The sequence below is a fragment of the Gouania willdenowi genome, chromosome 3 (genome assembly GCF_900634775.1).
Source record: "Gouania willdenowi chromosome 3, fGouWil2.1, whole genome shotgun sequence".
Classification (NCBI taxonomy): domain Eukaryota; kingdom Metazoa; phylum Chordata; class Actinopteri; order Blenniiformes; family Gobiesocidae; genus Gouania; species Gouania willdenowi.
In genome coordinates, this window is record NC_041046.1 from 40,740,446 (window position 1) to 40,862,313 (window position 121,868).

General features: G+C 37.4%; 2 protein-coding genes across 2 annotated transcripts; both read left to right on the forward strand.

Annotated features, from left to right (window-relative positions):
- Positions 1-28,914: 28,914 nt before the first annotated feature.
- On the forward strand, positions 28,915-34,576 carry LOC114458536 (oxidoreductase HTATIP2-like). The gene is made up of 7 exons (XM_028440960.1): positions 28,915-29,072; positions 31,348-31,537; positions 31,619-31,726; positions 32,179-32,316; positions 32,397-32,458; positions 34,142-34,359; positions 34,563-34,576. The coding sequence occupies exons 1-6, from the start codon at positions 28,948-28,950 to the stop codon at positions 34,356-34,358; spliced, it is 840 nt and encodes a 279-aa protein (XP_028296761.1). The 5' UTR covers positions 28,915-28,947; the 3' UTR covers position 34,359; positions 34,563-34,576.
- Positions 34,577-35,874: 1,298 nt separating this feature from the next.
- Positions 35,875-110,942, forward strand: LOC114456660 (protein arginine N-methyltransferase 3-like). Its single transcript, XM_028438583.1, has 16 exons — positions 35,875-35,946; positions 36,151-36,259; positions 38,704-38,786; positions 38,872-38,921; positions 40,700-40,805; positions 40,978-41,137; positions 42,285-42,426; positions 45,113-45,178; positions 48,863-48,984; positions 54,354-54,453; positions 70,037-70,115; positions 81,184-81,371; positions 84,877-84,963; positions 99,340-99,393; positions 101,764-101,851; positions 110,711-110,942. The coding sequence occupies exons 1-16, from the start codon at positions 35,925-35,927 to the stop codon at positions 110,818-110,820; spliced, it is 1,566 nt and encodes a 521-aa protein (XP_028294384.1). The 5' UTR covers positions 35,875-35,924; the 3' UTR covers positions 110,821-110,942.
- The last annotated feature ends 10,926 nt before the right edge of the window (positions 110,943-121,868 follow it).

The window sequence follows — 121,868 nt, forward strand, 5'->3', positions numbered from 1 at the left end:
GACCTCAAGCGCACGGCATTGTGGGTGATCAGTAGAGCTGGCAATTTTGCAAAACAGGGCTCGAAAACCATCAAAAACAAGACAACTTGTTGCTGCTCCATTGTGTAATGTTGTGGAAGAGCAAACGTTGAAGGCAGAAGTTTCTGCACACACCTAAGAGACTCTTCTTCGGATTTCTGTTTGTCTGCCTAGAGAAGTCTACTCCAGTAACGGTCCCATCATGTGGTTAGTTCATGTAACTACACCAGAGGCTATTTGGAGTGGACCAGAAGTTGCGCTCTAAACAAATCCGAACTAAACCAAGGTGATAAAATTATGGCAATGGCTATCCGTACGGTTGCCGTATCAATATATTGACATTCTATCAGTACACAGTGCCCCTATTTAGCCAGTTCAGGTCACGTGATAGGTCAGTCATTGGCAGTGTTGGGCGGTAACTCGTTACTTGTCCCCAACGTCACTTTTGACAGTAACTAGTACCGTAACGCAATATTTTTCTAAAGAAATAACGCCGTTACCGTTACAATATGGTGCGTTTGTCCGTTACTTTGCTAGCTGCAGTGTACTTCCTGTTTACAGTGGCGCTACATATATTTGCGGGATGCCGTGCCAAACACGGTAAAACAGTAGAAGAAGAAGCATTGTCAGCGTGTTTCTGTTTACATCACGTGCGCCAATCATGGCGAGTCAATGCGAGAGCAGCACAAGCTTCTCAGAGTGGAAATACGCGCATTATTTTTGTCTCCAAAAGATGCCTCAGTGAAGCTAAGCTAACGCTGCGACTGGATTTTAACAGACTGTGACTGTTATCCAGGGACAGGTCAGCCAAACTATTGCACGGTATGTCGTTGCCTGTCACTGCTGCTGAGTCACTGCTAACAGCAGCTCGTTAGCCTGATATGTTTAGCATTGTGTAGCTGAGAAAAATGCTGTGAATTTCTTTTTCCACATTTATTTTCATAAGCATTTTCAACAGCAGAATGTGCACCTGGAATATGCACACCTTACTGTACATTACTGTGCTAATGCTGAAAAATTACTGTTTTAATTTTGGAGCAGCTGTTTTGTGCTTTATATGCACATCATTTATGGTTGTTTTATAGCAGTTGATCAACAGTGGATTATTATATTATTACATCACTAAAAAGGAAGCTGTATTGACACAAATGCATAATACATTCTTTAATTCTAAGTAACTCAAAAGTTACTTTTTCCAGTAACGCATTACTTTTTGGTGTAAGTAATCAAAATAGTAACTGAGTTACTTTGTTAATGAAGTAACTAGTAACGGTAACTAGTTACTTTTTTTCAGTAACTAGCACGTCACTGGTCATTGGCCACTTTAGGTCACGTGACTAAGACTAAAACTTACCCTGAACCTCACCCTAAAAATTGTTGCGATATTGGTTTATAACCTAACCCTAACCCTGAGACGCTACGCACTTGTACTTCGGTAACCGTACCAATAGACACTTTCATTAAATGATCACCTGGCCTACCCCCATTCGGACCGAGTCTGGGGCTAAACCGGTGTAAATGCACCCTTAGAGAATATTAGGAACGAGTTTCCATTTCTCACAGAAACTGTCAGAATGGAGCTTAAGAAGTTTTGACACCAAAATACCCCACAGAGGTTGTTTGTTTCAGTAAACGTACCATTGTGACATACAGCAATGCTGTTCAAATAAATCAGTTAGGCAAAGGCAAATGTATTTGTATAGTGCATTTCATATACAAGGCACTCCATACATTTTGATGGGGCCCTTATCCAAATAGTAATCTATCTGTCTTTAATCCAACATGGTTAGATTCCCAGTCAAACAGAGCTCCAGTGTGTGAGAAAGGCAGGAGTACCATGACTCATCCAAACATATGGTTCCCTTTGCCTGATCCGTCTACAGCATCTGTTGCCAAGAAGCACATCTCTCAGACAAACACTGTGACATTGTGTGGATGTAAAGACACCACAGAAACAAACAGGGATGGGTGCAGGCAGGGGTACTGGGAGGGCACGGGGCTGGTGGCCGCTGGGGTAAGGTGGGGGTGAGGGGTGTGAGGGCATCAGAAGGGCGTCAACAGAAAGGCAAAGAATACAGTCATTACCCACCCAGGGCTATTCCTCTCTGGCCCATTAGCTGCTGGCGGCCGTGACCAATCGGGTTTTGTCGTTCCTCGCAGGGTCATCCAGTGGTGGTCTCAGCTTTTTCTATAACGGACGCTCACTCAGCCGTCCTCACACAAAAAAACCTTTAATAGGAAAAGAAATTCTCTCCCTGACTCCCTCTCCTCTGGTTTTTAAAAGAAGCCAGTCAGGCAAGAAGGAGAAAGAGTGAAAAGAGATTTGTTGCGTTGTGAGACGAGCAGGGAAGTGATCGTTTAGCCACACGTGGGTTGAAGGGACTCTGGGGCGGCGGGTCTTGTTAACTCTCTTGACTTGTATGCTCGAAAACCACATCAAATTGTTTTGTGCCTTAAAAGTCATAAGATGTGGATCTTTGTGGGATAAGCTCACGACTCCTCAAACCGCTGGTTTGACGTTTAAAAGTGGACGGGAGGAATTTAAAGAGGCATTAGCAGATTATCCCGCATGTGTGAGCATACGGAACCCTTGATCTTTGAAGAATAAACCAAAAACACACTACGTAACTGATCAGATCTCTCATACAGAAGTACTCACGTTGCTGTAATTCAGTTGCTTTTAAGGGTACTTGTATTTTTTTGAGTGTATTTCTAAATCCATAATTTTACTTGCGCTTAAGTACGTTTTAAAAGAAGTAAAGTTACATTTCTACATCCAACCGTGACTGAGTAAATTATATATATTTTGTTTTAAAATGATCAACGGACATTGAGGTTATTTTCTCAGTTTTAGAGTTTATAAATGTAGCTATACTTAGAGCCTGATATATATATTTTTAATTTTTTTGAATTTAATTAATTGTTGTTTTATTGAAAAAAATAATAATTGTTTTTATACAGATGCTTTTGTGGAAAAAAAAAAAAAGTTCCAATTGTGCATGATTTGGTCTCTTCTTTTTTAGGTTTTATAATGAGATGTTTACTGTATGCAGGGAAACCCTGGCAAGATTTATTACCAAAAAATAAACGTGCAGTGAAGATAACTACTAACTTTTACATGGAGTACTAGTTAATTGAGCTACTTTTTACTAGTACTTGAGTATTTTATGTATGACTTACTTGTACTTTAGGATATTTTCAATCAAGTAGCAGCCCTTCCGTGTGTGTGTGTGTGTGTGTGTGTGTGTGTGTGTGTGTGTGTGTACATGTTTTGTCCACTACCACCAAGCTGAATAAATGGCCAGTTAGCCACCTAGCGGGCTACTAATTCCCCATGTCAAATACAATGGCTGCAATTATATGGTAATCAGTGTTGGTGGCTCATACCTTTCTGCTGCTTTCTGTGAGTGTGTGTCTGGCCGAGCTGCTCCTCAGGGAGACGGTTAGTCACGGCTTATTATTGACCCATTAGACACCCGTCCCACTGCCAGAAAGAAGCCCACAGGCCGCTGTGCATTCACTCAGCTACAATAACAGAAGGGACAAAAAATGAAATTTGTATTTTTGTTATTTTTGGACAAAATTAATTAAATCATCAGTGCAAAAAAAAATGGGATTAAAATAGTCACATCTGAGGAGCTGTTTAAGAGGTTTTAAATATTTTAGGGTTTGTAAGTAGCTACTAATCAGAGATGTAAAGAGTACTGATATATCTACTCAAGTAGAACTACTGTTACTTGATTGAAATTTGTACTCAAGTACAAGGAAAAAGTAGCTCAATTAAATAGTACTCAGAGTATATGTTACTATTATTTTCACCCCCCATGTTTATTTTTGGTAATAAATCTTGCCATGGTTCCCTATCATACAATAAACATCTCATGTATAAACTTAAAAAGGAAGAGACCAAAATCTTGCACAATTGGAACTTAAATAAAAGGTTTGTCAAAATGTACAATTATGTTGTAATTAAAATAACACCAATGAATTCAAACCAAAATAAAACAAATTCTCAGGCTCTAAGTATAGCTACATTTATGAACTCTGAAGCTGAGGAAATAACTGGCATTTAACGCTGTTTTGGCGCGGTTCATTACTTTTAATCTGATTGGTCGGCTATGATGTGATGCATGTGATTGTTGTCTGGTCATTTAATTTTTCGTAGTTTCACAATGTCCGTTGATAATTTTAAGACAAAAATAATATAATTTACTCAGTAACTGTTGGGTGTAGAAATGTAACAAATTACTTTACTTCTTTTAAAACGTACTTAAGTACAAGTAAAACGACTGATTTAGAAATACACTCAAAAAAGTCCAAGTATCCATAAAAGCAACTCATTTACAGTAATGTGAGTACTTGTAAGTCGTTACTTTCACCTCTGCTAATTATTGCTGCATGTGTGGACAGGTTTTTACTCATATTTCTTAAGTTTTTAACCAGTCCATGTGAAGCAGTGGTTAGATACTACTGGGAGTATAAAGGACGTTAACACATAACGGTGGTGGTTAACAGGACAGATGGACCTCCATTCAGCTCTGCTGCCTTGCTTAATATTCAAACCAGCAACCATCCACTCACAGGCCTGCTTCTCTAACCTTTGGGCCTTCACTACCCCATGAAAAAACATCCAATAACTCTCGTTGGTTAAAATATATTGAACTTGCTTTGCTGGTTTTGGACTGAGGTCAAAGATGATAACTTTAAAAAGTTGTTGAAAGGCTTTTTTATGGCAAGATTATTAACATAAAAGTTCAGATACCTAAAAAAACCCATAACTAATTAGATATTTAATGTTTTAAATAAATGAACAAATAAAGAATATGGCAGTTTATCAAAGAAAATTACTATTATATACATTATGATACAATATAAAAATGTTATTAATTATCATATGCGCGTTCCTGCTGTTAAGGCAGAAGTTTTTTTTAAACTCATTTGTGTTTTGATTGATTCCATTGAAGATGGGTCGAACCAAAAAATTCTTTGAAGACCTAGAAATAATGACAATTATAAAATGTGAAGCAATTTCCCCCTGGGATTAATAAAGGAATTCTGATTCTGATTGTTTTAGTGCAATTAAATGAAATTAAAGACTAAAAAAGTGACAACATCCAGATTACAGTGGATCGACAAATGCATAAAACATTTAATCACAGATATCTGAAATTGAACAATGTAGCGTTTTACTTTATGATTAAATAGATAAAAAAATATTTTACATTTATACGCGTGAAAATCCTAATTTGGCAGTGCTTTAGGTTTAGCATTCTTAGTGCAATAATTGTGTTTAGTTGTTTAAAGATTATGGTTTTGTTATTGTGTTATCACTAAATCACAGAGTGGCCGGATTGGACCCAAAATACCAAATACTTTCTCAAAAATTGGTGGAGCCAATACTGCGACAATTGTTTATTTAATTTTAAAAAAAATCGTAATTAAATGAACAAAAAAAGAGAGAAACCATGAAATTAAGCCTCTAGTTAATATTTAATACATTAAAGCCAAGTGTAAAAAATATTACTTTAATATCCATCCATCCATCCATCTTCAAACCCGCTAATTTGAAAGAGTTTCACAGCTTTATTATATAAACCTGGAAAGTTAAAGATTTTGCTTTGACTTGGGTATTTAAGTAATTATAAAGTGTGTATATATCAAACACATATCTATTATACTATGATTCATATCATAATATCATAAAAATACAACTGCATGAGATTTAGACTCATAGAAGAAGTTGTAAACTACTCTTTGATCAGTGCAAATAAAAATACAATGAACGAAAAGTAAACTTTTTAACCTGTGTAAACTATTTATCAGTAGAAGGATTATTACACAGTGGACATCCATAACACGACTCCGGCCTGTGAAGATATTCCTTTTCAAGTTTTGTCTTTGTTGCTCTTTTTCTTGGTCATATAATCAACAACTGTGTTGTTTTGATATAATCCTCCAGATCTGTCAACTCTAAAGCTTGCCCTCTGCCCCACCCATCCCTCCGTCCCCTCACACCCACACGGACCCCTCTGCAGTCCCCACCCCTCCGAAGCAAAGCCCTCTTTGTTAACCTAATGTGCTTTTACCAGTTGCTTTCTGCCAGGGAGACATCTGCTGTGTGCAACCAGTCAATATTGTGAGGACAGTTCAAAGCGGCCAGTTCATTATCTGTGTCAGCTTAACAACCCCAAGGTAGCGGTCTGAGGGACACAAGGGGGAGGTGGGAGGGGGGGCACTATGTGTGAAGACACAATGAACTCCTCATTAACCAGTGATTTATCATGATGTGATGCCCAGTTCAACCTTTGCCCCCCCTCCACTTCATACACACACCTCAGGAAGGCCAAGAAAAGGATGCTATTGTCAGGAAAGAAGACTGTGAACGAAGAGTTGAAAGCGAAATGATAAAGTTAAAAAGTCAATGAAAAGTGAAGGAAGCTTACGTGTGTCCTCCTGAAAGGAGGAAAAAGTGAAACGTCTAATGCTTTTCAGCAGTTTTAATAGTAAAACTTGTAAAAACACTAAAGTCACCTTCACAGTTTTTACTAAAGTCTCTCAAGTCACTCTTTGGCAGAGTTGGCAAACGTACTAGTCTTCATTACTCAAGTAAAAGTATAGATACTTGAATAAAAAATGACTCTGAAAAAGTAGATGCTACTAAATGTAATTAAGTACAAAGTAAAACAAAAACAGGATTTTTAAACCAGCAAGTTCCATACCTGTTTTTAAGAACTTGTAAACAAGTACAATCAACTGTTACCTTTGAACACCTGGAAAATTTAGCATTCTGTAAATAAAATGTGTCAAAAAAACAAAAAGTGCAAATGTTCAATAAAACCTGGTTCATGGCTCGTCCAGCCTTTCGTGGTTACTGGTTTACGTCTTTTTTTACGTCATTCATTCATTTATTTTCATTCACTAATTCTTTTTTTTTATTTCAAGCGAATCGTGTGTCAAGAACAAAACTAAAGGATAGGCTACACAATACTAATCACTTACAGCAGTGGTTCCCAACCAGGGGTACGTGTATCCCTAGGGGTACTTGAACACATGGTACTTGGAAACATTGATGCATCTATTTCCAAAATGCTGAGTCATTTTTAAGCCTATACATGCTCATCCAACAGCTCTTCCACCAGTTGACAATAAACGGAATTAATGAAATAAACAATATTATGGCCTTAATATCCTACTGAATTGTTATGTAATATGTTATGCACATGTCTAAAAATTGAGGCAAATATATTCTCTGCTATACAATAATTGTAATGCACAAAATTGATAATTAGTGTGCGTTAAATGTACAGGTTGACATTTTCACGCTATTAACAACATGTAAATAAAACAAGTAGGTTAATAAATTTGAGTGAAGAAGGTGTTTTCCTAATCAGAAGAGAGGCCTCGGGGGGTCCATGAGACAAAAAAGGTTTGGGAAACACTGACTTACAGTATACACTGACGCAGTAAAATTTATTGAACCCCACCCCATTCTATCAAAGAATTAATATAAACAAAATAGCTGCTTCCTATTCAGTTTTCTCAAAAATGCCTCATTAGGAAACAGTATTTTAGTTACACATGTGCAAAGCCACACAAACATACTGACTCACATTATACAGATTTTACCACAGGTAACAATGATTTTCAAATACCAACAATGGTCAGTGGAATAACACAAGGCAAAGTAATATTGAGGATCTGGTACCAACGGAATATCACAGGGGTAATTAACATCTAATCCACATCATAAAAAGTATCAAACTGATTTTTAAAATGTATAGTAAGAAAGTACAGATATTTGTTTCAAAAATTAAGGAGTAAAAGTAAAAAGTTAATACTCAAGTAAAGTAAAGTACAGATACCAGAAAAAAACTACATAAGTTCAGTAACAAAGTATTTGTACTCCGTTTCTTGTCACTTCTGCTCTTTGTTTTTTTTTCTCTCCTTTATTTTAATGGAAAGCTCTATATAAAACCAATTCATTAATATTATTATTATTATTATTATTATTATTATTATTATTATTATCAGTGTCCCCACGGTCATGAAATTCCTGGAAAAGTTATGGAATTTGAAAAAACAATTTTCCAGTCTTGAAAAGTCATGGAATATTTGAAATGTTTTGGAAAAGTTTTGGAAATGCAGCCTATTTTATTTTGGTGTTTAAAATACGTTAAACTAGGGCTGAGCGACTTTGCTTAAAAAAAAAAATAAAAAAAAAAATCTTTTTTTTAAAGAAAATTTCGAGTTTTGATTTGATTTTCGATTTTTTTTTTCAATGCATTTAAAAATGACTGCAAACCTCAGATATATTGTCAAAGGTGCAACTTTATTGCTGTGATTGTCCTCAAGAGTTAAAATGCATAAAACAATCCCAAAATAAAAAGTAAATGAGGCTCTGTCAAAAGTGCAACAGCAACTTCACAGTAGCTTAAATTTTCTGATTAAGAAACTAGATAACTACATATTTTATAATATATAACATTACAGTTTAAAAAAAATAATAAACTCTTCCCTTAGCATTTCAGCATAGTGCGAATAAAACATTAAACATGCACACATATAGCCTACTCAAAGGGTAAACAAATGTAAACAAAAAGGGGCTCACATTGTGGACAGAATGCAAAAAAGTCCGAAAAAACTGTAATGGGGAAAAAATAAATATATATATACAGTATATATATTTTTTTTTTTCAAACTTGAATTTGCAAAATAAAAATAGTTTTTAATCTACAAATTTGATAAATCAATTAAATCGCTTTTTTGCCCAGCCCTACGTTAAACCCCAATGATGTTAAGCATTATTACAAAGTGAAAGTGCTGCATAGTGGCAGCATCATTGAGCTGGAACACATTCACAAATTCACGCGAACTCACTCTCCGCCTCATTAATAAAACTGTGCGTCGGTAAAATCACTTCAGCACGCTTAAAAACCAGGAAATGCATACGTACACACACACAAAAAAAAAAAAAAAAAGAAGAGATCTTAGCGTTTCAGAACTCTAAGTCATGGAAATTTTGTATAATATTGTGGAAAAGTTTTGAAAAATCATTGTGATAAAACGTGTGGGAGCCCTGTATTATTAATCATTAATATCTAACATCTTAGGATTGACTTTATGGAATTCCAAAGTTTTGTCCCTTGTCATCTTTGTTTGATTCACATCCTAAAATTAGCCTCACCCACTCTCTCTTTTTTTCTCTATGAAAGTCAAAGTTGCCGATCATGATGATATCATACATGTCAAAAAGCCTCTAAAGATGCTCCATGCATGCATATGCAGGGAGATCATAGCCCGTCTTTGGCCGTTCTGCCCACACAGAGACGGAGCCTCCTCCTGCACATAAAGGCTGTATAATGAGCGTTTAATGTATGGCTGCTCAAAATGCTAAAGAAAAGGGGGGAATATTCACCGTGGCCCATGTGGTGGTTTTGTAAAGCTGCAGCGTGAAGACACACACCCCTTTTCACTTTCCCCCCTTTTTTCCATCCCTTTCCACGCAAAACCTCCCCTCTCCTCCCTCCCTTTCTGAATCCATTTGCCTAAATCAATCTCACAGGAGGCGGTCGTGGATAATGTACCAGCCAGGGTTTGTAAACCGTTTTGTTAACAATGCATTTTGAAAAGAAAAGAAAAGAGGAGGAGAAGAGAGAGATAAAGCGAGACAGAGAGAGTGGGAGAAGGGACGGGGCGAGATGGGCAGAAGGGTGGCTGAAAGAGGAACAGTTGGGTGGGTGTGGTGCACGGCGGCGCTCCGGACCGGCCCTGTCGACTGGTGACACCCCTGTCCCATCTCCTCCTCCCTCAGCTAAACCCTGCATCCGCCTAATTCGGTCCAGTCCTCGCTTTAGTCACACCACCTGCTTTCACCATTCTTTACCCGTCCGCTGACACGGCGAGCAGACGGACTGGACCGCTGTAACTCAGCTTACACACCCTTCACTCTCACACACACATGCTACACACTGACAGGTATTGTGATGCCAATCAATGACAAGCAATTGGAGTTTAATGTGGTTATTTTTTTTAAATGTCCCGCTAATGTGCAGAAAACAGATGTTTGCATTGACGAGGTTTATGGGTAAGCAAATGGTGTAAGCAACTGTATTAGTCCTTAGCCATTGGTTAGCATGTCCATGTTTAGTAGGGATTTAAGAGCAGGCAGTAGCAAGTTGTTTACTGGTTTCCAAACGTGTAAAATGTCTTTTGTCAAACTTGTCTCAGGCTACGTTGATGTTTGACTGTGACTTTTTGATGGAATATAAGGTTTTTAGGACCTATACAGATATTGAGGTTTTGAAAAGGCCGATATCCAATTCATCTGCCGATAACGATATATCGTTCGATATATGAAATAAGAACATTGATATACACAGGATATATATTGTAAATAAACACACATTCTTATAATATCAAAAACATATTCAAGACAAAGAAGCCAAACACTACAAAATAAAATACAGAACTTTTGTTAGTAACACTAGCTGTGTTTCCATTACAGATTTTCGCGAAATAAAAGCGATATTTATAAATGTCGAAACGTGTTTCCATTGAAGGTTGTTTTGGGCAGGAGCTTTGTAACTCCCGTGAAATCTCATCCCGCGAAACTTCGCCACAGGAAGACGGATGCTCCAGACTTCCTCATAACACTTCGTATTCCTTTGTTGTTTCACGCCTGAAGTGGCATTACATTTATTTAAGTATAATGCTACACGTACAGCGAGAGAAGTGGTCATGTGACCAGGTACATCACGTCTTGTGACGTGTATTCGCAGAAAAAGTGTTTCCATAGCGCTTTTGCGACACATTTCAATATTGAAACATCTGAAATTCCTCCTCATGGAAGAGTAAACACTTTTTTGCGATATTTGAGTGTTTTTTTGAAACCATTACCGGTTTTTATTGCGCTAGTTAGATTTTGCGCATTTCCAAGGGTAATGGAAACGCAGCTAATGTCAACATAATAACTGTAAAGTTACTGAAGCAAACTGCGGCCGAGTTGGGCTATAGAATAGACATTGTCTAGAATACTTTTTTCCTCGTCATCAATGTAATTTGTAAGGTTTTTCTCGACCTTCTTCCCCGATCTTTCAATTGGACAGCTCTGAGGACAGATGACGGGAGTAATGTAATTTCATTATGGTTTATTCTAGTTACAGTCATAATTAAAATACATGCACAGGTGGCCGTAGGTAGAAACCCATGTCTCTCTATGTCTATGTGTTTCTGTTGTCTGTGTATCTTCATGTCTGGACCCTCCTTGTACCAAGAGGAGGCTGGTACAGATGTGTGCTATAACACAGTGCAGTCTAGCTCTCCTCTAGGTTTGAACACACACTGTGTTATCAGCAGCAGTAATGTAGAGTTTAAGTGTCTACAAGAGACAAACATTAAAAAATACAGAAATAACCTTTTAGCATCTATTCCTGCATCTCATAAAAGTTCAGCTTTTTGCACTAAAGCTTTAGTTTAGACTGTTCCTCAGTCTGATACGGATTACATCTCTGCTCCTGATTTTCATGGATGGAAAGATGCGATAGAGGGTTTTCTTCAAAATGCTTTTCAGGAGCAAGATTATTTCCGTCTTTTCACTATGTTTTGCACGTTTTAGGCGTCTCCCTGATATTATCCCTTCCTACTGTCCCCGTCCTTGTTCAGCTCTGCAGAAACTGCACGAAAGCAGAACTCTGGCGTGACTAGATATAAAAAGTCCTCGTGTACTTCTTCAAGTACATTAAATCTTCAGTTTTTAGAATTAAAAGTACAGCTTGAAAATCAATATCTTATTTCACTTTTTGTGAGAGGATTTGATCGTAAACGTCAGTGAAAGAAACAAGTTGTGCCCCAAAAACTTGCAGAGAATTGAGACCTGGCTTTAGAACGCTACAGAAAGCTTTTCTGTCCTTTTCCTAAAAACCTACGTCTTCAGTTGTAAATGAAGTGTATTAAAAAATAAAATCTTTACCTACAGAGGTACGTAATTTAGATAGTTTGATGATTTGAAAATAGTAATAATGTAATGTCATTTTTGGACAAGGTAAACAAGAAATCAACTCCCTTTGTACAAGTTGATGGTGATATATCCTATTAGCTGGGACCTGTTCCACCATGTTCTCACTTGCTGGGCTACTTTGCTTATCAAAGTCCCTTTTAGCCCGAGGAAGCCGTGGCCAGTTTGACACCATATTCCCACAAGACCCTCTCAGATCTCCACCAAACCACCCATTATTGGATCATACGCTTCACAAACAGGCAACACTGGACAGGAATCCCCAGTAGAGTCTTGTGGATCTGCACTGATTTGCAACATAAGTCCCCTTGTGATTGCCCATTAGCCCCCGTCCCCTCTGACAGGAGCTAGTTGGGTAGCATGTGTAGCCCTCACTGGCTACTGTGCGTTGCCATTGAAGGTTTTGTTTCCCTTACTTCCCTAATTGGCTGTGAGGGGTATTATAAGAGGTCAGGGGCTTTGGGGAATTGGTAGTGACATCTGAACTGATGTCCACTTAAAATGAAGACGATGTTGAGTCAGTGAGCTGACAGGAGAGTTTTTCCCAGGGGTGCAGCTTAAGATCTAATGATTGATGGGTTATTATATCACTAACCTCTTGTGTCGAGGCTAAATTCTAAGCCCTTGGCACCGATGTTCACTGTACGGTATTGCATTTGGTTTAATTTACATTAAAATGAATCACTGTCTGTAAACCAATCTAAGCTGACTATTGTACATAATGTAAAGTACTGTGACACTTGACGGATGTAGAAAGAAGTTTTGTCTCCTTTACATGTTTTTATTTCATTATTATTTATTTTTTGTTTGTTAGCTGGTTTACGTCTAACGTACTAAACAGATTTAACCAAATTGAATTCAAAGACAGAATTTACGCCATGGAAGATTCTATTAAATTTTGGAGGGGATATAGATCAATATACTGATTCTGTGTCATTTTCAAAAATCCAAAGTCCCTATCTGTCATTATCGGTGAAATTTCAAAAATCTATATCCCTGTTCGTAATTGACCGATCTTTATAAAATTTATTGAGTTATGTCTGGTTGGTTCCTCAATTCTTCAATTACCCCACTGAGTTTCATCTGGATCGGATCTAGACTTCATAATTTTTCCCAAAAATGGGGGGTGCCCATAATATTGGACCTACTGTATGGGTATTAATGGGGATTTAATTTTTTTACAAGCCTTTAAAGTACGTGTCAAACTCAAGGCCTGGGGGCCGAATCTGGCCCTTTAGAGCATCCAAATCTGCACACAGGAGAAGGTAAAAATGACAGAGAAAATATGAATCATTGTGTAAATGTTACTCAAAAATACTGGCATGGGCTCACTCTCTCATAGTTTTCCTCGTGCTTATGTCGCATGATTGCAGCCATTTTTAATCTTGAACAGTTGAAAAATGTATTTTCCACAAAGGCATCGGTTTAAAATAAAAGCTTTGTCAAAATGTTTTTTAAATAGACTTTTTCTGTTTTGGTGGCGTGCATTACGTTTAATCTGATTGGTCGGCTATGATGTGATGTATTCGATTGTTGTCTGGTCATTTCATTTTTTTTGTAGTTTTACAAGGTCCTTTGATCATTTTAAAACAAAAATATAAGAATTTACTCAGTAACGGTTGCATGTAGAAATGTAATGAATGACTTTACTTCTTTTAAAACGTGAGTACTAGTAATCCGTTACTTTCACCTCTGACCAAACACTGCCGAGGGCCAAAATGTACATTTTAAAACACATTATAACATACGCGTGTTTATTTTATTACTCTATCTGTAATTAATATCTAAAACTGTCCTAAACTGAGCAGAGTCACAACTGAATGTTTAATAGCAGTTTGAGGAAGTTTCAGTTCATAGTAATTAAGGTCATTAGTTCAGGTACCCGGCAAGATTCTTTGTCAGTTAAGGTGTCCTGTTTTTGATTCTTTTTTACGTCACAAAAAAAGAAATTTTAAAGATTGAAATCGATATGTTTTTTTTATCCTATTGTTTTATTGTTTAATTTCCTCATAAGAGATCTGTTACTGGTCATTTCCCATCTTTCAAGCCAAACACATCTATCCCAGCCACGCAATGCCTAACTGCAGTGTTCAGAGTTTAGCAGCATGTGGTCTGGAGATCAGAACGTACAGACACTGAGTGTGGTCCATCAACAGCTCTTCCCAATCAACCTCAGAGACCTCAGCCTTTTAGCCGCCAACCCGCTACAAGCCTCTGTGTTTACACACGCTGATTAGTTTGGTAAGTGTTCGCAGTGTCCCATGGACACTGATTTTTAGATCAATGTGCCCCTCGGTCCCGTCCTTTTATCTTCCCATCCCTCCGACACAAAAGCCTGAGATCCTCTTGGAATTGGTGAGAGAAATTAGGGGATCACAGTCGGCCAACTCCTGAGCAAACAGGCCGGGCTATTGGACCGACCACTTTCTCCTCCTCCTAAATTATTAGCGCAGCGAGGGAATGTAGCCAGTCCAGTCATGGTGTTAATGCTAAAGCTCTTAATCCTTTACACACACACACTGGCCTCGCACTTGCCTTGATAAACACATGGCTACGCGGTAATCAGTGCACCACCCAGGCAGTGGGAGAGCCTGAGAAATGATACTGGCTTGTTTGGAAGAATCAATAACAGCAAACTTGAGTATTTCTTCCTTGGGTTTCAGCAAAAATTTGGTCTTTATTGGCATTTGCTTAAAGTTACATTGGAGCATTGTCATTTTTACCATTAAAGACCAAGTTTCCATAAAACATCAACCTAATGAATTGATCCACTTTGAAAATGCTGTGTTTGCAAATATGTGTTGTGACAGCGTTTCCTGGGAAGTTAAGGTGAGTTTCAGAACCAGAATCAGAAGTATTTTATTTATTACAGGGGGAAAGTACTTATGTCACAGACGCTCGAGAATTTTTTTACAAATAAAAAGAATAAACACTAAACATAGAAAGAAAAAGAAAACCCATATAATGAAGTAAAAGTAAAGAAAATGTCTATAATTAAGTAAAAAAAAACTGTTGAATAAATTAGGGTTAAATACAAGTGCACACATTATAATAGAAAAAATAAAATAAGATTAAAAAAAATAATAATTATGCAAATATACAAATGTACAAATAAAATACTGGATACAAATTTACAACTAAAATTGACTGTTCTTATTCTTCTTTTTGCTGTGCTCCCAAACTTCTTTTCCCTTTTAAGTACAAGTAAGTCATACATAGTAAAATACGCAAGTACAAGTAAAGTAAGTAAAGTAAAGTAAAGTAAAGTAGCTTAATTAAATAGTACTCAAAGTAAAAGTTACTCGTTACTTTCACCCCCCCCCCCCCCCCCCATGTATATTGTTGGTAATAAATCTTGCCACATTTCAGTAACATATCATGTTTAAACTTAAAGGAAAAGACCAAACCTTTCACAATTGTAATTTAATTTATTTTCCACAAAGGCATCTGTATAGAATAAAAGGTTTGTCAAAATGTACAATTCTCTTTTTAAATAAAATAACACCAATTAATTCAATTAAAAAAAAAAAAAAAAAAAGCTCTAATTAGAGATACATTTATAAACTCTATAACTGTGCCATGTGTATAACAACATAATAGGTAGAAACCTGAACCTGAACCAAAGAAAGTGGCTGGACATTGATCAGAAATGGCACGACTAAGAACATATGGATTATTTTCCATGTGCCACAAAATAAAATTAAAAATCACAAAATAATAGTTTACTTAAGTAATGGTTGGGTGTTGAATGTAACAATTTACTTTTTTGAAAATGTACTTGAGTACAAGTAAAAATACTGATTTAGAAATATACTAAAAAAGTACTCGTAAAAGCAACTCAATTACAGTAACATTAGTACTTGTAATCCATTACTTTCACCTCTGCACATACTGTATGTCACTAGATGTTAACTCTGACACCTGGGTCTTGAGAATTGCATTGTGCTGTATTTCACAAGGTTTCCCTACATTAGTGGGGTTTAGCAACATTGATAAAAACAAATAGTGATGGATCAATGAGAAAGAATATGAATTCTGAAAAATCCTTTGAAATTAAAACTATCCATGTCCTGGTTTTTTTCATTGTAATCCCCTACAGATTGTGGTTTGAACTGTTGATTCAAACGTTTCAATACGAACTGGCTGAGGTCTCGTTCTCACCGCCACAACATCACTGAGGATGAGGAGATCCGTTGTCTTCTCTGGGCTTTGGGTTGGAAGCTGGCTGCAGAGGAATTTGTTAAAGCCAGTTCTTGGGAGGAGTACCTTGGGCTTATGAGGGATTAGTGCTTGTTGGCCGGCCCTGGCTCCCTGCTGAGCTAGCACGCTAATACAGGTGTTAGTAAACTGGCATTAGACTCCAGCTAATTAGCTTCCTTTCACTCAGTCATTGTCCAGACAGCTCTGCCATTTGTAGTGGTGTTTGCTCATCGGCAGGGAGGTCTCTGTGCTGTGGTGGGTCCATGCATGATCCAACATGATCTCCCCTCTTTCCTTTTTTCTCTCTCAGCCTCAAGGCCACAGGACAGCACGGCCATAGACACCAATGATCCATCCTGGTTGTAACCCAACAGTGGATAGTCCAACCCAGTCTCACTCCCAACTTGTCAAATATTGGCGTTCCGGAATGACCCTAAGGGTCCATAAGCTTTTTTTTTTACCGCAGTTTTTCAAAATAAGACTTCTAGCCTGCAACTTAATCCTAACCATAAGTTATGGGTACATTTCTCACTAGAAATGTCATATAAACAATTGTTTCCACGGGCCGACTCTTAGCGTCACATAGTGACGTCAAAGGTACCCTCTTGAATGTCGATGTGTGACGAAATGGGAGTGAGAATGTGTTGGATAGTCCCTATCTGTCAAGTCACCCGTTTTGGCTAGGAAACTATATCGTGTTTTACCCCTCTTTCCCAACATCCTCCCGTGTTAGTATTCTCCTGTAAATATCTCGTATTATAATGTAATAATAATTACAGAAACATTCCTCTGCCTCTCCAAACTGAACGCTGTCACTAGCCTTGTGAGAACTTCTACCTGAAATAGCCTGGGTGGCAGTTTTTGTTAGATTAGATTAGATTAGTGACGACAGCAGGAACGAACTCGAAAACGACTAAGAAGAGAGATGGATGCAAGAAGGCAATTCTGTGAGAAAAAACCCCCAAAGAACTTGTGTAAATACTTTGAAAAATAAGACAGCAAATTGACGTTCCTAAAGAGGAGCAGGATGGGACACAGGTACACGTTGTGTAAGATTTGTTACTGCGATTTTAGCGTCTCCCACAGAGGAAGGAATGATGTCAGTCAGCATGAAAAGTCCACCAAGCACAAGCTCCATAAATATACACTCCTTCCAAAAAAAAGTGTAAAAGGATGTAATATCTGCAACGTATCTGTATATGTCGTTAGTGAATACCAGAGAACCACATGAGTGAGCATGAGAAATTAAAATATAATAATAAAAATATGTAATGAAAATAACATGTAAATGTCTAACTTAAAAATAAGCATTGTGAAATTAACAGTACATATGCAATGTCACATTTAATGTAGTGCCTGGATTCTCAACTTCCCAAAAGTGGGTCGCAGACCTGTACTGGTGGGTCGCGAACAACTGGTCAAAAATAAATCTCTCCTGTTGGGCTTGTCTTTTATTTTGAAAGGCATCCTGTGAAATGCATGTTGGAAATTATATATAGATTTATGTTTCAAAAAAGATTATACAAGTATTTTCAAAAGCTATTTTTGAAAAACTAAATTTGGTTGGTTGAGTACTAAAAAAAAGTGGGTCACAATTTATTGACCGTGGCAAAATGTGGGTCCCAAGGTGAGAACAGTTGAGAACCCCTGATGTAGTGTATGCTGCCAAAAATCCACAAACATGCAAAATATAAACATTTGAACAATTTTACAGAATAAATGTTTGATCAACACTCAACTCAAAGACAGAATTTACACTTTTTGTGTAGATTTTGTGGAGTTTCTTTTTATTATTATGAGAAAAAAATTGCTAAACTTGACCATTTAACTGTGCTGTTATTATATATACCACAATAGGACGCCTGCAATATAAAAATCATCAATGTATCCACAATGTAACATTTACAAATGACAAAAGCATAATCTCTCTCAAAAAAAAAGTTATTTCTCCTTTGATTCATGTATAACCTTTACAATGCGGTGGGTCTGAGTACCCTGGTATCAAGTCATTTCTGTGTAATATGCTAATTGCTTAATGTTTGCGTGTGATATACAAAATCACCAGCCCATTATGGACATAAGAGGTGGACCAGAATTCAAACATGGGTATTACGCTGCCCTTCACTGTTGCTGGATGTGGGAAAGAGACTAAAGGTTAGTTGGTTGACATTCCCAAAGCCATTCTCTGGGTTCTGTCGGTGGTTCAAAGGAGTCATTAGGCTTTACCCGTTCGGCCACAAAGAGGAGATTTAAAACTCCAAATGGAGCTGATACGGAAAACTCAAATCCAAACGCAAATATTCACTAAGGAGCTTTGGTGTCTTATGTTATTAATACCTCATAAAAGGCTGTGCAGATTTAACTGTTTCAAATTGCATTTTCTCCTGGGATTGTCTTACTGCTCATCTTATTCCAAATAGTGCAACAATGTACATTTTAATTATATGTCTTACAGGTTGGCTGACAACACTTTTGAGATGAATGTTGTATTTTTTTTAAAAAAGCAGCTAAACCCTGATCACTGTTAGCATGATTTAATTAGTTAAATTTAACAAAGCAGGTCTTTAAAGATTAACTTTTAAGGCCAATACACATCCCTTCAGACGGCTTAGAGGTCCAACAAAGGCACTTGTTCTCCACTTTGTGAGCAGACAACTGTCCATAAAAGTGACATGTGTTTAAGTAAGAATAAGCTGAGTCTGAAAACGAACAAATCTGAAACCCTGAAAAGGTGGAGGACAAGATGACTGCTTCACTACCACTTGCAACATGGACGTTTCTGCAATTTAGAACACCTGTTAATCAGCACAGGAAACTAAAACTACATTTAGAATCATATAGTCACAGCAAATGGACAGTTTTCACTACCATCAGCAAACACCAAGTTCTTAAAACGTACAGAGCAATGAAGGCATGGAACTCCTTACCATTGGTGTTGACTAAATGAATACAAAAATGAGTTTTTAAATATATTAAAAACAAATTGGCACATGATATTTATAGGAGACTAGTCACATTGTGGTCGTATTTTTGTCTTAACATTTGTGTCGATGTTTTATAGATGATGCATATTTTATTCTGACAGAAGTTGTTGTAAAGTTCAATGCATATTTACATTTTTCAGATTTGAGCGAACAGCACTTACTACAGAACATTCCAGAGAAGTGGAAATGGAACATTGCCAAATAGTTACAATATCCGTGTCATGAAATGAATAGACTAACTGATAAAGCTGAATTTAGTTTGAAATAGTCTTTCTACATAGAAGTTGATAAGTTGGCAACTTGGGTCAGATGACGCTATCTGTAGCACCGCTTCTTGCCCCGCCCACATCCTCCACCACCGAGTGTGGTCGACTGTCATTTAGCCAGGGACTTTGTTCATTTGTCACTCATGGACTTATTCATTTTGGCTCTGAACCCTGTCATCTTATCCAGTGTCGATTGGAGACACTTCCTGCTGCCACTAGGACCGTTGTCCTAGCTAGCTGCTACATGTTTAGCATTGAGGTGGTAGCGGAAGCTAGAGGAGCGTACAACTGTGCAAATTGTGCATTTTCCCAATTCGAAGTCGGACTCAAAGCTCACCTATTTCCAACAGCATTTCCCACTGACCACCTACCCTGTCTCTGTGTTTTAGATTAACAACAATGACTTCTCCTTGGGTTCTCCTGTTTATTGTGTTGTGGTCCGTGCATCAGTATTATGGGTATACTTAGAACTCATGCAAAAAGAAAGGTTTCGTGCTCTTTGGAGTGCAAAAAACTCTATTTAGGTCCCAGTATTTATTATTTTCCTTATTTAAAACCACAAGTGTTTGAAGTAAATATTAGTATTAGCCTCACACAAAAAACACCAAAACTCAAATGAATGATAACTATTGAATATATAACACTATATATCTCTAACAAGCATTTATTCATTTAAAAAAAAAAAAAAAAAAAAAAGTGTTTTTTGTAAGCAATTGGGAAAAAAACTGAAATAAAGTGTGCCTAAATGTATATAGGACAGCAGCTGCGTGGCCAGATGTGTAAGTGCAAACTTTGCTGGGGGTTTTCAGGTTCTGCCAGACTCTTTTTGGGACCATCTATTGAAAACCAGTATTAATCTGTTTGCTCTTTTAATGAGTTCATTGTTCCTGAGAGGAGGACAGACAGGTCTCATCAATGCTTCGCTGAGGATCTCTAAGCAGGAAAAGCTCCAGTGAGAGTTTCAAACATTGCAGAAGTCTGAGCTCGTAACAAAGCCAAGCCTGAGGAGAGCTCTGAGCTTCTTTCCTTCAATGGAGATGCTTTACTATTCCATTTCTTCAGTGAAAAGCAGCTGGTCAGGCCTTTTGAAGGCTTTTAAGCTTAATATGTCCAAAGTGGGGTGTAACTGTAACCAAAAAAAAAAAAAAAAACACCCCAAAAAACTAGGTAAAGGGTAAAAACTACCATAATCTAGTGTCTGGTGACATAATGATGTTGTTAAAGTTGTCCATTAACTACAAATACATAACCTATTTTCATGCTCTTGTTATGAAAAGATTAAAGCTGAATTTAATATTTTCTGTTTGTGCGATCCTTAATTGTAAATACAACAACAAACAGACTTATTTGTTTACCCTAATAGTTAAAAACCTAGTGCCGTCAACAAAAAAAAAAATGTTAATACTACTGTCAACATGGAAACACCTGGTAATCAGTACAGGAAGCTAAAACTACATTTAGAATCATAGAGATACAACAAATTGATAGTTTTCACTACCAGCTGTAAACACCAATTTCCTGCAATGAACTCCTTACCATTGGTGTTGACTAAATTAACACAACAATATGTTTTTAATATGTTTATGGAGATTATGCATTGTAAAAACATCTACAAATGTGCATTTATTTCAACTTTAAAAATGAAAAACAATACATTTTATGGATTACTTTGTAAATACTTAGTGGTAAATCTTAGTTGAGCTTCTTATGTTGCACCCCTAATAACTGTGGTTGCCTTCATAAAAAGTATAAATATCAATATTGTCATATCTTGAAATGTATATATTTTTTGCTAATTAATCTTGTGAGCACCAACAATATTGATGCAGGCGCACTAATATATTCATAGTGCATGATATCATTTTGCTGATAAAACACATTAAAGAATAATTAGCATTGAAGTGTTTAACAATAAATGGATATCTGTGCCACAAGGTCACGATGAAATAGAAGGCGTCATTTTTCCTTTTGTTCACAGCAGCTGCGTCAGTTCAAACAACGAATGGCAACAGTCTGCTCTAATGATGGAGGCCCCCGTCATAAAACACACAACCACATCCCACAGGTGCCATCGAACCCTGCTTCCTGATCAGACAGTCCTTCTAATTGAGCTAATCCCCACTTCAGGATCAGCGCTGTCCCCTGAGGTCTGAGCTTTGGCTGGGCTGTCCCCTTCCCTCACTGTCCTGGCCCTCAGTTTTAAATCTGTGGCCCCTCTGTGGTCCATGTGGACTGTAAAGCTGTTTATTGGGAGACAATGGGCAGCAGATTGTGCTGTCAGCTCCATTAATTACATCATTAGCATCACACTCCAGAGTCTGTGGATGAGGGGTTCGAGGGCTTAGGGCTGAGTTGGTGTGTGTGTGTGTGTGTGTGTGTGTGTGTGTGTGTGTGGTGTGTGTGTGGTGTGTGTGTGTGTGTGTGTGTGTGTGTGTGTGTGTGGTGTGTGTGTGTGTGTGTGTGGTGTGTGTGTGTGTGTGTGTGTGTGCGTGCGTGCGTGCGTGCGTGCGTGCGTGCGTGCGTGTGGGAAATAGAGAATACACAGTCCTGCATGTTTGACCATATTGGTCTTAATGGTAGGGATAATCAGTGTACACTTGAACATTACATTTTAATCACCCCTAGTACTGTTCCAGGGGTAAATTGTGGAATAATGTTGATAAAGAAAAAAAATGAGTGACAAAACTATTTATTTTCAAAAAAGAAAATGTAACAATATATTTTATGTAAAGCTGTAGAAATGTTGTATATAGAAGAAAGTATATAAACATACAGTATATATATATATACAGTATATATATCTTTTTTTTGTGCATTATTTGAAAAAGGCAACTCAAATGTACTGTGTTGAATGCTTGCATTTATTTTGTGTGTATTATTGTATTATTGAGGAAGGTAATTTGAATATTATGATTTATGTTGTGCATTTAAGCATTATTGCTTCGGCCTGTGTTTCAGTTTTGATATATATTTTTAAATTGTGATTTATGTTTGAGACACAAGTCAAGGCACATTTATTTGTATTGGACATTTCCTACACAAGGCAACTCAATGTGCTTTACATCAGTCTCCACCCTTTCCTCTGCACACACCCAACACAGCATAACGTGGATGGCTGTTCATCATAGGAATGGGATCCACACAAGGTTCCTGCTGCTTAACAGAAGGTTTTCCTTGCCACCATGATGAATTCATGTTGGGTGTGGGATACATATGTATGTGTATATACGTATATATGCATATGTGTGTATCCATAAAATGAAGAGTTCGTCCTTAAGACTGCTCTACTGTAAAGTGTCTTGAGATACCATTGGTTATGATTTGACGCTATACAAATAAAGATTGATTGATTGATTGATTGATTGATCAGTGGTTCTCAACTGGTCCCACCCTGGGACCCACATTTTGCCAAGGACATTAAATCGCGACCCACTTTTTTTTTTTTTTTTTTTTTTTTTTTTTAGAATTCAACCAACAAAATTTAGTTTTTCAAAAATAGCTGTTGAAACACATATTTTTCCAACATAAATCTACATATTTTCCTTTTTAACATGCATTTCACAGCATGCCTATCAAAAGAAAAGTTTCTTTCAAAATAAAATACATTTTGACCAGCTGTCTGCGACCCACCCAGTAGAGGTCCGTGACCCACTTTTGGTTCCCGACCCACCAGTGAGAATCACTGCTTTACATGGTCAAAAAGTGCAACAGAAAACATTCAACAGTTTAAAATCAATGAGAACATTAAAATCAGCAGTAAAAACATTTAAAATATCAGTAAAAATATTTAAAATAATCACCAAACACATTACATCAACATGACCAAAAATGCTGACTTCAGCTCTGCTGCAGTTTGTTCCACTTCTTTGCAGCATAACAACTAAAAGCAGCATCACCATGTTCACTGTGAGCTCTGGGCTCCACTATCTGACCTGTGTCCATAGATCTGAGAGACCTGCTGGGTTCATACCTGACTAACATCTCACTGATGTATTCTGGACCAAACCCATTCACAGATTTATACACCAGCAGCAGAACATTAAAGTCTATCCTGAGGCTGACTGGGAGCCAGTGTAAAGACTTTAAAACTGGAGTAATGTGCTCTGACCTCTTTGTTCAGCGTTCTGAACCAGCTGTAGCTGTTTAGCTTTTAAAGATCAAGACTCAAGATACTTGCTGACAGCAGTCCTCTTTTCTTTGTTACCAAAGACAATCACCTCCATCTTGTGATGATTTAGTTGAAGGAAGTTTTCACTCATCCAGCAGTTTACTTTTTCTAAGCAGTCACACAACACCTCGAGGACCATAGTCATCTGGGTTCAGTGATAGATATAGTTGTGTGTCATCTGCGTAGCTCTGATAATCAACCTTACAGTTCTGTAAAGTTTGTTCTAAAGGAAGCATATAAAGGCTAAACAGAAGAGGTCCAAGAACAGAGCCCTGAGGAACCCCACAGGACATTGGTAATCTGTCAGATTCAAAGATTCCAATGCTTACAAAATAACTTTGATCCTCCAAGTATGACTTAAACCATTGCTATACTTTTCCATTTAGTCCAACCCATGTTTGCAATCTGTGGTCTGATCTACAGTGTCAAATGCAGCACTGAGATCCAGTAGAATGAGAACAGGTACTTTTCCTGAATCAGTGTTCAACCTTATGTCATTGATCACTTTGATAAGAGCAGATTCAGTGCTGTGATGAGAAGGAAAGCCTGACTGAAACATATCAAATATTTTGTTGAACGTTAAGAATTGACTCAGTTGGTTGAAGATCACCTTCTCAATGATCTTGGCCATGAATGGAAGGTTTCTGATTGGTCTATAGTTAGCCAGCATAGAGGAATCCAGTGTTCTTTTTTTTAACAGAGGATTCACAGCAGATACTTTCAGGGAAAATGAAACCTCATACCATTTTATCCCAAATAAAATTAAAAAAAATATATTAACTTGCATTCGTCAGTAATTAAAAATAATCGTCTTGAAGTACAGTATTTAGTTTTTGGTCCTCAAAAGCAGTGGTTCTCAAACTTTTTTGGCTCAAGTAGCCCTTTCTCTAATAATAAGTGATAACACAGTTTAAAGAATCAAATTGTGTAAATAAGTGGAATGAAACTGCAGTATTTAGTGCCTCCTGAATAGATTTATTCAATAGTGTTTATTATTTCCAGTAATATCCCACCTGATGTGGGACCAATTACTGATCCTTGTATTTTCCATTCATATTCTAATCAAGATCATTTTTATTATCATTTTGTCTGTTTTGATGTAATTTTGTGTATTTTGTTGTTGTTTGTCTGTTCTTTTTATTATTCAGTATATTTTTTTGTTTTTGTGGTTTTTTACGTGTTTTTGTAATATTTATTTAAATTATTCTATCTCTGTGTGTGTTTTTTTAATGTCGTTTTGTATGTTTCTGTGTTATTTTTGTGTATTTTGTAGTGATCTTGTGTAGTTTTCTCTCATTTTGTGTGTCTTTGTTGTCGTTTTGTGTGTCGCTGGTAATAGTATTTTTCTCTCTTATGTGTTTTTTTTTGGTGTCATTTTGTGTATTTTGTTGTTGTTTGTATGTTCTTTTTACTATTCATTATATTTTTCTCTTATTTTGTGTGTGTTTGTTGTCGTTTTTGTGAGTTGCTGGTAATATTCTGTGTGATTATCATTTTTAACTAAAAATAAACATTATTAAACCCCATATTTTGTATTATTTTATTTGTTAATTTTCCTCTCTCTCTCTCAAGTACCCCCTGTAGTGCCATACATACCCCCATTGCCCAAAAGTATTGAATCAAAGACTAGTTATACCCGAGGGCCATTTAGTCTTATACTGTTATTCGAGGTTTTTACAGCAAATTCAATTCAATATGAACTTCAGATGAATCAAGGCTAAGTTGCTGCAACTTTTAATGTAAAGTTAACGAGATCCAAGTGACCGGGCCAATAAAACACAGCTCTTCAAGATCCATTTGTCTTTCAGTGCTAGCTAATCAATGGTAAAACACCATTGACCACTGACCATCATTGGCATTTCCACCTCCAGCAGCGGAGCTCTAAAATCAAATTGAACCACGTTTCTGCCACACACCCACTGAGGCATAAGCCTTCTTACTTCAACTTCCTGACTGATCAATGCCAGAGACAATGGCTCAACAGGTGCGACAGACAGGAGCCCAGCAGTAGCTTTCCTCCCCGCCGCCTGGCCCAATTAGCACCCGCGGCTAAGGAACAAAGAGGCGACATTTCATTTCAGCGGAGTGCCAGTTTAAGGCCTCTTCTCTCCACCTTAGCCTCTTTTCTTTCTGTCGCTCACTGCTGACATCTTTAAAGGATCATCCCTGGCTACCGTCATATTCTATGAAATTGGGTCGATGCCTTGTGTTCAAAGTGGCAGGGGTGTTAAAAACATGGGGTGTTGATGAATTCATTGCATGTGACTGGACTAGGTTTCTTTGTATGGAGGTGTTGCCTAATGAAACCCCCTGAAGGTCTGACAAAAGGCAAATTTACTTTACAGTGTTTGGTCCACAGTCTTTCTCATCAAACATGCACAAGTGTCACAATCGCTTTATTGCAAAATATACAACAGCAGTAGTAGTAGAGATTGTATGAAAGCAACATTTGAAACAAGTCCTAATTACAGCAACTTATTTTGAAAATCACAGTCCACAATGGGTGACCTATACACATGCGAATGTGCTTTCCTAAACTTTCCCTTTTCACCTCCTAATCTATGAATACACAGTAATTGTTCTGGATGCTTTTACTCAGCAGCATTAAGTTAATCGGTGTGTGTGTGTGTGTGTGAGTATGAATTACTAGAAAGCCCTCAGGATTTCCCTTCTGTATAAAAACCTATTGTTTGTTACTTCAGGGAAAATACTAAGGAAGACATTTAGGCTGTCTTTATTTGACAGATGACAGTTTTCTCTAAATTCACTTTAATCTTTTTGGTTTTGGCCAGAATAACGTTTAGAAAATAAGCCTTTTTCTCGTCGGTGAATTCCAAAAGAACAAAGCTGTGATTGGGCGTATGTCGACTCACTAGGAAAACAATAAAAGTCAAGTTGATCCATGCATTCATATTGAAGAAAAAAATAAATAATATAAATAGAGCTAAACATTTTTTTTTAATTATTCCTATGGAAACAATGGAAGCCCATTCCCAGTAAAAAACCAAAAAAACTATGAAAAGTAAAATAATAAGAATTATTGAGTCATAACTATGAGATACTAAGTCATAATTATGTGATACTAAGTCATAACTATGAGATACTAAGTCATAATTATGTGATACTAATTCATAACGATGAGATACTGAGTCATAGTTATGAGATACTAAGTCGTAATTCTGTGATACTAAGCCATAACTGTGAGATACTAAGTCACAATTATGACAGTATGTCTTAATTATGAGCTAAGTAATAATTATGACTTAAAATCTTGTATTTATGAGATAACATCAAAGAGGTCTAAGTGGTCTTCTATGTTAGTGATTCTCAAACGGGGTACATGTACCACTAAGGGTATGGGATGGCACTGCAGGAGGTACTTGAGAGAGAGAATGGAAAGTTAACAATGAATATGGGATTTTATAATGTTTATAAGGATAGATAAATGTATGAACTGTAAAACAGTGCCATGCCAAATGTGCCATGCTGTGAGTAACAACATAATAGGTAGAAACCGCAACCTGAACCCAATAAAGTGGCTGGGTGTTGATCAGAACTGGCACGACTAGGAATATATGAATTATTTGATTGATGTCTGGTCATTTCATTTTTGTAGTTTTATAATGTCCATTGATCATTTTAAAACAAAAATAATAACAATTTACACAGTAACGATTGGGTGTAGAAATGTCACAAATTACTTCTTTTAAAACGTACTTAAGTACAAGTAAAATGACTGATTTAGAAATATGCTCAAAAAAGTACAAGAAAAACCCATAAAAGCTACTCAATTACAGTAACTTGAGTTTTTGTAATCCATTACTTTCACCCAGGGGTGGTCTGGCCATCTGGCATACCAGGCATCATCCTGGTGGGCAGGTCCGGTCCGCTAAGTTTTTTTTTTTTGGAGGCATATATGCTAACAGGTGACCAAAAGTGGCAAGAAAGTGTAAAGTGACTAAAATGGACCAAAAAAGCAGTCAAGAGTGGACAAAAAATTGGCAAATAAAGAGAAACCAGGTGGTATGTATTGGCAAGGGGTCGCTTAAATTGGCAAAATGTGGCAAACAATAGTGAAAATGGACAAAATGTGTCAAACTATAGAGGGTTTTCACGGCGCGTCATCAACCCGGAAGTCGCCATTTTGAAGGTAAAGCACATTTTGCTTCGTAGATCCTGGTTGAGCTTTGCTAGCCACAAGCGCCTCCTTTCCTCTGATAACTTGTGAGATTGTTCTCCCTGATTTGTTATGATTTTTGGCAATCTATAAAACTCCAAATGTGTCGCATTGTTTGACCGATTGGTACAGCCAAAAACACGGCAATAGTTCACCATTTCGTCTCGAAATTTACGATTTTCTTGTCTGCGTGCTGTTTGTAGACCTGCTGCTGCATATCTCCAAAATGGCGACTTCCGGGTTGATGACGTGCCATGAAAAACCCTCTATAGTGAAAAGGGGCAAAATGTAGCAAACAATAGTGAAAAAGGGCTACAAAGTGGAACATAAGAGTCAAAACAAAGGGGGAAAAAGGAAACAATGGTATTTCTTGGGCAACAGTTAGATTATTTGGATGAAAAGTGGCCAAAAAAATTCATGAAAGGACAAAATTTGAAAGAAGGGTCAAAATGAACTTGCAAAAACGGACAAAAAAATAGAAAAAAAAAAAAAACATGTATTTATTGGCAAAAGGTAGCTAAAGTCTGAAAAAAAGTGTCAGAACTTTTTTGAAAAGGGGCAAAAATTGGACAAAGGAAGTTGCAAAATGGCCAAAGGAAATAGGTATAAAGGGGTTAAAAAGTGACCTACTTTTATGGTTTTCTTGGGGAATAATAATTAAAATAAAGACATAAAGAGCCACATGTTGAGCATTACTGACTTAATTAACAGTGGTGTTCTGATAATGTAGTGGGCTGGTCACCTCGGCTATTACTGTGGTAACGCAATATTATGCTAAAACAAACTAGGTGTGGCAAATGTGTGTCTCTACTGCGCATGCGTATTAGTGATCTCTGGTGGAGGATGACCAGGCTGTTTTCCAGTAACTCTCATTTTCTCTGGAGATTTATATTAATAATGTATCATCACATTTTCTAAAAACCGTATCTGGTCATGATGTAGTCTTATCTGTTTCTGTATCATCACTTATTATTTTATTTTATTTTTTTATTTAAGTACAAAGAGCGCAGGAAGACGACATTGCTCACGCCATGGCTCACATAGACATTATATACGTATTATAATGTCTATGATGGCCCACGCTGTAAACAGGAAGTGACTGAAAGCGGAAGCTCGTGGTGATGTCACTCCTCAAACAGCTGGCGTCCAGTCTGGGAACAGTGGTCGGGATTTTAACTCTTTTAGTTGCACTTATCGCCGCCATATTGACTTATTTTGATTCCAGTGATCCAGTTGAATACCCCAGGTAATGACGAATGTAGAATTAATATCAATTATTATGAATGGCGCCCATACGGAGATAATGTGTCCAGACCACACTCTGCTGAATGCATTCTCTATGGGAATATATTACATTTATTGTTGACATTTGTGGAGAAATTATGTGGAGAAATTTTGCGCATTCGCGATTATTTTTCAAGCAACGACCAGAGTCCATTGAAAAAACTGTCAATTTATTTTTTTTTAAAAAAAAATACGATTTGGTCAATCGAGGCACTTCTTTGTGTCCAGTTTGCATTTGTTTTAATATTATGACCATATTTTCCTGAATTCGTCAGTACTTTATTGTCGTATTTGAGTTTAATGCCAACATTGATAAATGTGCTTAGTTAAATAGAATAAGATAAGATGATCCTTTATTCATCTCGCAATTGAGACATTTACAGTGTTACAGCAGCATAGCAGAAGAAAACTCACTCAGTGCAAAATTAGATCAGATAAAAAATATTAAAAAAAAAAAAAAATGTGTCAAAAAATTGTTGAAAAGAGCCAGTAAGTCTGTATACACTGTATGAACGCTATCATACACACAGTGCATATAAGGGTGGTCCCATAAATTATTATTGCAATGTAAATCAAAATACAAATAAGATCAGGTGGCAATAACGTTTTATGACATTATTAGTAATATTATTAATAAGGTTTAAATTATTTAAAGACTTGGACAGAAACCAAATTAATAAAATATTTTTGATAGTAAATTAACACTCAAATGAAGTTACATTTTTATCTCAAGGCTAAAACTAAATCAAAATGTGTTTCTAATTAACACCAACATGCTACATGCCATTTTAAGAATACACCTTTTTGCGGTGATGTCAGCATCCGGGACACTTGACCTAGCAACACCCGCCACTATTTTAAGAGGGGTGTGTGATTGCTTGACAACCGCTATTTACGGTATTTACCACAGACAACGCAAAGGTTTTACTCATTGTCTTACGATTATTTCAGCATATTAGAGCCAAAGGCCAAGCACCGATATGAAGAAAAGTTGCATCTGATTGGTTTACACGACTTCTTTGGGTTTTTTTTCCGCCGCAACGTCTTACGTCCATCCGTCTCTCTTCTGAGTTGTTTCCTGGAAAAATACTAATACGGGATGATGGTGGGAAAGAGGGGTAATATATGGGAGTTTCCCAGCCAAGCATGCATTAAGATTAATGGTACGACTCACACGAATGCCAACAACCGGCACGCTCTGTTCAGAACTCTATTCCAAATCGTTTAGTGACGTTAAGAATGTCAAGAATGATGGCAAAAAATTACATTCGTAAAACATCATAATTAGGTGTAAACTCGGCATGAAAGCCCTCTAGTTGGCCCTAGCTAGCTAACTAGCTATAGACATTACAGTCATTGCTGAATAAATTACAATTTAAATGTAGGCTAATTCATAATCAATGTCATAAAATCAGTAAGGAAGAAATTAGATCCCCAAAATACACAACCTACTATTAATGAAATCTCTCCTGCAAACATACGACCACTTTGATTTGGGCTCTATGTAGTTTTGTCGTTGTACGTTGGCCTCAGTGCTTGGATTCATACCTTCCGTTTTCTGGTCTTTTTTCTGTAGGTATTCTGTAAAATGATGATATCTTTTCCTTCAGCCAGTCGTGGTTCTGACAACCAAATACTACGCAGAATTTGGGCATTCTACGATAAAAATCTGCCAGACTGCAAGATCTCCATCGTGTTGTCAGCGGTCAATGGCGGTTGTAAAGCAAAAGCATACCCCTCTTGAAATGGCAGCGCGCGTTGCTAGGTTAAGTGCTGACGTCACGCAAAAAGGTGTATAACTATAGTCTAAATTTTAGAGTTTTAAAATTTTATTTTAAATTGACACAACATAGACCTGACATCACATTTCTCACAATTTATTTCTCCATCCATTAGAATAAATTTAGATTTTTATCTTTGTTTACCGACACTATGCATGCACTCGGTGCACGTTTTTTCCCTGTTGTTGTAGGCTATCAGTTCCCAACTCGTGTTACATAATGTACATAATGACTGGGTGTGGAGCCAGCTTAGATCACACACTGAAACACTGCTTGTGTGTGTGTGTAATTTACTGTTGTGCAAACTAAGATAAACCAGACAAAGCTTCATTACAGGATTAGTAAATTTGATGTTTTCTATTAGATGTTCCAATCCTATTAATGATGTAATGTTAACAGTTATTAGTAATTAATAATTTTGGAGATAACTGAGGTTTGCTTGTTTTGGATACTCAGTATGGCTGAAGACATGAAAACCCTGGAGGAGAACTTCAGAGTGCAGAATAAAAGCTGTTTCATACTCGGTGCGTCTGGAGAATCGGGCAAAGTGCTGCTTCAAGAGCTGCTGGAGCGTAACATCTTCTCCAAAATAACTCTCATAGGAAGGAGAATGCTCACTTTTGAAGATGAAGCGTACAAAAACCTGGTTCGTGAGCTGAGTCAGTTATCAGTTAATGACGTTTTTTAAATACCACTGACTTGGTGTTTCATTTTCTGTGCCCTCCAGGTTCAGGAAGTCGTGGACTTTGAGAAGCTTGATGATTACGCAGCTGCCTTTCAGGGCCATGATGTTGGCTACTGCTGTCTTGGTACGACTAGAGCAAAGGCTGGAGCTGTGAGTAATCCATATACAAGTTTTCTATGGTGGAGACAAAACAATGGACTTTGCAGATGTCACACTTTGTCCAACATGTTTTTAAAAATCAAAATAAATCTGAATTTATTTTTTTTAAACTTTGTGTGTAACATTGTTGATTTAATAAGTTCCTTGTTTCCTTTCAGTGTCACAAATGATTAATTAAGCAAAACATACCAAAGAACTTTTTTTATTTTTTTTTAAATTATGTTTTCACTAAAGGTTAGGCCACACTGGAGCCCTTTATTAACACCTCAATCATAGAGTTGAGTACAATTATTTACTTAAGGTACAATAGCTATAATCCAGAAACTGGAAAAAAAAATGAAACAGTTAACATACAGTAGTCATCATTAATCATTTCTTTAGGAAATGCTCACTAAACACTATCCTCAAAATGTCTGTTTTTTTTTTATTATTATATATTTCAGGAAGGCTTCGTCCGAGTTGATCACGACTATGTTTTAAAATCAGCCGAGCTCGCCAAGGCAGGAAGTTGCTCCCACTTTCACCTGGAATCTTCCAGAGGAGCCGATAAGAACAACAATTTCCTCTACCTTAAAGTCAAGGTGTGAATGTTTAACCGGGACTTTTCACACAGCCATGGTTTCCATGTTTGTCGTCATTCTTCATGCATTTTTTCTTGCAGGGACAAGTGGAAGCAGAAATCGAAGCTCTGGGGTTCGACCGATTGTCTGTGTACAGACCTGGGTGAGCCATTTCATCTCTGATAACTTCATATAACATGAGTTGGTTATACTGTATGTTAACAGCCATAGCTTGTTTACGACCAACTGTTGTCACTAACAACGAAAAGACCTTTGTCTTTCTTCTCGTTTGTATTATTTACAAAATAATTTGGAACAATCTAAGAAAATACAATCCTTTGATGCACGTTTGACATAACTTTATGTAGCAGCTGTAGCAGTGAGCGCTGAAGTTTCATACATTAATCATTGAAACGGATTCACTGTCTCTGTTTGTGTTTGACGTTCACTCGTTACCCCGTGCGCTGATCTGTTCTATTGACATTAACAGTCATTTGTTACTAAAAGAGCGCTTACCAATAAAACAAACGAAAATATGTCGGTTGTGTTACGAAAAAAAAATGAGGTTTTTCTCTGTCGGGTTTGGGTCAAAGTTTGAATGTTCATACTAGGGATGTCCCGATGCAACTTTTTCAGTTCCGATACGATACCGATATTGCAGCCTTGAGTATTGGCCGATACTGATATCGATCCGATACAATATCAGCATGAATCATACATACTTTTATTACTCATTTTGTAGTGTGGAATGTTAGAAAATTCTTCATCGAGTGATGTTACTCAGAGAACTGACCCATTTTTCATGACAAATTGGTTACATACATTTTAACCTTCAGCATAATATCGACAGTATTCTACATTTGAATAAAATAAATAAATTATCGTAATTCACAAAGCATGTTAGGCCTTAAGAGATGCTGTTAGGAGGAGCGAAGAGGACCTTTAGGAAGATTTAAGAGTGTATAAAACAGACAAGATGGTAGAAAGAAACAGGCTAGTAATCAGAGGGTCTCTGGTTCAAATCCAACCTGGTCAATCACTGGGATGTTGAGCAAGTCCTTTAACTCTAACTGCTCGTGTTGAACGTCGCTTTGGATAAAAGTGTCTGCTAAATAAAATTGTAATCTTTAAAGACAAACTTCAAAGAGTACCTGCACTAGTTTTTTTTTTGTATGATTTTATAGCCATTGAGATGACATCACACTTCAGTGATACAGTCATTTTCAGTATCTATAGAACGTACATGTAAAGCATGTTTGTTCTATTGGTCCTCACATGTAGTTATACACTTTTGTAATGATACAACGTGAAAAATAGTTAAAAAAAAAAAAAAAATTATGGTTTTTTATTTTTTTCACGGACCCCAGTTTGAGAACCAGTGCTGTAGACTAGGGTTCTCACCAGGAATTGTTCACAGCATAGAGGGATTGCGTGGCGTCCGTGCAAGCGGCAACGGTGTGTGGGGCCTGCAGTAATATTGGAACACGGACGATGCGTTTCTCGGTTATGCAGATTAAAGAGAGAGTTTAAACAACCCGTGCACGCCTAGAAATCTCTTTTGTGTCCAAGTGTGCAACAATTAATACGACGGTACCGTTCAAAAAAGGAAAAAAACAATAGAATATTTCCTCTACGTTGCTGAAAACGGAGCGTAGGGGGCGCCATCTCTCCGTAGGGACTAGTTTGATAGGCTAGCCAGACTGGCAGCAATTCCCTCACAGATGACCACGTGCGCACACACGTCCACCCCTACTTTAGTTAACCTTATTTGGTTTGATTAGAAGGTTTTAATTAGAAGGTTGTAACGCACAACAATGTAATTTAAAAGTCATTTCTTTTGTCCCAGAGTGCTGTTGGTGGACAGGGTGGAGAGCCGACCCCTTGAGTGGCTGTCGAGGAAGTTCTTGAGCGCTTGGTCCTCTGTGTTTTCTACGTCCATGGCCATCCCCATTCAGGCTGTGGCCAGAGCTATTGTGTCCAACACTGTGCGTCCGTCGGAGCAGAAGTCAGAGATCCTGGAACACAAACATATTGCAGCTCTGGGAAAAGGTGCTGGGAAATGAGGTAGGAATGGAATGAATGTGACGGGGTTCATATATGGTACTGGAGCAGTTCTGAAACCAGTGCATCACGTGACTCTGTGACTTCTGCTTTCTTTATCTCTACTATAAAAGTTTTAAGCTTCTCCAACAACTGGTTTTATTGCAAAAAATATATAGAATTCTTGGAATAAAATGTAAAATATTGATTTGATTTTGTCTTTACAGGTTCTTTCTTCAAATGCACCACAAAGATCGCTTCAACACAAAGATCGCTTCAACGCTCAGTACCATTATTTTGTTCAAGTTTTTTTTTAACTTGAAACATGTTGCATGCTGGGAGGAAGCTACATGATAACCAAAGCACTCTTTATAAACACTGCTCTTTAAAATACTGTCTGTCTATTGTGTTGGTGTTTTTTTTATTTTTTTTTGTATCTGCGTGTGTTTTCTAAATCTGTAATATCAATAAACTCGCCCCAGTTCAACAGAAAGGTGTGAATCTAATGGCATCAGTGGGACAATATGATAGGAATTGTTTATTTTTGTGTTTTATTTTTATATTACGAGGTTGGTTATTGAGAACCAGCTCTGATTTAAAGTGATGACCCCAAACATTGGGTGGATATCTCACAAATGTGCATTTTTGTAGTGTGTGTGTGTGTGAGTGAGATGTGGTAATAATAGACGGAAATTTTCCAACCCATCATATATAATATCACCCAAATACACAAAAGATATAACTTTAAAAAAGAATCAAATAACTTACTTTAATAATAATGAAAACCTGTTTAAACAATAATTTAAAAAAAGTTTTCCAATTTCGGGTCAAATATTTTTATAATTAAAAGTAAAGTTTTCTTTGGCTAAAGCAACTTTTTATGATCGAATAATAAAGACATAAATTTGCCTTCATATTTGAATATGCTTTTACTCATTCTGATGTAATAGCGCTCTCTTGTGGTTGAATCTGGAGATGCACAATTTAATATCCTAACGTGATCTGATGATCTTTACTCATAAAAAATGTAACAAAATCTGGCAAATGAAGAAAAAAACAAACAAACCATACTTGAAGACTTTGAATTAATTAATTAATTGCAATTTGAACGTTTAGATTTAATTCTCAACAACTTTAATACAATGTGAAACAGAAAACCTTTTCATTCACAAATAATGTTAAAAATGTGTGTAACTCAGTGAATTTGGTTATAAATAATAAAGTCTTCACTTTATTATTTAATGATTCAAAACTACTAATTTATTGAAAATGTTCCTTTATTGCTGTGTCCATTTACATTTTATTCACTTGTCTTATAGTTTTAAATGTTTTTTTTTATTACATTATGTTCATTTCTGCACAAAGTTGCTCCTTTAGGTGTTTTATTTTTCTTTTTTTAAATAATGAAACGAAGTCTTGATGTTTATAATGAAAAAAAAAGAAATACATATATTTCATTCATCGCCAAAACAGTTAAAGTCTAGTGACATCTTGTGGTCATCTTTATAAGTGCTTAATGTAACTAAGTCCGCCCATTTTGTTGCGTCACTCTCCGTCACCAGGAAGTGCTCCGCTACATTAGCAACAACATGGCAGAACACACGGATCCACGTGAGTGCTGCAAATAACAAAAAAAAAGTCAAATGCAATGACATGAAACTGCAGATAATAGACGTGTTTATGTGTTCTGCCTTTCAGAAATATTTTATTTCTTTAGTTTAATTTCTCCGTGTGTTTTAAAGGTGCATCTCAAAGTGATGATGATGATGTTTGGATTGTAATAAGTCTGTTTCTTCATCGCCTGCTCTCTAACAGGGAGAGCTGCTGAGGACATGCCTGAACTGTCTGATGAAGATGATGAAGATGATGAAGAGCAGTGGATGGAGGACGAGTGTCAGTCTGTGACTTGTCTTTTCTGTGAGAGGTGAGAAAACCCTTTGTTCATCTAACTTATTTATATTATTATTATTATTATTATTACACTGCCCGTCAGAAGTATGTATTCATATAATGGGAGGAGCTTAAGTAGAGTTGTCAATTATGGCCAAATGAGTATGTGTGATTTCCCTGGTTTATTTCTATGGGACATGTGCATAATGAATGTGTTTGTTTTTTTTACTCATTTTTATATATTTTTTGTTTGGTGTATTTTTCTGTAATGTATGTTTTTTTTTTTGAATCATTATGTGTATTTTTGTATCTTTCTGTTTTGTGCATTTTTTGTATAATTATAGTTTTTTGTTGCCATTGTTGTGTGATTCTGGAGTCATTTTGTGCATTATTGTATATTTTTTGGTGTAGTTTTGTGCATGTTTTTTTTTTTTGTATAAATATCTAGTTTTGTGTATTTTGAGTCATTTTCATATTTGTGTTGTTGTTCGATGTATTTTCTGTAATGTATGTTTTTTTGGAGTCAATTTGTGTGTTTTTGGAGCCTTTTTGTATATTTTTGTGCGTTTCTGTTGTCGTTTTGTGTATTTTTTGGATAAATATTGTTTTGTTTTTTGTTTTGTTTTACTCATTTAGTATATTTTTATTATACATTTTGTGTGTGTGTGGCTACCTCCATCTCCTCCGTGGGTTATCGCTCACACGCACGCACGCACGCACATGCATGCGTCACAGGTTGTTGAGAGATAAAAAGACCCGGAAGTCGCACAAAAAATAAACGTTTTTAACACCAAAGTCGCAACTCTCTCTAAATGGCTCTGTGTGCGTTCAGCATGTACATCCAGGCATCTCACACGGATGCGTAAATATATTGGATGCTCACAAAAAAAAAACATTAAATAAAAACATTTTGCACTTCTAGATCAGTCTGCAATCTTCTCCAGTGTAACCATGGTTACCCCGATGGCTGACAGAATAAGATAAGAATAGCTTTTAAAACTAATTATAAGGCATAGTTTGAATGTAAATGAAAGGAAAAGAGGCTAACAGGCTACGAGGAACTAAAGTGAAACTAAAAGAACGTCACATTGAGGATGGTTGCTCACACTCACCTTCCAATCACTAATCAACATTAATCCAAAATAAGTATGATTTTATGAAATTGTTACATTTATGCAAGATATAGGCCTACATGACGTTGTAGGAATACACATGTACAACTGCACAAAGCATTCCTAGGTGAATTAAATATGTTGAATAAAACGTAATGTGGCTAAAAATGTCTCTGATCCTTTTTTCTTCACTCATCGTGAGTTTCTGTGAACGCTCGAATGAGCATGTCCCTTTAAATGTTGTTGCCACAAGGAATTCTGGGTCAGCATTATCTTCTCTCCTTTGGTAAAGGATGCATCAGTGTTTCCTAGGCTAACGGAGGTTATAAAGGAAGCATTGAGCCTCCTTTCCTTAGCTTGTAGAGAATTAGAACACTCCTTATCATGGCCGCTACTAAAACACATCCAGGGGTGGAGGAAAAGTGGATAGGAAAGGAGATAGGAGGGACTATTTTGAAGCACCCGGACAGTACTTGTTTAAAGCACAATGTATCCACCCACCCCTCAGGTGCTGTTCATTCAATAACCAGCCCAAGGAAAGCTTTGAGCCAAAGCTTTTCAGCCAATCAGTGATTTGCACCCAACATGCGGACTCTTAAGCCCGCCCACAGGCTGCATCGTCACCAGGAAGTTTCTGCCCTCGTGCTGCGTTCAATGCAACTCAGAATTCTTGTTTAATTGACGGGGGTCTCCACCTGGAGTAGGGGCTCCTGCACTTTAAAGTCTGACTTTCTCTAAAATCATTTGTCTGACGTTCCACAACAACGATGGCACCGTGCAGAACCACATGTCTCTGGCAAAACAGTGATTAAAAGCATTTTAATGCCAAAAATATCTGGAAATAATATACAAGAAAATTCACAAAGTTCAAGAATGAATTACTGCAGGATTTATTTATGTTAAATGAGCTGTTTTTGTGATTTTTAAATGAATTTAAAGTCCTTTTTTTTACTTGAGCCCTGTGTGATGTTTTTAAAGCCTTACATGAATCACTTTGAATGCCTTGATGTTGAAATATGCTACGTAATAAATAAATAAATAAAAATTGCCATTCAGAATAATCATAGCTTTAAGTTCAGAGTTGCCTTGAACGCAGCGTCAGTGTCCCAGAAAAGTGCAGAAACAGATGAAGGGAAACATGTTATTTAAATAAATAAATAAATTCTTATTAATTACTATTATTAACTGACCCATCCACTTTTCTGAGGCCTACCCACAATCTAAGCCATGTTCCCGCTACTGGTGGAAAGTTCTCAGTTTCTGAGTAAAAAACCCAAAATAAGTCAAATTTGCTACGTTCCAGTCAATTCTAACTCTATTTATGCCGCATTTCAGTGTTTCTAACGTCTCGTTTGCATTGTTTCAGGGCGCTGAGTTGTGTTGCTGACACCCTGCACCACTGCTCAGCTGAGCACCAGATCAACCTCGTAGATGTGATCAGAAAACACAGTAAGTTGTTGATCAGTCGCTCCACAGATGATGGAAGAAACGTGTGGTTTGTCAGAAAAAGCTCATGGTTTCTTTCTCTCATCAGGTTTAGACGACTACGGATACATAAAAATGATCAACTTCATACGTGCAACAGTAAGTTTATCTACAACATTGTGTGAAATGATCAATACAATTGATATTGAAATGTGTTTGAAAGAATAAAACTGATTATTATGAAATGAATGAAAATGACCCAACACTGAATAGTCAGATCATTTTAAAACGCTTAAATAAGATGTGATCAATCTGCAAGTGAAGGTGACTCCATCCCATCAGAGACTCAACATAAATACACAAAATTACTCCAAAAACAAATAAAAGAACAACAAAAAACACAGAATTTGAGAGGAAATATACAAAAGATGACCAAAAAAACACAAATAAGTCAACTTTGTTTGTCTCCTAGTTGGAAAAATTCCTTTTGCATATAATTATAATAAACAGAGAAACAACACATACAATGTACGTCAAAAGCCCTGTTACATATGAGTAAATGTATAAGAAACGACACATACTGTTATCAACATTTATTAAAGAAAAAAAAAAAAACACACAAAACAACAAAAATTAAACACTCGGAAACTTGAAAAAATGACAGGAACATATAATCAATGAAAACAAAAACACACAAAAACCTGTGTTAAAAATCAGATTACAAAAAAATAATAAAAAAAATCAGATTGTTATTATTCTAAATAATGACATGAAAAAGTCACATTGAAATTGAATCCATGTACCCTTTGTTCTTTGATTATTCTGATTTAAAACCAAATCTAAATAACAAATAAACAGTGTGGTTAATTTGTTTTAATGATTTAAAACCAAAACCAAAATCCAGAAAAACCAAACAAGGAGCATTTTTCTGTTTTAAAATTAAATCTGCTTCTGTTTGTGTGATATTTGGATATTTACTGGGAAACTAGGAAAAAAGCTTCATGTTTTAATCTCACCACACAGACGGACTTTTACTCTGCTGCGTTTCATAAAATGATCTTGTTTCATGTTTTCTACCTCACACTGATGGCAGAGGTATAAATTGTGTGTCGATGACGTTTCGTTAAAGAGTTATTGATGCTTGAAGTCCAAATTTGTGAATATCTGCAAACTTTACTGAACAGTGTTACAGTCCAAATAGTATCCAGATAATCTGGTGACCCAAAAAAATGGATGTTACGTAAAACATGTACATATGTGATGAAGGAACCAGAGGTGGTGCAATGAATCTACTGGTGCTCCTCGTTTCTTGTGATCAACTTCCATGTGTGTTGACGGCTGCCGTTAGCGGTATTTATAACGTGCAAAATAAACATTTTTACTGCCCTCAAAAAAGCTGTAATTGATTTTGCGAAAGTGTCAAATCGTAGAAGTTCTAACATCTATTGTTCCTCACACCAGTCGATAGTCAGTCACCAGTTTATTTGGATACTATTTGGACCGTAACACCACGAAACAAAACCTAAACGTGAGCAGCTTTGTACGAGCTAAAACATCCACAGACTGAATGAAAACATGAGCAGGACCAGAAAACTGCTGAAATAAATCATAAACAGTCTTATTATGTGAGGAGACCTGGTCCAGGACCTGGGGAGAGAAACCAGGTGCAGCGGACTTCAGTTCTTTCTCTAAATTAACCGTAAATATCCAAATATCACAGACAGAACAAGTTTAAAAAAATAAAAAATTAAAGGAAAAAATCTGGTTTTTGGTTTTTCTGTATTTCTGCTTTGGTTTTAAGTCAGAAAAACAAATTAACCACACTGTTTATTTGTTATTTTGATATGGTTTTAAAACGGAATAACCAAAGAACAAAGGGTACACAGGTTAAATTTGTTTACATAGTTGTTGTTGTGTGTGTGTGTGTGTGTGTGTAGAAGTGCAGTGCATCCCGTCTCATGGGACTGTCAGGTGCTCCTCTACCCTGGGAGAGTGAAGACTTTCTGCGTCCAGTCCTACAAGATGACCCACTGCTACAAACAGGTAGAGGTGCAGTGTGCCCCCCCATCTGCCTGTTTCTAATCTTTTCAAACGTCCAAACAACTGAAAGTCACCGACAAAAGATGGACTTTGTGCTGCTGCTACTGCTGCACGTTTCAGGTAATTGAAATCTAACTTGACATATTTCTCTTTACTTCTTGGATTCTTCTCTCAGATCTCGAGGAGCTCTGTGACAGTGAAGGGTCGACGTCGTGCTCGCCAAGTGCGTCTGAATCCCATGATGCACTGCAGCGCAGGGCCCAGGCTGCAGAGGGGAGAGCTCGTCAGTCAGAGGAGGCGTTGGCCAGAGCGATGGATGACCTGCACAAACTCAAGTCAGTAATTCTACTGCATTTCCTCACATTTGAGCACTTTTTAATCTTTTTCATGTCTCGGTTACTGAATATCCTTGAGAGCAGTGTTTCTCAAATGAGGGGCACGTGATGGCACTACAGGGGGTACTTGAGAGAGAGGAAAAATTAACAAAAGAAAGCATTAAAAATATGTAGTTTTATGTTTATTTTCAGTTAAAAATGATTATCGTACTAAATATTACCAGCAATTCAAAATGACAACAAAAACACACAAAATAAGAGAAAAAATACCCTGAATAATGAAAAGAACTGACAAACAACAACAAAATAGACAAAATGACACCAAAACACACACGCTAAGTGAGAAAAATACTTACTAATACCAGCAACACACAAAACGACAACAAAGACACACTAAATGATCGAAAAATACACAAGATCACTATAAAATACACAAAAATAACAGATAAACATACAAAAACGACATAAGAAACAACCAAACGACACCAAAAATACACACAGAGTGAATCATTTAAATAATACCAAGAACACACAAAAAGGACAACAAAAACACATGAAATAAGAGAAAAATATGATGAATAATATAAAAAAACGACAAACAACAACAGAATACACAAAATGACACAAAATAAAAGAAAAATGTACTGCATAATAAAAAAGAACAAACAACAAAATCCATGAAATGACACAAAATTATGGTAGAAATGATCTTGATTAGATCAAAATGTTGTAGTGGGACAAATGGGGTACTTGTCTTGTAGTGCAGGTCTGTCTGCAGACCAGCAGGGGGACACGCTGAGCAGAGATTTGCAGGAGCATTAACTGAAGTACCTTGTGAAAGAAGTTTGTAGGAAAGGGAAAGATAGATAGGGGAAAGGAAAATTCCACTGCAGCATGGAGGTTAAAGTGGGGAGGGGGTGGGGGGTGCAGCTTTTAGGTGCTATAAGGGAAAATTACTGAACGAGTGCTGCTGGTGGTGGAGAGTTAGAAAGATGAATGCCTCCCATCTCCTTCATTTACTGCTTGGTCCTGCGTGAAGGCTGTGTGCTTTCCTCTCTCTCTCTCTCTCTGCCTTTGTTCCGTTGTCCCATATGAGAAGTTGAATGCGGTTCTTTGTGTGTGTGTGTGTGTGTGTGTGTGTTCTCAGGCTGCTGGCTCAGGGCCTGGTGCTGAACGCTGGAACCAGCAGATCCAGCACCATGGGCGCCGTGGCCGAGCTCCGTGAGGATGAGGATGAAGCCTACTTTAGCTCCTATGGCCATTACAGCATCCATGAGGAGATGTTGAAGGTTTGATCAGTCCCTCAACATATATTCAGATCCTTCTTATAGTCCTGTGAGTCTTTGTCCCAGCACAAAATACAGTATGTAAAGCAGGCTCAGCAGTGTATAAACAGCTTACACAGATCTACTCTCTTGCACCATTCAGAATAATGACCAATCTGAGCAATAATGCAGGAAATAAAAACAAATTTGTGTTTTTATTGTCATTTTTGTTATCGCTTTACATATTTTTGTGTGTACTTTAGTTGTCATTTTGTGTTTTTGGAGTCATTTCTGTGTATTTCAGTTGTTTTTTTTAGTCCGTCTTGGGTGTTTTAGTGCATTTGTGTTGTTACATTTACCTCTATGTATTTTATTTATGTTTTTGGAGTCATTTTGTGTATTTTGCTTTTCATTTTGTGTATTTCTTGTCATTTTTTGTGTTTTTGGAGTTGTTTTGTACATTTTTCAGTTTTTTGATAGTTGTTCTGGGTGTTTTAGGAGTCATTTTGTGCATTTGTGTTGTTAGATATACTTTTCAGTTACTCTTATGTATTTTATGCATGTTTTTGTTGTTGTTTTGGGTGTTTTAGGAGTCATTTCATTTATTTGTGTTGTTTCAGTCACTTTTATGTATGTTTTTGGAGAAATTTTGTTTATTTTGCTTTTCATGTTGTGTATTTTTGTCATTTTGTATAATTTTGGAGTCATTTTGTGTGTTTATGCAGTTTTTTTTGTGAATTTCTTGTTACGTTGTGTGTTTTTGGAATCATTTTGTGAATTTACTTTGGGATTTGTTTCAGTCAGTTTGTGTTTTTGTTGTCATTTTGCATTTTTTTGAGTCATTTTTGTGTATTTTTGGAGTCATTTTGTATATTTCTGTAGTTTTCTTTGATGTTTGAGGAGTTTTTGTGCATTTACAGCACTTTGTGGGCCGCCAGTTGCCTATGGCTGATCTACAATTTACTGCTTTCCTCCAATCAGCAGTAAGTGCGGTGTGAGACTTTGAAAGTCGCTGCTACATAATGAAGGTTTGCGACCTGGAAAAAAGTCCAGTGTCCAGAGTGTAAGATGTGTCATAACTCCTAATCTCAATGTGTTTGCACAGTGTGCATGAAGCTGTTTAGACCCTTCGCTCCGTCACTTACTGCAGTGTTGAGACTCGGTTCAGTCGGCTCAGCTGATTGGTGCTAAGCTTTGCATTAGAATATGCGTGCGTCAGTTTGGAAAAATGCATCCCAGGCTCAGGAGTGGCTAAGAAGAAGTGACGGCAGGCGGCCTTGCAGCAAACTTTGGTCGCCTCAAGGTCACTGAAGCGCATCAAACGCATAAAAGAAATGTAGTGATCACTGATCATACTCGTCATCCTCAACGGTTTAAAAAAACAAAACCCAATGGTATAATTTAAAAAGAAAAAGATCTAGTCTAAATATGTGCTTCATAGAATAAGTCACTATTGAACTCAATTACTGACAGTAGGGTTTTTCAAATGGTGGCCTGCGGGCCAGATGCGGTCCTGTTCCTGTACACAAATGGGCCAACTTTTTTTTCGACGGCTGGGTGTGTGGACAGATAAGAAAGCTGCAAAAATCTTTTTTAACTGTTATTAAATACAGACTGAATCATTACACAGTATATACAGTATTGTGTGTTTTTGCATTGTTTAAGCTACAAATTATTAAAGCCTGTTTTTCTGTGCAAAAAATACACAATATATATATATATATATATATTTAATTTTGAGGGGTTATACCATATATTTACATGCAAGCATAGGAATAATGTCAGCAAAAGAAATTGTGAATTTCTCAAAATAAATGAAAACGAAATACACTTTTAAAACGCTTTTCCATAGACCTAAATGATTAGCGGGGACAGCTTTTCTTAGAAACCGTTTAAGATAGGATAACCAAATTTGGTGTGTGGCTTCAGGGTATCAATACCTTGATGGAGTTCAAAAATGAGAAGCGCGCAGTTATTTTTTCCGGAGTTATTGCCCTTGTGCCATTAGTTTTACTTTGAAGATATCTTCAAAGGGGACAGCTTTTCTTAGAAACCATTGAAGATAGTTAGGAATTTTATTTTCTGATGTGATAATTTTTTCTTATGTATACATCTAAGTTCTTAGATTTAGGACATTTAGGGAAAGGTTGTGAGTTTTAATGACAACCGTTCTGGCGGGGGATGATGATAGTTGAGTGTCATTGAACAGCTACTGTATATCTTACAGCGTTATTCTGACTATGCTACAAAGGCTGACGATGCCGATAACTGAGCATAGATCTTAGCTGAGTAAACAAAAGTTAGCAACTATTTGCTTTTAAATCAAACGTTACAAATTCTTATCAGGCACACATTCTTTCCCATTTTCACAGCGTTTTAAATGGCTTTGTTGTATTTAAGAGTTGTGGGAGCACTTGATTGGCAAGGCTATTATTGACTTGACTTATCCCACATGGCCTGGAACTTTCCAAGGAATCACCACTCTGACGTGTTCACCTGTTATCTGCAGCTACGAGAAAAAAGTGTGACCAGTTGTTTCTTTTGTTGTTGTGTTTTTTTTTTTGCCGTAAGCTGTTTTATTTCTTCAGATTTCCTGCTGATAAGAGCAATATATTGCATATTCAACACACCCACCCAGCACATGAGCTGTAAATTACTACGTTGAAAGTGTGTTTTATCTAGCTGAGTATTCCGCGTATTCTCTCCACAGGATAAAGTGCGCACAGAGAGTTACCGTGACTTCATGTACAGCAACCCTGAGGTGTTTAAAGACAAGGTGAGTCATTGAGTCATTGTGGGACTGTGTGTGTGTGTGTTTGTTATCAGGTATAAGCTCCTGTATTTCCCAGAAAATACGTGGAAAAAGGCGATTTTAAATCATTGTGTGACTTTATTAGCCCCTCGCAGCTCGACTGCAGAGTCGTGATAACAGACATGCACCAGCAAAACCATAACCAGTTCAATTCCTTCTTCCCTTTTCCTCTTCACTAAAGTAAAGTATTGGCCTGCATCATGGCTATCCATTCTGGGTGACTGCTTGTTAACGCTGGGCTGATGGCAGCGTACGTTTCCTCCGTCAGCTCCTACGTGTGTCAAACAGTCACAGAACAAAGTGCATTGGTACCTTCCCTTACTGTGTGTGTGCATGTGTGTGTGCGTGTCAGCACTGCGTCGGCGACCCTCTGCGAACCCATAAACGCAGCGGGACGCTTCCAGAGAAGTGCCTTTAAATAGAGATGCAGATAAAGGCTGCGGGTGTGTGTGTGTGTGTGTGTGTGTGTGTGTGTGTAGCCACTGCAGCCCCGTCCCGGTCATTGAACAGCAGTCGGAGGCTGGAGAGGAAAAGAATTATACGTGTAACCTGAGGGGGACTTGGAATGGAGGCAGATAAAAATTTACAGCAGCAGCAGTGACATGAGGAAGCTCACTGCAGAAACTGGGAGTAGAAAGTAGTTTGATTAGTTTTGCTGCAGAGGAGTAAACTCAAGCTTAATAAATCAGGTAGTTGGAAAAACTCTAATAATGCAAAACTATTTTATTAATTTGAGTCCAAAAATAGGTGCATATAGCTCAGAATCAGTAGGGGTGTGCATTGCCATGTATCTGACGATACGATACCATTTGGATGTCACGATACGATGTATCCCAATACTAAACAATACGATATGCATCGCGATATATCCTGTGTCTATGTCTGTGATTTATTCGCTAACTTCAGTCACCGGAGCATCAGTTGTGCACTGTTTAAGGGAGCGTAAAAGCCCTGAGGAGAGCTCTTCTTCTCTGTTTTGTTGGCCATGTTTACACCCCTTTAATTCAGAATAGAAATGAAATCCACTTTAAACTGACCTTGTGAACACTTAATTACAAATGAACGAATTAAACTTAAATATTAGGGCTGGGCTTTATGGACCAAAACTCATTTCACAATATTTCTCAAAATGCTGATATACGATATGTATCTCGATAATTTTAATTAAAATGACCAGAAAGACAATTCAAGGTTAAATTTGCTGATGCAAAATGCGACACAGGCACATTTATTTATACTAACGGCTGCACAATATGTGCCACTTTTGGCTTTTTCTCCTCTAAGGGACAACACGTGTGAGTGAGTTCTGTAATGTGGCTTGTTTAGGGAAAGGTCTGGGTTTGGTTGCACTCAGAAATCCATCTAATTTAGCTTTTCATGCTGTTCTAAGAATAGAAAAAGCAGTGTCTCCTAAAACTAGTATTTTGGTACAAATTAAGCTATAAAATATATATATACATATCGATATTGGCAATAATGTCATTTTCTATCGCGCCAAAATAGAAAACTCAATTAATCTTGAATCTCGATATATCTCCCAGCCCTACAAGGGCTTCAGTATTTGTGTTATCATCACCATCCCTACGTCTCTTGACCGTGCCCCAGGAAGGAGACTGCAGCTCTCCTTTTAGCTCCTCCTCCTATGCACCTCCTCGTGTTGTCTTGTCGGGCGCAGGAAGGGACAGGAATGGAGATGTCGATTCCACACCTCCATCACCAGCTTGTTATTCCTCTGAAAGCACAATTAGCACAGAATGGCTGTGCTTTAGCTGAATCCCAACTGCTTTTGCAGGGAATTGGGTCTGTTTGTGTGGATAATAGATGTGAGCAATCATTCTAGTGCTGGAATAAAGGAGCCTCAAACTAAACTGGAACACAGCAAAATAAAAAAAAAAAAGCAAAAGCAAATCTAAACCTAAACGCCAAATTTATATCAGCACTAATAATGATACAGTAGGTCCTAATGTGTGGGCACCACCGTTTTTTGTTGTTGACAAATTGTGATTAAATGCGCAATCCATATCTGATCCGGATGAAACTCTGTGGAGTAATTGAGGAACCAACCCGACATAACGGAGTCAAATTTCATAAAGATCAGTCAATCACAAACCGAGATATGAATTTTTGAAATTTCACCAATAATGACTGATCATTGAAACTGATCCAGAATCAGTCGGGGTCTGCTTTACCATGAATCTGACGATACCATTCACGATTTATGTGCCACCATATGATATAGGCCTATCCCGATCCTAAAAAATGCAATATTTATCACAATATCAATAATTACAAATTTTACTTTTACAAGCACAAAATGGTATGAAATATATATATATATATATTTTATTTATTTTTTTAACTTGTGAGAACAAGTAAATGTAACTAACTATAATTCAAGGACCAATATAAAAAACAAGTGGCATGTTTATCATACTGTCAAATTCCATTTTCCAAAAAAGTTCAAAAATTCTGATTCTGTTAAGTAACCACCAGTGTTGGGCATTTTACTTTAAAAAAGTAATTAGTTACCATTACAAATTACTTCTCCCAAAAAGTAATTGAGTTAGTAACTCAGCTACTATGCTGTAAAAGTAATTAGTTACTAAGGCAAAGTAATTATGAAGTTATTTCTATATTTTGTACTATTGTGTCAGTGTTACTGGTAATTTTGTTGACTAAATATTTTCATCACGAAAAATTAAAATCAATTTTGACATTTTTTGTATCGATAAGATAATCGCGGGGTGAGATATCGCGACATCGCTGAATCAATTTTTTCTTACACCCTTAAAGGGATCCTCCACTGTTTTACAAATGTGGCCTAAAACCTTTGAAATGTCCTTATTAGAAGATCTATGCCTAACAAAACACATCATTTTGCACCATATTCGTTTTATTAACTTTTAAAACTAGGACTACTTTACTCTGTGCGCCGCCATGTTGAAATGACGTCTTTCAGTCCATTGAGTGCTATAGGAGGTGAAGCTTTCAGGGTCATTTAGCAGCTTTTTCTGTCAAAATGACAACTTGTGTTGCTATGGGCCACAGGGGGACGACGGTTCCCACTCTGCTGTTTTGTAGACGGCATGAAGAAGAGAAGAAGAGATTTTTTCAAGTCACGATTTTAATTCATCACCTCTCAGTGAACAAAAGAGTTTTACATCGACTTTTTTTTTTTACTTTTACTGATTTTTAGAGCAACCCAAAGCAGCACAAGTTGTAATTTTGCCTGAAAAAACTGCTAAATTATCCTAAATGCTTCACTTCAATAGAGTAAAGTAGTCCCATTTTTAACAGTTAATAAAACTAATATGGTGCAAAATAATGCGTTTTGTTAAGCATAGATCTTCTAATAATGACATTACAAAGGTTTTAGGCCACATTTATAAAAACAGTGGAGGATCCCTTTAAGAATCAGCATATTGATCTGGATCCCCTCCAGAAATGTAATGGAACCTTACATGGTGTAAAGTCTATCTTTGGTTGAGATTTTGTCAAAAGCTGTGAAGTACTTTTGATGTAATCCTGCTAACAAACACACACACTTTGGTGGAAATATTTCCTGCATGGTGGCGTTATTTATCAATCCTTTTCCCACACGAGGATTGTCTTTCCACTCCACCGACTCTTCCTCCTTCCCACCTGCAGGTGGTGCTTGACGTGGGCTGTGGGACTGGAATACTGTCTATGTTCGCTGCTAGAGCCGGGGCCAAACAGGTCATAGCAGTGGATCAGTCAGAGATCCTGTATCAGGCCATGGACATCATCAGGTGAGTCATCTTTTAGTCTAAAAACTAGCAAAGGCAACAACAGCAGGTTACAGGAAGTCCTCAGACCAATGTGAGCCTCTCAGGACGTCAGAGCAACACTACAGATGTTTAAATAGGGTGACCATACATCTGGTTTACCTGGACATGTCTTGTTTTCACGCCTTTTCCAGAACGTCCGGCCAGATTTTACAAACTCATGTTTCCCAGGGACCCTGAACGCATCTCCAGAACACGTTGATTTAAAAGACCATAACTCCTGTAATATTTGAGAAACTCCAGCAGATTCTGAAAGCTAAGGATTTGCTCTTTATTTATTTCTTTTTTAATGTATTATTATTTATTCATTTTTATTTTTTAAGTGTATTTTTCTCTTTTCAGTAACAAACATGAGAAAACACATTACAGAACGTTCCTTGACAACAAGGCCAAATTTTACAAACTCATGAAAATGTCTGTTTCCCAGAGACCTTGAACGCATCTCAGGAACACGTTAATTTGAATGACTGTAACTCCGCTAATATTTGCTCTATCTGGGAAATTCCACCAGTTTCTGAAAGCTGATGAGTTGCTCTTTTTTACTTTTTATTTATTTTACATTAATTTTCTCTTTTTAGCAACAAACATGCGTCAGTTTGTGACAAAAAGCTGAGAAAAATGGCTTTTTCAGAAAAAATCTATTAGTGACATTGAAGCAATATTTTTGTTCTTTGCCTTAGCAACACCTCAACATTAGTTTCCTTCTATAAAACTACAAAAACAACACTGAGACTGGGCTTTTGATGGCAAAATTATTATTATTTCACCATCTAGTTCAGAATTGAATGGTATTCTTACTGTATTTTGGTCGTCCTCCAAGTCTCTCCCCCGTCATTCTCCCCACACGCAACTTCCTCCTCATCCCGAACATGCCGAGTGTCACCGCTTGCCCTGTTTTTTTTTTATCGTTTTCTTTCACCATCACGACACCACTTAGTTTCACACATGCTCTGGTGGAGTGTGTGCTGCTGTGAGCTGCTGGGAACTTCAGCATCAACTCCGTAGCGCCATTTTCTGTCTCAAAAACTCCTTTCCTCTCCCTCTGAGCTCTGCCCATCACGGTGATCTCTCATCTGCTCTACTGCCACCTACATGTCACCAGTTGGTCACTACATCATGGTACAAGCTCGAGGAGTGCTTCGTCACACTGTCTCCTCGCAACCCCAGCCGAAAAACGTCTTTAGACATCTTTGGCAGTCAATGAGTGAAGTTGCACTGGTATTTTGCTATCGGTAGCCATCTCCTCATGAAGACCTCAGACCTCAACTGTAACTTTGCAGTTAAAGTCTCCATTCCATACACCTCTCTCAGGTTCTGTTTCCACTGTTCTCCAGCTGTTGCCTGTGAATTCCTTCACTTTATTGTCACCATTTTCCTAGCAGTCTTAAGTATGCTGAGGTCGACCCAAGTGTCCTCTATTTTGGAAGTCAAAATATGGTCACCCTATTTTTAAAGGATGTGTACAGCAGAAATAACGGTCTTTGTGACCTCCACTTGCCTTTTATTTGTTGAAGATGGTTGTCTCCAGGAGAGCAAATGCATGCTTTCCTCCTGCGGTCGGACTCTTTCCCCTCTCACCTCGTCTCCCCCTGTGGAAGCATCATTTCTAAAATCATTTCCATTAAAACATAAACATGTAGATGAACCCTGTCAGCGTTGCTTTTATTGTCGCACTCACTGCTACCTGCAATTACTATCACCGGGCGTCCACATAATGCATTTTTGAGTTAGGTGCCTTATGACAGCTATTATAACACTTGTGTAAGACAGTGTCCTATAAGCAAAGCAACAGGGTTCGCTGAAGGAAGGAGACGTTTTAATTTTACAGCCCAGTGATTCGCTGTTGGCACGCAGGCTCGCCAGCGGTGAATATTCAGCTAACGGAGGAGGTTGTAACTGCTGTACCCCTCCGCTCACTTATCACACATGCACAGTTAAAGTAACACACAGACCCACCTTAATGTCAGTTTGAACTCTGTTTGCTAGGATTGGGATGTTGTGGGGTTTTCTTTTGTGTGTTAAGCACTTGCTCTTGTGTCCGATACATGTACTTTCCCTGCTCAACTTCCTCCTATTGAATATATTCTTAATGCTTAATGAGATCCTCCATTGTTTTCACAAATCTGGCCTAAAATCTTTGAAATGTACTTATTAGAGGATTCCTGCCTTACAAAACACACAACACAAAACACCAAAGCGTCAGCTGCACACTTATTAAGGGGGAGTAAAGGTCCCTTAGGAGAGCTCTTCTTCTCTGCTTTACTGGATACGTTTACATCAAATCTTGAATTCGCCTTTAATTCAGAATAAAAATGAAATTGTCTTTAAACTGACTTGTAAACACTTAATTCCGAATAAAAATGGTCATTCCGAATTAAACTTAAATCCAAATTAAGTTATTCTGATTTTAATTCTGAATGGAATAATTCGGCTTTAAATTAATTTTGGTCATTCTGTGCATTTGTCGCAGAGGCGCACTTTCCCAAATTATTTAATTCAAAATAATGAATTCCAAATGAAAAAAACATCATATACACATGGCCATTGTCTACTACAAAACTGCAGAGTTGGAACTGTCACCCACTGCGGTCACAGATTTTTTTGGGTCATGGATTTTATTTATCAAATTTTTCGGTAAACAAAAGGTTTACCTAGACTTTTTTTTTAAACTTTTACTGATTTTTAGAGCAACCCAAAGCAGCACAAGTTGATGATCCTGAATGCTTCACTCCTATAGAACTCAAAGAACTGAAATTGGCGATTGGCGTCATCAATAACGCACAGGCTCAACAACGGTTTTAAAAGTTTATAAGACGAACAGCGCAAAACCGAAAAAGCTGCAGAATGATTAATTAATTAATTAAATTAAATTTTTAAAATATATTTCATTGTATTTATTTTAATTGAAGTTTTTCGAGCGTGAACCCCCACCCTCTGGTCCTGTGGGAAACACTGAGTAGTCATGATGGCTAGTTATCCAGGACCAGTTTGACCTTCTAACCAAAAAAAGCTAAAGCTTTAGATTAAGAAAAGTATTACAATTGTACAGTCATTTTAACTGTATTAAAACATGCTCAGCAATACGTTGCCTGAATGTAAGATAAGGAAATAAATTGAATGCCGGTGTTAATTGAAAACACTGGATTTTAATAATGACGACCCCTCGTACACACTCGGCTACAAAGCTGCACAGATACTGACTCGCTGTCCCCAGAGCCCTGACATTGTCCTCTAAATTACCCCAATAATGAGATTACAGTGGTTCCCTCTTGTGAAAGGTGGGGGGTGAGGGGTGGGGGTGATGCTGGGAGAAGGTGATAGCAGCAGAAAAGCAGCTGAGAGGGGAGAGATGGTTGAAGATTAGGATCACTGACTGCTACAGAAATGCACTCTGCGCGACTGTGAGTAATTGTTGCGTCCTCTGTAACATTGCCTGTCTCGATAATGGAATATTCAATAAGATTGATACTCAGGTTTTTTATTTTTTTTAAGAGAATCATTTAAACCACAGCACTGATTACTTGCATAAATTGTAAAAATGTAAAAATGTATGGATTTTTGGACCTGAGAAACACATTTCTCACATTTTTACAGCCAATGCAGAATTTGGTGTAAAACTCCAACTTAGGGCCCATTGACACTGGAAATCTGTGCCGTGCTGAGCAGGAAAGGCCCCTGTCTGTCAGAGGAGAAAAGAATTACATTTTTTTAGCCTGATTTAAAATAAATAAATAAGAAAAACAAGTTCTTAAAAATAAACTCAAACTAAAATAAATACAATGAAATCTACTTAAATTTGAATTTAAATTACTTAAATGAAATAATAATAATGTTGAATAAATAAATTAAGTAACTTAACTGCCCAACCAGCAGCAGCAGCAGCAGCTCGGCACACATGAAGTGGTTAGCCTGTTGGCTAACACTACCAACAGCATGATTTAATGTTGAGTTTCCTGCTATGTTTATATAGAAACAGGTTCATATAACATGACGTTGAGCTTTTCAAACTTCTGGACTTATTAGCTCACATAACGAAAGAGGTTTACATCGACTTTTACAACTTTTACTGATTTTTAGAGCAGCACAAGTTGTAATTTTGACGAAATGATCCTGAATGCTTCACCTCCTATAGAACTTAATGGACTAAAAGGGGTGATTTGCATCATCAATGAAGTGATTTCAACATGGCGGTGCACAGGTTTTAAAACAGTAAAGTAGTCCCATTTTTAAAAGTTAATAAAACAAATATGGTGCAAAATAATGTGTTTTGTTAGGCATAGATCTTCTAATAATGACATTTCAAAGTTTTTAGGCCATATTTGTAAAAACAGTGGAGGATCACTTTAAGGGTGTAAGAAAAAATTGATTCAGCGATTCTTCTTTGGTTTTATTGGCGAAGGCGATGCATAGCGCCACCAAATGTACAGGAGTTGTAATGATGTGCTACATACACAGAAGATGAACAGTGCCCAAAAAAAATATGTTTATGTGACGGGCCGCAACCAATCAATAAATGTATGGGAAACACTGATTTTTCATACGCATGCACAGATGTGAATATTGTGAAGCTGAAACGTGTTCAGGCTTAAATAAACATCGGCTTCATTCGGGTCAGACAGGTGAGGGCCGTGTTTTTTCAGGCTCGGACCAGGTTGAGTCTTTTTTTGGCCCGTTTAAAACTCTTCTCCCGCCGCCGCTCTTGGTGCAGTCGAGTGTGCGCGCTGAACCAAGAGCGTGACGTCAAAATAAGTGTCAATAAAACAGTCACATAACCCCTATTGTTGTTTTTTTCTCAATAAAGACATATTTTGTTTATTGACACATACAACATTCTTCAAACGATATCTCTGCACAATACTGACTCAGCAGATTCAGATAGAAAACGTCCGATGTGACGTACTTAAAATTACCACGCTCCTTTAAAGGTTCAACAAGCAAAAAAAAATGACAGCATTTCATCAACAAATATTTTTAAGTAATAAATGTTTTTTTTTATAAATAGTGTACATCCAAATTAAAAAAATAATTAAATAATGCAACCCTTTTTCCATGCGGTTTGTGAATGTTTAACTTGGTTTGATGAGAAAAAGAATGAAACCGTGGGAATAATCACTAAAATCTACCCATTACAAATAACTCTGGTCCTTTTTCTCCTGATTACCCCCTATTGTTTAAGCAGAGTATGGAAGCATATACTGTACTTTGCTGTATTAAATTTTAATTCCCTTTTATTTGCATAGATTTTTTAGCTGATTTAGGATAAATCCTTACATCCCCATGGTCCAGTTTTTTCAACAGTTGTATCTTGATCATATGACTTTTGTTTCTTAAAGGGCCAACCACCTGGAGGACAAGATCACTCTGATCAAAGGCAGAATAGAGGACATCAAGCTTCCCGTGGAGAAAGTTGACATCATCATCTCAGAATGGATGGTTAGTCCATTTTTATTTACACACTTGTACAATTAAGTTTAGGTTATTGGGTATTTGTTTCACATCCACGACAAGGCTTTAGACACTCAGCGGTGGATTCACTGTATGTTCTAAGTGTGATTTAAACATGACTCCTCCACACGCTCTTCTGAATATCTAACCAGTAAGAACAGTCTTCCTTTCCCATGATGGCCATTTATCAGAGAGATTCTTATCTACGATACAAGCGGGCAAAGTTGACTGCACCGCTGAATTCATCCCTTATTCATGAGCATACTCATCCCCCCCTCCCCACTCGCTCATCTATCGTGAAACTCCAGGGTCACGAGCTGGGGTCGCCAGGCACAGCCCTTCCGTCCTCTCACAGGGGAAATTGAAAGTTGGTGGCTGACGTGGCGGTGAAATGGTGAAAGATAGAGGGCGTAATCTCTGATGACACCGGCTCAGTGTGTGCTAATAAATCTAAAAAAACCTCCAGTCACTTCCCATCAGGGCAGCACAGGCACACATTCCTCACATTGACTGAGACTTCACTTCAAACGCTGCCCTCCAGTTTTCACGCATAAGAGGGAAATTGACATTTCCCAAAGAAACTGGATTTTTTTAGCACTCGATCAACGTTATAATACTTAGTCATGATGCTTTTTCTGTTGGGTAAGCGTAGACATTCTGGAGATGTTATTGCCACGGTTGAAATTACAGAAATATCAAATCAAGGTCAAAGTAGAATCTGGTTATAATTCATATCTAATAATAATTAAATAAAAATGTAATATTGTTGAAGTTAATACTATTTCACAAAAGGGATCCTCCACCATTTTTTCATATGTGGACTAAAACCTTTAAAATGTACTTATTAGAAGATCTATGCCTAACATAAATGCATTATTTCGCATCATGTTTGGTTTTTTGTTTTACGAAAGAGGATAAAAACAGTTGTGACCCAAAAACAGTTCCAACAGTTCCAACTCTGCAGTTTTGTAGTAGACAATGGTGCAGAGAAGAAGAGCAATGGGATGTTTACAGGCAAATGGCGTGGTGTGACATCATCAATCACATGATTTAAAGACGGTGGAACACAGGCTCTAAAATCAGGCTCTGGATCTTCTAATACGTACATTGGTTTTAGGCCAAACAGTGGAGGATCCCTTTAAGAAAAGTCTAATTTGACTTGTTTGATGCTTATTTTGTTTTAAGATTTTAGTCCAAAAATTTTAACTGAATTTGATTAAACATCTCAGTCTAAGTGACAATAGCTGCTGACCATGGACATTAGCCATCTCTCCTGTTTCTTCCAGAAGAATAATCTCAGAGGCCTTCAAGTGCTTCATTCTGTGGTTTCTGATTCACTACCATTTTAACAACATAACCTACTTCATACTTCTAATTTTGTTGGTTCTCTGGTACAATGTCAATGAAGTTTGATTGACGGTACAAAAAAAAACCCATGAAAAATCTATTTCTGATGATATAATACCAGAAAATAATTATATTATATACAATTTCACCATTATTGTTTCTGAGTTTTAACTTGCCCTCATGTCATAAATAGACTAGATTGATGGTAATAGGCTTGTGATAGTAATACAATATTTTTTGGAAAAAAAAAAACAAAAAAAAATTTTTTTTTTGGGTTAGGGTAACAAAGGGTTAGGGGTTAGGGTAACGAATGACACTTAATGACAGCCTCCATGACACCTTATTCATAGTAATGACAGCTTAATGTCGGCCTTATGTATGAAGCTTCAAGTAAAGTGTTACCGACTTTAACTCTGGACATACTGTACTTGCCTATTTACTCTGGGTCAGAGTTCTTCCACTCAATAGGAGATTGTGTGGATTTTTGTTTTTTAATCTGTTTTTTTTTTTAAAGGCAAGAGCTTGATTGTATTTAAAAAATGCCTTATATGTCAGAACGATATTGATAATAATGATAAACGATGGACGCGGCAAATTTTAGTGAAACTACTGTAGAAAGGCAATTCCAAATTGTGCTTCATGTAAATGACCTTGTATGCATTATTAGGAAGTGAGACGTTTATTAACTGACTATTAAGGATAAAAAGAAACAAAGGATTGTATCGCTAACACGGTGTGGATTAGTCGGACAGAGTAGGTGGATGTTGGTTACAGGAGGAATACACAGAAATGTGTGATGAATGCTGGGTTCCAACGGCCTAATGAGTGTCTACCACTGCCTACCGTGGCAGTGTTTGAGAGAATGCCTTCAGCAGCTCTGCTGTCATTTCATAACTCACACCATTGATCGGTTCTCTATCTCCCTCTGCACGCCAAAGAACAAACAGTCCGCAGCAGATAAGTGGCTAAAGGCGGAGTGGAAAGCTCCGTTTCCCATAGGCTGAGTAGGAACTCTCAGATTCATCACTAATGATGGGTCGACTCGCTGGAAAACGCTTAATGGTGTTGACATGCAGACTTATTCATAGATCATGGAGATGAAAAGGATGCGACCCAGACAAAAATTTAAGCGGGAGACATCATATGGTATATCGTCCTCTAGTTTGAACCCTAGAACAATTAAAATGTTAGCCCAAGTAGTATGAGTTAACCAACATTATTATCCCCCAACACAAAGTGAGCTCCGTCTGTCCATGCATCCGTCCATCCGAGTTAAAGGGGACAGCTTTTCTCTGAAACGTTTAAGATACGATGACCAAATTTGGTTTGTGGCTTCAGTGTATCAATACCTTGATGGAGTTCGAAAATGACAAATGCACAATCATTTTTTTTGGAGTTATTACCCTTGTTAATGTTTTTTACTCTGTTCAAGGTATCTTCAAAAGGGGACAGCTTTTCTTTGAAACCATTTAAGATAGTTAGTGGTTTTATATTCTGATGTGACGGGGGATGTTGATGACTAGGGATGCACCACCGAAATGAAAATTTGTGGCCAAAGCCAAATGAAATATAAACGCTTGTTTTTCACTATTTTTTTTTGATAGTGTATAAATAGCCTAGAATACATTTTTAGACATGTTTTTTTAAAGAAAGTAAATGTTTACTGAATATTATGACTTTTTTTAAAAAATATTCCAGTAGCCTTAGCTTTTCAAAAAAAGCACAATAAAGCTTTTCATTTATATTAGCCCTTCAAATAAAACAAAACATGCATTCCAAAAAAATAAAACTAAAGTGCATTACGGCTAAAACAAACACTGCGGTTTTATATAGAATATATATTATACTTTATTGCCATATATGTAAATACAAACTGCACTACTTTTTTTGCTACCGATTGTGTTGGGAGTCACTGCTTTAAGCCCCGGCCATTGTTTACACACATCTGCTGTTAGCACTCCGTGCTAATGCTACACCAGCCTATAGAGCGAGACCCGGTGTAGTGTAAGGAGGAAACAATGAGGATATTTAGGGATTCGTGGCTCACAGCGCTAACAACGGACTCGATTGCGGAATTGGACGGCTTCCAACTTTTTACGCGGTGACGGACGACGGAGAGTGGTAAGCGGAAAGGGGAGTCTGGCTGTGTTTGTGTACGGAAAGGAGGAGCTGTTGCTCTGCTTCTGCAGCAACGCGCACACACTTTTCCAACTCAAAATCACTGCACGTTGTTTGATCACATTGCATCACACGCTACTATTCGGCCTTGCTTCTAACTCACTAAACCAAAGGCCGAATCTTGCTTTTTTTTTTTGCAATATTCGGCCGAATATATTCGGTGGCGGAATATTCGGTGCATCCCTATTGATGACTGTTTTCTTGTTTATTTATCTTTTGTTTTTGTTTTTCTATTTAGTATTGGGTTAGTTACTTTCAGTGTTATCCATCTGTTTTCTGTGTGTTTAGGTTCCCTTCTGGGTTTACAGCCACTCCCTGTCTCGTCAGTATGTTTACTATTGTTTGGTTAAAAAGCAGGTGGGACGACATCTCGTGCTACCACAAAATGTCGACATGCTAACATTGTTGAAAAACAACATGTCCATATCTTAAATCTGGGCTGTGTTTGATGTTTCAAAAAACTTGTTATGCATGAAATTCATGCACAGAGATAAACATTTGTTTTCAAGAATCTCATAATGACATGATTTGGGTTTAATTTTAGACTGGCATGAATTGTCAGTTTCTGTTTTTGTGCTCCATTTGTAGTGTCATTTGTTGTACAAAAAAGGGTGTTATATTAGTTGAAAAGGTCATATATGTAAGTATGCCCATGAGTTAAAGTTAAATAAGTGTGGGTATAATTATCCAATCAGTGTTTTTTTTTCGTTATTTAAAATGTGCTCTCGTGACGTGAACCCATTATCGTTTCATAAACTCTTACTATCGTCCCACCCCTTGTAAGATAGAATATTTGTGACATGGATATCTACACAAATACTACTCCATGCATTTTTTCTGTTAATTTTGTACGATATAATGTAATTGTTACTTTATCTCTTTAATAGCTGTCAGTTAACAATGACTGAACTAGTAATATTATCCTCATATGAACCTCTTTGCCACATTTAGGAAAGGGGGGGGAGACAATAAATAATGGGATTAGTTGTTTAATGTATTATCTTGAACTGGCAGATCAATTAAAAGTTTCTCATTGCAAAGTAAAAACAACCAGGAAATGGAGTAAAAAGTCGATTAAAAAGCAGTTTGGAAAACTTCACTGGGAGTGAATAATATTGTGTAAGCGTTGCTAGTTTTTCTCGCCGAAAGGACCCTGAACAAAGAAAGTGTCAAGACCTTGGTGCGTTTATATGGTTATACATAACCTTCTGCCCAAAAGAACGTGTCTACCAAACAGTGTTGTGCATAGAAACTTGTATTTATGAGCAGGAAGCTCTAAAAAAAGTCCAAATGGGAGTTCAGAGTAAATGCAGCCCCTCCTCTTTAGCCTCATTATCAGTGCTGGGGGGGAGTCATCAGTCATCCTGTCTTTCAGTCTGACTGATTGTCAGTCACACACACACACAGTGACTGAGATGCACGCACACATCAACAGTACCAGTAATGGTATTAATGAGGATTAATCAACTCCTTTTGATTCTCAGGGACCTTCAAGGGCTTCTTAGGGCCTGTTTACACGTGTTTTTCATGTGAAAGTCAAAAGTTTTGTTATGTTTTTGGCTGTCCGTTTACACGGCAACATCGTTTTGGTGCTCGAAAACTGAACTTTTTTAAAAAACGCGCTCCAGAGTGGATTTGTCTAAAAAATATTCACTAACAGATCCACAACATGTGTTTTTTAGATTTTCACATGCGTTTTTCAGATCCACAAATACAGCCACGATTTTCACATGTATTTTTTTTTTACAATTTCACATGTGTTTTTAAAGGGCTTGTATTAAAAAATGAAAAAATGATAAAAATCTATTTAATCAATGTAAACATTCTGGTTTCAATGATCAATTACACTAAAACTGTTTTAGAAGGTGTCCTATTTTATTTCCTCCTGTCGTACTTGAGGTGCAGCCTGAAAAGTTTATTGGTATGGTGTCTGAATGTGTGTGGTGAGGATTATAAGTTTAATTACGATACACCATCATTTATTTGGCCAAACTGGTGCACTGGGGACCTATGCCATTTTTAATTTGTGTTATATAAAATATAGCATCGCATACATCAAGAGAAGTGTCGTCAAACACATTTTTACCAATAAAAATCCATTAAGATTATGATGAAATGTATTTGTTTAAGTAAGTGTTGTACTATGATCAGCAGGAGACAAGTGAAGGCTGCAGTGATTGTGACATTATTAGATATTCTTGTGTCGGTAAATGGAATCTTCAGCAGATACTTTATTACTGCCCCCTAGTGGATGGTGTGTGTGTGTCTGTGTATGTGTGTGTGTATTTGAGCAAAACTGCGTTACGTTTGTCTCAAAAATCAATTCACACACGAGCCGATCCACAAATGCACTTTGCTCAATCCACAAGCACAATTGAAGATTTACACATGATAATTCATGATGAATACAAACACACGAATGAGAAAATTGAATGTAAATTGTGGATGTATTTGTGGATCTGAAAAACATGTGAAAATCTAAAAAACACAAGTGAAAATCTGAAAAACACAAGTGATGACCTCAAAAATACATGAAAATTGTAAATATGTTTGTGGATTTGAAAAACACGTGAATATTGGGGATCCATTTGTGAATATGTTTGAGACAAATCTCTCCCCATAGTCCTCTGGTACATGAATAAATGTTATAAAATGCATAAAGGACCCTTTGTGGAGCTGTGACATATGTAGAGGCAGGATTGGGCCTTATTCTGATGGCTATGGGCAGCGTCGAGTCTAATTTTTTCTATTTTTGTAGGTCAGATTAAAGCGCTGCTCATGTTCAAAGGAAGTTTGTCTGCCTTTGCTCTTATTTTTGTTCATTGCAAAACCACACCGCCATCTATTGCAGTCGTTTTTTCATGTTTTCAGCGGTCTCATGTAAACAGAGATTGTTTTGAAAACGTTGCCGTGTGAATGCAAAACTTTTTGGAAACACAAGCAAAACTTTGTGTAAACAGGGCCTTATTGTGGTTTCTAGTTTACTACTACTTAACTACTGCAGGTTTTTGCATGGAGGGATTCATAGTACAAGTGGTTTTACATGTTTTTTTAGCTATTTTTTATACTTTCTAAAACTTGCTCATTAATAAATTTATGCTGTTAAATAGAACGTCTGCTTTTGTATTGATGGGATTGGCGGTTTTAATTTTGTCTTACCTCTGGTAAAATGTCAATAAAGTCTGATTGATGGATGCATTTTTTTCTGATGATGCATCCTGCCAACAAATCATTGGGAGTTAAAAAGTGAAAGCCATTATGTAGTAAAAACATAATACTCTACATTCACCCAAAATCCAATGAGGCATTTATTTTGAAGGAGAACACGCAGCACACCACACTCAGTGTATCAATGATGGACAAATCCACATCAAGCCAAACCCATCATGCTACATTGCTCAGATGACTTTGTCCTTATGTGTAAGAGCAGCTTTTTGCTTCCATTTAAACTCCTAATGGTACTATACTTTCTCGGACAAATATCCCGACAAATACCAGCTCACTTACTTTTTTTCAGTATTATAGTGCTTTTTGTGAGTTTGCGGTAATAATTTAGCTGACAAATGCTCATAAGATGGTTTTTAAAAGGATACTCGATCCAAATTACAAAGACAGCTCAACTGAAAGATTGTTATATGGAAAGCTTTACAAGTAGGAATGGGAGGCGATCTAGAAGCTGCTGATGCAATAAAGATCATGTTAAACACACTTGTGGAGGTCGACGTGTTTGACAAACTGTGTCTTCATGATTACTCAAGAAAGTTCTCCATCTTCATAACTCACACTGGTTTGATGAGGGTAAAGGCATCCAATGGTTGCCATGGTAGCGTAGACTTCTCTTTTAATCATGTAAACACATTGAAATGCCTTGTGTATGAAACGCACTATACAAATATATTTGCTTTGTCTTTCCCGTTAAGTGCAAACTCAAAATCTGTCCACTGTAATGTTCCTGGACTTCTTAGAAATTACGTCAAAACATCAAAGTAACTTGACGACATGTAAATTAGTGGTAAGATGTTGGATTGAAGTCCTTTTTTTTCCATAAACTTTCTGTGGGAGTTGAAATATGAAGATATGCGAATGCTGATTGGCTGAAATCTCCAAAATGGCGATGCCCACATATATCACACATTACATGTTTTTCACATTATGAGTATTACATATATTTAAAGCTAAAAGTTGATGTTACTAATTCTAAAAACATTTCGGACACAGATTTGTTACAAAGCTTTATTAATCAGTTTTTATCATCACGGTCTTATTTTTACCACCTGTGGAATATTTCTAGAATACACGCTGTTTAAACTTTTAAAGACACAGTAACAATTTTACATGCTTTTATCTCTTCTCGTTTAGATTAATGTAACAGCCTTTTTACCTGCATGAACCAAAATTCTATAAATCGAACGCAAATTGTCCAGAACTCAGCTGCCAGGCTTTTAACAAGAAACACAAAATGTGAACATATTACCCGTTGTAGCATTATTTTTACACTGGCTCCCAGTGTGTTTTAGGATTGATTTTAAGATTTTATTGATAACTTTTATGGTCCTAAATGGCCTTGCCACGACTTACCGCACAGAACTTTTCGTACCATATACACCAACATGTACCTTAAAGGTCCTTGGGCAAAGGTCTGCTTTTCAGTCCGGGCCCCAACACTCTGGAAGAATGTCTATGGAGATCAGATCTGCTGACTCTGACAAATTTTCTTTAATAGTGAGTCGATGATCTCTCTTCAACTAACAGGTCAACTACTGTCTGCATACACAATCAAAACACAAGGGAGGCGGGCCCGACTGACCGTTTGTTGATTTTGATGCTGTGGCACTTGTGGCCACTAGGGGGCGCTTGACGTGAAAGTTACAGGTCTAGCGCCCCTAGTGGCCAAAAATTACACAGCGTTGCTTTCATTTACCATAACATCACACAATCATGGCAGCGGAACTAACTACAACATGGTTGCAGCGAGACTGCAGATGCGCTCCTTGCTTATAGCAACTTTTAACAACACGAGGAAATAAACAACAAAGATTGTTCTTAATGGTTTTTATTTTTTATATTTTTGTTTTATAGATTTCTGGCTATCATCTTGTTTGTTTTGAGTGATTTTTGTCTGTTTTTGTGTGTGTATTTTACTGTCATTTTGTGTATTTTTGTGTGTTTTCTTTGGGGGCTGCGAGTTTCACGTCTGCACTAGACACTGGAAAAATTGACCCTAACCCTATGTAATTGATGTGACTTTTTCTCTCCCAATTGTGTTTTAATTTCAAATGGCATTAAAAACTCTTGAATTTAATTTGACTGAAGCTGTAGGAACCCTGAAGTAACTTCTAACTTGTTTTTATGTTTCCTAAACTGTTTTAATCTTTGGCCAAGACTCTATATCTAATGTATAGCTGCCTTTGGAAAGCACTTTGTAACGTGCTCTATAAATCAAGTTTATTATTATTATCAATGTTTATGTTGAACATAAAGAAGGCTTCTCAGGCAACAAATGTAACATGTTTTATAACGTGTTTTTCCAACCAGTGGTGGTAGATTCTACCAGTTTAACTTCAAACTGTGCCTTCTTAATGTTTCTTTGTTCTTTCACCACTAAACTAGGTTTAGGAGTTATTATATAACAGTAATGTATTCATGTCCTCCACTGAAACTAGCAGCTCCACAACGTAAGAGCTGACACGCTAATATCTATTACAGCAAAGCGTGTGTGAAATGTTTATGCTAATTCGGTGTCGTCCCAGCGTAGCAGAGGCTTGCTGACGTAGAGCCGCAGCCTTCAGCCTTCACTGGGTTTGTAGCTGTTCCCATCCATTCAGCGGCACACGCCGTCAAGCATGTGTGCAATCTCCCTTTATTTTGCCTCGGCCCCTCCTGGGGCTGGAAGTGATGATGATCTGCAGTAATTGAGGAAGCCGTGGCTTGAATGCAGAAATAGAGGGAGGCTGTATCAGGGGAGGGGGGGGAGAGCGTAAACTGCTGATGCAGATTTTTTTGTACCAGAATGCCTCTTGGTACCTGTAATTGACAGCTGCTCAGTCTCCCATTGGTTGACACGCACACAAATTTGTAGAGCGGCAAGTTGTATTTTTAGTTTGCCTCCAGCATTTAAAAGACAAGGAAGCATTACAACAGTTAATTGGCTTCCCCCCCCCCCTTACTTTGCAAATAGTAGCGTATCAGCTGATTATGACAACGAAAAAAAACCCCCAAAAGTTGTGAACAGAACTAACACAGACACCCGTGTGTTTGCCAGTGTGCATCAGGGTGTATGCAGATGTGTATGCAACTTCAGGCCACTCAGGGGAATGTGCTTTATATGCTAATGTTGTTAATGTGCATAAGCTGCTGTGGCCCATTCTCATTAGGTTTTCATTAGTTCTTTTTTATGGAAAAGCACAGTGACTATACTGCAGTGCCTGGCAGCACCTCTGCCTGTCGTGTCACTGAGGCCTGCAGACGCACCAATCGATGGGTGGGAACCTTATCGAAAAGCTTGGGAGTCGCTCTGACATTGAGATTTAATCTTGTTTACTTTTAGGTGAGTAAATTAAGATAAAGTGAGTGTAAAGGGAGGGAATGGAAAGTTTATACCTTAGTATCACAACATAGACAGATTGAGCACTATTTAAAGATGCTGGACACTTTGTATCAGATACAGCCAGTGTTGGCCTCATAGATCAATAAATGGAAAATATGTAAAATGTTGAAAATGCTGCTTAAAAGTTTGTTTTTATCTCCACCGTAAACATTTGTTGACTTTTTTGCGCACTGCATTGCGGGCTGTGTTGTCCCGTAGTGTTGTAATCAAGACCATACGATCCAAAACTTTTGGAAGTCGAGACCAAGTCAAGACCAAGACGAGCCAAGACCATAAAAAACTATTTTACAAATCATGACAAGGTTGAACAGTTTAAAATAATTCTCTCTAAAATTTTAGTTTCCTTTTGAATACATATGACAGACAAAAACAAGGTGTCTACAACCTTTTCAAAGCACAACATTAAACATATCAAACCCTGACAATTTTTAAAACTAAATTCTTACAAAAAACAAATATTTATCTATTTAAAAGCCACTCACGAGTCAAAAATTATTTTAGATTTCCAACCAGACAGAACGATCAGTGAGCTAACACTTAATGTTTGAAGGCAAATTACTACATGAATGAATCTGGAATATTTAAACTCAACATCCCACAATGCAAAACAATTGAGCAAATTATCTTTAATTTATCAATCTATGTGGCCCACACTATGGATTTAACTGTTTTTTTGTGTCAAGCAGCTTTAAATGTGTTTATTTCCTGCACATTTTGACTCACTCGTGCAGATTCATAAACAGTATTTGTAAGGAATAAACAAGTTTTTACTGGTATTTAAATAAAAACTTTAGATTAGGAATTCTTTATTATTAATAATAATAATAATAATAATAATAATAATAATAATAATACTACTAATGGCTTAGATTTATAGATTGCTTTTTTTCAAGGAGACTCAAAGCGTGTACAGAAACTATTAAAGCATGTCTGTGATTGTTCATCCCACTGTTTTCCTGTGATGGCCTGGCAACCTGTCAAGGATGTTCCTATAGACCACATGTGTCAAACTCATGGCCCGGTGGCTAAATCGGCCCTTCAGAGCATCCGATCCAACCCTCAGGGAAGTGAAAATTACAGAGAAACGATGAAGCTTTGTGTAAATTATTCAGTTGTAAATTGATTAAAGAACTCATTTTTCCAAAATTCTGCAATTTTTCCTCAAATTATTACACAAAATCTCCCCAAATTAAATACATTTTGGTCAAAAAAATAAATAAATCAAAGGACATTTAAGTATCTGTCACTTATTGCTGAGATATTGTTGACGCCTTGACTGGAAGTGCAAACTTGAAAACAATAATGTTGACAGTGGTCTAGGTTACATGATGACCTTGAGTCTTGGCTGGAGTCCGGGCGGACATTCTGGATTATGTCGTCATTGCCGTAAATCGCAATGTTTACAAGAAAGAGGAATTATCTATATTAGAATTAAAATTGGAATAAACCAGCCACCTAATTCAGAATTAAGTTTAATTCAGAATTAAATTAGCATTAGGAATTAAGTGTTTACAAGGTTGGTTTAAAGAAGAATGAACTTTTATTCTGCTTTAAAGAGGAAATAAAGCTCCCATGTTTAACTAGGAGATTCCCATTGACATTAAACGCTTCTTTTAAAAAGTCCAGCCAAGAAGTTCAACACAGTTACAACACACAAACAAAATGAAAACAAATGTAAAATATAATGAAGAATCAATGCTTGTGAAAAACAAGTCACATTATTGAGGCAGACTCAATGCTATTAGTTTGGTTTTAAACGCATTTAAGAATGAGAACTCAGACAGTTTCCGGTGTCTTTGCAACATGTTTGAAGCCAAAAAAGCTGAGTAGACAAAGGCTTTCTTTCCTGCCTCTGTGCAGGCATAAGGAACAGAGAGTAACTGCTGATCATTTGATGGTAAAGAGTAATAGTCAACACTTCTCTGTGTGATTAAAGTACAAATGTATGGAGGCAGTAATCCAAGCATGGCCTTGTAAATAATAGTGTACCAATGCCCCTGCCTCTGAGTGGACAGAGAAGGCCATCCCACTCATGAGTTTAGTTCACGGTGTTGCGTCAAAGCTCTGCAGTTGGTAATAAAACTCTGAGAAGCATAATAAACAGTATCAACCATTTAAAGACATGAAGAAGAAGCATTCTCCTTAATCAGAATATAAACCGCACACCCCGCACACTACAGTCTTTGAGCTTTACAACAGTGTCAAACATTCTGATTGGTCAAAGCATTGCTGAACTAGATCCATGCGTAACGGCATCAAAAAGTGGAACCAAAAATAGCATTACGCATGGTGCTGCAAAGACCTGAATAAAAATGGACATGTGTTTATTTCAAGCCAAATTGCAACATCTAGTGGTCAAACATAAGACTAATAATGATTGGAATCAAATTGACTGACTTATTACAGTTGCAAACTTGTGGAAAACTTTGGGCACAGTTGTGGCAAAGTGGCCTTCTGCCTGAACTTTTTTTTGTACAAAAACATGTGTATCTTATTGTTTATTATTATCACCAGAATTGCTGCAGTTGATGTCCATACATTAGTTCAATTGATTCTGCTTTTTTAGCCTTCGCTATAGAGAATTGTCTTTATATTTAATGTAAATCTCTAGTTTTTTTTTTTTGGGGCGTACTACAGTTTTCTTAAAACATGATTTATTGTCACCCAGTATCATATATTTACAGGTTCCTACTTCAATCTGGACAAAGATTAGTTTATTTTTAACTAATTTATATTTGTTATGTGATTTTTAGCGAAAAGTGGCTGGAGCTTGAGAGGTTAACAGAACAAAGAGATGTCATCTTCAGAATGTCCCCCAAATGTTCTTCAGTTATTTAAGAGTGAAACTAAAGCTTCAAACCTGTCGTGACTTCTCAGATCATTACGATCTCGAAGTTTATATTGTGCGGTTGGTTTTATTTGTTTTAGAGCTTTCAGTGTTTGTGACCGTTAACATTGCAGGTGTGTAAATTATGGGGATGTGTTGTGGGGACATCGATGAAGGGAAGGGGGGTGGGAGAATGTGGGCACAGTAATCCTGGACTGGTGTTGATGGTTAAAGTAAGGGTGTGACTCTGATTTCCTCTTTCCTTCAAGTGAATCAGTGTGCCGTGAAATTGGGCTCTAAATTACGAGGCCGGTGTTGTGGGGATGAGTGCTGCGCTGATAAGGACACTGAGTAGACCACAACAGTCAGCAGCACTCAGACCATCCACGGGCCCTGACTTTGGTTTCAGACCAGTCCAGTGTTTATAAACCCAGGGGATGTTTCCCTTATCTCTTTGTGGAGGTTGAGACAGTTGTATCGGCTTCATCGTTGTCATCTTTATCAGCCCCGGCCCCTGACAGAGATGGCGACGATTTGGGTTTTCAGTTATAAATCAGAACCTTGTCGTGTGTTTGGCGAGCTTTGCTGCTCTCGCTCTGATAAGTGCTTGTCTTTATTTGAATAATACGCTTCTTATCTGGGTGAGCTACTGTTCCGCAGGCCCCTGCATTCCCTCAATATTGCTCTCACCCTCCTTTCCTCTTTGTCTTTAATCATACACCATATCCCATATACATCCCCTCATTCAGCCTTTATCTGCTGCGTTGGCCCTCACCTCACCTTGTCCCTCTGTCCTCCCACGAGAGAGAAAGTAAAGATACGGGAAGCCAAAATAACCCGGAACGCTGTCTGTCCTGTGCACAGCTGGAAGTATCTTTCACTGATTCCTTCTGTTCTTGTTAGTGATGCAGAACAATCAATGTCAAAGGGAAATATTTGCCTTGTTAGAGCCGGATATGTAACAATGACCCAAAATTTAACAAGATACAAACTATTATAAAGAAAAATGTAGTTTAAAAAATGTAAAAAAACCTAAAATGTTACAGCTGGTCAATAATGTAACAAGATGTTGAGCCTCAAACGTGAACAGTTTTGTTCAAGATGTCAAAACTTGTTTTTACAAGTTGTTTTTAGATTTTTACATTACCAAAATGTTACAAGTTGTTACATTTAAGTTATTTCAATTCGGGTCTTGTTACATTTCAGATCATTGTTACATTTCGGGCTCTACTATTTTCTCTTCTTATATTTTAATTCACTTTGATTTACAAATTAAAGAAATAGATAAATCATGTCTTGTCTCTAACTTGAATGGATCGTTCACCTTACTGTAATCTAAATAAATTATCCGTTGAAACCAGTTTTTCTTAAAAGCGATATATTGACTAGGGCTGGGCGATAACGACCAAAACTCATATCTCAATATTTTTTACTCAAAATGACTATATGCATTATAAATCTTGATATTTTTAATTTAATTAAAGCCCAGAAAAACAATTCTGCATTGGATTGAAGAAACACCATCTGCATTAATGGTGCAACTTGATCACATTCTCCAGAGTTAAACTTTCTGCACAATATGTGCCACTTTTGGCTCTTTCTCCTTTAAGGGACAGCACGTGTGAGTGAGTTTTGGATTGTGGCTTGTTTAGAGGTAGGTATGGGTTCAGAAAAGACGCACTCAGCAATTCATCTGACAATTAGCAAAAGCAGCGACCACTAAAACGCATATTTTAAGACAAAATAGGCCATAAAATATTTTTTTATATCACCAAAATAGAAAACTCGATATATCTTGAATCTCAATATATTGCCCAGAATTCATGCAAAAACAAAGGAATAAAGATGTAGCAATACACTCAGTTGAGTATTTAGTCAACAAAAGCAATGTTAAATTTAATGAACTAAAACTCAAATAGCACTAAAAAGAAAAAAAATAATTGGTTAAAAAAAAAGACTAAAATGACTGAAACGAAGGCAAAGTCAAAGGTTGTGGTCAAAACAATCACTGATTGTGTCCTTTAAATTCTAATGTATAAATAGTAATTGCTATTTCTTGTGCCTGAGGCAGTTAGTCCTGTTGTTGAAACGTAAAAGGACTTTCATGGGTCGTCAGTTACAGTCAAACATCCAACAACTGATTTCCCTCCACCTTTTTATGCCCTCCTATATGTCTGATTTCCCCCCCAAATATTATATACACACACATACATACATACATACACACACAGCTTGTTGCAGCATCGACTGTTGTGATTGGCTGAGCCTCTGGGCCTGTGGGGTGGGGAATAGAAAAAGCCATTCGTCAGCAGTATCTGCCACTCATGTTGAGACCAACAAGATGTGGCGAAAACTCAATTTCAGCATTAATGGAATAATACCACGGTTAATGTGTCGTCTACTGGAGCAGAACACGAGGTCGGCCCAGGGTCAAACCAAACTCTGGGATTGTTGGCGGTAGACCACGTGGATGCAGCTTGTGAATGACTCCTATTTACACACTTATATACTGTAGGATATAAAAAACATCAAGTTCCTCTTACTCCTGTAATCTAAGTGCTTGTTTTTGTTGTTTCTTTAAACTGATACACATTTTGTTGTTGTTTATACAGGGTTACTTCCTGCTGTTTGAATCCATGTTTGACTCAGTCTTGTACGCCAGAGACCTGTACTTAGCTGCTGGAGGCTCAGGTGGGTCACACTCTCCGTCTTGTTGGATCTTTACTCAAAAGTTCTTGTCCAGTAATAACAAATGGTTCTATATGATTACATTTAAGGTGATCAGCATTGGATCAGGAATAAAGATCAGGGTTGCACGGCTGATCTAAGGTTATTTAAATAGTGCTGATAATGATAACCACAAAAATAGTGAAGGCTTAATGTTTATGTTCATATGTGTGAATAAACATTTTTTTAATTATCATTACATTTCTTCAAAAAAAAAAAAAAAAAAAGAAAAACTCATATTTTGCACAAATAATGCACAGAAGCACTTTATGAATACGCAAATTCGACATTTTGCTGATTTTTACCAAGTGGAGTTTGTTATAGAGCAGGATCTGCTTCTCTGATCCACTCTAGAGTTCGATTGCATGTGCATGTCATGATTCATTATGTCTCGATATATCCCTATTGGGGCTGGGAAATACATCAAGATTCAAGGTATATTGAGTTTTCTATTTTTGCGATATGGAAAATTATAATATTGCCTATATATATTTATTTTTCTATATCTTAAAATACTCGTTTTAGCCGTCGCTGCTTTCACAACTTTTCAGAACAGCATGAAAAACAGAGTTAGATGGATTACTGAGTGTGTCATAACCTAGACTTTCCCCTAAACAAGCCACAGTACAGAGCTCACTCACATGTGCTGTCCCTTAGAGAATAAAGAGTCAAAAGTAGAACACTTTTGCAGCCTTTTGTTAATAAATGTGTCTGCGTGGCATTTTGCATAAGCAGATTTAACCCAGTCAGACTTTATTTGAATTAAAAATATTAAGATTTATATTGTACATCGACATTTTGAGAAAAAATATCGAGATATGAGTTTTGGTCCATATTGCCCAGCCCTTATCTTCATATACATAATGATATATATCGTGATATCAATAATTACTAATGGTATGAAATGCAATTCATTTAATTTTTTTTAAACATGCAAAAACAAGTAAATAACTGTAATTCCAGTACCACTATCAAAAACAAGTGGTATGTTTATCAAACTGTCAAATTACGTTTTTCAAAAAAGTTTTTGCTTCTACAACAGATTCTGATTCTGTTAAGTTCTTAAATTCTTTTTAAAAAATGTATGTATGTTATGAAAATAAAGTGCAGTCAACTTGGGAATGAGGTAGATTAACAAGGTCTGATGTGGTTCACTGACACCTAGTGACTGGGCGTTTACGTGCTATGCAGATCTTAGCGCAATTAAATGTTTTTTTTGTTATAAAACATAATTAGAAATATTGATTTTGACATATTTTTGGATCGATACGATAATTAAATTTTTTTCTTCGTACAGCCTTAGTTCACACAGGGCCAAAAAAAGCAAATCAGAATGAATCTTAGAACAGTTTAAGTGAGCAAACATTCGCTGGTGTAAAAACTTTATCAGTTTTTGTTTTTGTTGCTAAAAAATGTTTGGTCGACTTGTTTGCTCAGTGAACATGATTTCCTCGCGATCCAATTTCATGACAGAGAGATGGTAATCAAACAGAAGCTCTGCAATCAATAAAATAGACATTAAAATTAGAGCATTTGGACCATTCGTTAAATGGGCAGGTTGTCATGCATGGTTGAAAGCACCACAGTCCGTAGCTTGTGTCAGCGCTACGAGTGTGTTTACTGTTTGTTTGGAGTTAAACACGCCCCTCGGTGTTGTTGTTACGCTGCTAAAGCAACACAAACGCAGCATTTTCAATCCTGGTAAAGTTGTAGGTCACTGCTCAGCTTCTGGTTTGGGTTGATTTTAGGATTATTTCATGTCTTGGTGCACCTGGTGATGGATGCAGAGGAGAGCTGCAGCAGCACATTAACCTCCCCTTCATCCTTTAATGTGTCCCTGCCTGCCTGGCACAGCACGCTGTCCAGGGAAAAAGGATCAGTTTGGTCCTATGCCCCCCCTTCCCCATTCCACACTGTCGTTTCCTCATTCACATCCAGCCAATGGGGGGGGTTGAAGGGGAGAGGCATGACAAACGGGTTGTGGGCAGCGAGTCGAGAAGGACGCAGATGTCAAAGCTATGAATCTAGGGAGGCCATGATGTCCCCCCCACCCCCTTTTTCCCTCCATGTCCCATTCATCTGTTTCCATTTCTTTCCTGAGTGTCTCCCATACAACTAGGACCACAATGTGCCCAATCAGCATCTTTGGCCAGTGTATGTTTTGGTCATTGAATTTTCCGTTCAGAAAAAGAAATTGAAAAACATAAAATGAGTGATTATTTGAGTTTCGTTTTTGAAAAAAAAATCACTTTATAATGGTTTTGTTACAGTGATTTACATTCCTTTAGCTTCATTCAAAGGGACAGAGTGTAAAAATTCTGTTTCCTCCCTCCTTTGTTATAACACATTTTGTAAAAAGTCCAAATGGGCCAGTTGGATTTTTCTTGCATGTGACGTCACATCATGGAAAGTCCTCCTCCTGACAATCCTGGCTCCTCCTACCTTATAAGAATGTAAGCTCCTCCCTCTCAAACTACCTCACAGCTAAAACAAACACTGCGGTTTAATATAGAATATATATTATACTAGGGATGTAACGATTCACTCAACTCCCGATACGATTCGATTCACGATACTGGGTTCACGATACGATTCTCTCACAATTTATTTTACAAAATGAGACTGTAGACAAATGATGATTGAAAAGTATTCCTTTATTTTTTGGGGGGGGAAAAAACTGAAAATACTGTACTATTTTCCTTTTATTTTTCATTGTCAAAAGAATCCCTTGATAAACTATTCAAAATAATGCAATTTAACTAAAAATAAATCTTGAATTAAATAAATAAAGGAATAATACAAATGAAGAAAAAGCTGATTAATTTAAATTCTGGTTCTATAATAAACAATGCAAAACTGCATAATAGTTCTTTTTCTTTTTAAAAGTGCAACTGAAAATGTATTTTGTGCCTTAACAATTGGACTTTAAAAAAAAAAAAAAACGTCATTGCCCTGTATTTACGTCAGATATTTGTTTGGACCAGCAGAGGGCGCTGGTAACCCAGTGGTCGGTTGGCATGCAGCTAATCTAGCAGTGAAGAAGAGATGCTATGCTAGCAGACAGAGCTAATAGAATAACGTGACTTTTACAGATATTCATGTAATATTACAGATATTCTTTCGGTGCTAAAGGGGTAATGAATCCTTTATTAACATATTTAAGAGTAGAAGGTGGCCAGAAAGAAAGTATTAGCAGACTCCGCCCGCCGCCTACACTTCTGGATAGCGCCCTCTGCTGGTTAAAAAAAGTACTGCGATTCAATTTTCAGAAGATCGATATCAATCGTGATACCTATGAATCGATTTTTAACTGCCTGACGATTAATCGTTACATCCCTATATTATACTTTATTGTCATATACTGTATGTAAAGCTACATACACAACATTTGTTTTCTGCATTTAACCCCTCCCTGAGGAGCAGTGGGCAGCCACAGAGTAGTACCAGGGAGCAGTTGCAATCAGTTCCATTTTTAGTTACCGTTATATCGCCTTTGACAAGATCTGATGTGTTTGTGACACAATGCGACGCAGCGGTTGGACAAAACAAATGATTATCACCTTAAATGCACTATTCCTGTCGTTAATAGAGATGAGTAGGAGAAGAAAGTGACATAGCAGCTTAACACTCCGGTGAGTGTTTGAAGCAGCTGAATGACTCTGCTGCTGCTGTTGTGATAAACACACAGCCTGAAGCGCTGAGACGGACTCACAATCACAATAGCCTCTTAAATATCTGTGTTTTACTGTAATGCGCTGATTTTTTGGCTGAAAACAATAACAACAGTGTGTGGATAGCAAAAGAAAATCGCTTTGGTGATCACTGATCTCCCTTGCAAGAGCGAGGCATGAAGTCTGCGTTTCTAGACACTCCCACTCATGAATATGCATGAGTAGGCCCCAAAACAGCCTGTTTATAGAAGTGTCATGAAAGTGACTTTTCAGAGGCTAAAACTCTGGAAAACAGTCGAGTTTGGGAAAATGAACCTCAAATACTATGTTTTTGGGGTTCAGATGGATGAAAAATAGCATGATACTGAACTTTTAAATTGAAAAACTGAAGTTGAAATTCAAGGCATACTTTTTTTTCTGGGTCAAGAAGGGATAAACAAACGGTTGATTTTAAAACCAAAACAAAAACAGCAGAGCAAAAACAAAAAAATGCCTCGTTTTTCAATATGGTGAGACAGGAAGTTGTTCTTTTCAAAATAAGAGCACATGTGAGGACGCTGCTGTTTTTCTGGTGCCAAAATATATGAATTATCTCTATATTTTCCCTGCTGTAAAAAATGTTTTTGGAACTGTACTCCGAACATATGTTTGAAACGGCAAAACAAGGTTTTGTGCAAAATTTCCTTACATCTTGCCAAAAAAACCCTTCTACTCCCACTTTGGTGCAATATATTTGCAGCGATTTCTGCAGAAAACCAATCAGTTTTTTTTTTCGAGTTCCTTTCCTGAGCAGAAAATTCAATGACCAAAACATCCACTGACCATCTTTCCTCTCACTCATTTCTGTTATCGGAGCACGATTAAATAAGAGACAATTGTTCTCTTTTCTTAACTTATTTTTTACCTTTTTGTGTGTGTGTGTGTGTGTGTGTGTGTGTGTGTGTGTGTGTGTGTGTGTGTGTGTGTTTAAAGATTTCTGTGGAGACAGTGGTTAGATCATGTGACACACAGGGTCAGAATAAAAGGCTTCAGCTAATAACAAGAGGCCAGTAGTTGCCCATCACTTTGTTGTCACCATCTATTCACACGTTTTATGGCCCGATGGGTCGAAGGTCGTGTGAGACTGAGCGTGAAAACACATCGACCTGGAACGTAAATAAATGCACCAAATGGAAAACAAACACACTCAGTGGTCGTTATATCAAGTTTCAACCATGTTTTGAAGCTTGTTTAATTATTCTGGACTTCAGATCCAGAAATGTTGGTCAGTTGTTGCAGATTTGATGTCATCATAGTTTTGGTACAGGGCGAATTTCAACAGCTCATTTTGACTCAACAAAGACACTCAAATACATAAAGTTGATGTTATGAAATGACAAATCAAGTCCAACGTTTGTGCAGTATATTCATAAACAGGGCAACGCTGCTTTGCATAAAGAGGACAAACAAAAGGAGACCAAATGAAAGTAAATCACTAGCATACAAACGAACACACAAATTAACAAGACATCAATGAAAGCCTCAGGCCTCATTTTTACTGATGTTACTTCACAGTCAGAATATCAAAGCCCTCCAGCCTCTTCATTCTAACGTATCAACTATACTGAATAGAAAATTAGCTCTTGTTAATGTTGATCTTAAAACTTGTAGAAAGTCCAAGACGGTTTGAATAAAATAACAACTATTTGTCTTAATAAAGTTTAAAGTCCTGTGAAGTCTGATGAGTTTCAATTACGAGTTGTTTCTGTCATAAAGTAACTCAATTACTTTTTAATTACTGCATAATAAAAAGTACAACCAATATTTACTGTTATCTTTTAACATGTGCTAGCTTTGGGCTTATATAGAAAGTAACTTTTTCCAACTTTTTGTCATTAAAAACACCGACCACAGAATCTCTCCAAGATGTGGTCGACTGTTTAAGGCAGTGTTTCCCAACCTTTTCTGTCTCATGTACCCCCCCCGAGGCCTCTCTTCAGATTAGGAAAACCAGTGTCTGAAATAGGCTTAAAAATGACTCAACATGTTGGAAATAGATTCATCAATGTTTCCAGGTACCCCCTACAATGTGTTCAAGTACCCCTTGGGGTACACGTACCCCTGGTTGGGAACCACTGGTTTAAGGGACATCAGAGCTTGGATGGATTTGAACTTTTTATCTCTGAATGAAAATAAAACTGAGGTGGTCCTATTTGGTCCCTGGGCTCTCTAGTGCTCTTCATTCGTCCCCAGGCTAGGAACCTTGTTTTTTATCATGGATGGTGCGTTTAAATTAGTAAGACCGGTCAGGTCAATGATAAAGTCCTGATTCTTTTAGCTAAGGCTGCTGGCTAAAGTAAAAACCATATCATGCCAATAAGGACCTTGAAAAGGTGAATCATGCTTTTATTACATCACGCTTGGACTACTGTAACTCTCTTTATGTTGGCATCGGTCAGTCCAAGCTCAACCGCCTCCAGCTTGTCCAAATTGCAGTGGCCCGTCTTTTTAACTAGGACTGAGAAACGTGAGCACAGAACTGCTGTACTGTCTGCTCGGGATGTAACGATTAATCGTAAGGCAGTTAAAAATCGATTCATAGGTATCACGGTTCACATTGATATTCTGAAAATTGAATTGCAGTACTTTTTTTTGAATATATATTTATCATTCTCTTGTTTAAAAGTGTGGGCGCCGGGTGTATCCTGCTACTACTTTCTTTCTGGCCGCCTTCTACTTTTAAACATGTTCATAAATGATTCCTTACCCCTTTAGCACTGAAAGAATATCTGTAATATTACGTGAATATCTGTAAAAGTCACGTTTTTCTATTAGCTCTGTCTGCTAGCGCATAGCATTTCTTCTTCACTGCATGAATATTTGCATGCCAACCGACCACTGGGTTACCAGCGCCCTCTGCTGTTCCAAACAAATATCTGATGTAAATACAATGCTATGACTGTTTTTTTTTTTTTTTTTAAGTCCAATTGTTAAGGCACAAAAACATTTTTTGTTGCACTCTTAAAAAGAAAAATAACTTATGTAGTTTTGCATTGATTAGTATAGAACCAGAATTTAAATTATAGGCTTCTTCTTCATTTGTATTATTCCTTTATTTATTTTATTCAAGATTTATTTTTAGTTAAATTGCGTTGTTTTGAATAGTTTATCAAAGGATTATTTTGACAAGGAAAAATAAAAGGAAAATAGTACAGTATTTTCTAGTTTTTTTCCCAATAAAATAAAGAAATATTTTTCAGTCATCATTTGTTTACAGTACCATTTTGTAAAATAAATCGTGAGAGAATCGTATCGTGAACCCAGTATCGTGAATCGAATCGTATCGGGAGTTGAGTGAATCGTTACATCCCTACTGTCTGCTCTGCACTGGCTTCCAGTGAAGTACAGGATTGATTTGAAGGTTCTTTTATTGGTTTTTAAGTACCTGAATGGGCTGGCCCCCCAGTACCTGGTTGACTTCCTTTCATTGCATCGGCCCTTCAGAGCTCTGAGGTCAGCCAATCACATGGTTTTAGATGTTCCTCATTCCATTTTAAAATCCAGAGGTGACCGTTCTTTTTCTGTGGTAGCTCACACCCTCTGGAATGCACTACCACGAGCTGTGGAGACTGCAGACAGTCTGTCCTCTGTTAAAACTAAGCTCAAAACCCACTGGTTTGCCCTGGCCTTCGGCAGAGCTTAAAGAGTTTCTTAAATCTTTTAATGCTTTACTTATTGTTGTTTTAATGTCTTTTGTTTTATGGTGTTTTATATATTTATTCTCTTCACTGTAACGCTCTTTGGTATGCTGCTGGCTGTTTTAATGTGCTGTATTAATAAAGCTGACATTGACATTGCATTAGATCACAAAACATTAAACTGTCCACTATTGGACTAGTTCATTATTTGTTGATGTAGTACATGTAGTGACGCCCAGTCCTCTTAATTCATTTTTTATTTATGTACTACTTATGTTTAAGGTTATAATTTTTGTAACCCATTGGTTAATAATAAATGGGTCAGTTTTTCTCACACCTACTATTGATGACTATTGTTCTCTGTTTGAGTAACTTCACTTGATCAGGTATTTTCTAGCATTCCACACTACAAAATGAGTAATAAAAGTATGTATGATTTATACCCACTTCTTCCCAAATTGTGTGGCGTGCCCCCCCCCCCCGGTGGGGAAAGGAGATTGACAGGTGGGGCGCGACAAACAGGAGGACATTTTAAATTCCATGCCAAATGCCTTTTTTTCATTGACAATAAAGAAACAAAACGCCTGTGCACACAAACAAATAATAACGAGAAGCTTAAAAATGTAATTGGTACGTAAGAAATATAAATTATTAGATTGCATTAGTTGTGCGACCGGGAAAAAAATGTAACATGGAATTAAAGTGCAAAAATAATGATTTACGTCAGCATGTACTTCACATGGAGCGGAACATTAAACAAACTTTCAAAAGCTGACTTAAATAATGAATTTCCTTTATTTGTTGTTTTCTTAAGTTTTTTGGCCTCGATTTCAAACAATGTTTTGCTTTTACATTTGTTTTTTGTGCAGGTAATTATTTTAATTTAGTATCAGATTTTTGATTTATTATGAAATATAATGTTGCCTGTTAGTTTAAAACATTTGAAAATGTGTTATTTCTCAGGATTATTTGGGGAGCAATGTGCACAGGTGGGGTTTGAAAGTTCACCTTTGTTCAAAGTGGGAAATACCCCCAAAAAAATATAACCTCTTATATTGACAAATATGCAAGATTGCAATATCGGTATTGTATCAGAGGTGACAAATTTGTATCGGGACACCCCCAGTACTTCTAAAGCTTGAAGCAGAATGTGATGAATTTACATCGACCTCGTTGATGGATGCACCACTTGGTTCAGATATTTTTTATTTATTTTTTTGCTAATGATGGAAACTAGAAAACAACTTTACAATATCTTTCATCAGAAAAAAATCTGCCCAAGGCGTTGATTTTTTTTTTTTTTTTTTGTGCGTGTGGTTCGTTGTTCATCCTTTATCAGAAGACAAAGTCAGCAGCGAGGGAGCTCAAGCAAATACAAGCGGTGTCTCTTTATAATTAATGCTATAGGACTTTCATTAGCACGCTCAGCTGAATTAATAAAAAGCCTAATGGACAAACGGAAGCTTCGTCTTTGTCTCTGCGTGAAAAAGGAAAATGATTTTTTTTTTTTTTCTCCGTCACTGTTGTCATTTTTAAAGCGAAGGAAGTTGACTCATTAAAGTTGGTGTGCAATGCTGAGGGGCTCAAAGTGTGAGCTGTTAAAGTGTCGTTGAATGGGCATCCTGCCTGTGTGTGGAGGAGAATGTAGAGAACTTGGCCTCAGGAGGAAAGGGAAAATGGTTATGAACATTTGTTTATGAAATCAAATCCTATTTCTGTGCAACCGCTCCTTGTATGACTGAGTTAAGATATGATTAGAGTGGATTGATAATCAGAATCTACTCATAATCTTCACATTAATGTTTAACATCTTAAGATAGGGTGACCATATTTTGATTTTCCAAAAAAGGGGACACTTACTCAAAGTACTCAATGTTTTCCTGAATATTCCTTGGAATGGAAAAATTCAATATAGTTGATAAATAAGTTGTTATTCCCAATCAGGTTTAAAATCAATTTCTATTTTTATAACAAAGACTTAAAAACAATCAGAAATCAGTGGTGACTCGAGCCTTTTTCATGTATTATAACAATCTGTACTTGAAAAATCTCATATAAAACCCCAATTCTTAAAATCTCTCAATCATTGAAACAATGAGAAACATCTCCTCCTAGAAACTAAAACTATATATATAAAAAAAAACCTCAAGGCGTACAGAACATTAAATTGTCAGTAAATATACAATTGAATAAATGACTTTAACTTCTTATAGGATAAGTTTCTCTGGACCTCCATGGAGGTTTGATCATCCAGGAGGGTTTTCCTGTTGACATTTTTTAATTAAATCCACCAGTGTTTGGTCTCTTTCAGTCTTTCTCATCTCTCTGCTGCATGTTTGACGAAGAGAAACTCGTTAGCTTTCAGAAACTGGTGGAATTTCTCCGATAAAGCAAATATTAATGGAGTTACGATCTTTTAAATTAACATAATCCCCCAGATGCGTTCAGGGTCCCTTGGAAACCTGGAGATTTTTATCTATTTATAATATCCAGCCAGACGGTGCGGACTAGACGTGAAAAGAGGACATATCTGGGTAAATCCAGACGTATGGTCTCCCTACTTAAGATCTTCTCCATTTTCACACTTTCTCATGGTTCTAATTAACTTGAGGTTGGAATTAAACCGAGCCTCCACGTCACAGAGTGGTCCGAGATGTTTACTGGGAGAAAGAAAGTTAGAAAGTAGGACAGAGCATTTGATGGATTCAGTCATTAAAGCAGATTGATGTAGAGCTCCACACCCACACGGTTTTAAAGCTCGCTCTGATTTTTACATTTGCTGAATGTTTTTGTGCTATTTGTTAATATTAAGGGTGTCTAGCCAGTGTTTGTGGAAAAGTATTATATTAGGTCAGAGGTATGAAGTGCATTAGAAAAGCTTTTTCTTTGTTGTATATACTCTTTGTTTGAATATTCAACATAAATTGAATAAACCTTAAAGTCCGTGTAAAGCAAATTCTGACATTTTCTTCTAAACACATTAAATAGGTCATAAATGTATTTCCTTAACACATGTACAAAACCATTCAACCATTTGTAATTTCATTGTGGAGCTTCCAAAACTGTATTTCCAATTTCTGTGTTCATGATTTAATGGGCGAGTCAGAAATCAGGGCCGCGTTACGTAGCGGAGCCCTCATTAGCATAAACCCAACCCCGCTGCTGAAGCACACCAAACTTCCGCGGCCTCCACTGGGTGTAATTCAGCCCCTAGCTGTCAACAAACCACATATTCAGGGGAATAAAACACGTCCGCTGGTGCCACATTTTCCATGACATGAGCACGTTTATACACCACAATTTAGTTTTTCGCTTGTAGCGAATATTTTGTCTAAATCCATGAAGTTATTTTGATGTAATCCTCCTAATGTACAAACAATGAAATAAACACAGGTGAAAATATGACCTCCTTAAACTGATGATCATCAGCATCTGTATCATTGATGCACCATTCTGCTTTAGATGCCAATATTGTCAACATCCAATATCAGTTTTATTTAGATGTTTTTTGTTTGCTCTCTTTTCTATAAAACGTTTGTACTTTTACTTTAGTTTCATGTATTTCATGATCTTTCCAGTTTTACCAGAATCATGGTGTCACTAACATTTATTGATCAGAGGAAGGTCAGGGTTATTTCCTGTGTTGATCCTTCTCCATGCTGTTCATCTGTTGGTTCTCCACAGTGTACCCAGACCTCTGCAACATCAGCCTGGCAGCAGTGAGAGACGCACAGAAGCACAGAGACCGCGTCGTGTTCTGGGATGACGTTTATGGCTTCAACATGGCCTGCATGAAGAAGGCTGTGGTGCCTGAGGCGGTGGTGGAGGTGGTGAATGCAGAGACGCTCATTTCTCAGCCGACAGTCGTAAAGGTAAACACCAAGCGCTCAGTGAACTACACGGCGTGTAATAATAGTAATTCAATGAGAGCTGTTTTATTTAAAGAGTAACTGAAATGAATGAAAAAAGATGCCTTGATTGTGGGTGGGGCTCCTGTAGCAGTTAGGACACACCTATGCTATGCTATGCTATGCTAACTACATACTCAACACTCACTATAGCTCTCTATTCACAATTCTCTCAAACCAACCTACTCATCACCGTTTTTATAGGAGGGGCGGAGCTTATAGTGGTGGTTCATATTAGGCGCACCAAAATCAACATTCTTGGCCGAAAATGAGAAAACCGAAAGAAATTATTAGTCCCATTGCATTTATGGCTATGAATGTGTACTATAAATCATTGCAATTGTATAAATTAACATTAATGCTTCAAAGAACAAATAAAATAAAATATGAAATATATTAATTTAGCGCTGACATTCCAACAATGCACAATATAAAATAAAATAACTTGTCACCACTCATACATTAAATAATATTGTACTCATGTAATTGTGATGTCAATATCAAAAAAAGGGAATCAATCAGAGGATCTGTGTGAAACGTGCGCTGACAGACTCTAAAACTGGATTAATGCTACCGATGTGCAGACAGACTCGCGGTGTAGGGGTCTGTGATGACCGAGCGCTACATGTAACTACAGTGTCGGCGTGACACAGAAACATAGAACACACTTAATGCTCCTTTTCAAACGGCTCAGAACACACTTGAAGCTGATATCCGGAGAATAAAAAGAGAGAGAGAAAATTCAGAAGCGAGCGTCTCAGTGTTTCTCCCTAAACAGCTCCACTTCCTCCCCCTGCCTCTGCCAATCTACCAGAAGCCACGCCTCTACTTTTGTGCACGCACATAGCGGAATATAACAACAATGTTTAACACACCAGCACACGTGTAGTATTGTTTTTCACTAATAAACCACTTATGGTAGTTTATTACCTGTTCATGAGAAATGTCGCCAAATCAGGGCCATAAGTCCCTCCATCTTTGAAAAGCAGCTCCGAGATAAAGACGTTTATCTACAAGCTTTGTACCAGGACTTTTCTTTAGTTTTTTAGTAGAAACTTTGGAGTGTCTGAGTGCTGCTCTATGATGCTACAGTATGCTGCTCACAGTGATACCTGTTTGCTGTTATGATGCATGGCCTTGTTTCCGTGCACAATTTATGCACATACATTCACTTTGACAGTTTTTGCTACAGGAAGTTGAAGCCTCTTGGCTGGGCGATCGCAGCGTGATTTTCTATTTGTGTAGGGGTCTATAGGACGAAGGTGGGACTTATATACATTAATGTATATGAACGACTACCAACAGTAGACCGTAGTAAAAGACTAGTTAGGCATTTTTTTGCATTTCAAAAGAATGATACATAAACAGATTTCTCAGAAACTCAGAAACTCTGGATATGAGCTTTAAATGCTCAGATGTACTGAAATAAAGCCGCTCTGTGAGTCTGCGGAGAAGCTGGTCCTTTTCCAGAGAAGCGTGCCACCTGACCGTGGAGTTTGCTCTCATCATCACAACATCCTGCCGGCTTGTTTTTCGGTGAGAAATTAGTTTTCAGCCAAAAACCGAAAATGCACTTTTGGGCCATTTTCGTTGGCTGGAATTTCAGTGCATCACTAGGTCATATCGTAAGTAGCCAACAAATCCTCACATCCATTCCCAGCAAATAGAGAAATTCAAATGTAATAGTCTGGTTTCAACCCATAGAGGACAGTCACAGTTTACTCTTTAAAGACGGCTTTGTTTAGTCTTTTGTTGCTTATTCTTTTCATATATTGTCTGCAAGCACCTTCTCTGAGACTAATTATGTGGTCTTAAGACATCTATGAGACAGGTAATTAAACACACTTATCACTGTGTTTTGTGTGCTTGTGTATTTAGAAGAGGAGAAATAGAGTTTTCCCTCTTCGAGCTGTTAAAACACAAAACAGGCTCGGCACTCGGGTGTCACGGAAGCGTTAGCACCCTAAAACTCAGCGATTGGTGTGTTTGCAGCTGTGCTAAGGCACTGGATGATTGATCAGTTTAATCCCCGTTTAAGTTCCTGTTAAGGAAACTTCTTCCCACTCAACCTCCTGCGGATAGAGCGGTTTTCACCCAGATGATGGGAGAGCACACGCGTTACTCAGAGATAAAAACACTCAACACCAGATAGTCCCCACATCGAAAAGCTACACATTCCATTTCAGAGTATTTTGGTGTATGAGCGCGTCACCCTCCACCCGTCTGAGAATGTGATGAATGAGGCTAGCGCTAAGATGTAATGGAATTTGAATCCTCTAATCAATAGCTTCTCCCCTCCAGTGACAAATGGACAGCCCCTCTTCCCAAATTACAAGGACTCCCATCTATTGCCTCCGCATGATACGATCCAATAACATTCCATTAAGGCTGGCTGCTACTCCGTAAAATTGAGAGCCCTCTCATGGAATTATAAATTCCTGCTAAACAGATGTGTGTGCACTTTTCCCCCCCCCCTCTTTAACAGACAAAGATGTTTAACTGAACAAATGGACAAGTTTGATTTAAACTATGTTAACTGATGGTCTGTGATGGCCATAGTGTAGCAGGTGTACAGTATGTGAGAGCGTCATATGTGTCTTTGGTAGTTTTCATGTCCTGGCCGAGCATCCTTGGATCAGTCCCTGTTTGGTCGGAGCCCCAAAAGCACTGGTTCTCAAACTTTTTTGGGTGTTCCCCACTTTGAACAAAGGTGAATTCTCAAGCTCCAGCTGTGGCGCCCATTTCCCCCAACACTACTGACTATTTGTCACATTTTCAATCGGGAACAAGTAACATCATATTTCATAATAAATTAAAAACTAGATTAAAATACAGGAAATAACCAAACATTGTTTGCAATCTGTGACAAAAAGCTTAAAGCTCATTGCCAGAGTTTCTGTGAAATCTATGTTTATGTATGGTTTCAGTTGAGGCGCTACATACAGCCCAAATTTAGTATCAAGTCAGCGTCTTAACAACAACTTCCCTAAATAATAATGCTGTGGAATATTTCACAGTCAATCCAATAAATATAATGGCTGATAACCACTTATAAAATCGATCCTTTCCCCTCACAATTTAACTTTTAAAACCAATCAAAGAAATTGTTTTTAAATCCTTTTATGCACAACATAGACGCAGCTTTAGCTCAGCAGGTTAAATACAGTACAAGACCCTAGTGTAAGAGGCACTGGGTTCTAAGGGTTAAATAGTTCGAATAAGGGTTCTATGGTTTCTACAGGTTCAATGAGAGTCCAAAAAAAAAAAAAAAATAAATAATAATCTGGTGACATCACTTCTACCCCTGAAGAAACATGTAACTTTTTAATGTTGCTTCTCGCATAACATATCGTCCTGCCTTTAATTAAAAACACATCATTAAACATTTGTGTTATTTAGGTGTTATTTGTGTCTTCTGTGTTGTGTTACATAACATGTGTGAACCAGTGAATTGTTGGATCTTTTACAGACAATCGACTGCAACAGTGTGATTCTGTCTGACCTGGAGTTTGTTTCAGATTTCTGCTTGAAGATGACAAAGACCACTGAATGCACGGTAACGCATTTACTTTATTATCACACTGTGCTAGCACTACCCACTTATATAAATGATGATTTTTTAATTCATTCGTTATGACTTTACAAACACTTTAAGACCGTTAAAATTATGTAGCTTTGATAGATTTATGTATATTTTATAACAGTGCTTTATTTATGAAAGACTTGTCAAATATCAGAAAGCTGCACATCCACTGTGTGTAGTGGCCATTCATCAGAGCTGCTGTGTTAAAGAAACCAAGCCTCACAAACTACAGAGAAACATTTATCAGAACGTTGAAGGATCATCTCTTTACATTCTGGAGTACGTCTGTCTCATGGACGTTCATTAGAGTTTGAATTGGAATCAGAGAGTCTGATGTGAATGTGTCACACAGTGTAGTAAATGTGACCCACTCACATGTCAGATATAGATTCTATGCCTTCATTTGTTTTTTCGAAAACACATGATAATGTTTTATTGTCTATGGGGTCTATTCTCCCGTCTGGACTTAGCGCTTTTTTGCATGCCTGCAGTTACGCGCTTCTTTCCTATGCGTATTCTCCGGTCCAGGCTGCTGACACGCCCACCACGCGTAAGGTAGAACAAAAGTGCGTATGTGTGAATGAAGGCGGGTTGAAGGAAAGGAGGCGGTGATGTCATCATTTTTGGGCTGTCTAGAAATCACGGAACCTGGACTTTTCCCAACGATTGTAAATGTCATTAGAATCCGTGAAAATGATCAAATTCACTTTTAATTTGAAATGCCTTCATTGATAAACAATGTAACAGGTTGATTTGATCAGATCATTGATCAGAATATTGCAGTGTGACTGAGTCACAGTTCAAATCTCCCTCCTTGATCATCAATCATCATCACTGTAAAGCGTGACCTAGTTAGATGGAGATATGAGGAAATAACGCGGCCGCAGAGCGTCCTGCTTTAACACAGAGGGATGTTTGCAGTGAAACACAACTATTGGCTTCCATAATACGCAGTTTTAAATATTAATATTATAACGCGACCTGAGCAGAGCCTCAATCAAATATGTGTGGGAACAGTTTGTGGTCCGTCCTCATCCGCATATGACAGCTTGTTTCACTCTGTAGTGGATCAAACTGTGACTTTACGTCGGACATAGTATGAAAATAGTTGAATCACTGTGACCAACGGGGACAGAAGTCTGTGTTTGTCAGTGTTTTAATTAATTGTGCAGCAGCAGCTGAGTGATCACAGCTGCTGCTGCACGACGCACGAGTCATTGTGGCTTCAAATATAACTAAGGCCATATTTCTAGTGCAATATAATGTTTCACCTTATGGGGGCGCTGCACTTATTCCAGGGTTTGAAGAACATAAGAGGAAAAGAACTTACGGACACCGGAGAATGCGCATAAAGCCAGATTTGAAATGGGAACACCCACATTTCAGGGATGCTCCACCCAGAGTGCGTAACTGGGATGAAGGCGCGCAGAGGCAGACTTAAGTACAGGGGTAGAACAGCACAGCCAGAAACAGCGTCGCTGTGTGGTTTTTTGGACTTACACACATGGGAGAATGAAGCCCTTAGTGAGCACGTCTTACAGGCACGTAACCATTGTGTGATGGTAACAGGGTTCCCACGGTCATGAAATTCCTGGAAAAGTTATGGAATAATGACTTTCCAGTCTTGAAAAGACATGGGATAATTTTACTGTTTAGGAAAAGTTCAATTTGGAAATATAGCTTATTTTATTTTAACATTTAAAATCCAACTTTTGCTGTTACTATTGGACGTGAAGCAAGTCCCTTAACTCTCACACCTTGTGCTGCACATCGCTTTTAATAAATGTGTCCGCAAATTGAATTTGTAATCTTATAATTAAACACAGTAGCACTTAGTTAGTTGTTGTTTAGTGTTACATTCAATATCTGATGCATTGTTATTTGAAAAATATTGCCAAAAAAATGGGTGTCAAAGGCAATTACTGTACTATTTCAGTTATAGTCTAGTTTTATTCTTTTTATTTGACACAATTATGCAATGAAATAGATTAATTTATTTATTTGCAATAACAAAACATGCATTGCTTTCTTAAAAAGATTTTACTTCTTGTAGTGTTGACCTTTGACAACATGTACAAAGTAAAAAAAAAAAAAAAAAATGACGTTAACATTGCATTTTTTTGAAAGATTCATTTACCATTTATTGTTTGTGAACACAAACATACAGATTCAAATACAAACATCTTTTGACATAGTTTTTGTTAACTGTGTTTTATTTTTTATTTTTTTCAAAGGAGTCATAGCCGAGTTATTGTCACTTTTTTAAAAATGTAGTCGACGAAAACTGTGACGAAAATCTTTAGTCGACAAAATGAACACTGTTTAGTATGGAAGCTACGGAAACCCGTTCCATTCCCGACAGTAATTTTTTTTAAAAATGTTTTTTTAAACTAGGAAAAATAAAATAATTAAAAAAATATGAAGTCATAATTATGAGATCTGTTACACTAGTACGCTGGAAAGGCCCGCTCATTTTTCTTGAATAGATCTTAGTGGTTTAGCACTAAGTCTTGGACATTTGGTAATACATTTTGGAAAAGTTTTGAAGAATCATTGTGAAAAAAGTGTGGGAACCATGTAATAATAATTTGTAAACTTATTTTAGAGATGTATTATTATGTAGTATTCTTTTTATTGGGTTTTTTGTTTGGTTTTGTTGGGTTTTACTCCTATTATTCAGAAAAGATTCAAGCAGACGAGTCGTCATGTTGCTTGTTTACTCTGCTAAAAGAGCGGCTCACTCTTGTTTATTTAAGGTGTGGGAGAGTGGGTCGTCCAGTAACCGAAGGGTTGGGGGTTCGAATCCCACTCCAGCCAAGTCATTGTCGTTGTGTCCTTGGGCAAGGTGCTTTACCCACATTGCCTAGTATGAATGTAGTGTGTTGGTGGTGGTGGGAGGGGCCGATGGCGCACTATGGCTGCCTCGCTTCTGTCAGCTGTGGCTACAATTGTAGCTTACCACCGTGTGTGGAGTGAAAGAATAATGCACATCAATGTGAAGCTTTTGAGTGTCTATGAAACATGGTTTATAAAATCCAATGAATTATTATTATTATTATTATTTTCAATATTATTATTATTATTATTATTATTATTATTAATAATAAATTGCGTTTTGCCTCCAGAATACGCAATTTCGACTTTCTTTACCTTTTTTTCAACTCTGTGAACTTCTTCAGTTTTTTTCAACTTTATTGAGAATGTTTCAAATCCTTTAACTTGTTAATGTGTTTCATCTTAATTCTACTTTCTTGAGTTTTTTTGCTTTCCTGCATCTTTCTTTTCCAACACGTTATAGCCTATATCTATGTTTTTCCAACCCATTTCAACTGTTTTCATCATATCTTCTGCATTATTTCATAGAGCGTTCAGCCGTAAATATCAGCACATGCATTTTCTTCAGGAAACATGGGTATATATTTTATTTGGACACAGACACATGAGCCTGGGAAAATTTTCTGCTCTGTTCAAAAACAATTTGAATTAATATTTAAAAATTAAATGTAACTTTGTGTTTGCAATTTATATTTTTTGTGTGGACGTTTGTGACCAATGGGTGCAAAACAAAAGTGAAGAACTTGCCCTTAATAAGGGTCAGCTGAGATGTCCATGCACTGAGGATGCTTTACGGGTCTATTTGGTGGACCACTGCTAACATGACAGTCTGAGTCACATGTTCAGTCTAAACCAGCCTCCCTACAGCAGCCTGTGATGTTGCGTGGTGTGTGTGAAGTGATGTTTGTGTAGCTCATTGTGTTGCAGCAGCTTTGTTTTTCAGCTGCACTGCACCGTCTGGCGTATTGGTTTAATGGATAATCAATAGGTGGTTATTATCTGGCCCGTGCACCCTGGGTATACGGCTGGCAGATTTAATGGGATTTGTAAACATCCTCTCATTTTTCTGTGCTGTAATTGAAAACATCCAGTTTCTATTCCTAGGATCTTGAGTCCTTTCTGTGTTTTTGGCTCATCTGCAGCTGAAGATTGATGATGATTGAATGAAGAAGTTTGTCTTTTACTCTTGATTACCTCCGCCTTTCGTGGAACATCCCTCACGTTGTGTGTTTTTGTACATTTTACGGTGTAGAATAAGTATTAAGCGGCACAACCTGATTTATCAGCGTTGAGCGTTTTTAATGAACTGTTTCAAGGTGTTGTATATGGTATCCACTCGTCTAAAGCAGTGGTTCTCAATCTTTTGCATCATGCGTCCTCTCTTAAGTACCCTCTCCATGATTTTACATTATTTTTTGTGGAACAACATGCTCCCCTAAACCCTTAACTGTGTCTCCAACATTGGATCCCTAGTACTTAATCTACATTTTAAAAACAAAGAGTGGATTTTTTTTTTTTTTTAAATACCATTCACTTTATAGTGATGACTTCAATGGTAAGTAAACATGTTCTCCTATATGTAAAATTTAGCTAATTTTTGTCTCCTATTGTCAGAAGTAGGGGTGGGAACCTCTGGGTACCTCACGATACGCGATACAAAGCTCACGATAACGATTATCTCACGATATGACAATACTGAGATTATTGATTTATTGGTCAGAAATCAATCTGCGATATTCTATTACATAAGAAAAAAAAGATTAAGTGAAAAAATACAATTTTTATTTTATTTCTCTGAAAGACAATAAATTGAAAAAGTGTCCTATGAACAGTGACACTATTTTAGTACAATATTTCTGTAAATAAGTGTCAACATACCAATGTAAACGAATAAGTATCTCCAATAGTGCTTTCTGTAAACAATAAATAGGGTCTTTCTTACCAGTGACACCATTATGATGCAATATTCCAGTAAACAATATATTGGTTCCTTCAACAAACAGTGACAAAATTTCTGTGAAGACCTTCCTGCACATTTTAGTGGAAAAGCAAAAAAAGTAAAAAAAAAAAAATACTTAGCGGTAGCACATTGTTATTTCGATCGTGCGGAAAAATGCCGTGATATGTCGCGATATATCGCCGTATTGCGATATCGTCACACTCCTAGTCAGAAGTGTGACAAAATGGCCTCTACAGCATAAAATAATTCTGTTTCAATAAATTACAATAAAATCTAGTATTTTATTGAGCAATAGTACTGATAGTTTTTGGTGAATTTGTCCTAAAAATAGCCTTAAAAAAACCTAGGAAAATTGTACTTATTATTTTTTAAATGAACTGTTGAATCTTTCCGAGTACCCCCTGCAATTTGCTCCTGTACCCCTAGGGGTACATGTACCCCTGTTTGGGAACCACTGGTCTAAAGCATTCATGCTGCTTGGAGAAGGACTTACAGACTGTGTGTAACTCAGATGCGGATCTGTAGTCAGTTACTCAGTAATAGTTACGCTTTGAATGCATGAAGGGGTAGCTGCTCCAGGAGGGGTGGGGGGGTTGGAGAGAGAGCGTCGCTGAATCTCCCGTCCTATGATGGAGCGCCTGCTTTTGTTCTCCTGTCGACAGTCCATTCATCAGCTCAGCCTGCCTAACCTTGCATTAAATGAACAGCACAACCCCTGCGTCTGCACCATTCACGCACAAGACAAATCCCCCCCCCCCCCCCCCTCCTCCTTTGCCTTCTTTGCCTCCTGACATCTCACATGCTTTGTGTACCCAGTGTCTACGGTGTGTGGATCTGTGCCGAAAACTTCCGCAAAAAGCTGTTTTTACACCATCCCGCGTTCCTCCTTTTTGTTCGGGCCTCAAAGGAATCCATTAACCACAACCGTACAAAACCTCGTCCTCTCCGAAGATGTATGCTGATGGCCTGGCAGGAGAGAATAAGTTTCTGCCTGTAATTAATTTCCACACTGATATTTCATCACCGCTGATGTCGCGAGTGTAGCGCCTGTGATGAGTAGGAAGTGCCCGCCATTAATATTTCACCTGCTTTTCATTATATTTAAAAAGGTGTGAAGGGTGGATGATAAAACGATGGCCTTCTGAACTGACAGGACAGATACTTTTCACATTCAAAGAGGACTTTTAGTGCATTAAGGAGAATGTTATTCAAATATTCAGCTTTAACATCATACAATAAACTGATACAGAAAGGATTATTTTAGAATAAATCCAAACTGCTCATTAAATTCAACAATAGTTTGTCACTTTTATATAAATAAGGGCTTTTTTTGTTTTTTAAAACTTAAATCAACCCATATTTATAAAAAAAAAAACATGCATGAAATTTATGAGCACCCAGGGAGCACTGTAGGTTAAAGCTGCAGTATGTAAGTTTTTTTGGCATCACTCTGAGACAATTTTTAAATCACTTCTTAAAACAGAATTTTTATCGCAGAGCCTTCCCTGATTTTCAGTAACATCTAACTTGTTTTTATATCTCTGTTTTTTAAACTGTTTTAATCTCTGACCAAAACTGATATATTTTAGTTTCTATTGTATAACTTCCTTTGGAAAGCACTTTGTAACATGTGTTTTCAAAAGTGCTATAAAAATAAAGTTTATTATTATTTGGTCAAAAATCCATACTAACCTTTGAGCATATTGTAATTCAAAGTGTGGACATTGAACCTCTTCTCCTTCCCTTGGCTTTATATTTAGACTTTAGAAATTCAGCTGTCTGACGCTAGACTTCAGCCAATCAGAGACTTTCTACAGAGTGGTCCATGAGCTGTTATGGGCGTTACTATTGGCTGCTCGACTTAAGTCAAGCGTGTCACGTACCAACGATAGTATAAGTGTGATGGGGACCGACGTGGTGAAGCAACAGTTTAAAGGCACATTCATACCAGACTCATGGAGGTCCTCCTGACTCAGTATGTGGGGCTTTAAGTCCGCCCCACTTAAATGGCTTGTAATCCTAAAACATGCATGTCCAAGGTGGAGAGAACATGCGCAATTCATTTGCAGTCTGGATGTGGAAAACTATCCAAAAACACAAGATAATGTCTCATTGAGAAAGAGTCGCTAAGAGCTCCACAGCTGTGCACGTTCACAAGGATACCGGTAAGGGACGATAGGATTCAAAACATGGAGGGGAGGGGGAAGCGTGGTTGGTTCTGTACAAGTCTCACGATTCTACATACTGCAGCTTTAAAGCAATATACAACTCACAAGTACTCGTACAAATAACCTAATAAGCTCAAAATCTAAATCTTCCTCCACAATTCTTAGCAAAAACCGTTCTGCCTCACTCAGGCCTCTGATTCCTGAAGTATGGAAAACGGTGAAAAACAGGGGGTGAGCAAGTCCTGCCTCTATTACAAAGGACAAAGACTAAAAGTTATGTTTTGTTGATTATTGACAACATTAGGATTATGTCAGCAAGAAAAATGATAATTTATCCCCCTGGTCTTAAAAAATGAGGAAGCTGAGATACCAGCCATTTTGGAAAGACAGTCCATGTGTTAATTTTGCCACACCCCCACAAGTGAGGCCTCATTGGAAAGGCCAGGATGTCCTGTTGTCATTACAGTGGGATTGAAGTTGATACAATAAATAGTCCTTGACGTAGACATTGCAGACTGATGTCCCCCACAATGCATTGCCAGGTCTCAGGAGGTGGGCTTCACCATTTTTGAGATTTAAGCCTTGACTTTCAGCCTGCTCTTCCTGTTACTGCACAGTTTAATTGATTCATGTCCAGAATGAGAAATGCCATCCTAAGGTGCTCTGTGTCTAACACTGGGTCGCGCTTCATCTCACCCTCGTTTGGTTGGAGAATCTGGGAGAGGCGACTGAGGAGGTTGGACCAAAGAGGAAATCCACACCATGGCGTTGGCGAGGTGGTCGTGCTCAAAGCCTCCACGCCTGGATAAACCCCATCAAAAGCGCATTAGCCCTCTCCTCTCCGCCCACCTCTGCCCCCCTCCCCTTCCCCCTGTACCCGCCCCTGAGACTCCTTCCGTCGAATACCCCTCCTCATCATGGTATAATAGTATCTGGCCAGGCCACACGGCTCGCTGACACATAGCTGTGCGAGACGAGAGTGATGATGAATTGCTCCCTGTTGGTGTTATCCATGATGATAATTATTAATTTTCCCCGGTTCCTCTCAGAGAACGGGGGCCGGAGAGCTGTGGTGTAGCAGAGCCCCCTCTGTGGGCCGTGAGGAAGCCCACTGTCATCACTTATCAGTGACACAGCCACAGCCCCAGGCTAAACACTGATGAGAATGAAAAGCTCTCATTCTGATGTGTCCTGTTCTTGCTGTGTGAGTGTGTATGTGTCTCTGGGCTTTAGATTTCCCCTTTTTCACCTTTTTCCATCTCCTCTACTTCTTCCCCCCCCCCCCCCCCCCTTCCTCCTGCATCCAGTGGCTGATGAAGGCTTTAATCAGCTGGAGGCTGCATAATTTCATACTATTCATCCTTTCAGTGTCATTAGATTTTCTTTAGCAAACACGCAGCTCTTTTCGGCTGACAAGTTAGCATTCATGTGGATAAACTTAGCATAAGACCAACATAATCAGCAGCAGGTGAATAGCATGTAGTTATTCCCAGAGCAGTGGGCACCAAATGAGTTAAAGAACTTGTAGCTTCATCTGTCTTCTGTCCAGATTGTTGTAGTCAGTGTTGTCTGACCAATGGTTGTTGCCTTTACCATCCCACTGATTCCACTGACAAGATCATGAATACATCCCCTGTCCATTCCATGGCTACCAAATCTATGTTTCAATATCTAGACACTCTCTTTAATGCAGTGGTTAAGAAACTGGGGTGGGGGTTGGAGAACAGCTGAACATTGAGCATGAAAAACAGAATTTTTTTTCATTTGTTTACACTCAAAGAACTTTATTACTATTCTAAAATATGTGATTGCAAATTATATTGTTTTTTGTTTTGTTTTTATGAGTCACAATTTTTACCTTTTTCATTTTGTTAAGGTAATCTGAGATCAATCATATTATTATCTAGTACAACATGCAACATCCTTTCAGACTCCAAGTGCACACGATGACCTGTCTTTATAAAAAGCATAAATTTAGTCAGTAATAATCAGTGATATTAACCACATTTAAGTTCTACTCATACTCAGATTTGGAGTATATGTACTCAGTAAAATAAGGCTTTGAGTTTGTACTAGTAACATGTTTTAAGTGTACTAGTACTACTAGTAACACAAAACTCTTTACTAGTAGAAGATTCTGCTTTATCAGTGCTCTAAAAACCAAATCAAAATCTTACTAGTACTACTAGTAATCGACTTTCTTTTTAATCCAGTAAGGACTTTAATCTGTCAAACCTCTGAACTCATTTTGACTGATTTTTAAAGAACCACAGAATATTTTGTACTAAGTCAAACTGAAAGCTGACACCAGATTTTAAAAAGATTAAAGTCTCTACTTTCATCAGGAAAAAAAATTGTTTGTAGCTTGTTTAGTTCTTCCGTAAACGGCAGTTGAATAGAGCAAGTTATACACAAATCGCCAGTTTCACAGCAAAAAGCTGAGAAAACAGGCTTTTTCCCCCCCAAAAAATCTAATTTTTTAAAAATTTTTATTGCTTTATTGAAAACTATAACATCTGAACATTGGTTTACTAAAAAACAAAAAACAAAAAAACAACACTGAGACAAGGCTTTTGATGGCAAAATTATTATTATTTTGCTATCTGGCTCAGAGTTGAATGTTTTGCTTACTGTATTTTGTATCTGCCCACCGTCGATCACACAGATGTAACTTCCTCTTCCTCCCAACAAGCAGAGATGACCCGTTTAGCCCAGTTAGTTGATGGTTTAATCTCACAATCGCAACATTATCATTAATCAACTGAAGTCCACACATGTTCTGTGTTTGTATGTGGTGCTGTGAGCTGCTGGATACTTCACAATATCACTTCATAATCTCCCTCGTCCCTGGTTCTTCCTCCTTAGCTAATGGTAGCATCAGTCGTTAATCAATCATCTAAAGGTGCGCTGCTGCCACCTTCAGGGCACCAGGAGGTCACTACATCACACTACAGCTTAGATATTGATGAGGTACCTCCGCCTGGGTGTTTTCTAGTAATCTCCTTGAAATACGTAATTGCCGACGAGTTTTCTCGTCATTGGCATGGAGCGTTTGGATTTGAAATGACTTAATATTACGTGAATGGCATTGAGTGAGTTAATCCATGGAAGTCTTTTATTTTGAGTTGCTGAGAGGATATTTTAAGGAAATCGAAACCTTTTTATTTTTATTACCAATACTTTGAAAAGCTTGGTGTAGATTTTACTTGTTTTATTTGTATTCTTTTACATCCGAGGCTGTTGCATTTGTGCTTCCCTCCACCCATTGGATTCCTGTTAGTTTACTTTTTGCAACTTTCTCTCCATGGCCTACATTTCTGTTGTCCATTTCGCTGTTGAAATGACAATCAATCAAGCTGACAAGGCGATGTCATCGGCAAGGCATGATTGCGATGATCCCTGCCTCTTTCTCTCTCTCTCTTCTTGACAAGTACGGTAATTCTGTCTAATTTCCTAATTACCCGCGTGCCGAGCTTCTCTGTAGTGTTCATTAAAAGCCATAATTGCATCAGGTTGACATGTGATTTTATCCACTATGGGCTTTGGGTTTTTCTTTTTTTCTGTTTCTTTTGGCGCTGCCCCGGCTGTCCTCATTGATAAAAGTTGATTAAATCATTGATATGGAAATTGTATTAAACAAAGCTTCCATCAGTTTGTGCATGTTGAGCTCATAATAGGTCACCTCCACTATACACAGTGGGAAAGGTCTGAAATGGGTTTTGCAGCAATTTGACAAAGTTTTTAGTCTTCAAGTGGTTTAAACCAGTGTTTCTCAAATTGGGGTACGCAATGGCACTACAGGGGGTACTTGAGAGAGTGGAAAGTGATTTTATAATGTTTGTTTTTAATTACAAATGATAATCATACTAAATATCGCCAGCAACTCACAAAATGACAACTAAAACACAAAATAAGAGAAAAATATACTGAATAATAAAAAGAACATACAAACAACAACAAAATACACAAAATGACACCAAAAACACACACACTAAGTGAGAGAAATACTTACTATTACCAGCAACCCTCAAAACGACAACAGACACACTAAATGAGAGAAAAATACACAAGATCACTGCAAAATACACAAAAATAACAGAGAATCATACAAAATGACATAAAAAAACAACCAAATGACACCAAAAAACACACACACTGGGAGATAATATTTTTAAATAATACCAACAACACACAAAAACGACAACAAAAACACACAAAATAAGAGAAAAATATACTGGATAATAAAAAGAACAGACAAACAACAACAAAATACACAAAATGACACCAAAAACACACACTAAGTAAGAAAATTACTTACTATTACCAGCAACACACTAAATGGGACAAGAATACACAAGATCACTACAAAATACACAAAAATAACAGCGAAACATACAAAAACGACATAAACAACCAAATAACACCAATAAGCGCGCACACTGAGAGAGAAAAGTTTAAATAATACCAACAAAACACAAAAATGACAACAAAAACACACAAAATGATGATAGAAATGATCTTAATTAGAACATGAACTGAAAATACAAGGGTCAGTGTTGGTCCCACACCAGGATGGAGTGAAAAAAAAAAAAAACTATAGCAATAAATCAAATCAGGAGACACTAAATACTGTTTTATTCACTCATTTACAAAATGAGATTTTTATTATTTATTTAAATTATTATTATATGCATTTTAATTTTATATTTTTAAATTTTCTTTTAATTTATTTTTTATATTTATTTATTAATTAATTTTTTAATTTTACTAGTTTTTATTATTATTTATTTTTATTTTATTTTATGTATTCCTTTGTCTCTGTTAATGAAATGTATTGATACCCTCCTAATGACACATGCACATGACACTGCTTTTATGTTAAGTTCAAGTGTTTGTATGGTGTTTATTTGAAAATAAATAAAATAAAATAATAAATCGTAAAAAACCAAACAAAATTAGATTTTTTTCAAATGTGTGTTATCACTCATTAATTCCATTATTTTGCTCTATAGTTGTTTTTTCATAGTATTCTGAGCAAGATGTAGTAGTCGGATATAAGGGGGTCCCTAAACCATTTTTTTAAACCAAACAAAATGTTGATATTGTACATTTCATTCACAATTTCCTTTCACTGGGATGTCTGGCCTTCACTTTTTATAACCCCCCCCCACCCCCCCGTCCAGTGCTTCCCAGTTGGCTCTATTTCTCCTTTGCATTGATTGGACTCCTCTTTGTCTCCGATAGCTGGCCTCTGAGTTGTCAGCTGCGTCAGGATTAAAAGCTATTAGTTCTGCATCAATGCCGCTACAAGTGTGCTCCTGAGATTGATAGAGTGGCTCCGTTCCACCAGTGGGGGCGGAGATGTGAGGGAGAACCAGCTCACACATCTGACAACAGTCACCTAAAGGCATTCTGGCCTTCAGTTTGTTTTAGATGTTTGAATTGTTTTGTAATCAAATGGATTTAAAGCTCTGCATATGTCTAGGATAATAATATATACAGTACCTGGAAGTCTGGTGATATATCTAAAAAGTTTGACCCAAGTATTCCCATTCTCCTATTTCAGAATCCATGTACCCCCTTTGTCTAGCTGGGTTGGGGTCAACTATAATTGTAATCGCACAACTGATAATGAAATACAATGATGGTGTAATTAGTGAGGATGTAGGAGGCCAACCGTCTCACCGTTAACTCTTCCTACATCGTTTGTTCCATTTTGACAAAGAAGCTATCAAAAAATTCTCAAAGTTTCAGAGATTTATGCTTGTACTTTTATAATTTGTAACTTTTTGAAATGATTTATATCCCATTCATTTCTATTGGAAATTTCCAGCCCTTCATTCCCAGCCATTCTTCAACCATTCAACCTTTACCATGTTCAGCTACTATCTTCAACCTTTTTAACCCATTTCAACCTTATTGCTAATGTTCAGTTAAAGCTAGATGAATGCTAATGCTAGGTTAATGCCAATGCTAGGTTAACGCTAACTTTAGGCTAATGCTAACGCTAGGTTAATGTTAACATTAGGTTAATGCTAGGTTAACGCTAGGCTAACGCTAGGTTAATGCTAACACTAGGCTAATGGTAATACTAGTTTAACACTAATGCTAGGCTAATGCTAAGGTTAGGTTAGTGTTAATGCGAGCTTAGTGTTAATGGTAGCTAATGCTAATACTAGGTAATGCTAATGCTAGCTAATGCTAGTACTAGGTAATATTAATGCTAATTGATTTTTAGCTGATTCGATTTTTATTGTATTTTACAGCTGGTTTAAGACCTGTTATCATAAGAGATGCTAACAGAAAGCTAACATAAGAGGAATGTTAACTTTTATTAGGTTGTTTACTTTAGGCTCTGTAATTGTGGTTGAACTGTAGTAATTGAGTTGTAACTGAACATAGGTAATTGAAAAAGTAATTGTAACTGAAAAATGTAATTAACCCCAACCCTGTTGTCTAGATACAACATTTTGCTCAGAATACTATAAAAACAACAACTCTAGACCATAATGAGTGGAATGAAACAGTATTTAGTGCCTCCTGAATAGATTTCTACACTTTTTTTATTATTTCTGGTCATCTCCCGCCTGGTGTGGGACTTTTCAGGTCATGTTTTAATCAAAATAATATTATAATTATCATTTTAACCAAAAATACACATTTTAAAGTACCCATATTTTTTAATGCTTTTATTTGCTAATTTTCCACTCTCTTTCGAGTACCTTCTATATTGCCATCGAGCACCCCCATTTGATAAACACTGATTTAAAAGACCCAGTTTAAAGAAATCAGGGCTTGTCAAAAAAGGTAGTTTTCAAAAAGTAAAAAAAAATGTCAAATGTCTGTTGTTGTTGGTTTTTTTTATGATTTTCACACTCTTTAAAAGGTTCTAATGCGACTGGGACTTTTCCACCCGTTAAGGTCATGTTCAAGTATTTCTTCCATCACTGTAGTGCTGTCACAAAACGGCTAGCTTTGCTAATTCCCCATAGCGAGCTATTATTTAATGTCAGCATATTTTCACAGCCACATAATTTGTTTCATTTGTCCGGTGACATGTCTCAGATGAGGTGAGAACCTGAAACGTGCTGTCGACTCAGCCTAAACATGTTTCTGAGACCTTGGGTTAGAAAAATAAAACACTGGTCACATGCAGTTGAATAATCAGGTTTTTTAATATGCACAGCTAAAACACCACAAACGGACACATTACGTTGAGGTAATATCTGATCCTTAAATTGAGCTTTGTATGGTTCTATGTAACACAGCAGCTCATTAATGTGCTGTAAAGCAGTGTACCTCAGTTCTACATGTCCCAATTGCAAACAAATCTAGGTGTTTATTGCACTTGTCACATTCTCACACTGCCCTCGTATTTCATTGCAGGGAATTGTCGGCTACTTTGACATTTTCTTTGACAAAGGCTGCAGCAACAACAAGGTAAGCAGTGGCAACAGCCAAGCCATTTAACGCAAACTCAATTACGTTCACGCTTTGTCGTGTTCCTCCTCCTGGAGGCGTTTCGCTGGCAATCGACGGACGTCCTCGTCGACTGCTGATACAAGCACTTATACCAGCAGAGCCGGCCAGTCGGAAAAGCCAATGCCAAGCTCTGTGAGCAGCACCGACATGCCTCTTAATTGCACGTCCTATTGTACCTGAGACTCCAGCTGCATGCAGTAGATGTGCCAGTAAATTATCATCATCACTCACAGCAATGTACCTCTGGATGATCACTGGTTAAAAAAAAATAACACATTGAAAGCATTACTTCATTATTCTTATCAACAAAACATTATTAACACTATTAATATGCAATTTAATGTCCTTTAGAAGTGGATGTAACTTTGTTGAAACTCAAATGTAAAAATGTGAACTTCTCAAGTGACTTCGACGCTGTTGCGACATCCAATCGGCGTTGACTTTCTCTCTACGTCACTCCCTCAGTGGTCACTGTCTGTAGAACCAGAGGCTGCACGGAGAGGGCTGTACACCTCTTAACCTTACTGGGGCCAAAATTAACGTAGCATACTCCTTGAATAAGCCTTTTTCAGGAATATTTAATTTTTTTGGGATGAGGCAAATTTATTAATCTATGAGGCTGAAACTGTCTTTATCTGATTTTTTAAAAAAATGTCCCTAGTAGCTTTAACTTCAAAGATAAACTATTTGGTCTTTTTAAATACATTTTTCAAGAAATATGTATTAATCAAATTCAGTGATTGTGCTAATGTTATGGCCAGTAAAGCAGGCTTTGCATCACACCTTTTTCTGTAGCGTATAGTGACAAACTACCTAATCTTAGGCCCCATTGACACGAGAGTTTTGTTGCGTTTTGGTGCTTGAAAACATAACTGAACTTTTTGAAAACGCTACTCCCTCCTTGTCTGTGTAAACAGGAAAATGAAACTTCCTGTATCACGGGATCAGCTTTAATCAGACCCACAAAGTTCGACCTGAACCGGCCCGTAGCGTCAGAATATGGCCTGTACCTAAATAACGCTGATTTCTCTTTAATCCTGAACCCATTGCTGTTGACGCTATTCACATATGTACATGCCGTGCACCTGTAGGCGAGTTTTTTAATAACTGCATTACACTGTAAACTGGCGGCTTCATGTGATGCGACAGACGCTATGTAGAGGTTTACTGCTGTAACACACTCAGCTCAAAGAGCTGCTCTCTACACACATGTAACACACACAGCAACAGAACTAGTCAAAAACTAGTCCTTTATGCATTTTATAACAACATTCATTAATGTACCAGAGTACAGCCATGCATTCACCTCCTCAGCAAACATTTGTGCGTCATCTCACGCTTATTGAAACACATCACCTTCACCGTGCAGCGTCAGACCAGAGTCCATGCTAAAAAGATAGAAATGAAGCGCGACCCTGGGTTTGGTCAAATATCTCTCAGAAGTAGTGCAGCACTGTGATTATCGTCAGATTTCTCCTGTGATCCAAGTGATGGTGAAGTAAATTTACACTTTGTTGGAGAGATACAGTTTGACTCCAAAGAGTGATGCACACACGAACAGGGGTGGGAACCTCTGGGTGTCTCACGATACGGCACGATACACGATACAAAGCTCACGATAACGATGTGACGATACTGCGATTATGGATGTATTGGTCAGAAATCAATCTACGATAATCTATGACATAAGAAAAAAAGATTAAGTGAAAAAATACAATTTTTATTTTATATCTCTGAAAGACAATAAATTGAAAAAGTGTCCTATGAACAGTGACACTATTTTAGTGCAACATTTCTCTAAATAAGTGTCAACATACCAATGTAAATGAATAAGTATCTCCAATAGTGCTTTCTGTAAACAAAAAATAGGGTTTTTCTTACCAGTGACACCATTATAGTGAAATATTCCAGTAAACAATATATTGGTTCCTTCAACAAACAGTGACAACATTTCTGTGAAGACCTACCTGCACATTTTAGTGAAGAAGCAGAAAGGTTTTGAAAAAAAAAATAATAATTCAAATCGACACTTAGCGCGAGCATATCGATAATTGATTGTGCGTAAAAAATATTGCGATATAGCTCCGTATCGAGATATTGTCACACTTGTAAACAGAAGCAGAACGTTTTTGTTTAAACAGGTCCTTAATCTATTAAAACCCAAAAAGGTGGTAATTATCATCATATTCATTCCTGATTTTTATGTAAATAACTTTATGACAGGAAGATTACAGCATTCTGAATAATTTCCATTTTAATGTTAAATGTTTAATGTTCATTTTGGTTTAGTGTCAAATTGTCTGTTTTTTCTTCCTGTTACCACTCTAGGTGATGTTCTCCACAGGCCCTCAGGTCACTAAAACACACTGGAAACAAACGCTTTTCCTCCTGGAGACGCCGATGGACGTCCGAGCAGGTTAGAAAGCATGCGACCAATCAGCACAAACCATTTGGTAATAACCATTTAAAAGACTTCAGGTGAGAGCTTGCCTTTGATATTAAACACACAGTGACGTTGCCATGTGAATTTTTTTTTCAACTCGTCTGTCTGCGGTGGAGCTGCAGTCAGACAACCTGACACCTGTTATCTGTCACCTATGGTGGATTAAAACAAATCGCATTCAGCCATCAGCATGTAAACCTTTATCTGATTCCTGCGTGGAAGCCTCTGAATCATGACACATTAGAAGAGAAGTGTCCACGAAAACAGTTTACAGTGTGGCTGAGTCAGCAGATACAGTAACTGGTACAGCTTTCCTCAGGCACAGATGTTTCCATCTTCTTACTTAAAACTCTGCAGCTTCAGTCAAACAAAACAGCATGTGATTGAGATGTTTAGGTTGGTTTTATGTGTTTTGTTTTGTAGTAAACGTGTCATCGATTGACTAAAGTTAACAGCCTGAAGCAATAGTAAGGATTCACTGTAGGGGATGTAATAAAGTAAGTTCAAGGTAAATATTTAATCATTAGATAAGAAAATAAATAAATGTGAATTTTAATTATTAACTTTCTTGTACTTCTGGAGACAGTACTGTAGATACATGTGCAAGCAAAAAAAATGAAAATTAAAAACATTTAATGCATTAGAATAAAACAAAAAATCAACAGAAAACAAAACAAATGATGGAAAACTTGAAAGGATTCTCTGCAGTGCCAAAGATGTACCCGATACAAGACCGAGGATACAATGGAGCGTGATTCCTCAAGATTGGCTGGTGAACGTGGTGTGATGAGGGCGGTCTGGGCATCTCGCCTGAGGATTTTGCCCTCATGACCCCAGCCCAGGATAAGCAAAGGGCAACAGAAAGAAAACAGAACTCTATTTGTTCATAAATAACTAGCAGGCTAGTTACCATGACGACCTTATTTATATCTATCTGGAGATGAGCCTTAGCTGTTAATATCATACGCACTGCTTCTAGTACCATTTTGAACATGACATTTAAAGAACATACAACAGTTAGTACCGACAAACATTCCAAGAGTGCTGATATACAGTAACAACAGCACCGGGACTTCTTACAGATCATATCACTCCACCGTACTACTGATCTAAATACCATCAATTACCATTACTCTTAATGCACAATTTTGATTTTTTTTTTTCTTTCAAAAACTCAGATTCTTTTGCGTGTGGTCGTTCATATTACATATTAAATGCGTTTTCAGTCAGTTTGGAGTATGAACGGAAGAAGAGGTCCTAAGGTGACCCATATTTCAAGGTGTTTACGGAAGTAAATATGAAGGCGTCCATTGTAGGACTGTGTGTCACACTGAGAAATGTTCTTTCCAACAGAAGTCAGCACTTTATAACTTTAGGGAGAGTGGAAAAGAAGAGAACCAAGTTTTTTGCTCTCGCCGTTTGCTGTGATGGATGCTAGAACTTTACAACGATCTGTTTGGATGTGGATTCAGAGTCAACAGGTCATAGTCTCTCATCACTTATTACCGATTACTAATAAAATGTGCTTGTAGAACTGTTGTATCAAAGCAATGTCACACTTAGGGTCGTGCTATTGTGTGACATATCATCACAGGTGTGATTATCTACGACCGAATCACACCTGTGCGTGAAGCGTTACACATTCCGAGATATCTTTAGCTTTGCAACACTTAGGAGTCTCTAAATCCCCCGAAATGTCCGTGAGGAGGTTCTGTGCCCAACACCAGCTAAAGCGAAAAGAACATGTTTCGGATGCACAGTTGGAAGCAGCGATCTTGTCATGCCAAACTGCCGTTAGCATAGCCATTAGCATCGGATGAGAGTACACTTACGGGTCACGTAATTTGGCAAATCGGTAATGGAGAAAACAAATAAAGGTGTTCGTTTTCCATTTTTCATTTTCTGTACCCAAGCAAAGAGCTTAAATTTGAAAAACAAGGCATTTTCTGTCTTTTCATTTTGGTTTTGGAAACAAATATCAAATAATGAGTTTTTTTTTTTTTCATTTTTCATGTTTTTGTAACGAATGATACACGGATTGTCCTCTTGTGTCCCATTGTAAGACCTTTACACGCAATGAAAGATCTGTTAATTATTGATTGAATTCACCTCCAAATATCTTCTGCTTATTGTGATAATTCATTTCTTCATGAGTCTGTCTACCTGGTCCAAGGAGGACACATCTCTGTGTCAGCCCAAACTACACTTTAGTCTGATTCCTTTGTATTTGTGCATTATCCTAATATTAATCATACTTCCATCCACTGATTGTCCAGCAGTCTGCTGGACGATCAGATATTAACAGAATCCCACTGTAATACATAGGACCAAAGCTCTTGATTTCCACCTCTTGACCCCGTTCCAAAGCACAGGGGTGATAAACTGTTGATGGAGAGCTTTTGGCTGTGCAGGGTCACATTACTGTGTAAGAAGGTGTAGAGGACAACCGTAGGCTCATGCGTTCCTGAAATGATGCCACATAAATCAAACATAAAACATTTGTTAGTTCGTTTACTGGTTGAACTTTTGTAATCGAAAAACATTCTGCTGTAAGTGATAGTGAACGTAAAGAGTCGTGAGTTTGGGTGTGTGTGGAATGTTCAAACCAAGCAATGCAAGCAGAAGAAGTTAAAAAAAGAAGCTATTAATGTGTTTGCTGTGATCCAACACTTTAACAGTCCCCAGCTTCCTCCAGGGGCCGTAAAGCAGGAATAGAGTTTTAACAACATTGGCTGCTATAGAATACTTTACAACACTCGCATACTTGCATTGTAAACTCCCTGTTGGCTTTAGGAGAATCTTTTTAAAATCCTCCAGAACAAGATCAACTCTATCTTACACACACAGTGTCCTCTGGTCCTGGTTATCAACTGCTTTATTATCCTTTGGGTCAATCTGACCCCATCCAATATTTAGCATTAAAACAGCTCAACTAGTCTGGGACACTGTGATGTTCTATGTCTATATCCTGTTCTGTTGGTCCTTCTGTCCACTAACCCCAACCAGTCGACGCAGATGGCTGCCACCTCTGAACCTGGTTCTAACGGAGATTTCTTCCTGTTGAAAGGGAGTTGTTTTTTCCCACTGTCACTAAATGCTTGTTCATGTGGATCTTGTTGGATTTTCTCTTTCTTATTCATTTTATATTTTGCTAAGTGCATTGAGATGATTTTGTTGTAACTTGTGCTATACAAATAAAGTTGAATTGAAGTGAATAGTCTGCACACACACTCTTTCTTGAAAATGTCCCTTTGGAAAAGGTTTACTGTCAATGAGGTTTTGGAACAGCTCTTTCACAGTGAAAGTGACATCGAGGACAATGTGTCTGAGACAGAGGAATGGGTTGAGGAGGATCCTGATTTTTAGGCATTCTCATCTGAAGTAGTAAATAAATATGTTTATTAGAGAAAGGGGGGGGGGGGGGGTCACCAACATCACTCAATATGGTTCAGTCTGTCAGATGGATGACAGATTTTCAAGATACACTAACTCTCAAACTGAATGTTTGGCCTGATGGTGGTGGTAGAGAACATGTCAAGGTTTTTAATTATCAAAGGGTTATTTATGTATTCAACAAATAATCAAAGTGCCTGACACAAAAACTTGGTCAACAATTTTCTGAAAATCACTTCCTGGAGGCAAATATTCCCGGGATCAAATTGACCCCAAGGGTAAAATGTGTTAGTAATATTTGAGGTTAATAAGAGGGTTAACTCCTTCATTTCTGGTGAAGCTCTGCAGCCAGTGCTTTGGTGTGAAATCTCTGGCTTCTGTGATTTATTGTTGGAGAGACTGAATCCTATTTGATGCATTTGTACGGGGTGCAGCAGTAATTAACTGTGATGCGGGGCTTCAGTGGGAGGTGCTGGCTGTAGAGGGAACGGACGCATCGGCCCGGAACAAAACATCCCAGCGAATCCTCCCGCCTGGCATTGTAATAAATTAAACAGCGGATCATTTGTCATGCTCTGCTGTGTTTGTGTAGCTCTTGTATTGAAGAGGAGGAGCTTTTTTTCCCCTTTGTTTTACCTTCCTAATGTTCACCAGAGTGAGTCCTGTGGTTATGGGGGTTCAGCAGTCTCCCAGTGTTAACTGTCCCCAAACATTGAGTTTTTTACCCAGGCTTCCATTGGTCCCTCGCTTCCCTGCCCACTTCCTTCCTCATTAGTGTTGTAGCTTCGCTCCTTGATTTCTTTAAGTCTCCTTTATCTTTAACTTCCACTTCCTGTTTGGGTCCCAGCCAGGGTTGGGGTCAATTCATAATTGTAATTGCATATTTGATGATTAACTAAAATTATATTAAAATTAATTGTAATCTTAAAAATCTGTTGGTTTCTTAACTGTAATTGAGTTTAGGTAATTGTAAATACCAAAATTTAACACAAAAGTTAGCGATATTATAATACAATTACAATTTATATATTAAAGTATTAAAGTATTAAAATATGTTCCAGATCAAGATTTCCCACATTTTGACCATTGTGAGCCCAGTGCATGCTGGGTACTAGTGTTAAACTATGGATCTACAAATCCAGTTAAGTGCTCAAAATGTAAATGACAACAGTTTAAATGAATCACCAATGCGACTCGTGTAATTTCATGGGGGAAGGCGATGGGCTGCTGCTGTAGGCCTGGTGCTTAATGGCAACAGCACGGTGATGTACGACGTGGCACTGGGAGCCTGGCTACGTTCCCACTCTCATTTCCACACATGGTTAAACTCCTTCTCCCAGCATCAGAGTGGCCAGTTTACTGAAGGCAGAGTTGCCTGTTGTGTGGGGAGTTTCCATTGAGTGATTACAGCAGAGCTGCTGTAGCTGCAGCACGACTGAATAAACACTCGCTGTTGCTGCTTGTACCAACGCTCCAGCACTTCATTCTAAACCATGAGGGACTGGGACTGTTTAATATCAACCTATTCAGCTTCACTAAAGGTCGTCCACACAGTGCTGATATATCCTGCTCAAGTAGACGTACTGCTACTTGATTGAAATTGTACATAAGTACAAGTAAGTCCTTCATTAAATACTTAAGTATAAGTAAAAAGTAGCTCAATTAAATAGAACTCAAAGTAAAAGTTACTAGTTCCTTTCACACCCCCATGTTTATTTTTGGTATGAAATTTTGCCACGTTTCCCTTACATACAGTAAACATCTTATGTAGAAACTTAAAAAAAGAAAGAGACCAAATCTTGCACAATTGGAACTGAATTTATTTTCCACAAAGGCATCTGTATAAAATAAAACACTAATTAATTAATTCAATTCAAAATAAACAAAATATTTTCAGCCTCTAAGTATAGCTAAATGTATGAATTCTAAAACAGTGCCATGTGTGTTACAACAATATAATAGGTAGAAACCACGACCTGAACCATAGAAAGTGGCTTTGATCAGAAATGGCTCGACTAAGATCATATGATTACGTTCAAAGTCCTGAGGTCAGCACTTTATAAAGAGCCATAAAACGGAAATAAAATAATAATAATTTAGTCAGTAATGGTTGTGTGCAGAATAATAAATAAATAATAATAATAATAGTAATAATGAATTACTTCTTTCAAAATGTACTAAAGAATAGGTTCTCAACTGGTCTCATTCTGGGACCCACATTTAGTCATTGAGTCCCACTTTTTTTTTTAGAATTCAACCAACCAAATTTAGTTTTTCAAAAATAGCTATTGAAAACACACACGTAATCTTTTTTAAAACATAAATCTATATCTTTTTCTGTGCAACATGCATGTTTCAGGGTTTTAGTATCACCCCAATGACAAAGATCACTGCATACATCCCGCCATCTACAATGTTTCAATCATCTGTTGCACACTGTGCAGTGAAGTGCCCGATCCAGAGCGTGGCGCTCTGCGATGGTGTCGTTGTCATGGTAACCAGAAAGACGTGACAGCAGCGATGGCAACGTTTGACTGGAGAAATCTCCACAGTCAGCGTTTTCTTTTTTCCTTCCTTCCCCTCGTCCTCCTTTAACCTCCAGCACTGGAAGACGATTGTTTTTCTGTTTGGTTAAACATTCGTTTACCTCCAGCTGTCAAACACAAAGTTAATCAGACTCATTATTAGTCATAATACGCTGCATCTTTTCTCCGGCCCTCGATTACTGAAGCGTTGTAGTTACGGCGCACTTCCTCGTGCCATCTGGAGATCACATCTCATCAGCATTCATGGACGTGCACGCTCTTATTAACATACATTAAACCACATTGCCTTTACAGACATCATCATTTCTTTAGGCTCCACTGCATTTCTACTGCTGGTACTGCAGAGGTCTGAGCTGCATAGCGCCAGCCCTGCAGCAGCAGGAGCATCAATAACGCTTCACCGTAATCAGCGGCTAATCATCTGACTTTATTCCATCATGAGCACTGTGATCACTGCAGAAGTGCTCTGCAAACTTGATTCTAATGAAATTAATTGCCTGAAAATACTGTAATGAGAACAGGGACAAAATGCATCCACTTGTGCTGGAACAAATTATCTGAATGAAACAGGCACAGAATCAAACGCACGTGGTCAGTTTTTGATCAAATAACAGGTTAGAAACTGGATTAACATTGATTGCAGTAAATGTATTTGTCAATGCAGGTTCTTCAACTTTTGTAGGGCCTCCGATTTTCCATAATCTTTGGAGTCGAACATAATAAATAGAATTCCCATTCTGACCATACCGGCCAAGTTTTGGATTTGATGCTACGAGCCGTCCCACCACCAATCTAAAATACCCACCTGTTCATTTTGTTAAGTGACCTCGAGCCGAACAACAAACTAAACACAATTAGGTGATTAGAATGTAAGTAAGTCATTTATTTATAAAGCACTTTAGCAGATAAAATCACAAAGTGCTGTGAAGATACAAGTGCAACATCATAATAGAATAATAAAAGATGGGTGCATATACATCATAACAGCAGCATCATAAAAGGATAAAAAAAAACATTTAAAATCCAGTCTTCAACAGTTTCTTAAAAGTGACCACACAGTTGAGCTCCCTGAGAGACGTGCAGGTCATTCCAGAGTCTGGGGGCCACAGCCTGGAACGCCAGGTCTCCTCAGGTTTAGGAGACCCCTACCTGAAGACCGAAGGCTTCACCTTGAAGTGTAGGGGCACAACAAGTCTGAGATATATTGAGAGGCCTGACCATGTAACGCTCGGAAAGTAAGAACTAATATTTTATATTCTATTCGAAACTTAACTGGGAGCCAGTGCAGAGTAGAAAGAATGGGGTGATGTGGGATGTTCTGGCAGCAGCGTTCTGAACGATCTGGAGTCTGTTTAGGGTCGACTTATTAAAACAAGTGAAAACAGAATTACAGTAGTCAATGCGCGATGATATAAACGCATGTATGACCAGTTTGATAACGGATGCCTCACTTTTGAGATATTTCTCAGGTGATAAAAACAGTTTTTAGTCAGTGACCCTCCAAAGACATTGCTTTGTGGTTGGCCTACCTTTGTTAACAACGGAATACTGTGAACATTCCTACGTTATAATATAGCCTAAATCAGAATCTGAAACTGTGAGCTCCTTCAACGCTAGTGGATAAACACTTGTTAAATACTACATATTTATCTGTTCACTTTTATATTTCAACATGCAACATTTTCATTTATGTCCCTATTTTACTAGCCCCTAACAACTTTAAATAATTGTGTAACATGTTGGTAAAATGTAACCACTATGCAATAATTTTTTTTAAACATATCTTATCACAGGGGTGTCTAACCTAACTCATCTTAGTTCAGGGGCCTCAGATTTTAGGTGGGTAAACAAACAATTTCAACAATAATTTACCCAAGTTTGCACTATAATGTATAAATGATACATAAAGTATGTGAAGTGCAGACAATATCCAAGCAATAAGTGACCCGTATCAGTCCCTGTAGGATTTTCTCTTTTACATTTCATTGATTTTGTGACCAATTTTTTTTTTTTTTTAATTTTGGGAAATTATGAGAAACTATTGCAGGAAAATTGAGTCTTTTAAACAATTTGAGATTTAAAATGACCACAGTCATGCGATAAAAGCATGGGAAAATTGCCATCCTCCAAATATTGTGGAGTTTTATTGAATCAGTGTATTTAGAATGGCGGCGATATCTGCAACTGCATTATTTGTTAATGTACACAGTAACTTTTTCTTGCTGGCCGAATTGGAGGGTCTGAAGGGCCGGATTTGGCCCCCGGGCCTCGAGTTTGACATGTCTTATCACAACCCATTTATTTCAGGCTTTAAATCCTTTAACACTTTTTTGAAAGGGGTGTATATTTGTGGCGCTTGTGCTTGGTGGATTTTTCTTGTTGATTTACGTGGTTCCTTCCCTGTGGGAGACGCTAAAATCTCAGTTACTAATATTACTGAACGTGTAACTGTGACCATCCTGCTCCTCTTTAGGAATTAAACTCACCGTCCCATTTTTCAAGGTATTTTCACAACTTTTTTTTTTTTTTTGTCAGATTGTCTTCTTCACATCCATCCATCTCTCTTGTTAGTTGTTTCTGGGTTTGTTCCTGCTATCTAATCTAATCTAATCTAATCTAATCTAATCTGATCAAATCTGATCAAATCTGATCTAATCTCGCCAGATCTACCACCCAGGCCATTTGAGGTGACAGTTCTTGCGAGGCTAATGACAGCTTTCAGTTTAGAGAGGCAGAGGAATGTTTTTATTTATTTATCTTTTAATTATTAATACAGGATATTTAGGGGAGGATGGAGGAAAAGAGGGCTATAATACGATAGAACCATTTCTGTCAAGTCTCCCGTTATGGCTGGAAAACTAACACTCATTTCCTTCCCTTGGGATCGTTGCAGGTGAGGAGCTTTCGGGAACAATCACGGTTCGTAAAAACAAGAAGGATCCTCGATCACTGTTTGTCACCTTAAAGCTCGGAGACAGAAAACAGACCTACAGCCTGCAGTGACATCATCACTGACATGTGGATCCGTGGACAGTTTGTGTTCTGGTTGCATGTGGAAGGAGGCATTTAATCTGATGTTAAAGACTGTCAAGTTTTTCTAGTAATAAAAACAAAACTCTTGATTATTTTGTGGATGTTTATATTTGTGTTGTAACACGGAGCCAGTGGTGAGTTCATTTTAAGGCTATCATTGGAGCCATATCCCACTTTGCAATGGGAAAGGTTTGTATTTATAAAGCTGCTGGGGACGATAGCAAACACTGTTTTAAAATGTATCTTTATTTCATCAAAAAGTTGTTCCCATCCACTTCTGAACCCAAAAACTCTTCAAAAGTGACATTTCTGCTGTTTTCATGGATTGAAAGTTGTTCCAAAACACAGGAACACCTTAAACCAGTTGTTTCCAACCGTTTTTGGGTCGCAACCCCATTTTGGTATCGCAAATTTCCGACAACTCTTTCTGGAATTAGCTTTTGCTCATCAATCAGTTTTTGTGCACTAATCCTGGCTACTCATAATACAGTATAACAAAGTGACGAGATGCACCAACTTGGATATTTTTATACTGATTTCTTTTTTAATTAAATGTATATTTGAGAAAGTAAAAGTATAAAATACAGTTTGAGATAATGTGGTGTTTTCATTTACAAAATAATTAAAAAGTTGAATTTAATCAGTATTTTTTTCTTAATCTTTTCTTTTTATCAATTACTACATATTTCAGGCGACCCCATAATGGGTTACGACCCCAAGGCTGAAAAACACTGCCTATAACAAAAATGGCGTCAGACGAATCACTGTTTTAATTTGAAAAAATTTTTAATAAGTGTTTTTTTCTTTTGTTTTTATCAATTACTACACATTTCAGGTGACCCTGTGGTGGGTTTCCCTTTTTCTAAATGTTGATGTGATGATATGAAGAATTCTCCGCGGTGGTAAAAATCCCATTTGTCAAAGAACTGGAGTCGAAATCTGACCAAGGAACCTCTTTTGTTTCTGGCTCAAAGCAACTGTGGTGGCTGGGTTTAATTATGAAAACATGTTCAAGCATGCAAAGGGCCAACACTCAAATCTAAGTACAAATGTAAATTGCATTAAATGAATATCGTATGAAGCAGTCAATACACCCCAGTTATGACCCCAAGGTTGAGAAACACTGCCTTAAACAAAACTGGCGTCAAACTAATCACTGTTAGCTTGTCTGGTGAAAAAACACTGAGGAATGAAGAAAAAAAGGTGTTTCCACTTTGGTGCCGTCTTTGGGTTCTTTATGAAACTTCAAATCCCACAATTCAATGCGCAAAAGTTGTCCTAAGTTCAAGTCACGTGACCATTTATCACCAAACCCATTGTTTGTGATGGATTTAAAAACAGACTTGGGACATTTGTGAGTAAATTCTCTTGTTTTTTAGAAATGTATTTGATATATTGATCAATGAGTCCCAACTCAGTCTTTTTCTGTTACAAATCAATGTTATTTACTCAAATCTCGTAACTATGTGCTTATATTAGCAATATTTCCAGTTGATCTTTTAGTTATCTCTAAATCTGTCTACACACATTTATAATGTTAAAGAGCCTCATTTGAGCCTCGTGACCAATTTTCACACTTTTCCTCTTTCAGTTTCTCAGAAAATAAACTTGCCCTTTAAACAACAACCTGAAAACTCTTCAAACACTGTTTTAAACTCTGAGTGACTTCTGTCTTTGCTACGCAGCCTTGATTAATGGAGCCTTTTCTGCCCTTGCACCACGGTCTCTCTTCCCTGCAGAGAATTTTAACACTTATTGTGACCTAGGTGTTTTATACTCAACTTAGCAAAATGGCCCACTAAAGGAAGAGTCACCTTGGATCCAAACTTTTATGAAGACCACACCCCTCCTGGAGACTTACATGGTTTTATAGCCTTGATCGATGACTCTCAGAAGTCAGGAAGGAGCTTTTTATGACTTGTTTTTTCAGTCCTGACTTGAATCCAAATGTATATATATTCAAGATTTTGTGATTATTTGAGCAAAATATTTTTTATGGGCCTCAGAATACAAAAAGTAAATGGGTTAAATGCTCCAATCTCTACATCAGGGGTGTCAAACTCATTTTATTTTGGGGGCCAAACACGGATCAGTTTGATCTCAAGTGGGCCACTGATTATATGTAATTTAAACATTATTGTGCCTTAGTTTGCACTTGTACGTATACATAAAATACACAATATGTTAGAAACTGACAATATCCAAGCAATAAGTGACAGATATAGATCCCAACAGGGTCTTCACTTTAAATTTCCTTGATTTTGTGACAAATTTCTATTTAAGGAAAATGTTATTAGGATTTTGTAAGAATTTAGATTTTTTTTTCCCAACTGTTTAACATTAAAAATAACTGCCATCATGCAATATACGTGTGAGCACCTGTAAATATTGTTGAGTTTCATTCACATAATGATAAACGTTTTTTCTGTCATTTTTTACTTTCTCCTGCGGGCTAAATTTGGCCCCTGGACCATGAGTTTGACATATGTGCTTGACATGATTTTAAAATCAAATGGACTAAATATAATTTTGAGTAACAACCCTGTGTTTTATAGTATAGGCAATATTATATCCTCTACCATTTCTATAATAAAGACAAATAAATCCCCTTCAAAATAAAAGCGCATACACACTTTTATGGACGCAGACAGAGCTTTAGGATAGAACCTGTGTCCCAAAGGATTCTGGGTAGTTTACAGGCCATCTGAAGGATTGAGACATTCTCATTGAATGATTTTAACGTAAATTGGGTTTTAGGTAAACTTTCCTAAGTTGTTTGTTTTCCGACTCTTTAAGTTGAGTTTAGTCGCAGTGTTTGGTTATACATTCCAAACTCCTTATATATGACTGTGCTGTGCTTTGTTGACAAATGGACCTTTCAGAATTTTTAAAATGTGGATTTTCACACGGTCACAACAACCCTGAGCCTATTGACTTCCATTGAGCCAGACGTGCTTTTAGTCCTTAAAACCATCGTGCCCGGTAAACATTATAAGGACTGTACTAACAGTACTTATGCACTCTGGAAGAGGAAAACTGAAGAAATGTGATCCACGCAGCTGTAATTACGTTACTTCGATCCACAGTTTATAATGGATATGTTTCCCAGGGAGAAAAACATCAAATGTAGGTGAAAAGTCTGCTTTAGTGTTAATATACCAGGACATTCATAAGCAGTTCTGTCACAACCAAGTTGTTGGTTTCTTTTTTTGTAGCTGACAGTGACGTCTGCTTTGATTTGAAGGAACAATTGAACACTTTTGGTCTCTGGCTGCACATCACAGTGCTACAAGTTCATCCTTTTGCTTGCCAGCAAATGTCAACCTCCTTTCTACGCAATATTCTTTTAACTGCAGCACCCTCCAGTATTTAAAATCATTAATATTACTATTTTCTCTGGTCTCTGTCATTGAAACAAACCATGGGAGGGTTGTTGTGCAGCACGCTGTGGAGATGATGGAAAGATCTATGGTCATGTGACTTGAACTTCGGAAAAGTTTTGTGCATTACATTGTGGGATTTGGAGTCGCGTAGAAAAAATGCGAAGATGGCGCTGAAGCAGAAAAGTTTATTTAAGAAGTGTTTTTACTTCATTCTTACTGTTTTGGCGGTTTGGATGAATGAGACGAAGTCAAGCTTTAGGGTTGCTGGTCAGATGCGGGCCCAACGAGCTTTCAGCGTGTGTGCCTCAGTGGATCTGGGGGGTATTTCAACAAACTCTGAATCTATCCATAAACTCTGAGTTAACATTATTGAAGCAGTTCACAGTTACCATGGTGACATACACAGAGTAGAACTTACCTCACTTTATACAACCAGAAACTCAGAGTTTCCCTTATTTGATCCCAAACAGACTCAGGGCGGATTCACTAAGATCTGAAATAAAGGGTGGTAAACCAGTTGCTTCCCTAAATCCTTTAGTGACGTAGTTTACTCTCCTGCTGCGTGGAATTCACTAAGATTGCAGCAATGATTAGTGCAAGAGCAGAACTGGTGCAGACCGCCCTTATTTAAATGAGCATTTTGTACGTGTTGTGTTGAACATGGAGGGTGAACATGAGTGCGTAGAAGCGAAAATAAAAATGTGAAGCAGCAGAATTGGAGGTGTTAGTAGAAAAAACCAATAAAAAAAAATTGATGAATTACAGCAGATAGATAGATATTCTTTATTCATCCCGCAGTGGAGAAATATGCGTGGATGTGATTGTGAGTGATGGATAGGTGCATGCGCACGGTTGATCACGTGCGCGTGTGAGATAGTGACCCGCAGAGGAGAGATGGACGCACGTCCAGCTTTTTCTCTCTCTCTCACACACACACACAACTGGAGCCTTTTTTCCATCTCCGCCGTGTTTTCTGTCCACATTTACTCCAGCAATGATCTCTGCCTGTGTGTTTGCACCTGCTTTTCAGTCATACTATTTTCTGGTACGAAAACAAGTGCCGCAAAAAGTTGAACATTTCATGAATCGCTTTGCTCCCCCCTGCATACATTTATTTGCATTTTTCCTTCCATATTTTTGCTCCCCCTGGGATTGAGGGCGCATTGGGAAGCGCAGCGGCAGTTCACTCCTAATTCCCTGGGCTTTGTAGTCCTTATTAGCTCTTTTATTACCACTAACCCTTTAGTGAATCTGCCCCTCAGAGTTTGAACATAACCCACTTTTGAAATAGCCCCCTGCTGTTGTTCAGTGCTCCCAGTGTTATGTATGTTGCTGATTGCGGTAGTCATGACATAGCAGAGCCTCCTCAGGCAGAGACCTTGATGAATGCTATCAGTGTAGAATGGTATCTGGCCTGCTTAGGGCAATCTGACCAGTAGAGAGTTCTGTAACTACAAATCACTTGATTCTTGTGTTTCTTCATCTGTCATTTGGAAAACAATGATTCACTTGATGTCACGTCAATATAGGGCCAATTCAGGTGTTTCCATTGAAACTACATAATAAAAATCTGCTTTTTTTGTTCCATATGTGTCAAGTTTTGGATTTGAAAATATGGGACATTTTCTGTTTCCCGCTACGAGCCGTCCCACCACCCCAACCAAGCTCCAGTATCCCTTATATTTTAAAACAAGTGGACAAGAAATCTAAAAAACTAAAAGTAGGTGATTAGAATGCGGTTGTCCTACCTTTGTTGACATTGAAATACTGTGAATATTCCTACGTTATAATACAGCCTATATGAAAACATTAATGGGTATATTAAGCACATGTTTTTATTGACTACTTAAAGTTCATATACTAGTCAACACATTGCATATTAACTCTTAATTTCACTTTGCTTGTCTTTAAATTAGACATTTACGTTCAGTTTTGAGAGGCAGATGAATGTTTTTATTTATATATCTTTTAATTATTATTACATTATAATAGGAAAGAGGGTAAAATACGGGAGTTTCACAGGCAAAACAGGAGGTTTGTTGTCACTGTGGCAGTAATTTTGAGGTCATACTGGCATCAGTAGTGGATTAAATACAGGTGCAGTTTGTACATGTACATGTGATTTATGTGGTTAAGCTTCTTTTAACAGACGCACAAACCGAGTAGTTGACGGAAATGTGATTCTATCTGAACTCAGTGTGAAAAAGGACTCATTTGCTTCTTTTGATGATGATAAAACTCTAAACCAGACTCCGCTTATTTATTAGATGTGAAAAAGACAAATGTGTTTGATCCATTTCTTACTTTTATTTATTTTTATTTATTCAGTTTATTTCCGACATGGTTACATTCACTTTTTTTTTTTTTTTTTACATATTTTTTTTTTTTTTTTTTGTACATGCCGAAAAAGGAGACGAGAGAAGCAGTTTGCTTATCTGGGTCCCGTCCCCTGTTTTACCATCGCAAATTTACATGGGTTTACATGTCTCTCTGGTCAAACATTCTTGAGTTGTTCTGAACAGTCCTTTTTTGTGTATTCTCATCTGTAGTCAGTGTTGTCTTTTTTTTTATTTATTCCTCCTCCTCTCTATCGTTGTTTGTGTTGGCCTTGTTCCCTGCCAGACGTTGTTAGCATTCCTCCAGTGCAAGAATAGTTCCTCTTTCGAAGGTGTTTGGAAGTTTTTTTCCCTTTTCATCCATAGTGTCACCACTCGGGAATGTCTCTTTTGGACACACAAGTTTGCAGCTTGTTTTGTCTCTACATCAAGGTTAATCCAGCTGTTGTTAGTTCTATTGGCAGTGTTGTATTTTCCACTGTTAGATTTAACTTGTATAAACACATTATTATATCTTAGTTCATAAGCAAGGTAGTAATTTCATTGTACAGGAAAACGTGTTTCTAACTGCACATATGACAATAAACACTTTGAATTTAAATTTAATGTAATCCTTAATCACCCCACCACCTAGCAATTGAAATGAATAAATGACAGACCTTTTTTACTCTTGGTTTCCACATTTAATTCAGTCTCCGTAAAATAATCACAGTCTGAGTTTTGTTTCCAGTGTTTATATAGATCTGGGTCCATATCCATGATTACCATCAGTAATGTTGTTGTTTAGGTGGATCCTTCGTATTTTCCCAAGTCTTCCATCGTTTTGATGAGGATTGGTTTTCCGTTCTCTTCTCCCAGTGGTGTGATGTAAATTCTGCAGTTCCTTGTCCCTTCTTTAAAATCTTTCCTCCTTTTTTTATTTGGCGTGCCTTCCATGCAATGCTTGCATTTTTTTTTTGTCAGGTTTTCATTAATAAAAACCTTCGTTTCCTTCAGCTTTCTTCCTTGCTTCAGTAGTTCTCCTTTGAATTTCATATTCGTGAAGGTTATTTTTACAGCTCTGTTGTCATTTTTCTTTGGCAGGAGATGGCAGGAGTTGATGTTGTCAGGGTTCAGGACAATGTCCTTCGACTCCAGGTAGTCAATGACCTGTTGTTCAATCGATTTTGTTTCTTCGTCACTCGCGTAACTCCTGGGTTTTATCTTTAGGCCTGTGATGATGACATCTTTCTCTCTTTCCTTTTGTTCCAGCTGTTCAACCCTGGCGTTCAACAATTTTATCTCTTCAGCATTTCTTTCATTCTTTTCTTTCAGTACCTTTGCTTCGCTTTGTAGGTTTTCCAGTGTTTTTTCCAGCGTCTTTTCCAACGACTTTATCTCGGCAGATAGGTTTCGTAGACCCTCGCGTATCATCTCCTTGACCTCTTCCAAACCCGAATTGGGTTCTGAAGGGCCTCCCTGCGGTTTTTTCACCATTTTCCTTTAGTCTTGGGCCCAATTTTTTAGGCTGTACAGCTGTAGCCAGCTGTAGCCAAGGTCGTGTTATCGGAGCGAATGAAAACACGTCTGCTCTCTCCAAAGACCAGAGATTTAATTTAACTTTGTGCTGTTGTTTTTTTTTGTGTGTGTGTTCCTGATCCAGAACACTTCATATTTTCTCTACTTTTGCTACTATTTCTCCACCTCGTTGTCCTACTTCAGGCTCTAAAGGGGTTATCATCCATCTTGATTTAAGTTTACAGGGACAATATCTAATAAATGTAAGGCTTCGCCATGCCTGACCGAGACCTTTTTACATTCTCCAATGAACTTTGGTTACAATTAAAGGTTTTTTTTCTTGCTCTTCTGCTTCAATGGATGTAGTGGTTTAATCTGTGATGATAAGGAGGAGTAGACTGTGACTGTGTCTGGCTGCTTGTCTTATTGGGAGTCCAACAATCACAATATGACACTTTTTTCTGATGTATTTCTATTGCTTCTGCTGTTTTTGCTATTACATTGATGCAGTTTGGCCTGCGCAGTGACCTCCAACATGATGTATAGTCCCCACGTATGCAGTGTTTCTACTGTCGTGTTACCCACAGCTGAGAGAATTGTGTCATTTGTTTGTTTTTTGTAGTTTTTTTTTTTTTTACAATATTTTCTAGGTTAAAGTAACATCAACTGACAGAACAGCAGATTATGTTTTTGTTCTGCTGTTTGCCAACTAAATAAGCGTTGATTTACGGGTGGATTTATACTTCCTAAAGCTGGTCACAGTCGCAGTTTTAAAGTTTTCAAAGTGTATTTAATGCACTGCCTTGGGTGAAAAATGCAAATGGTGTTCATTCTAACTGTCTCAAAGGCAGTTAATCATTTTCACTATATTAAACATTATTAGCTGTCCAGCATTTTGTTATTTCATTAAAAACTGTTCAGGCAGCGCACAAAATATCCATGAAAACAACATGCAAAAACTTCTATGAAGTGATCTAAACACCTTAAATCAGCGTGTTTATGTAAATAACCGTAATCTTTTGTTTTAACAGGATAATCTACTTAGGCTACAATAATAATAATAATAATGCAGTGCAATAATGGCCTCAAGAACACTAGCCACAGTTTATGATAGCAGTTAGTTTCATTCATTCATTTATTTTTAGGCATACCACTAAAGGCATAATGCATTGTCCGCCTATAGCCAGAAACATCTGTGTTTTTAAAAAGGTTTTCCCATGAGAAAACCAACCAAAATGTACAAAAGATAAGAATTTTGAAGAACATTGTAACCACCATTTATTTCTTAATGTTGTTGGGTTATAGCAGGGGTGTCAAACTCATTTGTGGGCCACAGATTTTAGGCGTGAAAAAGAGCAATTTCACCATTAATATGCTCTAGTTTGCACTTCCAGGTATTGAATTACACAAAGTATATATGAGACCAACAATATCAAAGCATTAAGTGACCTTAAACTTAAATTAACTTACATTTCCTTGATATTATGAACAATTGTTATTTAATTCAGTAGACAAAATAACAGAAAATACTGAAAGTGACAGAAGCTGGAACTACAAAATGACAATAAAATACAGAAAATGTCTTCAAAAACACACAAAAAAATCACTTCACAATATGAAAAATGTCAACAGAAACACACATTATGCCAACAAAAATACAGAAAAACACAAAAAGACTCAAAAAAACACAAATGGACACTAGAAAACACAAAATGATAACAAAATACAAAAAGATGATAAGATAAATGCACAAAAGACTCTAAAAACACACAAAATGGCATCAAAAACACAATGTCAACAATATATTAAATAACAGAAAATACTGAAAATGACAGAAACACAAAAATCTACAAAATACACACAAACAAAATAAGCTAAATTAAATAATGGGCCTCGTCAGCTTCCGTAGATTTGACTTTATTAGCAAACCTTTGACTTTTATCGCAATATTTCAACTTCAATCTCCACATCATATTTCAACTTTATTCTCCAAATTTAAGTTTTAATCTTGACATTTCAAGCACACGGTGGCTTAGTGGCACTTTACAGCAAGAAGGTCCTGGGTTCAAGCCATGAGGGGTGGATACTTCTGTGTGGAGTTTACATGTTCTCCCCCATTCTCCGGGTTCTTTGGCTTCCTCCCACAATCCAAAAACATAGCTAAATTGCCCTGCGATGGGCTGGTGTGGCTGTACCCCCGCCTAATGTCCACTGAGAGCTGGGGATAGGCACCAGCAGACCCCTGTGACCCTGAAAAACAGCAACAAGCAGGTCAGAAAATGATTCTCAATCTTTATTCTTGAAATTGTAATTTTATCCCAGATTTGCCCAAAATGATTTTCTCCATCAAAAACTGGCCCTAATCAGCTTCTGTTGAAGACGTTTGGTTTCTCACTTTACAGATAGATTAATTCACTTAAATGCATCTGACAACAGATAATTGTGCTGTTTTTGTTTTTTTGTTTTTTTTTAAAAAATTGCTCAAAAGATCAGACCATGCTGCAAAAAAAACCTGATATTTTGCTTTATGTTTAAACATATTTTACATTTTTTTGTTTTTGTTTTATTTATTAAAATCTGACTGTGTGCATTAAATGAAAGCTGCAGCATTCTTTTGTTTTGTTTTTTTAGATTTCAGTGTAAAATTAAAATTCAGTCAGAAAATGTCTACTTGGTTCCTTTAGTTGCACTGGACTCAACCTGAGCCATGAGGCGTGAAGAGTCTGTCAGCCCTGGGTTGATGATGATGATGGTGATGATAATGGAGGGCCAGGGGCCTCAGCATGACCTCCTGCGCTAGAATCGCGTCTTTCCAGGCGCTTGGAATGGAAGCTGCTTCTTATCACTGCAGCGACAGAGGGAGGGATCAATTCATTACACGCGCTCATGTAATTAACGAGCGCAGGAAGGCGCGCGCGCGCACACAGGAACCTCTCCTTTAAAGACAGAAATTAAGTTAATGTAGCAGAAATCACAAGAAGTCAAAACGCATAAATGGATTTTTTATTTTATTTTCACCACATTATTGGATGAAGACTCTTTAGTTTTGTGTTAAAGTTAAGGCCCGCGGGCCAAATTTGGTCCCTTGGCTCCCAATGCAGCACGCATGATGGCAGTGTAAAAATTACAAAATAAAAATAAAACATACATCATATAGTTCAGTTTTAGATGATTGTAACTCATTATGTGCTGTTCAATGGTTTCTGACCTTTTTCTGGTCGTGACTCCATTTTTATATCACACATTTCTGGCGACCCCTGACACTTTTTCCCCTCCAAAATTATTTTTCTGATCATATTTGTCATATTATTTTGAGTAGTAAGGATTAGTGCACAAAGTGACAATATTTGCCAGATACTTTTATACTGCATTTTGTTTTAACTAGATTTATAATTGAGAAAGTGAAAGTATAGAGTACAGTTGTTTGAGATTGTGTGTTGTTTTAATTTGAAAAAGAAGCTACTGTATATATGTCTATTTCTGTGGTAATGTTTTTAGTAGTGCAGAATAGATAAATAAAAATAAATAAACAATTTAGAAGATGTAATTTTAATCAGTAATTTATTTTTATATTATTATAAATAGACGTTTCAGGAGACCCTTATGTTATAGCCCACATGGGATTCACGTATCCAAGGTTGAGAAACACTGTTCTACTTGGTAATGATTTAAATCTATAAATAATAAACTAAAGCAAATTTTTCTTTTACAAAAAAAAAAAAAAAAAAAAGGTTGTAATATTGTGGTCCGGCACACTTGAAATCCAACTGCGCCAAATGCGGCCTATGATGTGGTTTGACGC

Excerpts from the sequence above, each read along its gene's own strand:
- LOC114458536 (XM_028440960.1), top strand. The coding sequence starts at position 28,948 with ATGTCACTCCTCAAACAGCTGGCGTCCAGTCTGGGAACAGTGGTCGGG. Across the intron at positions 31,727-32,178 it reads CTAGAGCAAAGGCTGGAGCT|GAAGGCTTCGTCCGAGTTGA; the intron begins GTGAGTAATCCA and ends TATATATTTCAG. Across the intron at positions 32,459-34,141 it reads TTGTCTGTGTACAGACCTGG|AGTGCTGTTGGTGGACAGGG; the intron begins GTGAGCCATTTC and ends CTTTTGTCCCAG.
- LOC114456660 (XM_028438583.1), top strand. The coding sequence starts at position 35,925 with ATGGCAGAACACACGGATCCAC. Across the intron at positions 38,787-38,871 it reads AGATGTGATCAGAAAACACA|GTTTAGACGACTACGGATAC; the intron begins GTAAGTTGTTGA and ends TTCTCTCATCAG. Across the intron at positions 42,427-45,112 it reads TCCATGAGGAGATGTTGAAG|GATAAAGTGCGCACAGAGAG; the intron begins GTTTGATCAGTC and ends TTCTCTCCACAG.